The sequence below is a fragment of the Cavia porcellus genome, unplaced genomic scaffold (genome assembly GCF_034190915.1).
Source record: "Cavia porcellus strain 051 isolate PalLab524CR breed Dunkin Hartley unplaced genomic scaffold, mCavPor4.1 scaffold_14, whole genome shotgun sequence".
NCBI classification, from domain to species: domain Eukaryota; kingdom Metazoa; phylum Chordata; class Mammalia; order Rodentia; family Caviidae; genus Cavia; species Cavia porcellus.
This window is the reverse complement of record NW_026947497.1, coordinates 67719243-67863055: the sequence shown is the minus strand read 5'-3', so window position 1 is coordinate 67863055 and position 143813 is coordinate 67719243. Positions and strand designations below refer to the sequence as shown.

The following is a 143813-nucleotide window of genomic DNA, read 5'->3' as shown; positions in this document are numbered from 1 at the left end:
TGCTCCCCTCATTTTGTAATGTCAAAAACAGGACACATGTTAAAACCTAGTGAGGACTTCCTGGGCATCAGGATGGGAACTGTCTCCCACCCCGCTGCCCAAAGGCCCTCAGAAAGCTGCCTTTCCTGCCAGAGGCAGTGCAGCAGGAATCCAGAGCTCTGTAGCAGGAGTGAGAACTCATATGCCAGGGAAGCCCTGTGCTAAACAAGAAGCAGCACTCTCTACTCTTCTCCTCTCCCTTCCTTGGGGAACAATATTCCTAGATGCCCCTTTCCCAGCTAAGCCAGCCTCACAGTCCACACACGCCCAGAGCACACTGCTGTTTGGATCTGAGTTTGAGGTGGGACACACTCAGGCCCACACCGTACCTGCGCAGCTTGGAGACACTACCTCCCCACCATGATGCAACTGCTCGATCAGGATGCAGGTGGAGCCCTGGCAGTGCACAACCGAGCTCCTGGCACAGGGCGCGGGCCCTCTGGCTGACTGCTGGACCAAACAGGGTCTGCTCGGCAGTAGTGCTGCCTTGTTTGCTGGCTGCTCTTTCCCAGAGTTCTGTGGCTTTCGCTGCCCACCTCCAATAAGGTTTTTCAAAGTGGGATCTAGGAACAGAGGCCACGGAGTCACATCTATAGCGCTTGTGAAAGTGCAGGTCCCCCTGCTTCGACCCACCAGGATTGAACCGAGGGCTTCACACTAAGCTGCACCCCCAACTCTTTATTTGTTTTTCATTTTGATACAGGGTCCTACTAGGTCTCTAAATTCCCCTGGATGAGCTCAAACTTGCAGTCCCCCAGCCTCAGTGTCCCAGAGTGCTGGAATTTCAACCACCATGCCTGGCGGGATTCTACGTTCAGCAACCCCTCCCGGAGAACCTTAGGGAACCCCTCCTAGGCGGATACATGAAGTCTTCCCACAATTTTTTCCCTCATGGCAATGACACTGATCCTGTTACTCTTGAGAAGCTCATGTGTTTCTTTGGTTTTTGGGCTTCCAGGACTAACAAGCTCCTGCCGATGCAAGTAGATGGAGAACCCTGGATGCAGCCGCCCTGTACGGTGAGTTTTGCCAGTCTTGGGGTGGTGGTGAGGAGCTTTATTTTTGAGCTCTCTGTGACACTGACTCGATATGACATCACTGACTCCCAGAGAGCCAAGGGCCTTGGAAGACCTAGTGTAGCCCCTTTCAGCTATATCCCCCCACCTACCTATTCCTGCTAGACTCTCCTCGGATGCCCACTGTGGGCCAGGCAGCTTGAGGCTGCAGATACAAAACAGAATGAGCCACAGGTCCATCTTTAGAGGCACTCATGATCTAGTCAGCAAATTCTAGAACTTCGCCCATGTCACCTTGGCAGCCTCAGTTTGAAACAGTCCAGTGGCAGGGAACTTACTCTGTGCGAAAGGAGACCACGCTGCTGGTAGGCAAGTCCAGCTGTTAGGAAAAGCTTCCCTGCATGGAAGCCAAATCTCCACGCTTCCCCTAGAACTCCCACTGAATTGCTCTGACCACTGGGGAGAATTCCGCCCTGTCCAAGTCTGTGCTCCCTACAGAGCCGCCCACCATGGCCGCAGAGGCCTGCCTGAACACTCCACTGAAAGGATCAGGTTTATGGCACAGTCATCCAGCACCCAGCACAGCACCTGGCTTGTGATAGTTGCCCAGTGATGTGTTGCATGATGAACAAAGGAGTGAACCAAAGAAAGAACAAATCCTCTTCCTCCACTCAGCGCGCCAAGCTAGCTCTCATTTGCAGGGCTGCACAAGCCGTGTTTCCTCCCTTCTCAGTTTGTTCTCTGTTGAAACCCCAGCTAGAAACTATAGGAAGAGAAATCTGACTTTCAGGGCTTATATTTGTGTGTTAGTATTTCATAAGATACGCATAAATATCTTATACATTGTGAACTGTGTGATCACAAATAAGCAAATCTCAAAAGAGACCAAAGTTGTGTTTCTGAGTTGGCCCTCTCTAGAGGAGTATTCAAACAATTCTATAACCAGTTCTTTGGGGCCCTTAAGACTATCAAGTTGTCTTCTACTAGAGAAAGAGCCTTCCTAAACCTGCTGAGATGAAACAGCACCCTCTATAAAGATGAAAAATTGAAATTTTGCTGGGTGTGGTGGTGCATGCCTGTAATCCCAGCACTTGGAAGGCAGAGGCTGAAGGATCACTGTAAGATCAAGGTCAACCTGGGCTACATCGTGAGTTTAAGGCTAGCCTGAATGACATAGCAAGACCCTGTCTAAAGAGAGAAAGGGATAGGGAGAGAAAATTTTCTACCATAAATATAAATTTATTTGCACGATATTACTAAATCTTAGGAAGACTAAGAAAAAGATGAAGTGCGTTATAGCAAAAACTAATAATAAGCATTTACTGGAGTCAGGAAGGATGGAGAGCATTTCTGCTCCTTATCCTTGTGATAGAACTAAATTTAAGAAAAAATTTCAGTTTCTCCTGCCTCCTAAAGAAGATGCTGAAAGAAGCCAAATCCTGTTCCACCTGGCCCAAGGCTATATAAACACTAGGTTATCATTCCTCTGCATCCAAGCTCTGGTTTTGGAAGTAGCCAAATGCCTTTCTGTTTTGCTACCACAGCCTCCCTCCATGCTGCTTGTCAGAGAATACAGCTCGCTGTGAAAACAGCTGGGATCCAATGATGGTAGAGTACGCAGCCAGGAGATCCGTACTAACGGTATATTCATCTGCTCAGGCTGCGTAACAGAATGCCATGGACTAATGGCTCAGCTGCAAAAGCCTAAGATCAAGGCACAAGCAGGGTTGGTTTCTGATGAGGCTGTTGGCCTGCCGTCTGTATATGCACACTACAGTCCTCTCTTTCTGTTCTCGTGAGGGCACAGATTCTAATGGGTTGGGGCCCCGTCCTTGTGACTTCATTTAACTCCCTTTACCTACCTAATCCCTGTGTCCAAATGTAGCTGCAGCATGGGTTAGTACTTCAAACTATGAATTAGAGGGGGACACAATTTAGCCCATAGTAGAAAATGACAAAGTTATTATTAAACTTGCAAGGGTTAAAACAAATGAACGCCTTACTGAAATATTTTCTGGAAGGGTGTTCTGAATCACTTCCAAAATTAAAAGCATTGACTGGGATATCACAGTATGAAAGAACTTTGGTAGAAATGGAAACTAGTTTTAGGGCAGGGATATAAGTCAGTGGCATGGTATCTGCCTGGCAAGCACAAGGTCCTAAGTTCGATTCCTAATACAAAAATAAAAAATAAAGAAACTAGTTTAAATTAGAATTCAGAAGCCTGTTAAATATGGTCATACAAGTGAATGCAAATAGCAAAACTCACTCTTTGAAAGGGAAAATAAATAAACTAAAGATTAATAACATGGATCCCAAGCCCAAGGTTATGTTAACAAAGGCTGAAAGCCTATGGGAAACATTGTTGAAGAAATAGTAAAAAATGCACTAAATTTTTATTGTCTCTTTTCACTTTGGTAATGAAAAACATAATTCAGAAGACAATGTTAGTAGCTAAAATACTTGTGAAACTAGTACGGGGTATATATCTTTTAAATCTGGAAGAGCTTAAGATATATAAACTCTGTCAACATACTGAAAGGCAGAAAACAAATAACAAGCCAACATTTAAATTTTGTAAAAATGAAAAAGGTTAAGTCTAAATGTATCGGGCTGGAGATTTAGCTCAGCGGCATAAGCGCCTGCCTTACAAGCAGGCAGTCGTGAGTTCGATCCCTGGTACCGATAAAAAGGAAAAAGACAAAAAAAAAGACTAAATGTAGCAATACTGACAAGAAAAAATGGATTAATATCCTGTATTAAAAGACCAATATTAGCTTAAAAGCTAAAGTCCAAATATATATATTCCTTATGAAAGACACACCTAAACTTAGATAAAATAATAACCTATAAGCAATTGAAATATCCTATTTTCCAAAGACTTATAAAGTATTTGCTGAAATAGATCATAAACTAATTTACCAAAGAAACAAAATCTCTCTATAATCCTGAAGCAGAAATTACAAAAGTCATTTTCTTTTACCAAAAAGCTAACTAGAAATTACTAATAGAAGGTTAAATGAATAAGCAAACAAAACCTGGACAGTTGGAGACTAAAATTCTCCTAAAGCACAATAGATTAAAGGAATTTCCTTAGTGACAACTAAAACATCATAAAAATAAAAAGATTACAAGTTCAAAACTAATCAAATCAAGCCTCAACTGTAATAATAAATGTAAAGCCTCATATAAAAAGAAAAATACTACAAATAATCCCAAAACTAGAATAATAATCAACATAAGAGAAACAGAAGGGAGAAAATAATGATAAAAATAGTAATTATATAATTTTTAAAACCAGGAAAACTTAGTTCTTTGAACATGTCAAATTTTTAAAAATCTAATCTTAGAAAAAGAAAGATTAGAGATATTAAATTGCAAAAAGAACATACAAGAAATGTAATATAAAAATCTAAATTTGAACATCTTAAGACAGTGAAGAAAAATCGTGATAAGCAATGCTTTCAAAAATACATGCAAAATTACCTCAAAACAAATAATCTTAGTGATAGGCCTTTTATACTCTTATGAAATAAAATATTTAATTAAAGTACCCTAGTAGAGACAAAGACAGAAAGCTGCCTAATTGATTTTATTAAAGATATAATAATCTAACAAATATTACACTGAAAAATAGAAAGCTCCAGACCAATCTCAAATGTAAATATTATATAAAATTCTTATAAACATGTAGGGAGGTAGAACTGAATTAGAATTGAAAACTGTTATACAAAGCCGGGTGTGGTGGCACACCCCTGGAATCCTAGCCCTCAGGAGGCTGAGGCAGAAAGATCTTTGGGAGTTTGAGACTGGCCTGAGCTACAAAGTGAACTGAAGGCCATCCTGAACTACACGGCGAGACCTGTCACGAAAAGACCAAAAAGAATAAAAAATAAAGAAAAGTATGTTACAAGGCTCATTTACCCCTCAAAGTCTATCAAAGGAATGAAAGCAAATCTTCTAATATTAGACATGATAACATAAGTAGATGATTCAAAAGTTTTCAATGATATTAACATTTCTGGTGTTTAACCATTAAAAGCTACTAGAAAACTAACACTAGAAAAAAACTCCATCCAGGCTGCAGTGAAGCACAGTGGCAGAGCCTTGCCCACCTTCTGCCAAGCCCTGGGTTCAATCCCAGCATAGCAAAAAAAGAAAATAAACAACAACAACAAAAATGAAATACCTTCAGAATAATGAAAAGACAAGACAGGTATATTAACATTGCTTGGAAGCCAAAACAGTGTATGTAAATCAGAAAAATGTAACTATTTGAAAGAATCAAAATGGTTATTTGTATGTGATATGATTACATATGTGGAAAACTAATTGAAACAACTGGTAAATTATTTCAGTGAAGCCCTATAAAAAATAGACAAAAATTAATAGCTTTCCTATGTACCAGCAACAACCGATCTAAAGAATATAATGGAAAAAACTTAACTATCATAATAGCAGCCACAAAAGACAAAAAATGTTAAGCTGAATTGTGGAAAATAGATAAAAAAAAATACCCAGAAGACTTGAATGCCTTTACGTGACAAAGCAGTGTAATTCCTAGAGAATTTTGTAACGAACTTTGAGACTTCTCATAAGACATTAAAATCATTATAAATCCACAGTAACTTGAATGATATGCTATTGTTATGATATTGGCTAGGTAAATCAATAGTATGGTAGAAAACCCTAATAAACCCTAGTATACATAAAAACTAACAAAAGAAAAACATGAACCTAATTATACAGAATATTGCCTGTTTGGAAAAATATCATTCTATGCCAACCTTTCACCTCAAACTATATTCTAAAATAATAAAAAAAAAAAGACTCAAATTAAAGAAAACATTAGTAGCGCTGAAGGAAAATAAATTATTATAATTACAACACGGGTAAGGCCTCTCTAAGGAAAAATGACGTATTTAATATTAACCAATTTTAAATTTTACAAGCCAAGAATCAATATAAATATTTAAAAGGCTAAACAGAAAATATGCATAAAATCTATATCAAAGAGTAGTTTTCTTCCTGTAAGGTATTTTAAAAAAACCAGTTGTAACAGTCCAGCAGGAAAAAAAAAAATACCAACAATACAATTGTGAATGATTTACAAAAGAAATGTCCTGGGTTTTAAAGCTGTGAAATAATATTTAATTGCAATCTTAACAAAAGACTGAAACAATGAAGAGTCATGTTATGCTCCCCTGACCAATTAACATAGTTTAACAAAATACTCACTGCTATCAAGGAAGTGACACCCGATGCTCAGTGAGGCACACATGTAAACTGGTATACATCTGGGAAACATCTGGAGCCCTGTGTGTCAAGAGTGACCATGCAGGCCAGGCATGGTGGCCCACACCTGTAATCTCAGCACTCAGGAGGCTGAGGCAAGAGGGCCACCACAAGTTTGAGGCCAGCCTGCGCTGCACAGTGAGTTCAAGGCCAGCCTGAACTACATAGCCAGACCCTGTCTCGAAAGAAAAAAAGCAAGCAAGAAAGAAAGAAAGAAAGAAAAACATATGCATATCCTGTCCATTAGCTTTTACCCTAAAAATTGTTCAGAATTTAGTCTAATGTATAAGAATGTCAATTTCTATTTCATGTATCACAGCAAAAAAGAAAATAAGAGACAGAAAGAAAGAAAGAAAGAAAGAAAGAAAGAAAGAAAGAAAGAAAGAAAGAAAGAAAGAGGAAAACAGAAGAGAAAAGAGGCTAAGCATGGTGGCCCACAACCTGTAATTCCAACACTCAGAAGGCTGAAGCAGGACGACCACTGGGAGTTTAAAGCTAGCCTGGGCTACATAGTGGAACCCTGTCTCAAAACACAAAAAAAGGAAAGAAAGAAATTACCTAAAAGCCCAGCATTTGGTAAAGAAATTTAAACAAGCTATTTGTGGCTTCTCAAATTTTCAGCCATTGAAAATCATTTTTCAGAAATATTTAAAGACTAATGGTATACCTCAATGGGTACAGCACTTGCCTAGCATGTGTAAAATCTTTAGTTCAATCCGAAGCACTACGATAGACAGATAGACAGACACACAGGCAGATGATAAATTAGGTACATTTTCTTAATGCATCAATCTTATTCAACATTAGGCTTATAAAATCATGTTAAATAAGGTAAACAAGATTAAGGGGCTGGGGATTTAGCTCAGCGGCATAAGCGCCTGCCTTGCAAGTGTATGGTCATGAGTTCGATACCTGGTACCGATAAAAAAAGAAAAAGACAAAAAAAAAAAAAAAAGATAAACAGATTAAGAAGCTGATGTTAGCCCGGCATGGGACCCTGCCCTCAGGAAGCTGAGGCAGGATGATTAGCACTGGTTCCAGGCCAGCCTGGAAACTACATAGGAAGACCTTGTCTCCAAAAAAAAGGACTGATTTCAGTTTTGTAGAAACGTATAGACAGACCAGAAACAATATGCCAGGAAGTTAACAGCTATTAGCTTTGTGTAGTTTTTAAATCGTCCCCATATTTCCTAAATTCTTAAAACAAGCACAGGTTTAGGCATGGAAATGTCTGTAGTGGATGTGTATTTATTAAAAGACTTGTCTCCTGCTTGCAACATGGTCAGATGACCTCCCTGCTTCACCATCACACTTCAGTGGGATAATTTAAGCCTCTGAACTGAGATTCTTCTCCCAAACTGGAATGACAGGGATCTCTAAGTTAGGGAGCTGAGTGGTCCCAGACTTATATATGCAAGAACAACTTGAGGGTTGGGGGTTTTCTGGTGGCACTGGGATGGAACCTGGAGCTTTATGCTGACCTACATCCCCATCCCTCTTCCTTCTGACCAGATCTCAGTAAATGACTAAAGTGCCCACCTTGCTCGGCCACAGCCCAGAGGATCAGATCCAGCCGGTCTAGACACCTGGGAATTTGCATTTCTAACAGGCCGCCAAGTCACCAGGGTGACTTGGTCCAGAAGCCACCCTCAAGAACCCCTGACTTGGCAATAAATGTCCCACCTCTTCCCTGCCCCTCGCAAAGTCTAACTCTCCCGCTGTGTTTGAAGACCTCTGATAGCAGGAAACACTTTTCAAAAGGCAGGGCACACTGAGACCTTGGAGAACCCAGAAGTAGTCAAGACCTAAAAGACAGTGCTCCTCCCCTAGGCCTGCTTCCGGCAGGAACTTTCAGGGGTGGGGCTTGGTGTTTTGGTTTTTTGGTTTTGAGACAGGATCTCACTATGTAGTTCAGACTGATGTTGAACTATTTTGCCCAGGGTGCCCTTGAACTCATGGCAATCCTCCTGCCTCAACCTCCTAAAGGTTGGGATTATAGGAATGCTCACAATCAGGAACTTTACTGAAAACATCAGAGTCTATTTCAGATCTTTAAGGTTTGTGTCTTTCTACCTATGTCTAGCTGGAATTAGGGCAGACTTCAGATGCTTCTCACATGATTTGAGAAGGGGTCACACTCACAGTGGTTGGCCATTTTACTAAGGGTGATTTGGAATCACCTCCCCACCCCAATATGGCAGTGTTTAAGAAGAGGATCCTTTAGGTTACTCCTTCTTCTGAAGTAATAAAGTGTTGATTTGCAGAAAATAGATTCCTAGACAAAGTCAATGTTCAACATTAGTGAAGTATAAATTTTTACTCCTTTTCTAAAGGAAAGTTATAAAATGGGGCAAGCTATTACTCTTTAACTATCACAAGAGTCTCCTGGGTTGCTTCTCAGCAAAGGAGCAGAAAATTCACACCACGGGGCCTCTGTGCTCCATGTTTGTCTGGTGGTGTGAATGTTTCGAACAGCTCCTAAGAAACTCAAGTCTAGAGACTGTACTCTTCTAACGTGTTCAATTACTAGAGAAGTTTGGATTTTAACTGCAGAAATGTGGGGTGCTCTTTCCTATCAGGGATGGCAAGGTGACTTCAACTACATCAAACTCCCTCCTAAAATAGAATTTTCCTATTTTACACTTTATCCCTTCAAAAACTGGGGCTCAGGGGCCGGCATCTCTGTGATTCAAAATGAAGCTATGATCTCTCTCATACCTTCTTTTAGTTATCTGCAGTCACAGAACCCACAAATATGACCAAAATATGATGCTATCCCAAGGTTCCAAAGACCTGCCCTATCAAGACCCTTGTGGAAAGTGCTCAAAACCCAACCAGGAGGCATTGGAGTTTCACTTCCTCCGCTTTGCCTTGGGCATGCTAACAAGCATGTGGGTAACTCAGCCAGATGGAGAGAAAGGAGAGCCCCCGCCCCATCAGCGGGAAATGCAGGCAGACAAGCAGCTGCCACCCTGTGCCTAAACGGAGAACACTCCACTGCCGGGGGGGCGCTCCTGCCCTTGGCTGTGTCCTACCCCGGCACCCTCTAAGCTGGTCCGTGCCAGCTTCAGGAGTACAGAGGTGAAAAAGCCAAGGTCCTCTCTTCCAGGGGCCCCTAAGCGCACCCCAGGGAATGTGCCACACATCCCTGCCACCTGCAATGCTAAACTTCGTCCCACAGGGATTCCCAGACTACACCTCACTTCCACTGCACCTGGAACAAAATAGCAACCACAGTGAGAGCCACGACCCAGAATGGTGCTGGGTGGGTTCTTGGTTTGCTCCTCTGGTGACAACCATGAAGCCACTCACTCCGCTGTGAGATCCACACACTGACAGAAGCCAGTGGAAGGGTCAGCTGCTGTCACCAGGCTATCGAATTATCCACAATGTCTTGCTCCTCCCCCTTCTGTTATTTCTCACACTGTTATAAACATGAAGCTGGCTTACAGGGTACCCCCTTCACCAGACGCTCCCATGCCTGCTCGTGAAGACAACAGCTGTTGAATGATTTCCCTCAGTGTTTTTCTTCTCGCCGTGTTATTTTCCAGCCATCTTTCATGGTCCCCTATTATCTCACAGGAACCCAGCCTTGCCACCTCCTCCCATCTCTCTTTTTCTTTCTTTTTCTTTCTTTCTTTGTTTTGTCTTCTTGAGACAGGGTCTCACTATATAGTTCAGGCTGGCCTCAAACTCCCGGTGATCCTCCTGCCTCAGCCTCCTGAGTGCTGGGATGACAGGTGTGTACCCCCATGCCCGGAACCACCTCCCCTTTGAAGCGCTACACCAGCCACCTGCCACACTGTACATAGACCACATTGTTTCTGATTGTTTGCCCCCATATAATCGTGCATGTGTCCCTCTTACCACTAGTACCTCCTCTTTTTCCTTTCTCAACACACCTTCCCTCCCTCCTCTTCTTTCCTTCCTTCCTTTTGTGTCCTAAAATTCTTCCCTAACTGATCCCATTAGCTCTTCTCATTCTTTACCTAACTTCTTTTTGATATCATTTGGTTTATCCTACATCATTTAAACTTAATGTGCTCTCTCTCTCTCCTCTCTCTCTCTCTCTCTCTCTCTCTCTCTCTCTCTCTCTCTCTTTCTTCACAACTTTTTCTGGTTCCTGTGACCACACTGTGAGTTCCCATAATGTGGTAAAAACCACCAGATTGGCTTCCCAGATTCGTGGGCTCTGTTTCTTCTCCCCCAACGTAAGACAACAAGTGTCTAACCGTTCCTTTCCATTGTATGGTTTACCATAGGTTCTCGCTGGCCCTTGAGCCTCCGTCTTTGTGGGGAAATTTAAAATAGGACAAATGTTGTTATCCTCATCTTAGATCAGCACGCACTGGCCCTGAACGTTACACGGTTCATCCAAAGTTGCACAGCAAAGAAGTCCAATGCTTGGACCCCACATAGGTCTTGGGCAACTCAGTTCAGGCCTTTGTGTCTTAAATGCCACCTGTTCATATTATCTGCCCCGAGGGACATATGGGTCGTATCTGATCAGTGTTGTTGATGGGCGGATAACACAGGTTACTGAGGTGGCAGTTACAAGACCACATTCAAACAGGGAGTAAACATTTTTCCCATGCATTGGGAAGAAAACTGAGAATCAGTTTCTTTTTTTTGTTTGTTTTGGTCTTTTTGAGACAGGGTCTCGCTATGCAGTTCAGGCTGGCCTTGGCCTCACTTTGTAGCCTAGGCTGGTCTGGAACTTGCAGTGATCCTCCTGCCTCAGCTTTCCAAGTGCTGGAATTATAGGCGTGCACCATGATGTCTAGCTGAGAATCAGTGTCTTTCTCTTCAGACCAACTCAAAGTTTAGAGAACAGAACATTTTTAAACCCTATATTTTTTAAAATGGTTTTTCAAAGAAAGCAGGGTTTTCCTTGGACGCTTAGAAAAGAGGAACTACCTAAGAGTCTCGCTTGGGAACCGTACATGTGATGTTGCTCATGCAGAGGTCACATTGAAAGCTCCAGGTCAGGTGGTTGACATCTGTCCACTGCCTGGGCAGGACAGAGGCTGGGACACTGAAGAACTGGGCTCTGGCTGCTCTGTTCTGCCCCCTGGGAGTGGACTCAGGCTAACCTAAGTACCCGTGGGGCCTCGGGCTCCCATTCTTCATCTGTCCTACAGAGGGGATGAATGAGAAGGTGCCCGAGGTCTCCTCCGGCTGTGACATTCTGACGGTCTATGAATAGCAAAGACACAAGACAGGTGCGAGCCGCTCGCCACGTGGGAAGCTCACACCTGTCTCTCCCCAGGCTTTCCGCCCCTCACTTCCAGCAGTGCCAAGCTCCAGCCCCAGTCAGGGTCAGGTTGCCAATTCTGAAGCCGTTCAAGGACATTTGTCCTTCTGCATGGAGCTCCTTCCAGCCGAAGCTGGCCTCCTTTCTTCCCTGTGCCATGCTTTGTCGTCCCCGCCTGCAGGGTTTGCCTTGCCACTAATTCGTTTCTGCATCTTTGCTTTTAGATTAAAATTACTCACAAGAACCAAGCCCCCATGATGATGGGACCTCCCCAGAAAAGCAGCTTCTTCTCACTGAGGAGGAAAAGCCGTTCAAAAGACTAGACTGTGTGTCCGACGCCAGCGAAACCAAGAGAGAAGACAAGAAATTGTAACCACATTCACACACACACACACACACACACACACACACACACACACACACAGAGCAAAGCCACCTTTGAGGAAGAAAACTTCACCTTGCCATGCGATCTGTTTCAATAATGGAAACACCCCTAACTAGAACCAGTCTCAAGGGACGTTCCAATCCCCACAGCCTCACAGGCCTTGAGCAGGACCTGCAGAGACGGAAGGAGACCTCGCCCCTTCTCTGCACCAGCCCTGCACTTTTCCTAGCCTATGCCTGCAAGTGGCAGCCCATGGGGTTCCTGCCCACGGAGAGCTCACTATGGGCTGAGGTAAAAGCCAAGAGCTCGGTTCCAGAGAATCTACACAAAGGACCTTCTGTGCAGAGCTCGCGGCCTCCAGCCCTCTGAGCGGGGCTCAGCAAGAACCCACCATGATTCCTCAGTTGTCCCTTGGGCGACAACTTCTCCCTGAACTTGCTGAGGCGACAGAAAGGCTGCCTGGGGCTGTGTGTCCACTCTCGGTTCCCTGTGCCGCCTGTGAGCGCTTGTGCATTTCCTGAACCCTCTCCTGGTGGCTGCATGGGTTTTTTTTTAGTGTTGGCTCCTAGAGCCCTGGAGCTGCCGGTACAGCACATCTCAGATGTGGTATTTATTTTCTTACTCCTGTGAACGCCTGGGTGGGAGAGCAGACAAACTAGGATTTATTTTTCAAATCGGGTCATAATAGTGTACAAAAAGGGAAGAAGAGAGAACACCCCAGCGTCTTTTGGCCCCACCCCACCCCACCCTCAGGTCAGAACATGTTTCCTGTCCCAAGCCCTGTGTGGCAGTCTAGTCCCCAAGGCAGAGAAGATGGGAGGAAGGGACCTTGTTGGAGAAACCAGGAAATAACCCATCAGGGGGTTCCTGTGGACTTGGCACCTCCCGTCCTCACAGTAGGACCCGAAGGACCTTTGAATGGTCTTACATGTGTGTATATGTAGCATGTATATTTATATTCATACATAAATATTTATTTACCGATGGACTTTTCCTGATTGGAAAGAAGCATAGGTAATATGGGAACAGAAAGTGGCCATTTCATTGTCAAGAACACATTTTTCTGGGCCCATCGCAAGGTGGAAGGGTACAGAAAGGAGCTGCTTGTCATGAAGAAAACACCTCTTTGTGCGTCCTCAAAACAACCATGAAAGCGCCGCAGGAGGACTGAGCACCTTGTGTGGGATACTTCCAGCCAGGACAGAGGGTAACAGAGGGCAGTGGGCTTCACTCGGATGGTGCCAGCATCCCCCTACCTTTCCCAAGGGCAACTCTGTGCAGAGCGTCATTGGCATAAAACAACATTTTCCTTGGCCTCTGAGCTCCCTTGGGCTTCCATCGCTCTCTTAGATTTTTCAAGTCCTGGGCCCCCTTGACACCATTCCATTGAGCTGTCTCGAGTCTTCTCGTACTGGGCCAGGAGCTCTGGACAAGGAAGACGATGTTAAGATGGTGTGTGCAAACCAGGTCTACCTTTGAAGGAAACAGTCATCTGGAACTGAGATCTGGGACCATTCCACCCAACGCAACAGTGCTGAATGCTGAGAAAAGCAAAAGCGGGCCACCCAAAGCACACTCTTCCTGATGAGATCCTAGGCGATGGGACCACCAAGCTCCAGAATGATGACAGGTACTATCTCAGAAGCTACTTGGTTCCAAAACTGACACAGGTTCAGATTTGGGGCCCTGATTCTAAGACATTTACAGGAGCATTTGTGTAGGTTTCCGTCCTGATCTTCCAAGACTGAGGCTGTTGAGACACAATACTATCAACAGGTAAAATTATTCCGAGACACTCACAAGCCTCAGGCAGGGGCCTTGCCAAGATGGGCTTCTATCCACTCCCCCAAGGAGCAGAACTTGAATGCTGCTGGAGAGACATACCTGGGGCCTCTTAATGGAGCAGAACAGAATCAATTTCAGTGGCATTGACTGCCGATTCGGTCACCTTAGTAAGTCCCATGTTGTTGTTTAATCTTCTTTGCAAATCATCTTATAAACACCATGGCTGCAGTTTCTTACTGTGAAATCCCTCATCGAGAGTGATCCCCACAGCACTAACTGAGGGTAGCAAAGAAGGTGTTAGTATCTCAAGGCTTGATGAGGCTCAGTGGCTTCTCAAAGCCGCACAGGTAGGTAGTCAGGGGAGAGCCCATTCTTGTATTTTGTGTCTTATTCTGATTCTGAACTGTGCTGTAGACACATTCTCACCTGCCTTTGTGCTCCCACCCGTCTAGCAATAAAAACAGTACAACAGGAAATCTTCAGTCCATTGCGTTGTCCCTGGTCTGATGGGCTAGAGGCTGCATCTCCATGGGGCTTCCCCAGTGAGCTGAGAGTGCAGATAGACTTCCTATGACAATGATATGCAGGTCAGAGACCAGCTTCTCTCCAGAGCGTTCTCTTCACAGATGGAAAAGATGCCTTCAAATTGCCAAATAAACTAGGAAATACTTGGCAGAACCTGGAAAAGCCTCCAGACTGGCATTACATAACATGCATATACATTATACATATGCACATTATATAAGGTGACATAGTACTTAATGTGCTGTATATATTATGTAAATTACATATTTGTGAGTAATCACGATAAATATAGAGACCCACTAATCACTTTTTTACACATACTCAGTGACAGATTAGGAAGTTACTTTGCCAGAGAGTCTTAAAACTTACTCTCTCCTGCTGCTTTGGCTCCAACTACTGCCAAAAATAATTGCACCAACTTTTCCCATCTCGAGCCCTCTCTTCTCTTGGCCAAAATCTCAATTACCTCCCATCCCGGCCAGGCTGTGTCTTCCGTGCACCACTGCACAATCAGGATCCGTAAAAATAGAACTCTGGAGATGGAAGGACCCAGACTCTCAGGTTCCCTGTGTCACAAGCCTATCCCTCAACAGTCCAGTGGAGACAGGAGCATGCAAGTGACCACTCTCTTCAATAACATTTCAGATAGTACTCTTCTAGGACAAGACATCTCCAGCTTGCCGACATTTTTGGGTTATTTGTTTGCCTTTTGCTTGTTTTTGAGAGGTCTCACTATGTTGCCCAGGTTGCCCTTGAATGGTTGGGCTCCAGTGATCCTCCTGTTTCAGCCTCTCTAGTAACTGGGACTACAGGGCAGGTGCCACCATTCTCTGTGGTCGTTTTTAATGTTCTCTGCACATCTTCAAGCAAAAATCAAGGATCTGGACTCTGTTCCCTGAATGGGGAAGAGACTGAAGAGAGGTTTAAGGAGGAGACAAAGTAAAGGAAACACATGACTGGCACCAGACTAAGGCTCTATCTGTGTAGCCCCGGGGAGCAGAACAACCTCTAAAGAATACAGTTATAGGAAGGTGGAAATTACTACTCTTGGACCTGGCCTGATGTGGAAAGGGCTGCTGGTGTGTGTGCTGGGGTGATGAACATCCACCTGCTCTTGCAGGAAAAGCTTGAACCAGGTCGGGTAGAAAGGGAACAGTAGCTGATTTCCCCTGTCCAAAGGGCTGTTGACATGATTTTTGAAATTGTGTTAATCACATTAATCAATCATATTAATCAATGTTAAATCATAGCCCTTATTTCATGAAAGAATAATAAATGACTCCCAGAAAAATTTCTAAATCAGTATGCACCGACCAATTAGACCAGACCTATATATGTAGTACTAACCTGTCTCAGGCAGGCTGTGATGGTCATGATCTGTCCTCCCCAGATTTTAAGAGTTGAAGGAATGGTTACTCCTAGAATTAGAACCAAAAGAGAGTTTCCATCTCTGTCGGGGTCTGTATTAGCAGTGTGAAAATCTAGTCAAAAATATAAGCCTACATCACACATGAAATAGCAAGGAAAAAAATCTATCCCGCACCTCAAATATCAATCAATTTTTAAATAAAGCCGGAGAGCAGAATCATATAGACTTTCATATGGAGCCATTGCTTTTAGCTCAACTGATGTTCTACCATATTGGAATGCATATTTCAACATTCTGTTACAGAAAGAAAACAGGAAAGGGAGATAAGAAAGGTAATTCCCATTCACTGCTTACTAGGTGCCAGTTACTATGTCAAGAGCTTTTTATGTACTATTCCTTTTAATCTTCAGAACAGCCTATGAGATATGCATTGTACTTCTTTCACAGATAAAAGAATTAGTGCATAGGAAGTTGAAGAATCTTGTCCAACAGCTAGCAAGTATTAGACCAAGACTTGGCACATGTCTGCTTTGCATCAAACTCTATGCTTTTTCCACCGTATTTTAATGTTCTTAACATTCTTACCTGTTTCTAACCTTGTTAGTGTCTTAGTGTGAAGTTGCATGACATTAACCAATTGATATCCTATCCTGTCAACCTCTACCTAGCCATCCAGTTATACTCTACTGAAGAACTTCCAGTGCTTGTTCCTCCTAAAGCTTAGCAACCTCCATGGATAGCTAGATCACCTTGCTATTCAGTTGGCAGCCATCCCTTCATCCTCCATGTCTCCAAGTTCTACTGGGATGAGACCTATTTCCCAGCGCATACTTAATCCATGTTTTGTTCAGTTAAGTGAGTGGGAGAACAGCAGTCTTCTAAAGCTTAAATGTCATGGTCAGTAGTGACCAGGCAGCAGGGGAAGAAGAGCTGGGGTTGTTGAAGGGGGCCTCTAGCAAGGAGGCTCTGCATGTGATCCTCATTAGCGATAGGCGTGGGTTGGGCCATCTGTGTTCCACAGGAGAACAGAATGGCAGGCTGCCTACCAGATGCCAAGAGATGCTATCTAATGGGAAGAGCCAGAGTGCTCCAAAGGCAAAAAAGCATTTTTCCTCATGGGCATCTTCACGAGAAACCAGAGACAAAGAAAACCAAGGGGTTCTGGAAATTATCTACCTAACCTGCTGGGCATCCTACTCCTGCTACACTTCATTTTCTGTATGAGACATCAAACAGAGTCAGGCAGCCTCATCTGCTAACTAAACCTTCTTAGGTAAAACTACAATGGACCTTTGTTATCCTGAAATCTACATATGCAACAGCAGGTGCATTGTATCAGGCATCAGTTTGCCTTTAAGCCTGGGGGGTGGGGGCAGGAATACTTCAGATAGAAGACACCATCTAATTGAACGCTAATCGTAGATTGTAGAGGAATCATCAGAAAATCTAATTGTTATAAATGGGTCAAGCTAGGAGGATGGGTTTTGGAAACAAAGGGGCTAACACTTAGCCCAGTGTCAAGAATGTAATAGGTAATAAGTAAATATTTGTAAAATGAGCAAATGAATGGTTGAAGTGAGAATCTGTCCTTCTACTCTGGAATGGGTGGAGAGCAGGGGGATGAAAGCTTTTTAACTAACAACTCAGGAACTTGAAACCACAGGATGTAGAGGGAGCTCATGGGGGCCTTTACCCAGACATCTGTTGAGTGATGGATACAGCTAAATATGGATCATCAAAGGGCTTTCTAGGTCACATGGAGGGCAGCTTCATGATTCAGAAAATATGAAATTCAGTTTGAACTGAAAGGCAGAAATGTTTGCAATCACTTCTTAGCGATCAGGCCAGCGTTGACAAAGAGAAAAAGCGGCAGCATGAAAGTAAAATAACAATACAATAAGAGATCCGCATAATAAGATACAGATTCATGAGATGAAAGAGAGAGAGAGAGAATTGGATTTTTTTAGAAGGTTGGTTCGGGCAAGAGGGGTGAACACGAACACTGCAGTCCACAATTGGAAGAAAAGAGTCAAAAATCAGAGGGAACAAGAGAGATTACGTTGAGTTCATGGTAAAACCAAAATGTGCAGATTTTGATGAAACTGCTATTACATAACAATTATCATTATTACGACAGGGATTTTCAACCCCCAGATCGACCCCCTGACTTATGAGCTTCTCAAACGGGACAAGCGAGGTGCCCATCTCCTCCCCTCCACATACCTGAACTGTGGCGCTGGTGTGTCTGGGTACAGGGCACACTAATCCGGGCAGCAGAAAACCCACAGGCACCTTCTCCTCCTCCCCTCCACGTAGGTCCTCCCTCCCAGGCACCGACTGGGCTGTCCCTAGACTACTCAAAGCAGAGACAGCTCAGACTAGGGCCAGTGGAGAGCACAGTTAGATCAAAGTACTCACATAGTGTTAAAGATCATGGTAAAAGATACACAGAGACTGTAGTAAAGATCAAGGGCGAGAAAAATGAGGTCAGGTAGTGAACCATCAGAGCTGAGTAAGGTCTGTAAAGGAGGCCATTCAAGGTGTTGTTTTAAAAATCTGTAGGATGGCTGGATATGGCTTTGCACACTTGTGATCTTAGCACTCTGGGAAGCTGGGGCAGGAGCATTATAAATTCAAATCCAGCCTTTGCAGTTGAGTAGCTTAACAAGACCCTGTCTCAAAATTTAAAATTCTTAAAAATAACAAAACAGAGTTAGGGACATAGATCAGTTTTAAGGCCTTGAATTCAATTCCTAGTAGTGCACAAATGCGCACACATGCACAAATGTGTATGTGCACAGAGAAGATAATCTAGAAGAAGAATCCAGAAGGACTACAATTTCCGTTGAAGGACTCCCAAAAGTACTTTCAAAGCAATTTAGGAAATTTATTCTTCTACCTTGTCTTATTCTTTTTATGAAAGAAAACTAGTACCAACTGGTAAGCAGAAAAATGGCAGGACCCTTCAAGACAAGAAAAGCTTCTCTGGTGACTGTTCCTTCTCTCCCTAATATCCATGAAGTAAAGCAATTGAGCACTAAATCTTTTTTAACTTTTTTTTTTTTTTTATCGGTACCAGGGATCGAACTCACGACCACCTGCTTGCAAGGCAGGTGCTTATGCCGCTGAGCTAAATCCCCAGCCCGAGCACTAAATCTTTTAACTCAGAACCAAACACACACGGAGGTGTTAGTAATAGAAGCTCTCACTGACCTGCTCTTTGGGGTTTAGTACATCACACCCTATAGCCGCCAAGTATCGAGGTAGTGATAATAATCCCCAAATGATTAAACAGCTCTCACCTCCAGTCTGCTCACTCTCTGCTGCCTAAAGGAATATACTCCCTGGAATTAAAACATCTACCAACAGTGCCTTTTTATGAAAATACTCAAATACACCAAGCAGAGAAGAGCCATGAGTATAATGAGCAACCGTGTATCCATCACTTAGACTTAACCATTGTTAATATTTTGCTTTATCTGTTTCATACCTTTTTTTATTTATTTATTTTTTTGGCCTGAAATTGTTAAAGGTAAATTCTAGGTATTGTGACATATCACATCAAATACTCAAGCATGCATCACCTTGGAGGAGTCTTCCTTAAGTATTAATGATTCCTTAAGTATTAATGTATCTTGCACATTGCTAGAGCAAGATTCAAGGATTTGTTTATGAGAGCTTGGTTATTTCTCAACTGATTGAATCTAATTACTAATTGCCTAATTAGGAATTAATCAAAACATCACTCTATCACCTTGAGGAGAAAATTTTGTTTGTTTGTTTGTTGGTACCAGAGATAAAACTCATGAACTTACGCTTGCCAGGCAGATGCTTGAGCCACTGAGCGAAATCCCTGGTCCTGTCAGGAGAAAATTTTGAGTGAAATCTAAGGAAAGTCATAGCCATATTGAAAATATTCCTAGCTGTGGATTAGGATTGTAGCTCCAAGACAGAGCACTCACATAGCACATATGAGGTCTTAGGTTTGATTCTCCAGAAGTATAAAATAGTAATAATAAATATTCCAAACTGATCTGGAAAGAGATAAATAAACATTAAATTTCTTAGAAGACAGTAAACAGGGAAACCTTATAAGCATTAATGATACAGGAAGAATATAAAACAGGTGGAGAAATTAGACATTCACTTTAGAAAAAAAAGCCACGTTCCCTAGTTCTGAAATAAAAACTGCTTAAAGTACTGAGTTACAGAGAGGCGTGGACACAATATTATTTTGAACAAGTAAAACAGGCCCTCTGTATGCTCGTTTATTTGTATAAAAAGTAGGTAACAGTGTTCCGCCAAGTGAATAAGATGAAGCTAGACAGGGGAGGAACAGGAGGCTGAGGGGCAGGCAGAGCCTCCTCGCTGCTGGGGCCCAGCTAGAGTGGAAGTGTGTTAACCCCTGAGAGAGAACGTCTGGGAAGCCCCTTGAACAGCACTGGCTCCTTTTATGCAGAGGGAGACTCTTCAATAGGTGAGGTGGAAGGAAAGCAGGGATCATCCTGTTTGCTCTACGCCTGGCCACTGGCCCCAAGGTGACCTGAGCTGCGGTCCTAGGGTCAGACATCTCAACCGCTCAAGAGGCAACAGTCTACCCAAGGAGGGTCTTAGCTGTATTCCAAACATTCCTGCTTGAGCCAGGGAAGGAGGCTGGTTAGCAAAGGTCCAAAGCTGGTTTGCGTGGTGCTGTGCCACACTAAAAGGCAGGCTGAGTAACCTCAGGTTCTGGAATATTCGGCCTGCCTCAGTCAGTGAAGGAAATGAATTTCCCACATTTTAGATAGTAACAACAGCCAGAAACTGACACTCAACCAAGGCCAGATGCCCAGCTTGTGGATGGTGGACATAATCGGGCACCTATCTGACGTCCTCTACACCAAGAGGAAATCTGTCTTATCCGCACCCCACACGCCACCTTTGACTCATTAAACACCCCCATTCCACCACCCATCTTGGGGTTCATAAGATCAAGTACCACCCTTCCCTTCCCTTCCCCTGATATTGATGCCGTGAGGAATGTGTACTGGCACAAAGATAAAAACCACTTTCATCATCCTGAGCGATAGGAGCACGTTTGCTTCCCAGAGCACCCCCTCTTTGCAGGAACACATCTCTTGCAAGCTCCCTCCTCCAGCCTAACCCCTGCCCTGAAGCCCATGATCTGCCGATGCACATGAAAACACATGAGCTCACTGTGGCTTATGCAAGAGCTCTTGGCAGGGCTCCCCAGAGACGGATGGCAGGCTGGGTCTCCACGCACTTGGCTTTGCCGAATCTAGGCAGTGTGAGTCTTCTTGTCTCCATCTCCTCAGAACAGAAAGGCCTGCCTGTGCCGCAGCTCACCAGCCATTTTGTGGCAGGGAACATTTCCCAATTATTAAAACCAGCACCGTTTCCTGAGGGAAGAAACACAAATTCAAAAGACAAAGTTCATCTGAATGTGTTGAGTCCCCTTCTCAGTGGCACTGAGCGTAGGGCCATCTTGCTTTGGGTCACCACAGACAACAGTTAACGAGAAGTAAAGTGGGATCTGAAAACTGAAGTCTCCTTGGCCTCTTGGAGGACTCAGACTAGCTCCATGGTTCATTCTAAGATGTCTGTGAGCAGGGCAAAGGAAGAAACAAAAGAGGGGGGAGTTCCTGTTTTCTCACAGAGAGGAAAATGGCCTCAAAGACAAGTCTTCTGTAGGAAATTGACCCTGGCTTCTATTGATTTGGGAGATGTCCTGTTGTTTTCGACTCCATTTTCTAGAAGAGGAGAAACTTCTAGAAACTGTATTCAGGAAACTCAGAAAAGTGAGGGACAAGATAAAGTGAGGAAAGGGTATAAGCCCATCTCTGAATTCAGGGGATACTTCACATGCCTCCCAAGAAGAGAGGGGATGGTTTTATGTCAGGATTGATTCTTCTGCCACCAGAGAAGAAAAAGACACAGGAAGACGGAAGGGGCCTTCCTCTCATTGCCTGGGGCCTGGCGTCCCTCAGATTTCATCAGGGAAGACGCAGGATCTCAGCCTGCACCCTTTCTCTTTTCTGGGCCGTCAGCTGTGTCCCGAAGGCCTCGTACCATCACAGCAGTGTGCCAGGAAGTGCGCACTCCTCCTGCTGCCCAGGGTGTTGGGCTTCCCCAGTCACGGGGCTCAGGCTACTTCCTGCTCCGACACCACTTACCAGTAAGAACATGGACAAGTCCAGCTCACTTTTCCCGCATGCAGAATGCGCTGGCTAGAATGAGTCACACATTTACTTATTGATTCATCAATAAATATTTAGTTTTTAAACAGTGTTTTATTTGCCAGGTTCTCTAATCTCTTCATATGTTTCGGTGTGGTTCTCCATCTTTCCCCGTCACATTCTGCTTTTTTACAACCTCTGCTCACTCCGAAATCCTGTTTCTTCCATGTTTCTGTTTTCTTTCTTCATTCTCATGAGGTTGCTCATTATTCCTGAATATCTTACTCATGATTCTTTTCTTAGCTTGTTTGCTCAAAAAGCCAGGAGATCAGAAGGGACCCTCAGGGTACCAGAAAGGCTCAGAGGACACACTCCAGGAACCCAGTTCTAGATGCACCCGGCTCTTACAACTGTCCCATAGACTACTGTTCTCGATGTCTACCCTAACCCCCTCTGTCCAGTGCAGCTCTCCTTGTTTCTTACATCTTGAGTCACATCCCAGACATAGAAGAAGACCCTTGTGGGATTAGGGCAGTTAGGAAGTTTAACCTGTAATAACACAGTTGAACAGCTCAGGCCATAAGATTTCAGTTGCAATGGAAAAACAACAGAATCAGCAGGTTTGGCTTCTGTAAAATCAACAAAACAAACAAAAGCCCATAAGCAGAACTCTGTGGGAATTGTAGTTTCCAACAAACCCTCTTGATTCAGATAAAAAGTCCACTTAGCAGAGAGTTTTGGAGTTACAGTCCCCCGCGGTTGTACAGTTCTCCAGATGATACCAGTTCAACCTTTCACACTCACTTGGTAACCAGCACAGAATGATGCCCATGCCTTGTTGGTTATAGTTAAATAGCAAATGGTGATCATTCGGCCTGGGTTCCTCCATCAGTAGATACAGAATTTCCCTCCAATGCCATTTCCCAAGTCCCTCAGGTGGGAGTCAGAGGTACCCCTGGAGCTGTACACCTAGGACCCGATGCTCCAGGTGTCCCCCACTTTGACCTGGGCCAATCTGCCAAGGAGGTCGACAGTCCTGAGACAGACAATGTGGTCCGGCATATCAGTCACCCACAAGAAGGCAGATTTCAAGCCCTGCAGCATTTCATTTCTTTGTCTCCAGATGGCAAGGAGCAGATGACCCAGCTAAAGAGAAGAAGCCCACAGCGAGCTGCTGACCCAGCGACAGCACAGCTGTCCTCTTCCATAGAATGGGAAGAAGTAACCTTTAGTGCGTCTCTGTGCCACTGACCTCAAGGTTTGGCGGGTATCTGCAAGAAAGGTCACGGTCAGCAAGTGACTGTAATTCTAAGAAGCTACCTGTGGAAAGGGTTCTAATAGATACCTTCTTCTGTCCTGCAGAAAGTGAAGAAGACCTTTCTGTCCTGGAAAAGTCTGGTAACTGCTCCCTGGTAGCTTCTGGGGAAAAGAGCCGATCCAATCCCACAAGGTGACAAAGGGTTTCCAAAATCCTGCTTGGAAACACAAGAGCGACACAGGAAGTGCACAACAGTCCTGCCTCAGCCTTGTGGTCTTGGTCATGTCCTTTACCCTTCTGAGACCTCTCTTTCAGCCATCTGTCAAATGAGGGGTTCTGAAAACCAGCCTGCTTTAGCAAGCTTGCCTTCACCCGGAGTAAATAAACACTGCAACCATAAGAGAGAGAGAAGGCAGGGCTCCTGTCCTCGTGGGTCTCCTACCTGGCCTAGGGCTTCCCCTAGCCCTGCTAACCCAGGAAGGCTCCTCTTAGCCTCTCAGCTAAGAATCTACTTCCTTTCTTTCTTAAGAATTGATCATACGGGGCTGGGGATTTAGCTCAGCGGCATAAGCGCCTGCCTTGCAAGCAGGCACTCCTGAGTTCGATCCCTGGTACCGATAAAAAAGAAAAAGACAAAAAAAAAAAAAAAGAATTGATCATACTAGAAATCAGCTGATGGGGGTTGTCAACATGGAACACTACAACCCTTGGGTGAGACCTCCACCTCTGCACACACACACACAGGTACACACACGCCCTTAAGCCGAAATATAAACACTGTCCTTTCCGTGTATCAAATCTTTGATCCTGTCTCATTGCCAGTCTGTTAGGAGAAGATTCAATCCCAGAATGGAAAAGCACTGCACCCACTTTAGGGAGCTCAGCTAGACCTCCATAACTGGGAGTAACCCTGGGCACAGGGTAAATAAAGCTAAAGGCCCTAACACCTCAGCCACTGCCTGTAAGTACGGACTTTACCAGCCAAGACTGTGGCTGTAACTCATGAAAGCAGTGCTGGGCTCCAGGGCCTGCCTTCCCTGCTCCCCCACCGCCCCATTTGTAGCTGTGCTCCCCAGCTGTGGCTGCCTGCTCCAGCCTGCCCGTCTGCCTGCATACAGTGCTGTGGACTTGTTCTGTACATGTGTGTCCTGCCTCTGTGGTTTACTGCAAATAAAAATGACATCAGATGGCTGGCCCCGATCTCCTGGTGGTTTCTTTACATGTCACTGCTGGAGAAGTCCGGATTGTCCGATCAGCCATGGAGCATGGAGAAGGCATACGGTCCCCTCACTCTTCTGTACCCTCTTCATGGTCAGCCATGCCAAGAACATACCTTGGATACGCCAGTCCCAGGAGAGATTGAAGTTCTCTGTTATCACTTTGCTGATGGTGAAAGACAGGGACAGGAAACTAAAAACCCTGTGAAAATAAGCCCTGATGAAGCACTTCATACGACAGTCATGTTGATATGTGGGAAGTGGGGACCATTTGATAGATCAGGAAACAAAAGGCTCAGAAATGGTGAATAACTTGCTCAGCGAGAAGCACAATCAGTAATCCAGTTCTGCCTCTCTCTCATACCTCTACATTTACACTCTTTTCTGGAAACTGGTAAGTGTCAAAGTGTGGCCCATAGACTGCTTAGATCAGAAAGCAATACCTGGGCTCCAGATTCCTGGGTCCGTCCCAGGACCCCTGACTTGTGATCTCTCAGAGCAGGACTCTGAAATCAAGTGCTTATAAACGGGGACTGCAGAGGAGCCCTTGTGCCCATGACATGTGGCGACCCACTGTGCCATATGCTGTGGCTACTGAGGTCATAGGACAGAAGGCGCCCTGAGGCAGAGACACAAGGCCGGAGTCCTCACTCGCCAGAAGTGAGACCTGGGAACAAATCCCCCCACTAGTCTACAGGCTGAGGCTGTCCTGAGCCAAGGCCCCAGGTCACACCTGGGGAGCTGCTAGACAAGCAGGTGTGGGCTCCACAAAGCAGCCTCCGGGGCTGGGCCTGCAGGGGCTCGGCAGCCAGGGAGCATGAGCTTGGCAGCTTCACAGCTGGATTTGCAGGCTCCTGCTGTTCCGTCTGCCCCCTCCTCCCAGCCCCCTGTGGCCTCCTTGGCCACCCCTGGAGACGCAGAGCCAGGGCTCTGTTCCTCCAGGTTCTTCTTGTTTCAACTGAACTACCAACCTCCAAACACCCTGGAACTCTTGCCCTGAATGGTCTGACAGCCTTCTCTCGTCCCTGCTGCCATTCTTAGGACTGGGCAGGGATTCTGACCTCAGGGAAACTGATCAAATGTTGCTCATTCCTACCCATTCCCTTTGCCTTCCTTGGTGGATCTGCCAGGTTCTATTTTGTGCCCCGGAGTAGAGGTGGAGGTTTCTGAAATGATGGTTGGGATGTTTGAGGTGCAGCCCTGTGAGACAGATACATAATTGCTACCCGAGGGCAGAACAAAACACTAGAAATAGCTCAGCTGCCCACTCAGCTGCAGTGATTGGGCCAGTTTCTCACTCTCACAGCTGCAACACTAACTATGCAGGAAAATATTTTCCTCCAGAAAATGGGTTTTCTGGAGTTCAAAAAAAGAAAAAAGCAAGAAAACACTTCCTATACAGCTTTTGCTGTAACCAAATCAGCAAAGCACTTAAATTAGGAAGTAGTGCATGGGAAACAATTCTTACACTAAGAGTTTTCTTGAATCTTGGTAGCTAACAAAAGAATTACAGAAACAAGGAAAATGTCCAGTCTACTCCAGAACCAAGTCTGTAAACAAACCAGTTGTGTTTGCATTTTAAATTAGACCTAAGAGGAAATAATGCCTATTCATTTGCTATAGTATTTACAAGATTCTCTAGCACATAGGGCCATGTTATTGCTCCTTCTCCCAACTGAATAGGTTACTGTGCGCCCTTCAAAGGAACTAAAATGCCTTTGTTTTTTAATGTTCCTCCTTCTTCCCATTAAGCCAGACTATCAATTATTACGGAAATATTTCAGAATCTCAGACCCTAATGCCCCTCACAGAAGGAGCAGAAAGTTAATAAAGGCTCCAGAAATGGTGGTGAGGAAAGCAGATCAGAAAGATCAGAGAAATCTGTAGATCGCTGTGGTCTCAGAGTTGGAAGGATCCAGAGAACACTTGAAGCTCCCTCTCAGCAGAAGCAGGGACTCCCCTAAGAGCTCCCATCTCTGCCTCAAAACTTTGGCTGACAGGCAACTCACTAATTTCCAAGGCAGTCCCTTTGGGAGCAGCTCTCTGAGCCTCAGATAGGCTCAGACTGTCCCAAAACCTGCCTCCCAGCACCTCTCACCACTGGGCCTTGGGTTGGCTACTAGCAACACCGAAGAAATCTTCCTTGTCTTCTGCAAGACAGCTTTCAGATATTTGAAAAGAGCCACTTTGTCCTAGCTAAATGCTTATTTTTCCCCCTCGAATTAAACCTCCTCCAAATCCTCCATTTATTCTTGTATGGTTACACTCTCAAACCCTAGGCTCTCTTTGCGACTGTCTCTGGAATAGCAGTCTGCAAAGTCTTGAAATGAGATTCCCAGAACTGAACCCAGCAAGAGCCTCACAGACAAATGGACAAGAACAGAACTGCACCCTTGCCCTGGATACTGCATTAGCTTTCTTTAGCACCGTGTCGTCTTGCTGATTCACCTTGATCAAACAGCTGACAAAGTCTCTTAGCCTTTGATGAATAATAGCTACTGTTGGTGTCTTAGTCTGTTTTCCATGGCTATAACAAAATTCCTGAGGTTGGGTACTTATAAAGAGAAAAGATGTATCTGCCTGGGGGTTTAAAAGCATTTCACAAACTTCTGCTACACTCTAGTGAGAGTCTCATGATAGATGGAATCACAATGCAGAAGTTTGGGTAAAAGAGATTGCCTGGTGAGACAGACTGTCAGAGAGAGATTCAGGAGCCAGGCTCACTCATAACAGCTCATTTTTGCAAATACTAAATAATTCCATGAGAGCGACCTTAGTCTCTTCCAAGGCTAGTACCCTCAGTAATCTAACCATTTCCCACCAAATCCCTCCTCCAAGCCTCCAACACAGACCAGCTTAGGGGACACACTTCATCCACACTACAGCAGTCGGTATTAGTGTTTTCACCGAGAACAAAGTCCTTTCAGAGACATGCTCTCCTTTGGTCCTCCTAACAGCCTATCAGACGGATTAAAAACCAATAATCTAAACTACACAGTCAGGCATCAGCCCTGAGGCTGTGGGTCCGAGCACTCCTCCAAACACACCCGTGTTGCCTTTCCACTGAACTACTCTCCAACCCTGATGGGTCTCCCTGGCTTTGTATTAGTGTCCATTAAAATTTTTTTCTGTTCCATTTTGTTCTGTTAATTTCTGTCCATCCCTCAATCTGCCTACATTTTTTTACTACAGTTTCTGCTACCTGTTATATGAAAGGAAATCAGGCAGCAGAAAAGGAAGTGGTACCAAACCAAAGGGGCAAACTCCCTTGAAAGGCTCCTGGGGAATGGGCAACCTGCAGTGGGTCTGTCTACCTTAGTTGGCTCTGCTGCCCCAAGCCACCCCCTTACCCTCTTCCTGTGACCGCCCTGAGCACGACTTCCTAAGGAGGAGGCATCCAAGGGGAACTGGTCAATTCCCGGACCCTTCCAAGTACTATGAGTCTAACAGCCTTATTGTCAACCCAGGGATCTCTTGTCTCTTTTAGACACTGAAAATCAGAATTCACTAAATACTGTATATGACTTTCTTTTGCTAAAATAAAGGAAAGTAAAAATGATCAGGCGGCCACGGTCACAAGCAATGTTTATTACATCTGATTGCCAGACCTGGATTTTTTTTTTTTTTTTCTTTTTGAGAGAGAGAGAGATTGTAACAGTGACCTGCTGTAGGACCCAAAGACTGACGTATCTTCAAGAATAAGGAGCCTTTGGGGCTAGGGATTTAGCTCAGCGGCATAAGTGCCTGCCTTGCAAGCAGGGAGTCATGGGTTCGATCCCTGGTACCGATAAAAAGGAAAAAGATAAAAAGACAAAAAAAAAAAAAAAAAAAAAAAGAATAAGGAGCCTTCAAGTTATCTAAGAAATGCTGGGGGGGAGGGGTGGATTGCTGGGCGTGGTAGTGCATACCTGTAAACCCAGCACTCGGTAACATGAGGAAGGAGGATCCTTGGGAGTTTGAGACCAACTGGGCTACAAAGTGAGCTCAAGGCCAGTCTGAAATGCATAGTAAGATCCTGTCTCAAAAAGACAAAACAAAACAAAAACCACTGAGGCTGGGGATATAGCTCAGAGGCATAGTGCCTGCCTAGCAAGTGTGAGGTCATGAGTTCGATTCCAGGTCCCAAAAAAGAAGAAAAGAAACTCAGTGTCACCTTTATCAGAGGACTCAGGGTCCCACAGTGAACAACCCTTCCAACATCAATCACATAAATGATGTGCAGAGGGACAGAAACTCCTGCACCTTAAGTGCCACTTATGTGGCTTTCTGGGGTTAAGGGGAAGTCACAGCACAAATATTCCCTGGTCATTGTATAAAGTGTTCCACACTTTTTTTTGGAGAATAATTAATGAGATTCTTAACCTTTTTGCACGCTAGATCTTCCAAAGCTAGTGAGCACTGTATACTTGGAGCACTAGCTTGTGGTCGGCAGCCACCATACTGGATGGAGATGAGCTAAGGTGATGCCACAGCCTCTGGGGTTCTGCTTTGTAGTATGACAGACCACACTGTAAGTGCCTGTTCGATGGTCTGCATCAGACTGGGAGCCCTGGGTGGCCAGAGAGCTTGGGGTTCATCAGCATGTTCCCACACTCTAGCCCAGCAAGGAACAAGGCCACAAGTACCACACCAGTACAGGGGAGGACTTGGCATGGAACTCAGGCTGCAGTGACGATAAATTCCACCCTCATTTCCCTGCCCTTGCTGTTCCCTAAGCTTTAAGTAACATTATGGTCTTTGGTCCCAACCAGATGAGGTGCCCAGTGGTGGGGGGAACTCTGCCAAGGGGAGAAGGGTGTTTGGTTACTTTACAGCCTTAACTTACTCATGCTAAAGGACAGTGCATCCGGAGGAAGACAGAGAGGCCTTTGCCTGGGTGAATGCACACTGTACTTTCTCCCAACTTTGTCCCCCAGGATTCTGGCAAGTAAAGCTCTTCTGCTCCAGATCTGATAGAATCCATCGTGCCATTCTGAGACCTGCAGAAGTAGGAGCTCTCAGAATCATGCTGGACATAGTAGAGCTTAGAGATGCAGTCCTCTTACAGGGTGGAGACCCCAGTCCATGCTGGGCTTTGATTCTTAGAGAAAGAAACAGCTCTTTTGACCCAAGACCCACACATGAGCCTTAGAAGCGGGACAGTGGAGAGACACAAACTTGCCACTGTCTTGATTGGAAGATATCAGGTAAATTTCACCCCCATCCCAGCTTACTTCCCTCTAGAGTTTTTCCCTCTCCCTGCTTTAGCTGCTTCGGCTCCTCTCTCTGCTGGGTCCTCCTTCCTCCCCGACCCACCGCCTCTCCGATCCTCGTCAGCAGCAGTAAGCTTTTCCTGCCTCATTTCTACCAACACCATAACCAATGTATATGTATAAAGTGCACCCTAAGGTCACAGCCACACACATTCACCACCACTGTCACTCACTGTCGACGTGTACCCACTCCCCACACCATGCACACGTACCTCACACACAAATGCTCCCCATGCAGAGACCTATGTACCCCACAACCATACTGCACACTCTACACTTGCCCCCATACACACACCCCTAACACGCAAGCAGAATAATTACCCAACTCAGGACACTGCTCCTGAGTTCCCTAAACTTCTCTCTGTCACCTTGATTAGTGCCATTAGTATCAAATACCTGTGACCTCCCTACTTAGCCATGAGCCCCTTCAGGACAGATCCTATTTCTTTTTTCATTCTTGACATCTGCCTGCTGCTTTCTACACATTCGAGGCTTGATGAATATTTCTGACTGTATAAACAAGGCAATTCACAGGTCCGTATGTGTCTATAGGAACAAACGAAGTGACCAGTCCTGGTGTGGCCTGCACCTGGGCACCATCTTTGACAGCAGGTCCTGCCTGGTCCTGCTCCACCACTTGGGTCTCAGTCCAAGGAAAATATTTGTTCTCTGAGCAAATAAAATGTTAATATGTTCTAATCTGTTGCAAAGATACACAGAGCTGCCTTCAGCCTGATACTTAGATCTCTGAGGCCACTTCAAAAGAACTGAAAAAATAGAATGCTTTCAGGAGGATGGGGGGGGGGAGGTTGGGAAAAACTAAGCTCTTTCTTTCCAAGACTGAAGGGCAAATGAACACTGAACAAAGTTTCCCTTAAACGTTTTGTAAGTAATTCTCCTGCTGGCCCATCAGAAACCCAGGACCACAGGCTTTTCTTCCTGATCATCCTACATACCCAGAAGTGCCAAATCTCTGCCCTGGCATGGTAGCACATGCCTGGAATCCCACCCCTCAAGAGGCCAGGGCAGGAGAGTTGCAAGTTTGGGGCCACCGTGGGCAACTTAAAGAGATCCTGTCTCAAAATAAAATTAAAAATAGAGATGTAGCTCAGGGCACAAAGACTTTGAGGTCAGTCCCTAGCACTACATGCAAATACACACAAAAGTGTCACACCTGTGATCTGAAAACACACAGACACACCTTCACATCAGAAGCCTTCAGTCCATGTCCAAGTCTCCACCAACAAGGAACAAGTTCAGTTCTCAGAAATGTGCGTGTGGAGCCAGGTCCCATCCCTGGCCCCGCAAAACCAGCCATCTGTCCACTCGTCTATCACAACCACGAAGCCCTGAGTGCCTTTAGCAAACATGCACAGTGGTTGAAGTCAGAGAAAAAAATAAATAAGTTCCTAGCCACAAAGGACAGTAGGATGAGATCTTTGTATTTTTGTTTGTTTCTAACTAAAGAATTCTTAGAAGTTCAGAGCCTTCCATAATAAGCTGTCATCGGATACACTTGTTTCCAAATCCAGCCTGGCTTTTGATTGCAGGGTTCCAGCTTCTCCACGAGGAACTTAAGAGTCTCAGTGGCCCCTTAGCCCAGCGCTGACTCTTCAAAGACTGAAGCAAAACAATAACACAAACACAGCACTGAGCTATCCCTCATGGTAAGCCAATGTGTGCAAATTCAGCCATGTATTAAATGCCTAAAGAAAACTGGTCTAAGATCCCTGCAGTGGATTTTAAAATATAACCTGAGATGTCCTGAGGCCAGGCACACCTGTCTAGAATTCAGGTCTAAGAGCTGGTGTGAAGCTCATGGGCAGAGACTTACTTAGCATGCTTGTGGTCCTGGGTTGCATCCCCAGTACCACCAAAAACACAAGAAACAACAAAAACCTCAGTCACCCCTTAGTTGCTATGAAGTGACCCTAACTTTGTGTTTCAATTCTCTCAACAAACCATAGGGGAAAATATTAGTGTCATCCTCTGTTTTGCAAGTGGGGCATCTGAGTCTCAGAGAAGCCAAGAATCTCACCTGCCATGGCCTAGCTGGGGTGAGAATTCTGTATTTTCCTCTGTTAACACGGGGAACTACTTCACCCAGGAAATCAGCCAGCCTGGAACCTCAGGAATAACATTAACATTCCTGCTAGTTTGTTATTCAAAGTAACTGCTATTCTCTACCTCATTAGAGTTCCCTATTTTTTTTCCCTCCTGATTCAGTAGTTTTAAAACCACGGGATCTTAACCCAGCCAATTCAAAAGGCTTTTTTGAAAACCTCTGTTTCCTCTTAGGTTCCTCCATTACAAAGTGGATTTGTAAGACCTCTCTAATGTGTTTACAGCATTCCTGTGCCCAGTGTTATCTTCACTTACCAAAAGCCAGACTGACAGTTGCAATGACAAAGGGACAATTTTACCCTCTGAAACAGGCAGTAAGGTCGGCCCAGCCCTCTTGCAGTCATCCCTAGACTAACACCCGCGCATGTGCACACACACCAGGCTCCTCAGAGTAGTGAACTGGGAACAGCCTGAACTGAACACCAGGGAAACAAGAAAATGGTATGATAGCCAATACAAGACATATTAGGCAAATCTTTAAAATGGAGTTATGAAGTGTTTAATGCCCTGGAGGCATGCCTATGAAATACAGCAAGGCAAAAATGCAAAGTTATATATTAAAAAAAAAAATTCCATTATGTAAAACAGCAAAGAAAAAAGACAAGGAGGAAATATGTTTAAATGTTAACAGTATTCATTTCTAAGATGATGGATGCTTGCTGGTTTATTTTTAGTCTTTTTTTCATATTTTCCTAATTGTACACAGTGGGTATATAATGATTTTATAATTTTAAAAAATTTTAAAGATTTTTTTTCAAAGGCCAGACTCCCTGGTTGTGTGAATTAAGAAGACTGATTAGGATAATAGCAAACAAAACTAAATAGATTTTGGAAAACTGCAAAAAAAAAATCAAAATGAAATTATTAAGTATCTGAAACCTGTCCGATTGGGACAGGGCCACAAATTCCAATGTTTTTCAAAGTATCATTTTAGGCAGGCCTGCCAGTTGAAAGAACAGTTTTTACTTCCTTCCGATCCTACTCCCTTAGAGTGATGTTCCATCTTTTAAAATAACAAATGTAACAGCCGGCGAGATTCTGCTACTTGTGTGCAGTGGACTTGGATTTAGGCAGCGTCCTCACAGTGGCTGGACAGATCTGTTGCAGTAAAGGACTTCTGGGGAAGCAATCCTAAAATTTCTTAGAGGTGGGGAGGGTCAGGAGTAAATATCGGCCTCCCTGCGCCCACTCCAGCCCGGCTCTGATGGGGGCGCAGCGTCAGTTACTCACTGGAGGCTTTAAAGCTCTGCTCTCCCACCGCCCCTATCTGATCAGCCAGAGCAGCAGCAGGAGAAGCGCTGGGTGGATTCCACTCCCGAGACACCCAGAATGCTGGGAGCCCAGGCAGCCCTCCCTGTTCCTCCTGTGCGCCCTGCCATGTTCTGTGCACTCTGAGATGTCCTGGGCCAGGGTGAGGAGGGATCTGAGGGACATTTTTTTCTGTTCTCTCCCCCCATCTCTTCATTCAGGTTCTCTGCTCTGTCATTCTGGTGGGCTTCAGGTGTGGCTTTCCCAAGTTCCCCTTTACACTTGTGACTCCTGCTTTTAGAACTCATTGAGGCTCCCTTTGGCTCAAAGAATCAGTCCCAACTTGCTCAGATCTCTTGAGACATGGTCCTACCCAATTCCTTGCAGACCACCTCCCTCCACCCCTGCACTCCCCTGTCCAGCACCCAGCCCAGCCTTCCCCACCCTTTAAGGGCCCTCTGGGGCCCTGGGTTGGAAAGAAGTTTCTTCCTTAAAACAGAATAACGAAGCCTTGGCCAAAATGCTCAAAGTCACAATTTTCTGAGTGTTAAATTTTCCCCCATCAATTTTTGGTTAAACCTTTGGCACCAGCAGCTCTGCCTATCTCCTGTGAGAACCCACAGATGGCAAAGGGAAGGAACAGGCCTGGCTAAACAATTATGGAAAAGGCTCCAGGACAGCCCGTTACATGCCTGCTCCTGGGCAGCTCCTGTATTTCACGGACAGGGGCTCACAGGTGCTGTTTTATACATACCTATAACAGAAATTCCCATTTTTCTACCAGAAACGTTGCTCTTGGTTCAGATACTAGAGTTATGTTCCACGCACTCTTGTGACAGTCTTTTTTAAGAGTTAAATTTCTCTACTAAGAAAGTTACCCATAGCTATGAGCCAAGACACCTCAGCAATTTTGCAAATAATTGCGTCAGACACAACTTTCTTCCCCCAAGATGTGGCACATTAAGGCATATCAGTGCCCTGATCCTATGGTTCTGCCTACAATCATCATCGCATTACTCTCTTCTGTGCCAAAGAATACTCCAGCATTTATATGACCCCATTTTACTTGAAGATTTTCTGCCCTCGGTCTTCAGGGCCCACAGAAATCTTCTAGTTTTTGTGAAAATCCGTTTAAAAGAGACAGCCAGGACTGCTGGTACAGGTTTGTGATCCCAGCATTTTGGAGAGCTAAGGCAGGAGGGTCCAAAGTTTGAGCCAAGCCAAAGCAATTTAGCAAGACCCTATTTCAAAATAAATAAGGTTTATTAAGGGTTGTGCGTATAGCTCAGTATGAAGGCCCTGGGTTCAGTTCCCAGCAAACACGCACACACACACACACACACACACGCACGCACACACATGCACACACACACACACACACACACACACACACACACACAGACTTAGATCTCATGAAAAAAATAGCTAAGAAGAGAATACTAAATGAAATCTGCAGTAAAGGAAATACAACTTTAAGAAGGAATATATGAAGCCAGGCATGGTGGCTCATATTTGTGATGCCAGCATTTGGAAGGCTGAAACAGGAGGATTGCTGCAAATTTGAGGCCATCCTGGGCTACAAAGTGAGTTCAAGGCCAACCTGAACTGCATAGTGAAACCCTGTTTAAATAAAAAAAGGCATGCCTTACTCTACCTCAGAGAACACTATTATTGATTTCCATGAACATGTCCATGGTGGCCATGAAAGGATAGCATCTAATGGCTGGATACATATGGAGAAGAGGGGAAGGACAAGATATATTTACTTGACATCAGAAAACCTGCTAGATGGGGCTGGAGATTTAACTCAGCAGCATGAGTGCCTGCCTTGCAAGTGTGTGGTCATGAGTTCGATCCCCGGTACCGATTAAAAAAAGAAAAGAAAAGAAAATCTGCTAGATGCTTTGCAAATATTCAAATCATTATTCTCAAAGACTTTCCATTATTATCCCTAGTTTTAAAACAGTAAAACAGAAGCTTTGAAAAAATAAATTATTTGCTCTGATTCATTCACTTTTCAAGATGGAAACCCATTTCCACCACTCACACCTACTAAGCACTGGACATCTCTATCAACACTATCTCACTGAATAGTCTGACACAGTGGCAGTGAACCTCCTCGTGTTTGCCAAGCAGGCACTTATGCTGCTGAGCTGAACCCCTGGCCCCAGCAGGAAGTTTCTTATCACTGAAAGCTCGAAAAAGCTTGCCATTAGCTTTCTAACAGCTCTATGAGGCAGGACTGAATATCTCCATTTTTATTTTATTTATTTATTTATTTTTGGTCTTTTTGACACAGGGTCTTCCTCATGCAGTTCACTCTGGCCTTGAGCTCGCTGTGTAACCCAGACTGGTCTCGAACTTGCAATGATCCTCCTGCCTGAGTAATGGGGCTCTGGCTCCAGGCTCATGTTCTGTTCATCATCTCAGCTGTGGCAAGAAAGCACAGGTATGAATTAGCAGCTTGAAGAGACGGTGGGAAATCTGGGAAGCAGGGAGGTAGCCTAACCCACTGAAGACCTCTGAATAAAGAACTTCTCGCAGACGTGAGTCTATGGCTGATTACCATATTACCATATGGGTTACAGAGTTACTGTTCACATTTACAAGGTGCACACATAATTGTAAATGAATGCTACCCACATTCCAGCCAGCAATGCGTGGGTTGCACAGGTAAGACATGGATCTTGTAATGAAAAATTACATCTTGTCGTTGAAAGCAGTTTAACACAAAAGGAGGAAGAGGAAGACCATATTTAGGGTTCATGCTCTATTGTGATACAGACAGGCCCTGAAGAACAGGGGGTCCAAGCTCAACGTTCAGAAGAACATGCGTAGCTGGGCATGGTGGCTCAAGCCTGTAACCTCAGCCCTCAGGAGGCTGAGGCAGGAGGATTGCTGTGGATTCAAGACCAGCCTGGGCTATAAAGTGAGCTCAAGACCAGCCTGAACTGTATAAGGAGACTTTGTCTCAAAAAGACAAAAAAGAACATGCATAACTAGGAAGGGGCAGATGAAACCCAGACAAATACACACAGCAACGATGTGATAGTGTAGAGAGGGAAGGATTTCAGAGGTGTGTCAAGTCAAAGGATTTATGAAATCCTCCCAACCAGGATGCTGCCTAATGCAGAAAATTTCCCTGAGGTCTGGTGGAAAGAAGTGCCTCGGGTTGGTGGTCTGTCTTGTCTGCTTGAGGCCTAGGTATCCTGGGGTTCCTTCTAGAGGAGCCAGGAACACTGAGGAGGACCAGCCACGCCAGGGGTAAGAGAGTCCCTCCTCCTGGATCCTGAAGACACCACCTACTCAGTCCTTCCGGGCCAGAGACAATATGGACAGTGTTTCTTCTAACTTCTTCCACAGTGCATTGTTGGTGGCCGAGGGGGCCCTTCTCTTAGGGAGGACAGGGGACACAGGCTAAATGAGTGAGGCAGAAGAACAGCTGCTCTGGAACAAGGCTGGGGGTCCAGATATGGAAAAAGGAGGTTGGACATTTTGGTACAGTATAAATGCCTCTGGGTTGCTTAGGGCTCTAAGGTCCCACCAAATTCCATGCCATCCCAAATCTAGCCAAAAGGAAACCCAATGCCCCAGAGCCCGTGTCCTGCTGCTAAGAAAAAGAAGCCTTTCCCTGGGCATACATGGGAAGCCAGGTCGCCAGCTCCTCCTCCCTCTCTTCCTATGCGGGCTCAGCTGAAGCCGGGCGAGACCCAGCTGCTTTGCCCTCAGGCACAGTGTTTGCTGTGTGGTAGGAACCAACCTTCATTCACGCTGTTATTCCACCTTTGATGACCCCTTGCTAAGTACCAGGTGCTGTGTTCAGGGTTGGGGGATTCAGACAAGAATCTAAATCGTCCTAAAAGAAGGACATGTCCTTAAAAGATGAACAGCGTAGCATCTTGGAGCAAACCCAAGGATATGGTTTTTGAAGACAGTCTCTGTATCATTTGCTTGATTGGAGATATATCCCAAATATGAGATATATCCCAAGATTTCTAAATGGGAATGGTGCTGCCTCTCATGACCAGCTAGGAGCTCTGAGGTACTATTCCCAAAACATCCATTCTGGCCCCCTCTCAGTCCTGTCTTCCCCTGGCCTTAACATCTTTCGTGGTATGGGGCTGGGGATTTAGCTCAGCAACATAAGCGCCTGCCTTGCAAGCAGGCAGTCCTGAGTTCAACCCCTGGTACCGATTAAAAAAAAAATCCTTGGTGGTAGACCCACATGAACAGGTACTTGGCAGTCCTCAGATGCACAGAGTGTACCCAGCCTGTGTGTATTTGTGTATGCTATTCCCTCTGATTGCAGAGCGCTTCCTGCTTTGCTGTGCCCATCCACATTTTAGCAATCAGTCATTCGAGGGTTGGCTCAAGTGTCAGTTCTCTCAGGGCCTTCCTTGGTGCTCAGGAGAAACGCTCACTGCTCCTTTATTTGCACTCCCAGGACCCAGTTACAGGTCTCTATTATGACACCTACTAACACCTAACAATAGCTATTTGTTCCTGGGCCCTCCTCCCACCTGCCTTCTCGGACTCCAAGCTAAGGCCAGCAGCCACTCAGCAGATGCTCAGGGAAGTGGAAAGGAAACATACTGTTCTGTAAACTCCCATGTCGCATTAGGAGGGCCCATAAAGCCGACAGCCCAGCCTCCGCTGACCAAAGGAAGGCCCCTTCCCTTGGCAGGCCACACGCTTTGACCCACTTGCTGCTGGGACTCGATTGTGTTATGGTGCTGGGTAAGAGAGATTAGAGGGCAGAACTGTAGTGCAGTGAAACCCAGTATAGCAAGAACTGCAATGAATACACTTAAAATAACTGTCTAAGCAATGCCGAATACCGAGCATGATACATGAGGAATCTTGGCAATAGTGTGTGATTTGGGGAAATGAGTACAGCCAGCAAGGGACTGCTGGGCCTTTGATTCTTCTTCTTCTTCTTCTTTTTTTTTTTTTTTTTTTTTTTCATTTTTATCGGTACCAGGGATCGAACTCACAACCGCCTGCTTGCAAGGCAGGTGCTTATGCTGCTGAGCTAAATCCCCAGCCCCTGTCTTTTTCCTTTTTATCGGTACCAGGGATTGAACTCACGACTGCCTGCTTTACAAGGCAGACGCTTATGCCGCTGAGCTAAATCCCCAGCCCCTGATTCTTCTTTCTATACCTTTCTATGATGCTGACATTTTTGTCAGAAGTCCCTGTCTCTTTTCAAAAACATTAAAGGACTACATCTTTTACCATATATATATATATATATAAAACCATGCTGGGGATTAGACCCATGGCCTTATACATGCTAGGCAAGTACTACACCACTGAGCTACATCTCCAGCTCTTTTAAAAAGTTTGGTTTGAGCCAGGCATGGTGGCACATGTCTGTAATCCCAGCAGTTGGGAGGCTGAGACAGGGGGATCATTGCAAGTTCGAGAACAGCCTGGGCGACAAGGTGAGCTCCAGGCCAGCCTGAACTGCATAACAAGACTCTGTCTCAAAAAACTTTAAAAAAATTTTTTTTTAGTGTGAGATTAGTTTCATTAAGTTGGCCAGGCTGTCTTCAGATTTATAATATTCCTACCTCAGGGTCCAAATAGCTAGGATTACAGAGATATACCACTATGACCATTTTATTTATTTATTTTGGTTATTTTTGCTGTACTAGGAATTGAACCCAGGGCCTTCACACTGAGTTACATCCTCAGTATTTTTTTGTTTTGAGACAGGGTATCACTAAATCCACTAAATTCAGGAGGCTGAGGCAGGAGGACCAGTCCAGTTTCAAGGACAGCCTGGGCTACAAAGTAAGTTCAAGGCCAACCTGAACTGCATAGCAAAATCTTGCCTGAAAAAAGACAAGGAAAACAAAAACCCATTAAGTTGCCCAGACTAGGTTTAAGCTGGTGATCCTCCTGCCTCAGCTTCCCAGACTATTGGGATTACAGGCATGAGCCACCCTGACCACCTCTGCTACTACATCCTAAATGACTGACTAAAATCACCAAAAGGCATGTGCTACAGTCTCACTAAAATTTTGGGGCTGGGGATTTAGCTCAGCGGCATAAGCGCCTGCCTGGCAAGCAGGCAGTCGTGAGTTTGATCCCTGGTACCGATAATAAGGAAAAAGACCAAAAAAAAAAATAATTTTCATAACAGCAGCATTAGTAATAGCTAAAACTGGAACATGTCCATCCATCAAGAGGAAAAGGATAAGCTTGCTATAAAATATGTGCACAGTGGAATACTATGCAACAAAGAGAATAAACAAAACACAGCTACACATGGATGACTCCCTCAAACATGTTAAGAAAAGATACATAAAGTACAAAAAAGCAAGAAAAACTGTTAGAAAGTAAGATGCAGGCAGAAGGAAGCTTTAGGGCCTGGCAGAGGGGGTGGTGGAGGCTTTTGGCAGGGTGAGAAGAGCTAGGGCTGTTCTGCTTCTTAAACTGAAGGAACAGATACGCTTACTTTATGAAGACTCATAGAGTTCTACACGGAATCATCCGTGTACTTTCTGGTGTGTGTGCGAGGTGTGTACAGAAAGTAAACAACACACAGACTGGGCTACAGCGTAGATGTCTGCAGGCTTCCATACACCAGGTTGCTCGGCCCTCGGGATCGGATGCTGCCCTGCCAGCCTCCTGGACTTGTGGCAATGGGACAGTGTGGAAACGGAACTGGAGTCCGGTTCCTGATGGCTTTGGGAGCACCCGGGTGTCCCTCCCCAAGGTGGAGGCCTGCGGCAGGGAGGAACAGAGGACCCCAGCACCTCAATGGGCTGTCCTGGGAGGGGCTGTTGCTCTCGTAGTTTACATTTCTAGCCATTGTTCAGTTTCCCCGTAGGAGAGAGTTCATCCGGAGAACAGAGAAGAGGCAGGTTTTCAGATGTTTCTGTTTAAACCAAGGTGGTCGTCCATCCCAGAGCCAAGGGGCAGGCAGACTGGCTGTTAGCGAGAAGCATGACGGGAAAAAAGGGTGTGCGCTTGTTTTTAAACACTGGTTTTTGGTTGTGGGTGGCAGTCAGTGGGGAGACCATCTTGGATGAAGGGGACAGGTTGGATGTCCCCTGAGAAGCCAAAGGACAAAGAGGCCAGTTCCTCTGGGAGCCTAACTACACCACGTTAGCCATTGTCAAACTTCGCTTTGTTCAACTCAAAATAAACACAGCGTCCTCCAAGGACCGAGCAGAACTTCAGGGAGGTGGGCGTTTGCACACCAAGCCAAGAGCTCCAAGCACCGCCTGCCTCACCACCCGCTCTCCAGCTGCTGTGCCAAAGCAGGCCCAGGAGAGATGCCACATTCCACTTCCACCAAGCCGTGCCTCCTCTGCCAGCGGGGCTGCTGGGAGGGGCCGCGTAAGACCTTTTGCTGCTCACACTGAGACGGCCCGGGAATAAAATCAGGCAAGGGTGAAAGCATGGTCATATGAAACTCACCACTGAGAGCATAAAAGGAAACAGAAAGAGGACGCAGAAGGGTCAAAATAGATTTTGCCAAGTCTACAAATTCAGGTTCCTCAACTTCCTCCTTGGAGCAAGCACTTTCTCTCTTGGAACCCAAGGGCCCTTCCTCTCCTCTCATTTCTAACCTATTGATTTGCTGGTTTCCAAGCTGGCTGATGAGAGGCAGAGAGTTCCTGGGCACACAAGAGCTAGGAAAGCTGTCTTCCTAATGCACAGGGAGATACTGTGTGACAGTCAACAAGCAGGAAAATGCTAGCAGTCAGACACAGGTCCCTGCCACACGGAGTGGACAGTGCTCTGGGGGCAGGAGGTATGGCTGGACGCAGGTGTGTGATCAGCTGCAGAAACAGACTGAACAGAACAGAATGAAGGGCCGCAGAAGCTTGGGAGAGAATCCTGGGTCATCAAGATGCTGTGACCATCTTGCCTCAGAGTTAGACTCAGTTCTGAAGTCACTGAGAAGCTAAGGAAAACTTACAGAGATTGTCATTAAAAAAACAAAACAAAGAAAAAAATCACAATTCCTCACTCCTGCAGGTTGATTTTGAGAGTCAGTGCTTCCTAAGAACTGTGAGTTCAGAAGAGGAGGCAGGAGACAGAAAGACTCAGAGCTCAGGAATGAACTAGGATGAAAATAAGACCTCCTGGGCTCCCTGGATTGGAGTGTATTTTTAAACATCTCCCTTTGAAACTCAGTTTTCATAGCAAATCGGATATCGTCATTACCTTTAACTGAGTTTGGAGGCAGTAAATAAAATGCTGTATGTTAAGTGTCCAGCACAGAACCCAGCACTGTACTGGGAATGCTCAATAACCAGTGTTTCTAAAGTGGCTTTCATGAAGACAAAGCCTTGATGGCCCAAGACAGTCATCCAGGAGTGGGGCTGGAGTTGCTGAGCAGATTCCCCAGGGGGCACTCGCAGGCGGGCAGTGGCCTGAGGCCCCTAGGCAAGGCTAAGCAAGGTGGTAGAATGAGAGACTGGCATAGAAACACAGTTAGGAGGAGGGACTCAAGATTTGCATTCTGGGGCTGGGGATTTAGCTAAGTAGCATAAGTGCCACCTTGCAAGCACGTGGTTGTGAGTTCGATCCCTGGTATTGATTTAAAAAAAAAGATTTGCATTCCATTTTACCAGCTATGTGACCTGGGCGAAGTTATGTTATTCTACATCATAGGGTTGGTAGGAGATCCAAGTGGAATGATCTAAGCAAAGCTCTGGTGCTCTTTGGGGTATGGTTGTTGTCCTTAAGCAACCAATTTCAGGGGGATGGAGCAGCACAGCAGAATGGTGCAATGCAGCCTCTGGAAGAAACTTGCTTGGCACAGCTGTCCCACCTGGCTGGGTGAGCTACATGGCCTGAGCAATTTATTGAACCTATGTCTACGCTGCCCCACTTTGAAAACAGGAGGTAGTGAGAACAGTTCCTTCCTTAGAAGGTTTTTTTGTTTTGTTTTGTTTTTTGTTTTTTTGAGAAAGGGTCTTGCTATGCAATTCAGGCTGGCCTTGAGTGCACTTCGTAACCCAGGATGGTTTCAAATTTGTAACAATCCTCCTGCCCCAGCCTTCTGAGTGCTGGGATTACAGGAGTGCACCACCATGCCTGACTCCTCAGAAGGCTTTTGTTGGAGCTAACTGTGCTACTGCACATGAAGTGTTTAGCAAAGTGCTTGGCTCATACTAAATTCTCAGTAACTGTCCGTGTTACTACTTCCTGGTTTATAAAGGTTCCTTGGAGGCAAAGGGGACCTCTATTTATTTAAGGAAACTTTGAATCTATAACATTTTCTGCTTTCAGTTTTTAGGATGTTCATTCCTGCATTTTAAAACAGAAGATAGTGATCTTTATCTGTTCCTTGAAGACCAAAAAACATTTCCATACCTTTTAGAAACTCCAGCCCCTTGCAGGCCCTTCTCCCCCACACTGTAGAAGAATGGGGAAGATTCTTGGGGACCATGTGCCTAAACACTGGTTTCCGGTCAGGACAAACTGACCCCAGCACTTCTAATAGAGGCACCGGAGGCCAATTCCCAGCACAAGGATCCAGACCATGTGGCCCCATCAGCTTGGTGAGGAGTTCAAGGCCTCAAACCATGATTTGCTTTGATACTTCAGGGGAAACTAAAAGCAGTCCTCTAAAGACAAGAGGAAGCTCCCAGGTTTGGGACAAATTTTTTAATTGTTAAAATCTATTCTTTTACCTTGTTCCCCAGTAAACTGAGTGTAAAGAACAAGGGTCTAGTCTTCCCACTGTGACTCAGTGAGGTTTGCTATTACCAGAGGACAAAGGCTAGACTGAGGGGAGAAGAGCATCCTAAAGAGGCTGGTCTCTCTTTTTGTTTACTTTTCCAATTCTTATTCTCCCTTGAAGGAGAACGAATGATAATTAAACACATGCTCCACAAAACCTCCAATGTCAGTATTGTTCTTGGAAGGAAAGACTCCAGGTACTAAACAAAGAACTCCTAACTACTGACCCTTAACTCTTACAAAGGCAGAGATAACAAGAGAAGGAGGATGGCTGGGGAGGGGAGCAGGGGAGGTAAATCACAAGGAGAAACAGAGGAAGAGGAGTGGAAGGAAACATCCCTAAACATTTAACAGTAAGGAAGCAGTCCTGGGCACAAGAGTGGGCCTGCAGATAAAGCATCACAAGCTGTACCGTCCCTGCGCTCCCTTCCCCCAGCCAGACCTGGATTTACCCTACAAATTCAAATGCTCAGAATCACAGACTTTGAGAGCAGATACAATTTTTATTTATTTATTTTTATTTTTTATTTTTTTGGACAAGGCCTCTCTATGCAGTTCAGGCTGGCCTTGAGCTCACTTTGTAACCCAGGTTGGTCTCAAACTCCAAATGATCCTCCTGCCTCAGCCTCCCGAGTGCTGGGATTACAGGTGTGCACCACCCACACCCAGCTAAAGGTATAATCTTTAGAGTGCCTCTGTCTTGGCCAGTAGGCTAGTCCTTTTATACTATCTTCAATTTTTCTGTGCAAATGCCTCCTGAAGACTGGTTACCTGCTTGCTTTCATGTAGCACTCCAAACATTCCAGCTCTTCGCAACATTTGCTGAGCTACAGTTGCCTCCCTATGACTTAAACCGATTTTGTTGGGGCTGGGGATTTAGCTCAGTGGCATAAGCACCTGCCTGGCAAGTACAAGATCATGAGTTCGATCCCTGGTACCAAAAAAAAAAAAAAAAAAAAACTGATTTTGTTTCCTGCCACCCTGGATTTAAATGATGTTTTCTCTGGTGTCTTACAGAGTAGCAGAGTTGTGTGTGGGCTCTGGCATGGGACCACTTTTGTTCTTCCCACTTTCAGCAGCCAGCATACCAGCTCTCTGACTGTTAGCAAATGACTTAATCTTTCTGAACCTCAGTTTCTCGCCTGTCATGGAGATGTCGATGACCCTGACGACTTCAGTACCATTGCTGTAAGGATAAAAATCAGATAACCAGTGGAGAATTGTCTATGGTACAAATAGGTCATATTTGAGTATTCAGCAAACCACAGCTACTGAAATTATGTAATAGGCTGTGCATTTCTCCAAGGAAAAACCTGGGTTTTATTTATCATGTTTGCATAGCATGGAGTCTGGCTGAATATTTAGTACAAATAAAAATAGATATTTACTGGAGGACTATACAATTAACTAACAATAGCTCTATTCCAGCCTAAATCTCTATATAGGCTTTTGAGTCTATGACAACCTTCCTATAAAAACCTACTGCTCATCTGTTCCTCTACCTCACTCACCATGTAGCCACTGTCTAGAAATTCCGTCCTGAAATTCTCAGCTTTTCTTTGGGGAACCTCAGCTCAAGGCGAAGGTCACAAGACCCTATTTGAGAAGTCGCTGTGATGTGTCCTTCAGTTTTCTTGTAGTCAAACTTGTAAAGTCATCATACTTTTGATTTGCTGTGGGTTACAGGGTAAGGACCTGTGGGTTACAGCCTGCCAGAGGGCTGGGGGCTGAGAGATTTACACAAAGAGTTAGCAAAGCAGAGAGAAAACTGACGAGGGGAAATAAGGGAAGGATGGCTGCGTGGGGAGCAGACACAGATGGGGATGAAGGGGACTGTGGGAGCCAAGGCTGGGGAGATAGGGCCTTCAGGGATGTCAGCCACAAACTGAAAGCAAAAAGTGGACCAAGACAGAAATGGCACTGCCAGGGAATAAAGGTGCTAGGCAAAACTGGAGTAGCAAGCACTGCGCTGTTCCAGGGGCACTTTTCTCACATATCTACTGGTGCCCATCCTAGTCAGGAGCTCAGCCTGGTGAGCGGTGAGCGCTGCCCAGGTCTCAACGCAGTGCTCCAGTTCCTTTAAAGCTCAAATAGTTCAAACGCTGAGATGAACACATCAGGTTCCACATTGGTACACAAGTAAAAACGCAGATGGACAAATTTTGACTTTACATTTTTTTTCTTCTAAAAATCCATTCGCATGAGCCAGGGAGCGTGGGAGTGACTCTAGGGTTGGCTACCTTAGGGCCCTCCTTTGCTAGGAGCTCTCTCCTGACACTGCCCAACTTTCCTCCCACCACTGACACACAGGGTGAATGTCAGGGTGTACCCTGGAAAAACAGCAGCAGCAGGTCGAGCACTGGGCGCAGGCTTTCGCAGAAGGGAGTAGAAGGGGCGAGCACCGCGGGCAGGCCTTTGCAGAAGGGAGTAGAGGGCGGCGGCGGAGGGGGGTGGGGTGGGGTGGGGTGCAGGATTGCTTGCTTGTTTGTTTCCTGGAACACCTTGTTAAGAATCTCAACAATTGCAGCTAGAGCTCTATCGTTTGGCAAGCAGAACTCTCCTAGTCGCTCACAGCCGAGCGGGATCTAATTCACTTAACACACCATCTTACATTCAGCACTTCAGCGAAAAACAAGCAGTCTGGGAGGAAGACAGGCGGTCTAACTCTGCACGCCCGACCATTCCGGGGACGCCTTGTGAGTCCCAGTCCTTTGACTGGCTGGTGCCTGTCCGCTGGGGACTTCCTTGCACCCGGACCTTCTCGCACCACGGTTCCAGAAAAACTCGGGCGGAGGGTAACGCTGCAGTTAAATAAGGGATCTGGTTGGGCCTTAGGCCTCGCCAGTATAAAAAAGAGTAACTAAAATCTGCAAGCCCTCAGATTTTAAAAGGAGATAATTGCTTATTCTTGTCACTGGAAACCTGGTGAAAAGAAATGAAGGCCTCTCTTAAAGGTAACTAAGATTAGAGGGCTCGGTTTCCGTTTTCCGTGGGCCGAACGCCCAGGCTGGTTAGCGAGTTTCTCTGTACGGAATGACGAATTCCTGTCGCCTGAATTCTAAAATGATAACTTTGCTTGGTGCTGCAGCTGCGAATGTCTGGAGCGCCAAGAGACCCAACCGTGGTCGTGGCTTTGCAGAGGAAGAAGCTGGGGGGAGGGGGGTGGGGGATGAAAAGGGCGAAGAGCCATGCCTTGGCGAAAAGTCGGGAGAACTGGGAAAAGGGAAGTAACGGCGGCTCCTCCCGGCCTCGGCCCCTTTAAGTGCTCCACTGACTCAGCTCTAAGCTTTCCCCTCAGGTCGCGTTTTTTATGAATGAAAAACGTCCTTACATTCATTATATAAACAAGCCTGTGCTGATTGGCCAATGGTCCCCGGTGCATAAATTATGTAAAACTAGACCCTCAAGGGGGTGGAGAGAGACCCACAATCGACCAATGGAGGTCGGAGTTGGTGGGGCGGCTCGGTTGGATTTGCTCGAAGACAGGGTAAACAAGAGGTGATGGACGGCCGCGGGAACGGCCTCCGGCCAATGGGAATCAGGCTAGGTTGGGGCCTTGAGCCAATGGCGGCAGGCGGAGCAGCGGGCCGCGGGGGGCCGGGCCAGCGCTCCAGCCTGGTTGGCAGCTGCGGCGCAGAGTCCAGCCGCTGGTGCGCGGAGCAGTTCGCTGTCTCCGGAGCGGTTCGGCCCAGCCATTCGCCTAGGCGCCCAGGCCCGGTGCGCGCGTGCGTGAGCGCGCCTGCGCCGCCGGGGCCGCTGCCAGGGGGGAGGGCGGCCACTTCAGGTGAGGGGGCGTAGTGGGGGGCGAGTGCGGTATCATTGAAGGTATCCTGCAACGGGTCCCAAAGGCCCAGCTGGCGAGAGTTCACGGGCTGACCTGGAACCCTCAGAGTCGGTGTGCATATCTGGGGCGAACCTAGGGGACAGACTGCCCCCTTCCCCCACGGCCCGGTCCGGTTCGGCTCGTGGGAGGTGTCGGGCGGGGGCGGCTAACGGTTCCGGAGCGCGAGGAGCGCGGGTTTCCGCACCTCGCGGGGGAGGCGCGCGGGAGCACGGGGTGCGGGGCTCCGGGTGGGGACTGCGAGGCGCTGAGTCGCAGGGCTCCGGTCTCCTGAGAGCTGAGAGCCCCGAGGGGACTTGGAGGCTCGCGAGAAGAGACGCTTTGCAGTTGGGAGGAGGGGTCGGGAAGCAGTTAGAGGGGGAGTGGGGAGTGTTCGAGAGGCGCTGCCCCCCAGAACACCCAGAGGGGTTGGTTGACACAGGCATGTGCAGCCTGCGGCGTTGGGGGTCGACCAGCAACTTAGGTGGGTCTTGCAAGTTTCAGGCTGTGGAAAGTGGACACCAATCCCTCCACTCCCACCCCCGGTGGGATGAGGCGGTCGGGGTGCGCCACAACCCGGGAGAAAAATCAGGGAGCCCTGCACAGGGCCTGGGGGTATTGGGGAGAACGCGGTTGCGGAACGGGAACGCAGCAATGCCCAAGCCTCGCGCAGGATCGAGAATCTGGCTGCATTTTCAGAGGGGAGGGGGAACTCCTGGTAGAGAAGGGGGTGCATAGGAGAGATGCTCGGGGTGGGGGGGTGTGAATTGGAAGCGGCTGGTTGCTCCTGGCGCAGCACCTCGTTTTTATGAATGTGGGTGACTTTATGAATGAAGCGGGTTTCTTTCGCTGGCTGTGTTCCTTGCGGCTTTTTTTTTTTTTTTTTTTTCCTCCTTTCCCTTTTCGTGAATGAAGCATTGAGCTTTCTTCCTAAAACGCTGGGGTGAGGGGACTGCGTTGGAGGCTGGGCCTTCGTTGGGAGTGGGGGCGGGGGCGCAGCCGAAGGAGTTTTCATGAATGGGGAAGGCTGGGAATTGGGTAGAAGTGTGTCTTGTTTTGTGAATGGGGCCCAGCGCGAGGGATCCAGTTACAGCCTCTACCTGATGTGGCGTCCGCGGCTCGCTCTCCCATTCATAAAACCGGGCCCGCTGCGCGCCACGGGGGAGGGGCCTCGGTCGCACCGCCGCGCAGTGTTAAAGTTTTCCTGGGGGCACCCGCGAGGAGGGGGGGCACAAAGGAAGTAGTTTAAACTTCTGGATGCACCCGAGCCTGCCCTCCAGGTTTAAAAAAAAACAAAACAAAAAAAAAAAAACTTTGAGCGCAGTGTTTTTAGCCCTTGAACTGTGAGAGCTTCGTTTATAGATCTCCGATGTTTCTTTTGGATTTGCTTACGGCAATGTCTTGAAAAAATTTAAGATATTTTTGCTCTTCTGGGTGAAGTGTTTCATCATGAGGCTGAAAATATCTCTCTGGTCTCCTACTCGTTGCCCACCCTCCGATGTTTTTTACAGAATTTCTGAGGCTACGATTTAATCAGAGATTTTCGTGGACGACAGAGAACTCTTTCATGCCCTCAGCTCCCTGCTAAGGTTTCTCAGATTTTGTAATCGGGTTGGAGACCATTTGAGAAAGAGACTTTATTCTGAACCTTTTTTTATTTGGAAGGCAGGCAAGCTGGTAGGAGTGTTTTTCTAGGAAGTTATGAGCTGTGCTATTTCGCTCCCCTCCTTTGATTTTGAAAATATCTGACTACATGGGCCAAGTGCTGAAGAGGAGGCTGACCATGAAGGACTTTGTTGTATCCTGCTAAATTATGAAAATTTGATATACCCCACACAGTGTGAAAAACAAATTGGATGGAATTGCCCACTGGAAAAAGGTTTCCTATTTAAAAATTGTGTGCAAGTTAAACAAAAGAAATTACCTCTTAAGTATTTTACATTACTTAGAGCTAGGGTAAGTGCAATCAGTGGTTTTTCTTTTTTTGGTTGACATACCTCCGTTTTTATATGAGGGTTTAAACATGTTTAGGGATGATATGGTACCTTACTGAAATTGCTACTTTATTATTACTACTACTACTACTGTTAATATTATTATTATTACTTTTTTGGTGTCGCGGATTGAACTCACGACCTTGCATTTGCCAAGCAGGCAATTACACTGCTGAGCGTAACCCCTGCCCCTATTTTATTCTTCCAAATTAAAAAAAATTCTGTCCTCTCCCTTGACCTCAGCTTCTCTTTCTGGCCACTACATTTAGCAGTCCTGATAGGAGTTGTTGGGTGTTTCTGTGTGTGTGCACACGTGCACGTGCGTGTGCATGTGTCTGGGAAATTTGACTTCACTGTAGGAAACAAACTGAATTTTCTTTCCATGCATCGTTTATTTTTACTGGCTTTTAAAAAGGCCTTTAAAATACAGTGGAATTTAGTTTCCCTTTATCCATTATTTTTCATAGATCTTTTATTCTGCTAGAGACTTGAGATATCACAGATAACTAGGTTGCCATGGAGATATTTGTGACATAGGCATACACCTGTTTGGACAGAAGGTTAGTTTTAAATAAAGAATTTCTATGAACAAAATATACTTCTGATAATATATTCCTGGAACTCTACATAATTTTTTTTATCACTGATTTACAAAATACTTTTAGATTCTGTATTGTCAGATTCTTAATTACCAATACCTTAGTTTCTCAACTTACTGTCAAAAATTAAATTACCTCTTTTTTAAAAAATGTACTGCACATGCCCTGGAGGATCTTCTGTAGAGATTCTGAAAAATCACCTTTTGCGATGAAAATAAGATGATTTTGGGGGGTTTTTGTTGTTGTTGATAAGGGACGGTCAGTATCAAAAATCGGTAATCTTAATGATCCTTTTCCCCCAGAAATTACTCAATGCTGAAACCTTTCAAAGCGATATTAGACACATTGGAAGCACCATGGATGGGTTTTACGACCAGCAAGTCCCTTTTATGGTCCCAGGGGTAAGTTCACTCAGCTTTTGCTCTATTTCGTCCTCTCCTTTCCAAGTCATCTTACTGTCTCAGCCTCTTCACTACACTTCAATCTTCTGTCTGTGATGGCCTCTTTTAGAAATCGCGATCAGAGGAATGTCGAGGGCGGCCTGTGATTGACAGGAAGAGGAAGTTTTTGGACACTGATCTGGCTCACGATTCTGAAGGTAGTGAAGCTTCTCTCTGCTATCTTGAGCCTTCCTCAGATCCCTTGGTGACAGTGGTGTGTAGACCCTTCCCCCCTCTTCTCCCTAATAGAAATATCCTCATTCTGAGCTCTTCTGTTTTCAATTTCAGAATTGTTTCAGGATCTCAGTCAACTTCAAGAGGCTTGGTTAGCTGAAGGCAAGTGTCTTGGCTGTCCTGTTTTCCATATAAAACATTTTACTGTTCCTTTTAATAAAACTTAAAGGTCTAAAACAACAATCTCTTTTCCAGCACAAGTTCCCGATGATGAACAGTTTGTCCCAGATTTTCAGTCTGATAACTGTAAGTACCTTTCTCGCTGTGACGGCGGTCGCTCCGAAATTGTTGGGTCTTGGTTCAACCCACGTCTAGAATCCACTTCAGTTGTAGCCAGCAGATTTCTACGGTGATGTGCATGTAGTTTCTCTGAATAATTCAGGGGTAACCCTGAACATTTTTGTTTCATTCATTATTGAAATTACTTTTAAAGCAGTTCTAGTCTGTTTCAGGCAAGATTTAACTGACTATAGTTTCATCTTAAATTTCTCTTTAAGTATATTGCAATGCTTTAAGCTCAAAATTATAAATTAACATGAGCTGGGCCGAAAGTCTATTAATGGTGTTTTCTATGGCCTCTTTTATTCATAATTCAAGTCTTTGATGTGAGTGATGAATCTGCCATTTTTCTCTCTCAAAGGTGCAGAAGATAGTTAATGGAAAATTCCAGTTAATTGTGGTTTTACCTAACATGTTGTCAGTTTTGTTCCTTCTAAGCTTAACAAAGGGCTGGTCACAGAGTAACCTGATTTGTTGTTATTCTTCATGCTGTTGCTGGGACTTTGCTCCTCAGAGAAGAGTAAAACCTTTTCTTCAGCTAGTCATTAGGTGCTCATTACTTGAGATAATAAAATGAAAGGAGCAGCTGCAAAGATGGCTCTTGGCGCTGGCGGGCACAGTTAGCTTTACCGGATCTTTTGAGGCTGTCCTCAACAGGTTTGGGAGCTTTTATGGTCCAGGCAGAGCAGAGCTATCAAGGACAAAGCCGGCTGATGAAATTTGAGCAGCACAGGGCTGCTCTAGAGAACATTAGTCACTGGCGAATGAGCAGGTTTAAGAGAGGCCTGGAGAAAATGCTGCCTCTCTTGAGGGTTGCATCATAGAGAAATTCATGTTTCTTAGTCATAGTTTATAATAGCAAGCACCTGAGGCAGGCAGGGATTCGATGTCTCATTTTTCACTAACAAACTCTTCCCAGCTTTGTTTCATCCCTGGTGGGGTGCACCCATGTGGGTGAAAATGTCACTGGGAGAGAGGATATTTGGGTCTAAGTAATAGCTGGGTACTCCAGATCTATTAAATGAAAGAAGACAGGAACCAGCTAAACATTCTTTAATGATAGACCTCATGTCCAAGGCACAATGCCATGAAACTTTAAAAAGAATTGACTAACCCACGGATGCCTGCTTACCTTAGCTTTGTCACAGCTTGCTGTGGTGTTTTGTGCAGAAAGCAAACGCTTGTTAATTGTTGCTCTTTGATTGCTTTCAAGTGATTGGGAAGTTTGCCACAGAAAAACTAAATAAAGATAACCTAAAGAGCGTGTGTGTGTGTGTGTGTGTGTGTGTGTGTGTGTTTGCAAGATGAAAGATGGAATTTATCATCTAACTTTGTTCTGTTGACAATTTGGCCCATTCCTTTCAGTTCTTGCTCAGAGCAGCATAAACTGCAGTCTGTTTGGGAGGTAGCTTTCTTGGCAGAAGCTCTTTGAAATGTTTTTATGACACGTTTGTTTGTTTCTCTGTAACTCAAAAGAGTTAAGAAGGGAGGTGACATGGATGTGTTCAGATTGACTGCATGTGTTGAAGCAAGGGTCTGTTCTTTAAAGAAAGATGTCAGCAAACAGGATTTGTATTTAAAAGACATATTTTTATCTGGGGGAATAGACCAAGCAAAGAAATCAATAAATGTATTTTGGCTCCTTAGAAATTATTCCTGCTTAGCAAATAGAATGTGCTAAATTCTTCAGTTAAAACGCCATACCTTAAATAGAGGTGCTTTGGGAGATGTCCTTGCCTACAAAGTGTGTGGTTTTTTGTTTTTGTTTTTTTTAAAGTTCATTTGCTTTTTGCTTTAATTGCTTAAGGTTGAGCTTTTCTAGATTTTATGGATAAGACATATGGGCTAGGAATTAGTAACTTTTTCCCCCTCTGACTGTGTAACTCTTGAGGTGGAGCTTGGAGAAGGATAGCTCCATACGGGTAGGCTGACTTGTCTGAAAGCTTAGGCAGGGGTAACAGCGGATGGTAAGGGTGCAGACTGCAGCCATTTCATTCAGCCTGGGGTGTTCCCTGCAGTTCTGACCCACAGGGAAGCCAGGAAGGAGCTGGTGGAGTCCACACCTGCATCCTCTTACTTCTTATGGCACTTTTCATAGTCTTGTGTGGAAGACCAGCTTCCACTCCAGTCATCTTCTGGAAGATTCCATGATTAGTCCAGGGGAAGGAAAGAAATGGATTCAAGTTCAGCGAAGCATTATGCGTTGGTCTGGATCACACAATCAATGAATTCTACATCTGACTTACATTTGGCAGGGAGAGCAGCCTTTTTTTCTTCAGTATCAGAAAGCATTTGTAACAGATGCAGGTGTTCTTGTTACCAGTGACTACTGGTGATGGTATATCTCGTTAACAATGATTGGAGTAATTTTCCATCATGGATGCATGAGACGTGGTACATGAAATCTGAAAAAAGAGAAATACTAAGCCATGTGGATAATCGGTTTTATTCTAGAATACCAGTTTTGAAGATTATATATCCTTTTTTTTTGTAAATACTACACATTCAACTCCTAAAAAGACGATATTTTTATAAGCTTTCCAGATTTATAATCTCTGTCCATAAACATCCATCCATATGCATGGTTGGAATAAATGAAACCATTATGAGTCTTTCAGAAAAGCCCAGCTTACCTCTAGCTGTATAGGTTTTAAGGCTGCCTCGTAAATACAGGTATTTGTGAGATATTCCTTATCCTGAAAATTCAAGGGAACAGAAAGTTCACCCTGTGTACCATAGGCCAGGGCTCTGCACTGTTTCCTGGTCCTAAGAAGTAAACCTGACATCCCAGATGGAGCTGGAAATGCCTTGTAGAGTGTCTTGGCTCATTACCCCACCCTCAGTGTTATGGAAAAGATAATACAAGGCCCAGAGAGCTGGAAGGGCTGACCAGTGCTTTAGGGGAAGATGGGAAACAGGCGAAATGAAATGAGAGGAAAAAATACCGTTAAAGTAAGAAGTTCTCACAAAGCTTTGGGTTCAGAGGCCACTGGCACAGCCAGGTGGGCTCCTAGCCCTCCGTTGTTATTTCAGACATCCGGTGATGACTCTCAGGAAAGCCTTGGTAGACAGGCTGGCCACCCAGTGTAACACTCAGTTTTCTTTTTTCTTTTCTTTTTTTAACACCTCAGTTTTCTTTCTCTTGAGATCCTGAGGAAATTACTATCTATTTATTTTTGTCTTTTGGAGACAGGGTCTTGCTATGCAGTTTCAGGCTGGCTTTGAGCTCACTTTTGTAGCCTAGGCTGGTCTCAAACTTGCAATGATCCTCCTGCCTCAGCCTCCTGAGTGCTGGGATTACAGGAGTGTACCACCACACCCAGCTGAAAATTACTATTTATTTCTGAGTTTTTCCATTTAGGATTTGGAAGAGAGTAAGAAATTGTGAAAGAGAAATACATTAAAACTAAGAGGTTTCCTTGAAGACTTTTTAGTATGTATGTATACAGATATGCAGGTGGAAATATGTATCCTGTGTATTTACAAGTGTGTGTATGTATATAAATTATCACATAGAGTTACTAAATTAGGTGGCCTGAGTCAGTGCATAGATGTTGTACAGTACTTGTTTACTGCACATTTTCATAAAGTCAACAAATCAGAGTCATGGAGATGAGAACGCAAGAGTGCTTTGCTGAAGGGGTAGGTAAGACATTACCATCATTTTCAGTTGACCGCCTGAGTATTTAAGGGTGTCTCACTAAATTTTAGCATATATGAAGAGCACTTTCTGAAACCACAGGTTTCAGTTCTAATTTTCAAAAAATCGTACTCATTTCCTTGGTGGTATCCCGAATAATTTCCTATCAGCATACTGAATAACTAAAATATTTTATACTAAGGAAGAGGGCGTGATAAAATCTTTCCTTAAAATTCTAGCCTCCATACCAAATGCAGTTTAGAGCATTGTTATAAAATCCAAGGGACCCCCTTTATCCCCTTGAAAAGGGTTCTTTTTTTAGGTCTGCATTTCAAAAAGAATGGAGCAGAGACTGGAGGAAGTAGGAGTAATTTCCTAAGGACCAGCTAATTAACTGATAAAATCTTTTCGCAAATACATTGCAATAGATGGCTGGGGAAATAGGATTAATTTATGACAGCACTTGAGCCTAAAGCATGTTGATCTTAATCCTGTGTCACTGTGAGATTATTCCACTGAATTGTATTTTCTTTTCCTAGGCGAGGCAGATACAGTAGTAGGGCGGTTAGTAAAGTCCCTTTCTTCCTGCCCCCGTTGTAGTGTAGCTGAGCTTCTTGTATGTTAGTTCTGTGGTCGAGGGCCATAGCTGTTGGAAAGGATACTCCTAAAGTCTTTGGGCAAGGTGATGAGCACCAAGCCCTTTGAAAAGAACAGGCCAGATGGAGGCAAGGCTGTTTATTAGTTTGTCCTTTTTAGGAGCCCGTAGCTCTGAAGATAGGGAAAAAGAAGAAGAAGAATGCTGAAGAGCGTGTGTGGAGAACAGAGGAGACAGGATTGGACTCGAGGTTTTGAGTGTGACCTGATGTCTTGGACGTAGATCCCTGTCTTGCCAGAGAGAGGATGCTAAGATTTGAAATTCTTTCCATCTTGACGTCCTCTGACATACTCACATCTGAGACTTTGAGGGGCTAAGACCTAGAGCACCCATTAATGTGAAAAAACCATGCATTTAGCAAAATATTTCCTCTAACTGTAATTCACGTAGGCTCATTTAAAACAGTGAATTTGTAAAAAAAAATTCTTCTTTTTGCTTTTTGTCCTCTTAATAAAACCCAGTAGCCTTTTCAGTCCTATCTATTTGGTGAGAAAGACTTCAGATGGAGAAATAATTTGTGTCTGCCAGACGGGTCACCTGTGTGGGTGCCAGAAGTTAAGAAATTGCTGGCATCAGTCAGGAAATCACCATTTATTTATTCCCTGCTATTTAGCATTCTAACCCTAATCCATTTTACTGGATTAAAACATAAGTACGGTGATAAACTGAAAATGTATACCAGTCTTTGCCATTTCTACCATCTAGTAGTATCATTGTTACAATTTCAGTCCCCTCAAAATGTTCCTGGGGGCAGGGTGGGTTGTTAGTGTGATTGCTTTGCTGAGAGACTGCCTCCCCCTCATTTCTTGAGTTTTAATGGCGATAAAGTATGTGCAATCTGGGGCTGACAGCACCCTTTCAGGCATACGGCTGCCCTTGAGGCAGCTTGGGCTCCATCTGTGCCCTGGCACACAGCTCTTCTTCACTTGGAGTCCAAGGAGCTAAAAGTCTTGTCATGTCGCAGCTCCAGCTCTTGGACGAGCCCCAGGCATGCTGATGCCATTACCGGATTAGGTTGCTTTTTTAAAAATTCATTTTGTGAACTCATCAAGCTCATTTAACAGAGGCTTTGGTCGTCAGTTTCTGTCATTGTCCTACCCCTCTCGGTTCAGCAAAAAAAAGTGGCAAGATGCTGGACCCCCTAGATGGCAATGGACTACCAGCTTACTAGCTTGAGTGTTTCAGGGAGAAGAGGCCTACCTAAAAGACCCCTGTCCAGTGCCAATAAAGGGGAGACTTCCCTGCTTAGACGGAGGAAACATGTCTGGAAAATAGCAGCAAAGGTACCAGCTTTAAGATTCAGCAGCTATTAAAAGGTGGGAATAGCATAGTGGGAAAGATCTCAGAGCAGAGGGGGCAGGCAGTGAGAAGAGACATTTGACAATAGCCAAATACATTCCAAAAAGAAGGAAAGAGGCCATGAGCTTCAAGTTGTCGCCTGGATTCAATTTTCATAACGAAATATGTTTGTCCTTGAAATAAAGTCTGGTTGTCACATCAGCCTAAATCATCAGTTCTTCCTCAGGGTGGTGGTGGAAGATCTGGCAAAAATCTCGAAGAAACCAAACCAGTTTTTTATCCTGTCCTTTTGTAAAGTCCTGGAGTCGATTTTGCCCTCCAACCCCAAGTCTGCGTAGTGTTTCTTTCCATGTCTCCTGCAGCCCCAAAAAAGGAACTGTGAAACCGTCCTCCTAGATAGCTCAGGGCCAAAGCTGGAGACTTATTAATGTTGCCAGAGCCCCTTCCCCATGAGGAGGAAGCCAGGCAGCTCCTGGTATAGCTACTGGCAATGAATGGGACTCAAAACTTCCAGAGTTGTCCCTAATGCAAACCTGCTCGCCTGGGGGCAAGAGAAATAGCGGCGAGGTCTGTTTCTCTCTGCTGGAAGCTGCACTTGGATTCTTAACAAGGCTGCACAGGATAGTTTTTCTTTTGCCTTTCCCCAGTTGCCAGACGGCACTTCCCGACCTCACTCTAGCAGATTTGCACACCCTTGCAGATTTCAGCAGCAGTCTTGGCCATTTGGATCCTAGGGAGGGTGCAGGACAGGCAGGCCCCCCCTGCAGTGTCTGAATTTCTTACATAAACACAGCGCACTGGGCGAGCAAGTGTCCCTGCAGCGACAGCTGGGCTCTGGTCACTGCTTGTCTGCCCCAGCTCGCCAAGCTCGCTGAGCTGCAGACTCCCCCTCTTGCCTGAATGGAGCATTCCAAATTGGTTGTGAATGGAGGGCGGGGCTCACTTGCAGACATTTTCAATGAATAACCAGACCCCATTGTGCAGCCTGTGGAAAAACAACCAACTCAAACAACACTGGGACTGTTAGAAATATGCTCGTGATTGGCAGCTTGGAGAGCCTCCAAAATTAGTTTCCTTTGGCTTCCCTGCTGCTCACTGTTCTCCAAGCCTGGGCTTAATGGGGTTTAAGTTTTCTTTAAAGTGCTGTCTTTTAACCCTCAAGCTGCCAGGCTGAAGGCCTGAGTCTATGGGGCAGGGCTGCTGTAGACCAGCGAGACCAAGAATCCGCACCCCTTTGCTTTGTCTCCCGTTTAAACTGTAGCAGTCTAAAGAGAACCCTAATAGAGGGGAGGGTGGGGTAGCTTCCCCTGGAGAGAAGTGTTGAGACTTGATCTGAGGATATTACCCTTTTATCTCCTTCCCTGGGGTTGTGGCTTTAGCTCCCCATTGAAGATTCCTACCTGCTCCTCGCTTCATGCCACAGCAGATATTTCTGGCTTAGACTTTACCACGAAGGTGACAGGGCTGTAATTTCTCTACTCCTTGGCCTTCTCTCACCTGTTTAATTTCACATGTTGGTTAAGTCAATGTCACTTTTCAGTGACGCTTATGCTGCTCCTCAGCTGTGGGAGAACCTCCTCCCTGTGGGTACAGCCTTTCCAGGGAGCTCTGATCAAATGCTTTGCCTCCCAAGATGAACGTCTCAGGACATACCTGAGACATACGACAAAGAACCTCAGCCTCTGAGCAAACCCAAAACAAAAGCGACCTCCTCACACTGGAACCAGACCAACTTCTAGGGGTACACAGGCTTCACCAGCGTCCATCCACCCTTTTCAGTGTACCCTGGCATCTCTGACGGACTACCTCCTCCAAAGGACCCTTTAGTGAAATGCACAGTCCAGATTGTGCAATAAACATAAACATAACCTTCAGTTAAAAAGCAAAACAAAACTTAAAGTTTCACCAGAATCGTGACATGCTTTTCTTGCACCCTGTTCTCCATCTATACGACCACATAAGGCCATTTGCACTTGTGTTTTGCTGTGTTTTTTGTTGAGGTATTTCCCTTGCTGTCAGTGGGTCTTGCAAGCTTGCCTTCTCTTCCCTATTTAAAAAATAAAAAAATTCCGGCACAAGCAGCTTGTCCATTGTTAGGGCATGGAAACCTGTCAGGAGGTGACCCCAGATATCAGCTGAGCAGGAGGGTACAGATGTGGGGGGCTTCTGGACTTCAGCTTACATAAACACTTTTCAGCTGAGTGCCTGGAAATGCTTTGTAATGGCCTGAAAGAGCTCTTTCTAAGGGCCTTTTATACTTCCCCACAGAAAAAGTAGAATAGAACTGGAGATGGGGTTGAGGGGGGCCTCTTATAGTGAGGACCAGATCTTGGTGCCACCCCATTTTCTAATCTGAATTTTAATAGCGAATAATTGATAGAGGTGACTGCTGCAGGGTAGCTGGAGTCAGGCTTTCTGTGACTCCTGGGTTCCCTTTTCTTTCCTTCCCTGTCAGCCACGGAATTTAATTTCTTGAGGAACGTGGGGAAAGCAGCGTAAGGTCTGGGCATATTCTGTGTATGAAGAATATTAACACTCGGTCCCTGCTTCCCAGTTTGCAGTCCTGTTCAAAGAAAGAAAGAATTTTTCTTAGGGTACAGATGTCTCCAAAAGCAAAGCTGTGCAGTGTGTTTCTTTCTCTCTGCCCCAGCCCCCTGCTCTGCACTGTCAGTGCCTGCGGAGTGTATTCTGCACACCACCACCTTGTGCATCTCTTCCTCTTCCTCCCCATCTTCCGGCAGGCCAGCACCAGCCTCCTGAATGGTAGGGAGGTAATTCTTCAAAGGGGGTCAAGCTTCCAGTTGAGCGAACCCTCAGGCTTGACCTTGGGACAGGGTGTTAGTGTCATTTCTCGTTTACAGTTTGCTCTTCTGGGTTGCGTATCTTTTTTTTCTCCTGTCAGATTTTAAGGATGAATTTTAAATTCAAAGTTAAAAGATTTCTGCTGGGCATAAATGCTATTTCAAGTACTTTTAGATGAGAATTGTATAAATTGGGAGTAGGTTATAGAAGGGGTGATAAGGCTTCAGGTTTAATTCTGTGGGATCCCCTCCCCGCTTTCCAGAAAAATGGCCAGTATCCCCTTGTCTTGGCGTTGTGTGCACCACCCCTGGTGGTCACATTCACTGTGGTTAGGTGAGGCCACCGAGGACAACGCTATGCATCGGGAGGAAAAGGGCTCCCCTTAGCCCTGTTTCATAGTCTTGAGAGAGGAAAAAGGAATAGTTGTCTTATTGTATTGATACCTATCGAATATTAAAATTCTTTGCACAGCAAAATGGTTCGAATAATGCTCAGAATCCTCCCTGGGTGTCATCTGGCTGGTTCATTTTACCCTGTTCCCTCTTCGGTGTGAAAATAACCAAGGTCCCAGGTCCAATCTGTGGCTGAGGCCTAGAAGCCCCTGCCCAAGGCAGGTGAAGGAAGTGATGCGTTAGAAGCCAGCGAAACTGTTTCACTTTTGTCTTGGCTTTCCTTGGAGTCAGTGCCACACACGCAGACAAACAAGCCTCCCGTGGCTCTGAAGTGCTGTGGTTTCTCCTTGGCCCACAAGTCCTGAGATGGGGCATTCTTACTATTCATTCAGAAAGCTCCTTCTGCACAAAATATGGAAGAACCGAGTATCTATTGAAAGGTGAGCCCTGGGTCAGTCCAAGTTGGCCCCGTTCTTTCCTAAGCTTCTTTTCCTCTCTTAGTTGCTAGGTCAAGGCCTCTGGGTTCCCATTTTTAGACTCTGAGGCAACAATCCTAAATTGTTGGGATAAATGTGTCCTTTGAAGGAAAAGAAAAGAGACTCCTATGAATCTAAGCAGTTTCAAGAAGAATGCCCAAATGTGGAAAGAGTGGAAACTTGAAGTAAAATTTTTAAAAGATTGCCTCTGACTCCACCGGCATTCCGTTTTCTTCCTTATTTGATTACATACACACTTTCTGTTTTGAAATGACTGTTTAAAATACACGGTTTTGTATGAAGAATGAGAGGCAGCCATTCGATGATAGACAGTCATTCTTAACCACAGTTCCTTGATCAGGACTTTTTTTTTTTTTTAGTACCGAGGGTCAAGCTCATGACCTCAAACTTGGCAGGCAAGCATAGGGCCCTCCCAGCCTTTGAAGGTGAAAGCTGTTTCCAGCCTCACGCAACAGAAGAGGTAGACAGCCTCGAGGACCACTTTTTCTCTTCCTGTCCTTGCCCAGGCCTTTCAGACCTGTCCGTCATCCTGGAGCCTGGGCCACTTTTATTATCTTTGGAAGGGGAGTAAAGAATTAGGGGGAGCCTTGAACTTTGCCCTCCACGTTTTCACTGGCCAGCCCGAGTGGTGCTGTGCCATCTGTGGGGTTACAGCTTTACATCAGACAGTGACCCTGCAAACTGATGTCCATGAGCAAAATTGAGCTTTTCATATTCTGAGCTGAGGATTTGGTTGTGTGATACCACTATTGCTAGAAGAGGTTCTAAGAGACAGAGGAAGGGGAACAAATTTCTTGCTGGATGTTACCACCATTGAGCAGAACCTTGTGGGGGGGAAAAACACTTCCAAACCACCTTCCTTTCCCCCGTGTTACATAGTCACTAGAAGAAATGAACGTTACAATTCAGATAGTGTGATTTGCTTTTTTTTTTTGGAGGCAGGGTAGTGCAGGCTGGCCTTGAATTCACTTATGTAATCCAGGCTGACCTCAAACTCACAGTGATCTTGCCTCAGTCTCTCCCCAGTTCTGGGATGACAGGCGTGCACCATCATGCTCAGCAGGTAATGTGTTCAGTCAGCTCAGTTGCCCTTCTCAGAATGCCCTTGGGAACTGAAAGCACCTATGCTTTCTGTTTGACCTCAGCCAGAAAGACTTTGCTCTAGGGTCTCATAAGAGCTATAGCTTGAGGCCATTAAGCTAGAATTGTCCATGTGCTTTTGAACCTTCAGAGCCAGGTATCGGATGGTCCACCTTCCAGGGAGCAATAAGAGTATGAAATAACCTCATGCTGGCACTGCACAAAGCAAACTTCAAAATACCCCACTCCAGAACCAGGGTGCGCTCTGCAGACCTTGTCATCCGGGCACAGTTTGACTAGAGCCAGCGTTTCCTCAAGAGAAGTGATGTCCTCCAAGCCAAGTGCCATGTGTATGTTACGACTTAGACACATGCTGTGGTCAACTGGAGTCCACAGCGGAGATTTCGGGTTATCTGAGGTAAACAGGAAGAGGGAGAGAGGCTTACTGAGTACAGCCTCATGGTCTTAACCTTTTCTCAGTATCTGTTCTGCTGTCTAATTTTAAACCTAGGTAAAGGAAAATCTTTTGAGAACCTTAATTCCTTTGTCCTAGGAAAAATTCCACTGCTTGTCAGGTAGCCTCTTGGAAATGCTTCAGTACTGCCGTCTACGACTGATTTACACGTTTCAGAATCTAAACTCCTTTTTCTACCTTTTAATTTCTCTTGTACTCAGGGCCCGGTTTTCCATTGTCAGTGTTGCAGGGTAACCTAATGCTCCTGACAACTGCGTGTTCCCACCACCCCACTTGAGAATCAGAGGGGGTTCTGATTGTTCCCCAGCAGAATTCCAGGATGAATCTCAGCTACCTCCCCAAAGGTCCTGGCCATCGCCCGTAAACCCCCGGTAGAACGCTTGCATTCAGGGTCAACCCTTCGCTCCCTTTTGTCCCCACTGTAACAAAACTCAGGTCTAATGGCATTTCTTATTTCACTGTACCATCCTAGCTGTTTGCATGAGGGTCATGAAGACCTCAGACACTAGCATCTATTTGGGTTGGTCCTGTTCCCATACTGGTGTAACCCTAAGTATTGATCTGTCTTTTTGCATAGCTCATGTTTTGCTTATAAATTCCAAACCTTTTTTCTTGAGCCAGTTATTACTCAAGTTGCTAAATCCTGACAGTAGAGAGCTTTTATTGTCCACACACCAATTCCTGAAGCCTCTTCTGCTGACTGTAGGGTTTTTCCCCCTCTCACCCCTCTGCATAGGAGAAATTTGATTCCTGGAGCCAAATGTTCCAGGAACCAGCTTTATCAGTTTCTAATTTGGCTCTTCTGATGTTTAGTAGCCTGAACATGATATTGGTGATACAGGGAGGCTTTCTAGTCTGTAATCGTTCATTGATGATTTCTGTTGCCTTTATGTTAATCCTTTACACTGGGGTCCTGACATTTACCACAGACAAGCCAGTCCTTTGATCCCTGCTCAACAGCAAGACAAGTAGGAAAAAAATAACCTGGAGTTATCGACACCGTAACTCCCTCCCACCCTGATTAAGCATCAGTTTCAAATCCTGGCTATTATAGCTGTGCTAATCTTGAAGAGACGTTTCCCTGTACACACTGATACCAAACTCTAGCCCAGACCAGAAACCTGGCTTTCTTCATGCAGAACTTTGCACCGGTCAAACACAGCTGTTCTTGCAGTTTGAGATAACAAAATGAGCCTGCCCTGAAATGTCAGCCCAAGTGTGTGATGTACCCACCTACCTATTGGCCATGCAAATAATTCTGCCAACCAGCAGGATGGTGATGGGCTGCATCATGCTGTTTTGGAAGTTAGGGATGAAACCTACCGAATTGTCCAGCTGTTCTGATAATATTTCTACACCTATTGTGCATATGTACTCGGAAGGAGTCAATTCTCCATTTTCTCCCAAGAAAGTTCATTGTTTAGGATTTGTTCTTATTTGTCATTGATATGTGTATGGAGTTAATGCTAGGTGTTCCTTTGGTTAATCATTGTATTTTATTTAACTTTATTTATTTTTTGGTACTGGCAATTGAACTCACAACCTCATGCTTGCCAGGCAGGCACTTACGCCACTGAGCTAAATCCCTGGCCCTGGTTAATCATTTTATACTTGTGTGATTGCTGTCTTTTTGCTCCGCAGTGAAATTGCTGGTAGCAGGGAATAATCAACAGTGGCAGTCTGGGTTTTTCCCTCTCGAGGGTATTTCCCTTGTTCTTTCTAAGTGGGCCAAGGCCAACAAAATACTTGAGAACCACAGGCTAAGATGTTAGAGTCTAAGCAACATTTTTCCTTGTGTAAATTTCAATTCCTGGGGCTGTATTATCCTTCCCATTTGGTACCAAGCCAAGGGTGGCTCTCTTCATGGGTTTGAAGTTCTTAACACTTCTCCTTTTGACATTTTGGTCAAGTATAAGATAAAGGATTTTTTTTTCCTCAAAAAAATTTTCTTTCCCATTTCTTAGAGGAAATGAGATATAATATCTTTTTTATTGATATATTTTAAAAATAGATTGCTATGCTTGCTTCATTGTGCTCTGATTCCTTTTTCTTTCTAAACCATTTTGAAAGAACGTGGAAGACTTTATGATCTCTCATCCTCATGTGCTTTAACACCCATCTCCAAAGACTGACAGTTTTTTCCCTAGCCTAAAAAAGGAAACTTACTCAGAATAGGATTCTCCACTTACCCCTGAACAAGTGTATAGGTGGGGTTCATACTGGGTTTGATGTAGATTGAATTAAGAATTACACATTTGATTTCTCTTTATGCCTCATTTATCTTTATTCTGTAATACTCTCCTTACTTCCTTCCCCATAACATTGAGTTGGTGTTTTTTGTGTTTTGTTTTCTTTTCGAGACAAAACTGTGCAGTTCAGGTTGATCTTGAGCTCACTTTATAACCCAGGCTGATCATGAACACACAATGATCCTCCTGCCTCAGCCTCCTGAGTATTGGAATTACAGGCATGTGCCTCCACCCCTGGCTGATTGACTTGTTTTTGAGGAGTGTTGGCCAGTTACTGGCTTTAAGGGATATTTTTAAAATGTATGTAAAAATGCAAACAGCCTAGAGAAACACAGATTTTCATCCTGGAAATCTGTGTCATTGGTGCTCTCATTTCTCACACCCATATTACTGTGTTTTCCCTTAGAAGGACAAAGCAACTCAGAGGTAATTGTGCTGTGTTTTTTGTTTGTTTTGTTTTTGTCTTTTTGAGACAGGGTCTCATTCAGTTAGCTCAGGCTGGCATTGAGACCACTTTGTAGCCCAGACTGGTCTCGAACTCATGATACTCCTGCCTCAGCCTCCTGAATGCTGGAATTACAGGCGTTCACCACCAAGCCCTGCTGATAAGTGTCAGGAAAACTTTGTCTCTCAGAGGAGAGGAGGACTTTGCGGGGAATCATTAAATAAATGCTTTAGCTTGGTCTGATAGTTGATTTTGCTATTTATAGAAGACTTCCCGAGTATGACTCTGGAGAATGAACGCTTGTAGAGGTAGCTGGATTCCGTATTAAAACAGTACATTCTCCTGTCCCCCCTCCGGTGCTGCTTTTAGCACTCTGCTCCCTAAAATTGATAACGTTTCTTATTTTTGGAAGCAGTTGCCAGGCAGGATCAATGTTAACTGTTCCGGCAAGTTTGAGCGTGCGTCTGGTTGGGTTTGGAAATCTTAGTCATCTCCTTTTCCAGAGAAGCTTTTTCAAATGCCAAGAACCTTTCCAGTTACCTCGTCTCCTTGGGAACCTCCTGGTTCCTGGAAGTGGGGACTCGCCTCCCTGATACCTATCACTACCATTCTCTAGTGCTGCTGTGGTGAATAGCAAGAATACAGTTTAGAATCCGTTTCATGCCTGGAATGAGTTTCTAATGCACTCAGGCCTGAAATACAGACATATTCCTGATCCCTTCTGGTAATACGGTGGAATTTAAAAGTTAGGTTCTCTTTTTTTCCTTCGTATTAGCTATGTGAGCTTTGTCTCAAAATTTATCCAAAAAAAAAGCCAGGATCAGAAAGGGTAAGAGTAGGTTTCAAAATAGACTTCAGGCTTGGTTGGGCTTTTTAAACCACAGACCCCAGAAAATCCTCCCTTTGGTGATGTAAATCTGGTCTTCATTGGCGGCAGATGAGATAAGATAAGGTGAATTATGGGAGAAGAGACCACACCTGCCCTTCCCTGGCTGGCCCTTCTTCAGTCTTGTTCAGCTAGTTGGTTTTTTAAATTTATGTTGACAAACCCTTCAGCTTCATATTCCGTCCTCTGCCTTCTTTCCTCCTCTCCTCGCTTTGCCACTACCAAGCAGGTGGTGTGATCGGACGTGTAAGACTTACACACGCCGCGTCCCACCGCCAGTTCTTGAACTGAACAGCACACAGTTCTTTCTCCAGAGTGACATGAGGTGGGATGGTGGTGGTGACCCAAAGCCCCTGGCCAAGAAAGTATGAAGCGTAGGATTAGGCTTTCACTGTAGGATTGTGGCTGTGGAGTCCTCAGGAGAATCTGGCCATTATTGTTCTGGAACATTCCACATCATGATTGTTCAGACGTGCTATGGGAGCCAGCCACCCGAGACCTAGCCTGGTAGGCATGCCGTTCAGAAGCAGGTGTTGATCTTTTGGTCAACTTCAGTCATGAGCAAGAGGGTGGCCAAATAAGGCCCCTCACCCAGGATCAAGTCTGCACAGCTGACTTGGGAAAGACGAGTCCCTCCCACGGGAGGGTAACAAAACTGAAAGGGAAGGGACACCCCAGGACACATCCTGATGGGTGACAACGCCCGTGTGTGTGAGTGGCAGGGGTGTAAGGAGGGAGATTATCCTTTTCTTCCCTCAGACCACAGCTGATGGGCAATTTCTTTAAACTCCACAGTTACATGAATATTTTATGTATTCATAGCAAATTCTATGGCAAATTGAAACTTTGATTTTTAAACACCAAAGGAAAGTGTCAAATCAAAGTGTTTGTCTTATGTATTCATTCAATCAATTATTAGTTTTTTGTTTTTTGGTACCAGGGATGAACTTATGACAGTGTGCCTGCAAGGCAGGTGTTTATGCCACTGAGCTAAATCCCCGGCCATTTATTAGTTTTTTTGTTTGTTTATAAGGTAGTACTGGGAGTTAAACCTGGGGCCTTCGCACTGAGCTACATCACCAGCCCTTTATTTTATTTTATTTACTTTGAGACATGGTCTCACTAACTTGCCTAGTGAAAATCAAATTTCCAAGTCCTGCCCCAGCCTTCCAAATGCTGGGATTATAGCTGTGTGCTACTCCACCCAGTTTGGGTTTTGTTGTGGGGGGTGTGTGTCATTTTTGAAAAAAATATTCCTTTGGCGAAGAGCTGTCATTCATTGTAGCATTTATATAAAGTGTTTCCCCATATTTTGGTCCATGTGCTACAATGGTCAGCTTCACAGCTCTCCCCGGTGTGGGAGGTATCCCTTGAACGTTGACCATAGGCCTGGTTTTGAGACATGAAACGGATTTTGTGAGCAGAGAGACTTTCTATTTCTACTGAGTTGAATAGGCCAATGTGTCTATTCTTTTCTGTTATAAAACAATTGGGTTATTTCTTTGGAAGATGATTTCTATACCATCACAGAAGATTTTCTAAAATCTGAGAAATCAGTATTAATTTGATGGTGCTATTTGACCTGGGCAGGGCTGTTTTTCCTTTAGAAATTTCACTGAATTATCAAGTAGGAATGAAGGGTACAGCTTCTGGAGGAATTCCCACAAAGGGCACATGCATTTAGATGAGGACGGAAGATGCCTGTAGGTGCCACCTTCACAGGTACTACCTCACTGGCAGCGACCTCCGACCCAGCCCTATAGGCCGGAGGTTAGTTTTGCCTGGTTTTTATTTTAACCTATAAATGTTTCATACAGTGTATACGTTTGTGTCTGCCTCTTTTTGCCCAGCATGTTTGTGAGATTCATCCCTATCGTTAAATGTAATTTTGTGATCCTTCTGTGTATTGCCAAGGTACTCTTTGGGGTTACATTAACCCTTGGGTAAACTTGGGGAGAACTGATGTCTTTGCGATGCCGTGATATCATAGCATGATACATCCTCTACTTTCATTTTTCTTAGTCTTTTGTAGTTTTCAGTGTAGGCATCTTACATGTCTTTTAGTAGATGAATTTTTAAGTAATTGATTGGTTAAGTATTGTTAATTATTTTGTCAATTTTACATTGTTTTAATCACCATATATAGAAATAGTTCTAGAGGCCGGGGATTTAGCTCAGTGACATAAGCGCCTGCCTTGCAAGCCCACAGTTGTGAGTTCGATCCCCGGTACCAAAAAAAAAAGAGAAATAGTTCTTTCTATACATTGACCTTGTATTCAGTGATTTTGCCAAATTAGCCCATGGGTTCTTGCATTTTGTAAATACTGTACTTTTATATTTTCCAAGACCCAACCAGACTACCTGTGAGTAACTGTTCCTTGTATTTATTATTCTAACCTTATTGGACTGCTTAAGATTAGGCCAGTGTCAAATTTTTAAAGATCTTCTAAGAAGTTCCCCAATTCAGTACGAAGAGCAACTACAAAGTAAAGTTGGGGATCCTTAAATGTAAAATGGTATTGGGGGACTGTGAAGCAGCACTTGTACCTTGCAGTGCGTGTATGCAGATTCAGAGTTACTTAAATCTTACCAGCTGAATGTCTTCGGCTTCGCTACTCCTGACAGGCAGAGACTTTCATATATGTTGGTGCACAGATCCTTAACAGAACTCTTTAACAGTTAAGTTAAAGACAGCTCAGGGCTGGAGATTTAGCTCAGCGGCATAAGCGCCTGCGTTGCAAGCAGGCAGTCGTGAGTTCGATCCCTGGTACCGATAAAAAGGAAAAAGACCAAAAAAAAAAAAAAAGAAAGAAAGGAAAAAAAAAAAAAGTTACAGACAGCTCACTCAAAGGCTAAGGAAGGGTTATCCAGAAGACATTTTAGGGAAAGGCAGGATTTCTGGGCTAGGGCTGGTATCCAGCCACCACCATGGAACCTGACTTGGGAGTCACTGCCTGCAGAAGATACCAAATCATCCAGAGTGCTTGCAGCTGTCTGCATGAGTGGCAGGCTTTGATCAGCTGGTGTAGGGAAGCGAGAGTAAGGACTGTTGGGTGGCACAGTAGACCTGGAGGCCAGGGTAAGGGGAGAAAGCAGAGTGAGAAGGTTTAGCTGCTGATAGAGGTGAAGGAGGACCCTGGACGTCTTGGTGTCCTAAAGATCCAGGAAAGTGTACATTCTTGAGTGGATTTAAGTGTCTGAGGACCAGTATGGAGACTGCCGAGGACATGTGAGAAAACAGCCCCGTGAGTCGGGATAAAAGGAATTCCTGCAGCTCTGGCTTATTTTCCGTCTTCTCTTTCCCTGTTTCTTTAATCCCTTTTGATTCAGTCTTTTTCTGTGATTCTTTCTGGGAAGTACTGGAAGAATGACACAACTGCTGGGGTAGAAATCTCTGCCGCCCACACTGCGAGATGGTGGAAAGCACTTTGGGCCTTGTGTTTCTTGTCTATAAGTGAAGACGGTGGAAGTCACTTCCCCATGGGGGTGGGGAGATTATTGAATAAAGTATGTGTTGGCTTTTTGTCACTGACAGAATAAATGGCGGGGGGACCCTAAGAGAAGAAAGATTCATTTTGGCCCCTGATTTCATCCCGTTGCGTTTAGACCTGTGTTGAGGTGGAAGCATCCCTGTGGAAGGGCATGGCCTCCAGGAAACAGAGGGATGCGAGCCAGAGAGGGTGGGAAGGGTTAGGGATGAGGTACGCACACCCAGAGTGTCCCCAGCACCTCTTTCCCGCACTGGGCTGTACCCTCTAATAGCCCATCTGTGGATGGATGAGGTTATAGGACCTATGATCCAGTCACACCATTAGGCTCGTCTCTAAGGCTCAATCCCCAGTGAGTTTTGGGGGAGGGGGGACTTCATGTTTAAACCAAAACAGTATGGAAGGGCAGCTTGGCCCTTAGTGAATCAACTCAGTGAATCAACGCCTCGTAGGAGTACTGGTTCTTGTCCACTTTGCCTTCCTTTCAGAGCACTCTCAACTGGTTTTGTTTTGTTGGAGGTTTTTGCCTTTTTTTTTTTATTGGTACCAGGGATTGAACCCACGACTGCCTGCTTGCAAGGCAGGCACTTATGCCGCTGAGCTAAATCCCCAGCCCCGGTTTTTGCCTTTTGAGACAGGGTCTCACTATGCAGTTCACACTGGCCTTGAGCTCATTTTGTAGCCCAGGCTGGTCTCGAACTTGCAACAATCCTCCTGCTTCAGCCTCCGGAGTGCTGGAAATACAGGCATGTGCCACCATACCCAGCTATTAACTGGCTTTAGTGTGGTATTTTTGTTGTTTGAGTTGAAAACGGGTTTTTGTCTTCTAATTGGAGTGGGTGAGTGGGACCTCTGTTCTATCAAGAATGGCTAAAGTGACTGTGGGGAGTCCTTGTCTCCTCCCCTAGCAGCTCCTCCCCTAGGCAACTCTTCAACTTCTTGGACCTCAGGGTTCTCAGCTGTAAGTGTAAGGGTTTGAATTAATGCTGAGGCCTCAGTGTATCTTTTAGCTGCTTTATGAGAAGAGACGAAAAAATCAAATCTGTCCCTAAAGAATTACACATGCAGTGAAGACAGGACCTCGTCTGTCGCCTACCATTGCATCCCCAGCCCCTTCAGATCACTTGGTCATAGAAGACCCTCCGAGGAGATGGGGATTGAGCTCGCAGGCAGATGGGAGGCCTTGGGTTTGTTCCTCAGAAATGAAAAAGTTTAAAACACACACTGCCCTCATCACCTTCTCTGACGTGTGTGTGTGTGTGTGTGTGTGTGTGTGTGTGTGTGTGTGTGTTTTGAGAAAGGAAGAGAAAATATGACAAAGAAGGTGGCCTATAATCATTGGGAATTATTATCAGGGGCCCGTCTTCTGTAACTCTGAACTTAAATGCAAAGATTCTAATTAGAGATGTTTATCAGCCCAGTAGTCAACATTTTTGAGCATTTCTTTTCAAGCTTCCTCAAGAGTTCCTGATCCCTTTTCAGTTCCAATTTCCTGCCATCCCTTAACATTCCTAGGCCTCTGTCTTCGTTCTGTAAGTTGGCTGTGCAAAGGTTCTCTATTTTTGAAAGCACAGGGTATAATTATGCAACATCATAGCACCATCTGCAAGGTGCTGTGCCATTTTCTTTATTTCTAAGGCAGCGTCACATACCTCATTTTACAAATGAGGAAACAGACTGGAAGCCAGGAGCTTTCCGTGAGCCTCTGAGTTCCTGCTTTAAATACACGCCGCTGCCTGGCTGACACTAAGCTTAGATGGGGTCCCTCCCATGTCCTGCAGTACAGCAGACTTTCGGGGTGCTCAGCCTCTTCCTTCTAGTGCCCCTGTAATGGTTCTCAGGGTAGATCAGTGAAACTTTTCAGTTCTTGTTCCTACCATGTCCCATTTGTTCTCTTTAAATTGGTTGATGGTTGGGGAAAGTACTGTTTAAGACTACCATTGTGCCTAGCCTTACAAGGTGGGCGTGGTTTCTACCTTCAAGGTTAAGAACCATTTGGAGCCAGGCATGGTGGTACATGTCTGTAATCTCACTACTTGGGAGGCTGAGGTAGGCTGATTGCTGAGTTAGAGGCCAGCCTGGACTAGGAGACCCTGTCTCAAAAAAACACAAAGAAGAACTAGCTGGAAAGCCGGGCGTGGTGGTGTACTCCTGCAATCCCAGCACTTGGGAGGCTCAGGCAGGCAGATCATTGCAAGTTTGAGACCAGCCTGGGCTACAAAGTGAGCCCAAAGCCAGCCTCAACTGGGTAATGAGACTGTCTCAAAAAGCCAAAAAAAAGTTGCAAATATAATCCACTCATTCACACATGCAGTGCTTCTTGAGCACACCATTACTATGTCAAGCATCAGGTCTCATATCTAAGAAGATACTACGTAACTGAAAGCCCAGCCCGGGTTGTGTGATGCATGCTGAGTTTTGTCCTGATTTGAATAAACAAAGGTACCAGAATTTCCTGGCACTTTAGATTCCATTTTGTAATAGTGATGCGCTGTTTCTGACATCAAAATCATTATGAAATTTTTCTTTCTGGGCAGCGTGGCTAGTACTTGAGTTTTAGGCAGAACTGGCAACTCGTATAGTAATAATGGGAAAATATGAACATATTTCTAAAACCTGAAATGATAAAATTGAGTAGTACCACCATCATCTTCTTCCTAGACTTAGAGAAGTGATTATAATGATTACTTTTAGATAAAGTAAGCAGTCAGCTCTTCAAGGACGCAACACTCTTGTTTACAGGGACACATCATTCCGTTCCTTTTCTATTTTGTCAGAACTTTTGGAGCAGAAATCTAGTGAGCATAAAGGCAATGACTGACCAAGGGCCATGCGGAGAATGTTCCCCGCATTGGAGGAATGGCTTTCTCCCAGCACTGTGGCTTGCCCCTCTCGTTCTGAACAACGTTCAAGCAATTGTAGCTGCTTTCTATACCTGAATATCTGAAAACATTTGATAACAATTGAACGTTGGCTGCCATGATGTCACCATCGGGGGAAGAAACCATGAGACACTCTAATATTAGACGTCTAAATATAATCTACTAGCTCTCAGCGTGCTTCATGTATTCTGGAAAAGTAATTGGCATTATGTAAGAAAGGAATTAGGAAAACCGGTCCTTTCTGCTCAGCCCTGGCAGGAGCCAGCTTGGTAACCCTGTCATCAGGGCAGTTTGTCCATCACATGTGTTTGTGATAACCCCAGAGCCTGGGATTTAGGAGACACAGAAGAAAAAAACCAGTTCCCTGTTGAGATTGTCCGGCCTTGTCAGATGGAAAAGGGATGATCATGCACCTATTTCTACTTCAGGTGACCACTAAAAATTAACCAGACTCCTTGAAAGTGTTTTGGGAGTAAACAGTGAGTCAGACCAGATCTTAGTGGGTCACCAGGGCACTATCCGTGGTTAGCCATTTAGTGAGACCTTTGATACAGTGGAAAGCGGCCGCCCAGAAGGGTCACTTGCTTTCCTGTCCTCCAAAGTACCGCACAGATAGTAACTGTTAAGCCTCACAAGCAGAAGGAAGACATTTCTCACTGAGCAGCATCCTTAGGAGGAGTCAGCTGCTCTGGGAAAAGGACCTTTTCTGAAAAAGGCACACCTAGTCTTTTGTTCCTTGGGGGGTTTTTGTCCACCAAATGTAAGTCACCTTGACTTGAAAAATTCTTTGTCATCTCAGAATCATATATGCAATATGTAGCTGGTTTCCAAACAAAGCAACCTCTCTATGCACTTCCATCAACATTGCCTTAGTCCATTTTCTGGTGCTATAACAGAGTGCCACAGACTGGAAAATTTATAAACGTATTTGGCTGATGGTTCTGGGGACCAAGGAGCATCTTCTGGTCATGTGTTCATGCTGCTTTATATAACAACAGGGCAGAAAAGCAGAAGAAAAAGGGTATCTGTGAAAGATGCCCTAGGGATGGATTATTTTATAACCACCCACTCTAGGATACTTCTAAGTCATTCCCAGTAGATCATTAACCCTTCATGACACAAGCACCTCTGAAGGGGGTCTTTCTGCCTGCCTGTGCGATGGAATAAAACTGCCACATGAGTTTAAGCGGACCAGCTCCTTTCAAATTGTGGCTGGTGCCATGCACAAAAGGGCTGGTTGAGAAACCCAGCTTTGCTCACTACCACGGGCTGAGAGCAGACAACGTGGGTGCCAATGGTCTTTTGCAGCCAGTGGGATTGAGCTGTTTGTTTTTAAAACTGTTTTGTAATGTCCTTGAGGTTGAATATTTCTTTCTTATTTGGAGTTCAAATGTAGTTAGTTGGAAGTGTTTCTTTTAATTACATATTTAATTGATAAATAACAGCTGAACAAGAAGTGATTTGCCACACCGGTTTCAACCCTTTGATAAGATTTTAGATAATATCTGCCAACCCATTTTTGACTGTTTTGTCCTTTTTGGCAGTGCTTGGCATTCTACCACCTACATTTTCTTGAAGTCCCATCTATATTCTATATAAATTTTATTGTTGTTACTATTATTATTTTAGTTTAGAGCTTCTGGGAAGCAACCCATGACCAAAGAAAAAGGGGTGAGGGATTTGGCCAATTAACAGTGTCAAGTGATGCTGTCTGATTTTAAGAGGTTTTCATTGGCTTTCCTTGGAAGGTTGCTAGTGTGTTTTGCTTTCCCTGAGCTATGATTTGTGTTCCTAGAACAATCAGCTAGTTAAGGAAGGCTCATGTATGCATCCCGGTAATCAGCCGTCCTCTGTGTCCCCCCTTGTCCATCTCCTCCTTGCAGTGGTGCTTCATGCCCCCCCTCCCACCAAGATCAAAAGGGAGCTGCACAGCCCCTCCTCCGAGCTGTCGTCCTGCAGCCATGAGCAGCCCCTCGGTGCTAACTATGGAGAAAAGTGCCTCTACAACTACTGGTGAGTGGGCCGGGCCGGAAGGGGACCCCTAGACCCCAGCCGAGCATTTTAGGTGTTAACCAACAGACTCTGGAGCGTGGACCATCCCTGCTGTCCCCTCAATGTCACTCTCCCAGTAGCCCACTCCTTTTGGGGCCACTGTACTGGACAGAAAAGGCAAACAAACCTATTCCAGCAGGGCATCTGCAAGGAACTAAGTTCGTGGAGTACCGAGCCTTCCTCAGGGGAAGGGTATGGAATCTTGGGATATTTAATCTGTGGCTTTGAGGCAGGTAACACACACTTCTTCCTGCCTATCATATGTTAATGTGAACTTTAAGCACCAAGGATGTAATCTTCCAATCGGAGTGTACAAAAAACCCCATGCTTTGTGCCCTTTACTTAAGAATATCCAGGCCCCGGGAATGAAGCTTTAATTTTAAAATCATTCTTTGCTGTGGAAGGTAAACACAGATCCCCTGAGGCGGAGGAGCAGAGTGGTTAATGCTAGCTAGGTTACATCAGAAGTTTACCTTCCAGGAAGATTCTGGCTAATTCCTGGAACCCTGGAATACTTCAGGAGAGGGGACCAGAGAGTGGGTGCCTCCGGCATCCTTCACCCCTCCACCCCTCCACAGGCAGCCACAGAATTCTTTTAGAAGGAGGGAAAAAGGAAACCGGAAGCAGAAGCTAAAATTATCTTTGAGAAAAATCACTAGAAGTGTTAAACAAGTCCCTGTGACGCAGTGTGTTTGTCACTTTGCAGAGGTACAAATATTCCCTGGGGGCTGCAGTTTAACTATGTTAATGCTGCCATTTCCTGGCAACAGTGGGCCACAAACTAGTGTTCTGCTGGACCTGGTAACCCTGCTAATGGCCACGCAGTTTAATCGTTCCTTCTCTTTTTTCTGTTTACAGTGCCTATGATAGGAAGCCTCCTTCTGGGTTCAAGCCATTAACCCCTCCCACCACACCTTTGTCCCCCACCCATCAGAATTCCTTGTTTCCCCCACCTCAGGCAACTCTGCCCTCAGCGCATGCCCATGCCCCTGCCCCGGCCCCTGGAACTGGCCCAGTCCAAGCTGTGGGTCCTACGCCCACCCCTCATCCGCTTCCAGAACCTGGACCACAGCCACAAACCTTTGCAGTCCCTCGACCACCACATCAGTCCCTGCAGATGCCAAAGATGATGCCTGAAAACCAGTATCCATCGGAACAGAGGTGGGTGCTCCCCTCCCCTCGTGCTTTCGTAATTAATTTTGTCCCTCGAGACTCTTTGCCTCTGGGAGAGAGCAGAACCAGCACCTGTTTGCCAGGTATCTGTAAAGCTCTCGACCCATGGAGGCATCTTGTGAAGTAAGAGTAGTGCAGACGTGACCTGTGTGTGTACCATGCTGCTCCTCACCAACTCCAGAGGATTTATAGATGTTACAGTGTCACTATGAACCAGGTAGGGGAGAGATAATTTGCCCTCCCCCTCCCCCCAGAGATAGAGAAAGGAGGGTTTGTTTGGGCTGTGCAATCTGTTGAGCCCTCAAAGAGGGGAGGTTTCCTGGTTCCTCCACTGGGTGATGCCTGCAAGAGTTGAACTTTGGTTTGCGCTGCCCGTAATTATTTTATTACCGTTTTACTTACATATTGGGTAAGATTGCTGAGATACAGGAGACATTACTTTTCATCCGATTTAACACATTTCAGCAGTACTTTAGTTAAGGATCTCGGTAAGGTGATTGACTTTTGAGATAGAAATCTGCAGGTCCTCTTACATTCCTGACAAGGAACCTGAAGCATCAGAGGTAGTTTCTCCAGAGATCTTCATTTACTGAAGGGGAAAAAAAGGTAGAAACACAATCTGCCTGTGCTCTGCAAATGTGACCTCTTAACTTCCGGCCTCCTAAATGTATCGCCTGTGTGCTGTTGTAGGATTTTGGGTATTTGGGGTCCTCCTTTATGTGGGATGCTCTAGGGCTTGACTTTTATTTCAACACCTTGCAGTGATGAAGTAGTAGCTGTTGGTGATACAGTTGAGGGCTGCAGGATGGTGACTCCTGTGTTTCACTTCTGTGTTGCTCTGCCTTGGGTCGGAATGGAGAAGGGAGAAGGTATTGGGAGTGCATCTTCCCAGGGCCTGGGCCAAACCAGATGCCATCAGTATTTACTTCACTCCGTCCATTCAGCCAAGTGCCAGGAATACCCTCAGCCCTGTATGGGCCGGATAGGCCTGGCTGGGGTGTGGGTCTCTGTTGCCACTGGGACTCACCTGAAGACAGCTTCCACCAAGCTTTTCACAGTTGTTACCTTCTATTTTAACAGCTTCGTTCTTTTTCAAGAGAATAAAGTAGTTCGGGTTTTTATGTAAAAAGTACACGATTTTTTTTTTTTAAGTTGGCAACTAATTCAAATTAAAAAATCAACATTTTTCAGGTTAAACAAAACCTCTCTGTGGGTGAAATAACCCCGCAGGCCTGTCAGTTCATGACCTCTGGTCTAAATCCGTTTTCATTTCAGTAGTTTTTTGGTGTTGTGTTTTAAGCCACATTCAACAGGGGTTATTAATTGGAGTGGGTGGGGAGGACGGACAAGATGATGTATATATTCAGTGTTTGAAATAATTTGCAAATTTTGTGTTTGTTTTACCTTGGGTAGAGGAAAATGACTGCTTCATGTTACATCTGTTTGCCTAATATGTCCCTCTGCATCCTTGGATTTCTCATCCGAGAGCTTGCATAGTAGGTTATGCGCATGGTTAACTGAGCTGGGGGAAAACTGCCTCAATTCCCTGGAAGTTTCTGTCCTCCAGCAGTGCTGGCTGGAGGAGGTAACCTCAGCCGCAGATAAGGAATAGTCTTGTCTCCAGGCTACCCAAGGAGAAGGTTCGGATTCCTGAGATTTATGACAGACTGCCCAAAGGGAAGTGGGCAGGGATCAGAATGCAGATCTGTTTTTCTGGATGATTCCACCTGTCCACTGTAGAATTACCTCCTCCAACAGTTTGCTTGAGGCAAATACGGTTCTAAAACCAAAGACACTGCGGTGATCCAGAGAGCCTGGAGAGAACTGGAGTGAGAGGTGAGGTGTTCTCTCAGCTCCTGAATCAAAACAGTAAAAACTGCACTGAGGCACTCAAATCTCTGTAGTAGAACACTGCAGTCTCAAAGCTGGGGTACATAGAAAACCCCGAAAATGGGTAGATAGGGATCAAAATGCAGATTCCTTCTCTACTCCAGAGTTAAATTGCAGGGACTGGGAGGAACATGTTGTTGTCACCCTTTGCAAAATAACCATCAAGCTCTCTCATCTACTCCTCTCCTTAATTCAGCCTACTTTTTTTTTTTTCCAATTGTTTTGTCTTTTTGAGACGGAGTCTCATTATGCAGTTCAGGCTGGCCTTGAGCTTACTTGGTAGCCCAGGCTGGTCTGGAACCAACAATCCTCCTGCCTCAACCTCTCAAGTATGCTGGGATTACAAATATGCACCACCAAAACCCGACTCTCAGCCTACATTTTTTTTTTTTTTTTTTTTTTTTGTCTTTTTCGTTTTTTTTATCGGTACCAGGGATCTAACTCACAACTGCCTGCTTGCAAGGCAGGCGCTTATGCCGCTGAGCTAAATCCCCCGCCCCCTACATTTTTTTCAACCTAAAAATTACTCTAGTGTACTCAGTTAGAAGAATTGCTCTTATCTAATGGTGTCTATCCATGAGATAATTGTGTAATGTAAAATACATCAAAACCATGGCAGTGATCTTGCTTGTAGATCTTGGATATCACACGGAAAATAAGACATTAACATTTCCTGGTTTGGTTTTACAAAAATAATAACCATCAGGTATAATAACAAGCTTAACAGCCACACATTTAATAGCTTCTGTTCCTGCCCCAAAGTGGAACAGGTTACTTTTGGTAATAACTGTAGGCTTTGCTCCTAACTTTCTACTAAAATGGGAAAAAATATTACTTCAAAATTCACTCCCTAATAGATATTGCAGTATTTTTCAGGATAAAATAAACATAATCCTTCTTGAACCTTCTAACAGCACTGTGACCAAGACAATAAAAAATACCACATTACAGATAAGAAATCAGGCATTGGAGCTACAGCTGTAGGACCTCCAAAGATCAAACACAGGTCCTGCATTCAAACACTAGAACACTAACTTACACTGACCAGGCTTGCGTTGGTTCGGATTCTTTGACCTGATGACCTGCTGGCCTCTCCTGATATGTACTAAACGTTGAGTTAATGACCCCAATTCAACCTTGAACTTCATCCATTGCTTAAACTACCAGACCTTTATCTATCTCATGCTACCCAATCCTACTGAGTTCTCACATCGCTGAATCTAAAACCTATGTGGTTACCATTTTTGTTTTACTCACAGTACACCTTCTCTATTCAGTTGAGTAGAATAAGTTTTTTGAGGATAAAAGTTAGGATTTTAGAGCCCTTCCTTTGACTACAGTTAACCCCATCTTCATTAATCCCTAGGTACCAGGGATCAAACTCATGAACTCAAGCTTGCCAGGCAGGTGCTTGTGCCACTGAGCTAAATCCCCAGTCCCCTATGTATTTTTATTGATAGCGATTGTAGTTTGATGGTAGAGTCGTGCTTTAAAATGCATATAATCTAGTCCAAAGCGTATTCTTAATGGTTTAGATAATCTTCCTATGGAACCCTCACAACGCAGTTTATTTTTAGATGATAAATACTGTGCTTGAAAAAGCCGTGCTTTATAAACCAGTGATTTTGTCCCTGCAAAGAGGGGTGAGCGTGTAAAGCTGGCACGCTCAGATGTGTTCCCTTTATCTAGAAAGACCAACCAGCTGCTCGGAGGAGCGAAAAGGGCTTTTGCTTCAGGCTGCCCACCCTCACCAGGTTTGTCATCTGGCCGTCTACATGGTCACATGTGCCAAGCGACAGAGGGATGGAGCAGATATTTCTCGGTGATACCCATCGTGCTGGTCTCGTGGATGTTAGTCTTTCATTGTTCCGTATCTCATAACATCTTGAACTGGGGAAAACCCCACAGTTCAGCTGAAGAGGCCCCACTGAGGAATGTGTCATCTGAGAATTTTGGAACTGACTGCTGTGTCCCACACTTTGACATCAAGAAGTGCAAACCCAGGAAGAGACAGAAAGTCTTGCCATGGTGGTGGTGGGGGCGGGGAGTCTTCTGGTTCTGGATAGGGCCTTAGTGTATGAAGCAGGCCACCAAGCCAATATCAGTCATCAGAATGCAGTGCCCAGTTATCAAGAGGTCAGTTATGTTCACTACCTCCTTAAAAAGAAGTCGCCTTTGCTACTGGCCAAAGTCCTCTCCTTTGGTGGTTGTGGACAAAGGACTGAAAGCTTACAGAGTGAGCTAATTTGGCTGGAATTTTGATTTAACTGAGACTACTCATCTTAAAGATGCTAAGTTAAGTCATGTAATAGACTTAGGTTTTCCCCTTGTTTCTGCTTCCTGTCTGAAAGCTCATCCTTAATATTTTGCCTATCAGATGTTGTAGTTTTTAGAAAGGAAAGGGCACCAGGCATGGTGGCTCACGGCTGAAGTCCCAGTACTTGGGAGGCTGAGACAGCAGGATCATTGCAAATTCAAGACCAGCCTGGGCTAACAGGTGAGCCCAAGGCCAGCCTGAACTACAGAGCCAAACCCTGTCTTAAATAAATAAATAGGAAAGGGTTCAATGAGTCACCTGTGTAATGTGGCCTAGGATCAAGTTTGTATGTTCAAAAATCCGTGCTTAATGAAACCTTCCTTGACAGGGAGTGATACACTTCTCATGGTTGGAATGGAAGCTGGTTTTGTTTTGGGGAGATATCTTGTTATTGTTCTAAATCTTTAGAGGACTGTTTTTCAGCATCGTACCATGTTTATTTACTGCAGGCTTTTTATTAAATTTTATCAGGCCAAATGATTTTTGGTTTTAGTTCTAGTTTCTAAAAGTTCTTGAAGATGAAGAAAACAGTATTAATGTATCAACCATTGAGATGAACAAATGACTTTTTTCCTTTAATAATGGTGTGTGTTTCCCTGATCTATACAAAACCAACCTTGCATTCTTGTGATACACCCAACTGGTTTGTTAGGCATTACCCTTTGTGCTTTGCTCATGTTGATTTTCTAGTACATCTGTACATATGTAGGATTTCTGTGTCAGTATTTATGATTAAGAGTAAGTTATCATTCATTTCTGTCCTTTCTAGATTTAGCATAGAGGTTATTACGCTCATCAAGTAATCGGAGAAGGTCCTCTTCTTCCCAATGTTGGAATATTTCATGTGAAGTTGGAATACTTTGTCATTTTTTTTTTTTAAAAGAATTTACCAATAGGGCCTGGGGATGTAGCTCAGCGGCATAAGTGCCTGCCTTGCAGCACACGGTCGTGAGATCAATCCCTGGTACCGATTAAAAAAAAAAAAGGCTTTAAGAATTTACCAATAAACTGAGTGTGGTGGCACATGCCTGTAATCCCAGCATTCAGGAGGCTGAGGCAGGAGGATTGTTGGAAGTTCAAGACCAACCTGGGCCACAAAGTGTGCTCAAAGCCAGCTTGACTGCATACCAAGACCTTGTCTCAAAGAGACAAATAAATAAATAAACAAACAAACAAACTTGCCAGTAAAACTATTTGGGCTGACATACTCCTTGTAGGAAGAGTATTAGTTTAGTAGGCCAGTGTCTCTGCCTTGTACAGTTTTACCCTGGATTTCTACTTAGTTGACTACATTTAAAAATAAATTAACTTTTCAGGAATTTTTTGTGTGCTTTAAAATTAATGAGAAAGTTGTTTGCAATCTCCATAAATTCTCTGTAACAGTAGTTTTCTCTTTCATTTTCGATGCTTATGTAGGTCTTTTTTAGACTTGGCTGACACTGTTGTCTTTTCTGCAAATCAATTTGGCTTTGCTTATTCTACTGGGGTTTTTTCTAGTTCATTGATTGCTGCTCCCACTAAACATTTTATTCTTTCTATTTTCTTGGAGTTTATTCTGTTTTTTAAGTTCTTTGATTGGGTGATTAGCTTATTACATTTTAACCCATTTTTTTTATAGCCTGGGCATTACAGCTAGATAAAATTTCTTACGGCCGAAATGCCCATACATCAAGGAATTTCTCTTCACTTGTGGTATATACCTAGAAATAGCTCCTGAGTTTTCTCTCCCACCCTCCAAAGTGTTTGGGTTTGAATATCCATATTTGATCCCCTTACCCAAGCCTGATTTGTGGTATTTTTAAAATTCAGTAACATGTCTTTTGTGTCATTTCTTTTGATCCTGGAGAGTTCTTTATAAATAAATTTCTTAATTTCTAAACATGGGAGATTTTTCTAGTTGGCCTGAACTACTATGATTTTTATTTGAATATCATTAACAGTATTTAAAAACGGATATAGAAATAATTGTAGAAAAAGTATAGGTCTTTGGCTCTGGAATTGGACAGATTGACAGGCCTAGCGTCAAATCCCAGTTCTGCTACTTGTAGGGATGTCAGGCAGGTACAGAACTTTGGCGGACTTTGATTTCTCCATCTGAAAGGGAAGACTATTGGTCACATAAAATCACTGTGTAACATAAAAATCACATTGGGATAGGGAAGGTATTTAGGAAATGTTAGCTCTTAGGACAGGTTTACTTTTTAGGCAGCACTTATTTTCCATAAGCTGTGCTTAAAGAATGTTGATAAAATGATATAGATGTCACAAATTCAGAAATTTTGTTCACCTCATTATTCAGTGTTTTTCAGAGTTCTCTGTATTCTTAGTCTTTTCATCCTCAGAGCGATTAATGTTGTCCCTAGGACGCATCCTGTGTCCAGCACCTTCCTCCCCCAGATGTGATCTTGAAAAGTTAGACAGCTTTTGTGGCCTACCATGACATGTTTTGCTCCCTGTTTGATCACAGCGAAGGCAGTCCAGTCTGAGTCTCAGCAGTGTCCACCGGCCTTGAGGAGAGGGAGGCCTGGGAGTTGCTTTTTCTGAGTTTCTTGGTCTGCTTTGGAAAAGCACAGTGCCCAGCTCTCATGACTGTATGACAGGAAAAATAACTGTCAGTGTGAAGTTAGGTGGTACATCCCTACCCGTATTTTTTTTCTTTTTTATCGGTACCAGGGATTGAACTCATGACTATATAACAAGGCAGGCGCTTATGCTGCTGAGCCAAATCCCCAGCCCCACTACCTGTAATTTAAACAAAACAAAAGAATGAATATTGTAGACAACTAGTGAGCTCTCAATTTAATTAAAGTCTTCTGATTGTAGCTAAGGGCTTGTGGAGGAGACAAGGGGCAGCTGAGTATCATATGATTGAATACCTACTTCATGGTACTCCGGGCTCTGTTCCATGCATTATTCCCCACTCCTGCCCCATGCTGGAGATGAGCCTAGGGCCTTTTTCCTCAGCTGTATCCCTAGCTCTTACTTATTTATTATTATTATTATTTCTTTTCTTTTTTTAAGATAATATCTCTGTCAGTTACTCAAGCTCGACTTGAACTCATGCCTGTCAGGATGCTGGAATTACAGGCATTTGTCGCTACCCCCAGCATTTGTTTGTAACTTGTAGCGATCCTCCTGTCTCAGCCTCTCAAAGTGTTGGGATTACAGGTGTTCACCACCACAGCTGGCCTCCCTGTGTTACCTTCTGTAATGTTTGTGACAGGCCACTGAGACAGGTTCTTATTTTACTGGTGAAGAAACGGAGGCTCAGGCTAGTTACATAACTCACCGAACCAAGGTCACACAGCTAGCACGTGGCGGGGACTGGATTGCAGACCAGGCTGTATTTGACCTCAAAGCCAGAGCCTCTCAGTTATGCCGCTCCTCTGTCTCCCATCATCATCTCATAGCTGAAAGTGCCAGGGATTGGTCCTTAGCAGATTTTGCCAAGTGTCTCTGAACGCTGGCCATCACTAATCCACCTGGCAGCCTTAGCACGCCGGAGCCTTCCTCGAATCTGCGCTTTGCTCCTTTTTTTTTTTTCCCCTCTTTCCATCAAGCATTGTGTTTACTCAGGACGTTGGCAGCAGAAACCAAAAAGGAAATGCAGAGAGAGCCTCTAACGGGCTGCATAACGTAAACCAAATGTTGATGGTGTGGGTGAGCTCTTAGGAGGAAAGGTGCTATCTAAATCTGACAAATAAATCAATAACTCGCTTTAAATAAATGAGCATTGAAAAGGCCTTCCTTGGGAGTCCATCTCTCCCTTTGCTCCCCACACGTAAGCTCAGGACGCTCGAGCTCTGTCAGGGTCACAGGAGGGTGGGGTGGAGAAGAGACTGGAGGAGCCGAGCTGCCACTCCCCGAGGAATGACTGTGGCCCTCCTCAGTCACTGTTGGAAGTAGATGACACATTCTCCGATACCTCAGAGGGACCGCAGAGAGGTGAAGGGGTTCAGGTGAAGGTCACCACATCACGTTCACTGGACGCAGTTTGAGGACAAGAGCTGAATTACTTGACTAAGCTGCAGATAAGAGCAATTACGGCAGCAGCGCTGAATCCTCTTTCCAAGCATGTTAGTTTTATGAGCAGCCACAGAGTCGGCCAGCTTTGGCTGTCCTTAGCATGTGCCCGGGGAAGGCTGGCTGGCTGGCCGGTCCCCTCCTGCCTGAGAGTGGCATCCCAGGCTGACTCGAGCCTTTCATTCTGGGAGGTGAGAAGATGAGCACCAAGCAGAAGTGAGCAGGGGGCCTTTGAGCCGCAGAGGCTCTGATGACCTGGTGAGGAGCTGGGTGGGACAGGCCTCACCAGAGCTGTCAGAGGATTTGTGGAGGTCACCTTGAGATAAGGGGAGAGAAAATGCAAGGCAGGGACCTTTGTCACTGTTCTTACAAGTAAATCTGAATCCCAAGAAGGGCCTCGTGTCTCTTTTCTGAAAGAATATCCCCTTCAGGTCTGCAGTGCGCTGCTTCTGCTGCCTGTATTCTAAATGTCAAGCCTAAACCTGAGGTGCAGATTTATACTTCTGCAGAGACCCTTGAAGGGTTTCCTTAAATAATGGCAATCTTGAGATTTAGTTCCTGATGGTGCATTCTGCTGAAGCTCACCCAGCACCTCCACAAAAGCCCCTCAGCCTTAGTAGAAGCTTGGGTCACCGATACATGTTGAGGGTGTGGGCTGGGCGGATTCAGGTGTTAGTATATGTGATGTTGCTCTGGGTTCATGCTCTTAAGATCCTGTCTCAATGCAGCTTGCAGTGGGGTTAGTACATCTCACAGGAACATATTGGGGGTGCTGCACCCCGATCTGAGCAACATTTTATCTGTACCCAGATCTCTGCAGTTGAAGATTTTGAAACTTGATGTTCTAAAAATCTGTGGACCACCTGTTGCTGCAGATTGATTCAAATCTAAGTCAAATCATTTGATTAAAGCTATTAATAGGATTCAGACTAAAAGCGAGTAAATCTATGGTTACAAGATTAGGAAGATTATAGTGTCGATTTTTTTTAAAAACTCATTGAGGGGCTGGAGGTACAGCTCCCTCCTAGAGCCTGTGCTTCGCATGGGTTCAGTCTGCACCACCAAAAATAATAGTAAAAAATAACTCAGCCAGGCCTGGTGGACACACCTGTAATTAATCCCAGCATTCTGGGAGGCTGAAGTAGGAGGATCACAAATTGAGGCCAGGGGCTGGAGGTTTAGCTCAGTGGCATAAGCGCTCTGCCTTGCAAGCAGGCAGTTGTGAGTTCGATCCCCAGTACCGATAAAAAGGAAAAAGACAAAAAAAAAAAGTTGAGGCCAGCCTGAGCAATTTAACAAGACTCTGTGGCAGGAATAAATATAAGAATAAATAGCTCTGGTGGTGAGGCTCAGTGCAAAGACCCTGGGGTTCAATCCTCAATACTGTGAAACAACCCTGGGGTTAGCTGTTCGAAATTTTTCTTGTTCTTTGATCCCTGGTTCCTGCTTTCCACCCCGAAGAAAATCACAAATGCTTTCTCTTTTACGCGTGGGTTAGGAGTGTCTTGTGCATCTGTGAGATTGAGAGTCACCGACCTCTCCACCCTACTTTTCAGAAGTTTTTTTCCAGTCTGTCAAAGATCATGTGTGTGACAAAGGCATCTTTATAGACGCGATTGTGTCTCACCATTCCAGGAGCATTGGAAGGATAACATCCCCCTGTCACAGAGAAAATAAAAGCTAGGGGTGGCATCTCCTGAGGGTCTCAGGCTTTCTTCTACACTGCCCACTGTCAGGGAGGAACAGTTAGCACCTCTGAATTTCTCTGCCAACTAAAGGGTTTTAGAGATAATCATCGATTAGACAGTGTATTTCCATAGCCAGATGTGGTGCCTGTAATACCAGCACTTGAGAAGATGAGGCAGGATGATTGCCACGAGTTTGAGGCTAGCCTAGGCAAAATAGTGAGTTCAGGGCCAACCTGAATTATGCAGTGAGACCCTGTCTCAAAAAATAAAATAAAATAAATCATATATATATTTATATATATAAAAGGTTCTGGAAATACATATATGTTTATATTTGCATGTTACTTTATTTAATGGTTCCTGGTAGTCTTGAAGTGGTGATATCAGAGTTTTACAGTTAGACATTGAAGTTGATGATCATTTAAGACTAGCTTGGCTGTGTGGCAGGCACAGTATTATTAGCTGCCTGGTCATCCTCCAATTTAAGAGGGAAAAGTAATTCTCTTTTTACTTGTACATTTTTTTTTAAGAGAATAAAGCTATTCAGAACAGAACAATGAAAGGCAGTATAGGACTTCAAAACAAAATAATAGGAAATCAACAATGGCTACCATAATGTCTTGTTATCTTCAAAATAGCTGTCCATACCTACTTGGTACTTTTTTTTTTTTGCCTTTTTCTTTTTTATCGGTAACGAGGATCTAACTCACAACCACACACTTGCAAGGCAGGCGCTTATGCTGCTGAGCTAAATCGGCAGCCCTGGTACTTTCTGATTACTGTTGAAGTTGAACTATTTGTTTATGGCTATTAACATTTCTTCTTTAATGATTTTCCTATTCATTCTCTTTACTCAGTTTTTTCCTACTGAGATTTTTTTGAGACTGTCAGGTAACAATACTAATATTGTTAGAAACTTTTTCCCCAAAAGTGCTTTCAGTTTTGTTTTGTCTTTGTGCAAATTTTTTTTCTTGGTTTGATGTTTCTGTTTTGGTTTTGATTCTGGTTGGCTTCTTTTGTCCTGTGAAAATTCAGACAGTAAGGCATGTCTGTGTTTTTCTTGATGGTTTCTGCTGTTGATATGCTGCTTAGCGAGTTTTCCTCTAAAATTATTTATGTTCTCAAATATATTTACTTTTGTATTACACGGTTTCAATTTTACATCAGTCTTTCATCCACGGGAAACTTGTTTTGAAATGTGGTATAAAACAGTCTTTTTTTTTTTGCCACTAATTTGAAATGCCAACTTAAATTGAAATTTTGGAACAACCTAACCGTTTTTGACTTTCCATTGAGTTCCTTTGATCTGCCAATTGATTTTTCATTACTTGCATTACTGTTTTAGATATAGTTTTATAATGTGTGTCATACCTAGTAATTCATTATTTTCAAAAAGTATTTGATCTTTTAAATCTTAGACTCATTTTGTCAAATTGATTGGAAAGGTTGCTTTTATAGAATAATTCTCAGTTTAAATCAGTAGTTTGAAAGCTGTAAATATTTTCTTACATCATTTTCTTAAGGCCTACACATTTACTGATCACTCCTAGGACTTTGAAGTTTTTGATTGCTACTGAGTGAGATTTTATTTCTTTATTTATTCTGAGTGAGATTTTTAGAAAATGTATTTTCCGACTGATTAATTTGCACTCTAAATTTTCATTCTGTCTACAGGTGAGAAAATGAATGAACTAATTAAAAAATAAGTATATGTTAGTGCCAGTTGCAATTGTTAGGTCTTATGTATTCAGGTACACAATGTGGTCCCAAATCTACATAGACTGTGTGTCAAATAACAAGAGAAGTTATTATACTGTGCATCATAGAGGTTTTTTTGTTTGTTTTGAGGGGTTTTTTGTTTTTATTTTTGCCTCTTCTTGACTAAAGAGATTTACAACGTGTGCAATATAATTTCTGGTCCAGGATAAAATGTCAAGAAATAAGCATTAGTGAGTACTTTGAAAATAAGTTTGTAAACCTGAATTTCCAGTCCCGGGTGCTCAGTCGTTCCTTAAACACTTTCTTCCTCCTTTCAGATTTCAGAGGCAACTGTCTGAACCCTGCCACCCCTTCCCTCCGCAGCAGTCGGGCGTCCCCGGCGATAATCGCCCCGGTTACCACCGGCAGATGTCGGAACCCATAGTCCCTGCAGCGCCCCCTCCCCCTCAGGGATTCAAACAAGAATACCACGACCCGCTCTACGAACACGGGGTCCCTGGCATGCCGGGTCCCCCAGCGCATGGGTTCCAGTCACCAATGGGAATCAAGCAGGAGCCCCGAGATTACTGCGTCGACTCAGGTTAGCAGAAAGTCGTGCTGTTCCCTTCTTTGCTATCGTGTTTAGCATCACTGTCCTATCTGCAAGGCTTTGAGGCATGATTTTGTAAAGATGACGCCGCTCAAGGGCTGGGAGTGCTGGCCAGTGGTGGAGGTCGAGGCCTGGGTTTGAGCCCTAACACTGCACCAACAATGAGAGTTACCCTAAATGAACTCGGCAGTTGTACAGCAGACCTGTTCACGCATAACTGAACACAAAGTAGAACAGACAGCGATCTGAAACGGTGTCCTTTGTTCAGACCTATTAGCCTTACGTTCACCGGACACAGGGAACACTTTCCTGTCCAGTCCTATCCTGATTTCGTGGTTTTGCTTTTGAATATGGCAAACCCATTCATCTCCCAGGGTGTCTACAGGAGAGTCCATGTGCAGGACGGGATTCTTGTTCTTGAAGTGAATGACGGCCAGAGAAGACCCTTGGCATTTCATAGGTTTTCGGGTAGCAGGGTACACTGTGAAAGAACTCTTCCTGTGGGTCACTGCATAGAATTCACTGCTGTAATACAATGATCGCAACTGGGAAGGTCCTGGTGTCCCTCCGCAGCTACTGGCAGGCACCAGGAGTGGAGTCACTTGTTGAGGACACCCAGTTTTTGGCCTAGGAACTTGATGTCAATAAATTGAAGCTGCTTAATCTCCCTCCCCGTGTAATTCATTCATTACCTAGGAATCTATGTCTTTTTTTGAAACAGAATCTTAACCATGCAGTTCAGGCTGGCCTTGAGCTCACTTTGTAGCCCAGGCTGATCTTGAACTCCCAACAGGTCCTCCTGCCTCAGCCTCCCAACTGCTGGGATTACATGCGTGTACCACCACACTTGGCATTGCCTGTGTATCTTTTTTTTTTTTTTCTTGTACCAGGAATTAAACTCAGGACCTGGTCCTTCCCAGGCAGGTGCTTATGCCACAGAGCTATATCCCCAGCCCTTGCCTACATATCTTGTAGGCCATGCATGTTAAATGTGACAATTAGGGGAAAGGAGAATTAGAATTTTGCAGCTTGCACATTTGGAAACTGTTTCCTCCTCTTCGTTTCTCCTTTTCTTTATAGAAACAACTAAACTTTCTTCACTCTTTTCTTGGAATTAGTGCTAAAGGAAGTTGAGAGCAGTTGATACATTCTTAAGCTTTCTCTTGGTACTTTTTCGTAAGACCGTAGGGCAGGTTGGGGAATATGAACTGGGCTGGCCTTTTGTAGGTGGCGTGGGATGTAGAGATAGATAACACATGGATTGCTCCATCTGAGACAGAAATGGTATGTGAAAAGCTGGGGAGGTAGACCGAGCCAAAACCTCTATTGCTTTATGACAGAAAAATGAGTCAGGTAGTGGTCACTTGTAAAAATGCCCACTAGCATTCCTCTTGAAGGCTTTGAGGCATTTTTCTTGGAAGTAGCTTAGCAACATTCTTCCGTTGGAGGTTGACATTTTAGCCTGTTCCCTGTGCAGCTCCTTCCCCAAGATACTCCACAATTATTACCATATATGTAATTTTCCCACCTCCCCATACCTCTTGTTGTTGTTGTTGTTTGAGACAAAATCTCATTAAATTCTCCAGGCTAGGCTTAAACTTGGAATCCTCATGCCTCAGCCTTCCGGAGTGCTGAGGTTACAAGCATGTGTTTGTAAGTCATTCACAGGGGTGCCGTCCCCTCCCCAGGTCGCTCTCTCATGAACATGTTGTTGACTGAAGGTCTGAAGAAGAAATCACCTGAATATAGTTCGGTTTCAGGGTAACAAACCTGACGTGGTAAAAATGTGCTTGCCATACTGCATTCCCAGCCCCTGCCAGTTCTTGTCCTGGCTTTGAAACTTGAGATTGGCTAATCTCTTTGATGTAAGACTCCCTCACCCGTGGTAGCAGAATTGGGTGTGACCTGCTGGGTGTGCAAGCACGCATGTGCACTGAGGCAGGAGGATCGCTGCAAGTTTGAGGCCAGCCTGGTCTACAAAGTGAATTCAAGAACAGCTGAACTGCATAACAAGACCCTGTCTCAGAAAGAGAGAATTAAATGTGAACATCTGCAGTACAATGAAGCAAAACAGAAAAATCTAAAGCAATCCTCCCTCCCTGCCTTAGGGCCCAGGAGACCAAGCTGGACCTTTTGAAAGCGAATTGCTTTTTATACCTTTAGCTCTCTTGCCAGGTGTGGCATTAGTCAGTCTCTGCCATTAATGACTTTTGAGGGAGAAGCTTCATTGTTTTTCTTTCCCACTCAAAGCCGGAAATCTTGGTCTTGGAGCAACAGAAGGTACAGGGTGTTACTGCTGCCGTGCTGATCCTTGGGCTGCTTCTGCTGAAACTTGACAAGGTGTGTGTATCTGTGCTTCTGTTTCAGAAGTGCCTAACTGCCAGTCATCCTACATGAGAGGGGGATATTTCTCCAGCAGCCATGAAGGTAAGGAGCTTGCTTTTTAAAAAAGTAAGCACGTAAACCAACTGTATTGGTGCATCCCTGTAATCCCAGCACGCAGGAAGGAGGCTGACGCAGGAGCTGCATAGTACAGCTTGGCTTCAAACAAACAAGGGAAAACATTCAAGTATAAAATTGCTGTTTCCAGGCTGAAATTCAAGATCATAGATGAAACTCTCCTTAGCTAATTGATCCAAATCAACAATTCTCTTGGTCACAGAGTTTGAGATCTGCTTCTGAAGACTGTGAGGGTACGGTTGTGTTTAACAGTGATGACCCTAACTTGTGACAAAGAACCATGGGAATAAAAGGGTCTGCACATTTCTAGATATATCACCCTAAAATGGAATTTAGGCATTGTGTCAGTGGACTGTTAGATGCAAGGACATCTTAGGAAGATGTATTTCCAGCTTCTCCTTGGTTTGGGTGGATAGTTCTAGTCCTGGTCACTGCTCTTTGATGAATGATTGCCACTGTTCCCAGGGAAGGGAAATCTGACGCATGTGCCTCTGGCCTTGAGAGCACACTGTGGAAGGTCACCAGAAAAAATGTTCCTAACTGGGTGAATTTAAAGGTGCTTTAAAAGAGAAATAGGAGAACAAATACAAAGCAGTTTACCCACAAACCTGACTTACCATCTGTCCTGACATTTATTGGCACATAAATATGGTTGTATGTCAAAGCTGTGCTGTCTGTGCAGATTCTCAGGGCCAGTCCCTATGGGATCAACTAATTCTGCAAGGCTCTGGGATAATCTCCTTGCAGTGGGCAGGTTGAGTCTGTGACTTTGCCTTCGTTAGCACAGATCTAATTGGGGCCAATCTCAGAGTGAATAAGATGTATAGATATTCTGCAGGGTAAAGGCTCCAGGAAGTGGTCAGAATGGAGCTAGAATCTTGGTTCCCTGGAGGAGGTTGCTTTTAGAGCAGTGTTTTTTTTAAAAAAAACAAAACCTTTGTAGCAAGCAATAAATGTTTGTTACATGGAATTCAGAAAATACAGGAGGCTGAAGTAGGAGGGTCATCATGAGTTCTAGGCCAGCTTAGACTAAAAAGCAAGAGCCTTGTAAAAATCAAACCAACACAAAAAATACAGGAAAAGAGACAATTAAATCTTAGTGTCCAGAGATAAGCATTAACTTGCCATGGAGTCTTCTGTTCCTTTTATGCATACAGCTCCTACATAGGCCATACTATTTTATAGTTCTTTACTTAGCAATAGTCATAAAGCCATTAACTCTCAGTCAATGCTTAATATGTTTCAAACCCTGTTCTACACTCTTTAAGTCATTTAATACTCAAGGCAGTCCTATAAAATATTTAATCCCAGCACTCCGGAGGCTGAGGCAGGAAGGTCAGCCTAAACTACATGTCAAAAGACTGTTTAGAAGAAAAAAAAAAGATTTACTCCGCGTCGTGTGGCTAGGAAGGTAGCACCTGAGCTCCAAGCCAAGTGTCACATTCTTGTCTCCCACCTCACTGTACAGCCAGTGTCACTGCTGTAGCACCCAGCATTCCCGAGATTCTTCCTTAGAGCTGCATGGAGAACTGGAGGGCATGAGTGTGCGTTTGCATTTTGCTGCTCACCTCTTGCTGAAAAGGTGGCTCTTTCTAGATTATTCTAGAATAATCTGAAGTGGATGTTCCTATAACTAAATCTTTTTATGTAAACCCTCCCCATTTGCCACCCCCCCCCCCATTATTAGTTCTTCTGGTTTAAAGGGAAATGACAATTTGCCAGGCACCTGCAGCCAGTTTTAGTGATGCACCCCCCACCCCTGCGCCATCACCGTTTTGTCGTTTGCTTTTAGTGCATCCTCACAGATTTTGAAGATTTAATCTTCTTTAGCACAGTCATTTTATGGGGTTGCAGAGGAGGAAGAGGGTGCTTCTGTTGGAGGGGAGGATAATTAAGCTGTCGGATGGAGCTGCTCGGAGCATTGACTGAACAGCTCTTGCATAAATGGGTGACAGTGGCAAATCAGTCACTCGTGTGGAGAGGCCCCCAGTTGGTTGGGGGGCTGAGATAAAGGTCTGAGGGGTATGAAAAGCTTCGAGAGGTAGACTCAGAACCAAAATTTATATTTCAGGGCCAGAGCTATGGCTTTGAAGGGCTCCCCTTCCAATAACTGATACAGGAAAGGTTTGAGGTTTTGTGCTTTATTTTCTTAGAATAGATTCTCCAAGAGCATATCTTGTTTTCTGTCAAATATTTTTTAAAAATATCCAGCGCAATGTGATTCCCCAAACCTGGGGCATCAGCTTCCCCTGGGACTTGATGGGACTCCTTGAGACCTCATCCCAAGTCCTGAAGAGGTTGCTGATGTCCCCTGAGTTTGATCTGCATAGTAGCGGTTCTTAGCTTCAGCCGCAATTTGGGGCGGGGTGTCTTGATCCATTCTTCACCCAGAGCAATTAAATCAGAAAATCTAGGGTTGGATCCATCCTATTCTAAGCTTGAGAACCACCGACCTCTAGCACTGTAGGTGATGCTTCAAAGAACTGTACCCAGGAAACATTGGCTGACTTCTAGGAGTCATTAATTTATGACTTCCCAGGGTGGCTGCTTCCCTACTGGCTCAGTTAGATGGGAGACCAAGAGTTTCTCTGGGTGCCCTGTGATCTCCTGAGTGAGCCTGCAGCCTCGAGAGGGAAGGGCAGGTGGGCAGTGTGAGGGGCCGCTGACTGGGTTCTCAAATGTTTCTACAGAAACAGTTCATGTCTGCATCGGGCAACTAGGAGGAAGTTCGGCAAAACAGAGAGGAAAACATTTTGCATAATTACAACATTTAGGAAAGCGCATCCCTTCAAGAAAGCATTTTTAGTAAAGGCATCAGGTTGTTTACAGACTTATCTGGTGTGTGTACATGCCCCTCCTTTCACCACACACACACACACACACGCTTGAAGTTATTTCCGAAAAAGACCAGCAGTTTAATGGTTTAAAGTTACCCTGACATGGTTTTTTTACCCTTTACATTTGGTACTGACCTCAGATGCCCACAGTTAGCGAAACAAGTGTTTCTGATTGGCATCGGTGATTGCACAGATAGCGGGCCTGTCTTGTGCTCACCTAGAATCCTCGCATAATGTCTTAAATCTTTAACTTCCACTTAGATTCTTCCTTCCTGCCACCTTTATCTGCATGATTAAAAGGCTGTGGCCACAACTGAAATAACTGCACGTTCAGCTGATTTAAGTTTCACTTAAACCAGTAGCATCTCCCAGATGTTTTAGGGGATCACGTGTGACAATCGCTGGAAATCACAAAACGTACTAAAACGGTACTCCTGACAGACATTGAGCTGATGAGTTTTGCAAACTAAACTCAGAATTTAATCTAGATTTGTGGGGGTTCTAAGTGTGTGATTGTTTGTATAGCATCCACCATTTCACATAATATTATGAGTCTGTGTGCATTATAAATTTACCTTAGAGGAGGAAAAGTTCTCAAGGCAACATGGAAAGCTTGGCAAGTCCATACCTTTGGAAGTAGTTCACTTACAATGACCACTTAAACCTCCCTGGAATGCATCTGAGGGTCCAGAAATACATAGCTTCCTGTTAGCCCAGATTCAAAACCTGGTGCATAAAGGGTTATGTCTTCCTAACGAAGTGTAAATTTATCAGGAGTCACCAAATGCTTTGTTTTCTTTAAATCTTTTTTTTTTTTTTTTTTTTTTTTTAATGAGAGACTGCAGTCTCTTGTGTGTTCAAATATTTTTTGAGCCATCATATGGACAAGGTGCTGTACCCCGAAATACTCAGGCTATGATTCTTATCCTCAGACTTGAGCCTCCGTGACATAAGATGTAAACTGAAGCTCTCACACTATCTGGTTAATTTCTTAAGTACTTATCACAATGTGCAATGGCTGTGTTTTTTTTTTAACATTTATTACGCACTGAAGTTCCAGCAGCTATTCTTGGCACTCTGTAGTACAGATAGTGATGGATGAAAACAGACTGTAGATTATTAACTCATTAAATTCTCATAACAGCCCTGTAAGGCAGGAATTACTCTCTTTCCCGGCCTTCCCTGATGAGGAAACTGGAGCACAGAGGGATTAATTTATTCAAGATCTCGCAGTTAATTGGTTCCACCCGTCTAGCCCCGGGCCCGCACTCTTTAATGTCCACACTGTTCTGTGGCTCCATCCTTTCTTTCAGTCCATGTTTTCTTTCTCCCTCCCGCCCCCAGTTGAGGCGGAAGCACTGAGGACACACACCAAGTCTGCTCTCCTCACTGCCCTTCCCCATTCTAGCATAATGCCTGGCCTTAACATTCAGTGCATTCGGTAATACATAAATGCCAATAAAATAAACTTCATTTGATGTCGTGAAGCAACAGAAATCGTGCCTGAGGCTAAAGAAACAAAAATGAATGAAACAAAACCTCAAAGCCATCTCTGTTTCCCCCAAGTCTGGCCAGTTTTTTTTTTCCCCCAGGCCTGGGCCTCTCTTTAAATGGTACTGGTTCTACCAAGGAGCTCCTTGATGTGGGTTGGTTGTGAAGTAGAAAATAGTGGACTTGGGCCTTGACTGCTTTGTCCATTAATTATTTATTTATGTTTTGGGGTGGTTTTTTTGTTTGTTTGTTTGTTGATTTGTTTTTGAGACAGGGTCTCTATGCAGTTCAGGCTGGCCTCGAGCTCACTCTGTAGACAAGGCTGGTTTCGAACTCACAAAGATCCTCCTGCTTCAGCCTCCCAAGTGCTGGGATTCTAGGTGTGCATTTTCTCCATTGATTATTCTAGTCACAGCAAATCACTCTTGAGCTCTCATAAAGGTTCTTTCTTGGGGAGCCCTTTCTTCTCCCTTGTCGTACCACATACCCAGTACACACTTCCCTCTGCTACCCAGCACTCTTTAATGGCTGATTCCAGAGAGGCATCGTTTTTTTTTTTTGTCTTTTTCCTTTTTATCGGTACCAGGGATCGAACTCACGACTGCCTGCTTGCAAGGCAGGCGCTTATGCCGCTTAGCTAAATCCTCAGCCCCAAGGCATCATTTTTTGACAGGAGTCCCTGCCAAGTTTGCAGTGGTAGGGAAATAACACTGCAGTCCTAAGCCCTTCAAAACAGGGAGAAGGATCCCCCAAAGGAGGTCTGCCAGCTGCCTTTTGTTTTGTGGTTTTATTGTTGTTTGAGACAGAGTCTCACTGTGTAGCTCAGGCTGTCCTTGAGCTCACTGTGCAGCCCAGCCTGGCCTAAAACTCAATGCAAGCCTCCTGCCTCAGCCTCCCAAGCACTGCGAGTACAAGCGTGTGCCATCACGTCTGGTTGCCAACTGGCTTTGGTTTGAACCCCTAATGGTGTCAAGGTGTCATGGTTGGCACTGAGTGTATAGGAAGGGTCTGTAGGCAAAGGTCAGCCTGTTTTTCTCCTTGACCTGTTTAATCCTGTATCTTACTCCCTTTAATTTCCTTGATATGCCTGGGTGAACCAGTCACTTCTCCTTTTGAGACCTCAGTTTAGGGGTTTATGCAGGGCGTGTGCTTTATTGCTAGAAAGTCTCCTGCCTTCCTTCTGCTGTGCCTGGTGATTTTGTTTCTAGCTTGCTCTGAAGCATACCATTCCCTGCAACCCTTCTAGGTCCAGTCTGTCTTCCGTAGGTGATGTTCTCTACCTCCAGGCTTCCCTGACTAGACAGAGTAGCAGGGAGCTTGGACCAGTTTGTAGGGAAGGGTGAAATTAATATTTGCTAAAAGGAAAATGTCAAGACTACATCCAGGTCAAATAAACCCATCCAGCCAGGCAAACCAAAATAGATGAGGCATCTTTTCAGATCTGAGGGCTTAGTCACAGCAACACTGACCCACGCAGACCAAGAGACCTGCGGGTGACTCAGCGCTTCCTGTAGCCTTCGTTCTGATAGCAGGATGGATGCTGCTCCAGCCGAGGCTCAGCTGATCGCATCAGTGTGCCTGAGCCCAGTCCCTTCAGAGCTGCCAAAGACTCAGCCTGGCATAGACACAGCAGTAGGGCTCGGGACCTGAAACGGCAGAATCCCAGTTTAGTCCTTCAATCCATGGTTATAGTACAACACAGAGAATCTGTTAAGCAATGTAGTCTTTCTCTTTAAACTCCTGCAGGTTTTCCCTATGAAAAAGATCCCCGGTTATACTTCGACGACACTTGTGTTGTGCCTGAGCGGCTGGAAGGTAAAGAGCCCAGCTGTGGTGTGGTACTAAGAAACGGGTTGGTCTACCGGGGTGGGTAGCACACTTCTTTAATCCCAGCACTTAGGAAGGCTGAAGCAGGAGGGTCGTTGCAAGTTTGAGACCAGCCTGGGCTGCAAAGTGAGCCCAAGGCCAGCCTGAACTGCATAGAGTGACCCTGTCTAAAAAAGAGTGAGGGAAACAGGGTTGGAGATGTCATATCCCTCAGACTGCCTCACCCAGTTAATGACTAAAGCAGCAGAAATGGTTCCTCTTTTGTCCAGATTGCCCTAGAAACCCTGGGCCAAAGTGTGGCACTTGTATTTTTCTCCCTAACAGGTAAAATCAAACAGGAGCCTACTATGTATCGGGAAGGACCCCCTTACCAGAGGCGAGGCTCACTCCAGCTGTGGCAGTTCCTGGTCACCCTGCTTGACGACCCAGCCAATGCCCACTTCATTGCCTGGACGGGCCGAGGCATGGAGTTTAAGCTAATAGAACCAGAGGAGGTAAGTGCTGCATACTGGGCAAGGGCGATTTTTGATTTGTGGTTGTTGATGGTCACATTTGTTGTTTAGATCTCTATATTAAATTTGCTCTTCTCATCCTCTTGCTGGACTGGCAAGAGGGTTTGGTTGGCTCCTTCCTGTTCATAGGACAGTTTACCTGGGCAGTAGACTCCACCAGTGTAGGGTACATGAAGTATTTGTAGGAGTCCCCCAAAACTTGGGGGGGGTAAAACCATGAAGACATAAATCCAAATAGGATGTGTTCTTCCTCTTGGAAACTTTTTAAGTGTTTGAATCACACAAACTTGTTTGGTTTCATCAGGGTCCAAATCTGAAGCTATGTAAACTTAAAAGAATATGAGATTTCAGTAATGGAATTAACACCCTGCATATTTCAAGTGGCTGTAACTTGGAGAAAGAAAATGATCAGAGATGAATCAATTTTTGAACTTTTAATTTTTGGGTTTTTTGTTTTTTATATAATACTGCCCCTTACCCAGGGTCCTTAGCACTGAGTTGTATCCCTAGCCCATTTTTGATTTTGAGACAGGGCCTCACTAATTTGGCTGTGCTAAACTTAAAGTTGGCAGTCTTCTTGACTCAGCCTCCCCAGAGTGCTGGAATTCTAGGGGTGGACCACCACACCCAGCTGGAACTCTGATTTTTTTTTTTTTAATGGAAGTGTGTTACATAACGTCATTCTATTATTTTGTTAATAGATAAATAAACATTGCTCCTGTCTTTTTGCTCCGAGCTGTTGACAGAAAGGCTGAAAACCTGTGCCATTTCTTCATTGGAGAAAGCACATCATGGAATCCCTGAATCTCCCTGAATAATATCATAAAACAAAGTAAATTACCTCAGGCTGTCCACAGAACCCTCGTCCAAAGGGGCAGATTTTAATTTTGATCTGATTTGGGGATATATAAAGAAATTATAAACGGAAAAGAAATGACTGCCTCTCTGAAGTGCTCTCCGTTGCTCTCGGTGGTGTGAACCTAGGCGCGTGAGTTAAATCAGCGGAGCAAAAGGGGTTGGGTAAAAAGGAAATGGAAATAAGACTCTTAGAAAGCATTTGAGCAAGAGCTGCAGTTTCAGGTCGTCATCAACTCCAGGGCTGCCCTGAGCACACCAGTGAGATGGCTCAGCACAGTGGGAGGTAACAGCCTGGCACTCCTTTTGAAAGAAGGAAGCAACCTAAAAGCTGAAATGGGAAAAGGAGAAGAGAGTATGAAATTGAAAGCTAATCCTGATCCTTTGGTGAATAAGGCAGGCTTCCTTGAAGGCAGTTGTAAAAGATGTGCGTGTTCATTGGATTCATTCATCTCCAGGGCCGTGTGTCAACATCCAGCCCTGTAAACAGCTTGTAATGAGGTTCAGTCTCCCTGCAAAGCCAGAGAGCTCGAGACTGCTGGTTTTCCCTGAGAGTTGTTCTCCTGGCCGAATTCCGTGGAAACAGACCACATTCCCAGCTTATGGCCCTCCTGGAGACCCCCTGCCCTTCATTAGGCAGGTCCTTCCCTTGGCCGCTTTCCTGATAACGTGGCCTAGCTTCTGTGAAGCTCCAGGGACATGCGTCACCTTGGAGGCTTTTGGAAAGTGGGCAGCCCTTATTGATTTATCTTGTTTCACAAACAGGAGCTTTTATTACTTTATTGCCACTGCCTGAGGCCTGAGCACAGGCTGGCCAGCTGCAGGTAAACCTGGTTATGACCCTTTGTAAAGCTGTTATTGAATCGTCTCCGTCTGCTCTCCTACCAGTGGTAAAGAAAATGATGAACAGATGGCAAAGGGCCCCTGCTTTCTTAATAAAGAAACTAATATTAATCCAGAATGCTCATAAATGCCAACCCCCTGAGTCACATGCCTGAGTGGCCTGCGGTGGCCTTGAGCCTCTCTCCATTGATGGGGCAGCTGCGTTTCTTCAGGAATTGTTCTTTTCTCCCTTCACCTTGAAGCCCCCGACCATGCTCTAAGCTGTAGGGGCTGTGTTCTCACCCAGACCCCACTGAGTTCCCAGTGTGCACTTTGGCCCCAGGACACAGAGCATTTGCTAACTTTTTCCCTCCTCTGCTCCTTGTGTAACCACGGGGGCTCTGTTCTTTCTAATGGGGGGAAGATGCCGAGCCCTGGGGAGAAGCTGTAAGAAGTCGTCATGGGGGAGCTTGGAGGGTGAAGTGGAGGAGGAAGCCGTTGCGGACGTAATTGTAGGCAGCTGTGTGGCTGAGTAGTGCACTCTGGGTAATTATCCATAATATCCATTACACTGTGCATGGAAATTGTGGTTTTAGAACTGCGTTTTGGCAGGCCCCCTAATCAAATGTCTTTTGATAGTCATCCAGCTTAGCACCCTCTCAATTACGACTGACTCGGCTTTAATCTGGAGCCATTTTAACTGTGAATCTGCATTAATGAATATTTTGGGGGGTAGGGTTGTTTGTTGAACATGTGGCAGATAAGTGATACCATGGGAGGTTTTAAAGGTGGCTGCTAGAAAGAACCGCTCCCTGTGCCGAGTCTGCTCTCCTGAAAGGGGAGGAGGAGCTAGGTGGATTTTTTTTTTTTACTCTTTCAGCCTCAGGCTGTGTGGTCCCTAAGTAACTAATGGGAAGTGCAATAGAAAGACCTGAGCTGGTAGCTGTCCCCTGCTGGCTTCCCATGCCACAGAACAGGGTCAGCCCACATCTCCAGCTGCTCTGGAGCTTTGCCATATCGTGCATTGCTATAGAAGGAGCCAGCATGCTGAGGGCCACTGAATCACAGGGCTCTGTCCCAGGAGGATGAGTCAGTAACTATGGCTACGAGAGCTGCTCCAAAATCTGTGCATTATACAAAAACCTCCCCTCCAGTGAGCTATTGCATATGTAAGCGACGCCAGAGGGAGGTCAGCAGAGAAGCTGAAGAATATTCAGAATGGTCTCCCACCACCAGAACAGAGAAAAGTGATGAGGCGAGGCCTCGTGGAAATTTTCCCCGAGTCACCTGCTGCAGACAGCAGTTAAAGACGTGTTTCAGACAGTCTGCTGAACATGGCAGAAGGACTTGTTTTTGTTTTGTTTTGTTTTGTTTTTTTGGTACCAGGCATCGAACTCACGACCTTGAGCTTGCCAAGCAAGTGTTTGTGCTGCTGAGCTAAATTCCCGGCTCAGACAGACTTACTTAGACTGATTTCACAGATTTCCCTTCTTACTACTGGAGTTTGTTTGTTGGGTTTTTGTCTTTTTGAGACAGGGTCTTGCTTTGCAGTTCTCAGGCTGGCCTTGAGCTCACTTTGTAGCCTAGGCTGGTTTCAAACTTGCAACAATCCTCCTGCCTCAGCCTCCTCCTGAGTGCTGGGATTACAGGTGTGTGCCACCACCTCTGACTTTACCACTCTTTCCCTTGGTTGAAAATGTTTGTCCTCTTGAACCAAGAGGTCATTTTTGGTTCATGTTGCCTCACTGGCTGATTTTAAGATGGGATTGAATGGGCGCAATGTGGAAGGCACAGGGCACCTCCTTTGAGTGCTGCGAGAGTGTAAATTACTGGAATGAATGGAAGCAGCTCTCACAGGATGGCGGAGTAGAGTCATGGCTACTGACATTTTTTTCATAAGTAGACACATTTCTTTTTACCAGATCATTTCTGGTATTTATCAAAGGTTATTTTAGAATTCCGAATTCTAAAGCCCAGGAGCTTTGTGTGCAGTGTTGTTTTTGCTCTACTTCCTATTCCATATTCAACATTTGGCTTTTAAAATCTCAAAATATCTAGGGGGTATTTGTTATTGTTGTTAAATTTCCAGAGCTGACCGAAAGTGTGCAACTGTGCAACTGCTTTCCATGCATTTAAAGATCTTTGAGAAAACTCATACTCAGCATTGTTCTCCTCCTGGCTTGACACACATCCGCATGAGGAGGATTTTGGGAGTGGAGATACTGAGAACAGAACTGGCATGGCCGCCCTGGCAACTGGGTAGACTCCAGTGGGAAGTTTTCCTTTTCTAAGGCTTCTTTGCCCTAAGCTCCAATTACATCTCCTCACTGCACCTCAGGTGGACTAGGCTGGGCATAATGCACTTCACAACTGTGCGGGAGGCCCTGTTAATTTTTCATTAAGTGGATAATGGCGCTGTATGCCTTAATGTCCATTCTGCAGGTCTGCTGGGAGCAGTGGATTGGATGGCAGCAGGCCGAAATGATCTGATTCCCCCTTAGTCCGTGAGCTGCAATAAGTAAACATCTCACAGTCCCTCTCCAATCTTATTAGAATTGAACTTTTGCTCTGCTGGCCCATTAGCAACTCACTAGTGTGTTTCTAATGTTTCAGGAATGACCATTCTAATTATTTCTTATTGACTGCTACAGAAACCATAGCACTTAATAGCAACATGTTAATGGTCTGAGTATTGGTCAATAATTCATACGTCGAGAAACAGTAGAGAGCCTGCATCCTCTGGGATGTTCGCCAAACCCTCTGCAGTCTTAAAGTGCTAGGATTATTCTGCCTCTGCATCTCACCTCCTAGTAACTAAGTCATCACCTTTGTTCAGTGTTTCTCCTGAAAGGATTTAAATGCCTTCCTTCCCATATCCAGAGAAATGGATCACTGGCCAGGGCGGGCAGGTTACAGAGCTGGCGTTCCTGGGGCTGGGAGAAAACTATAGGCCCGGAGAATGTGCTTCCATTGCTCTTTGCTTTCCTTGTCCTTCAGGTTGCTCGGCGTTGGGGCATCCAGAAGAACCGACCAGCCATGAACTACGACAAGCTGAGCCGTTCCCTACGCTATTACTATGAAAAGGGCATCATGCAGAAGGTGAGCCATTAGGAGGGACACTGAGACACACACGCTCGCACATCCGTGTTGCTTTCAAAGATGTCTAGGGGCTGTGTTACAGCACCAGGTATAACAGCTAAGAGAAAATGTTAGCTTCGTAAATGATTGTGTGGTAGGAAAGGGTTTGAATCCAACGAGATGTTAGGAGCACCTATAAAGCCCTTGGGTATATGCAAGCCACAAGGTGCTTACAAAAGACACAGTAGGAAAATTGATCTCCCCTGCTGTACTTAAACTTGTCCTGCTTCCAAAAATATCCAGAAACAGGCCAACAATTTTATCTATCTCTAAAGGAAAGCATGAGGGAATCAACTTTAAAATTCTACTCCCTTGAGAGCTTGAAGTCTTTGGCTGTTAAAACACCTCAACTTCCAGATAATGTTGGCTTGATACCCTCAAAAGTGTTAGAAGAAGGAGAAAAAAATCTTACTTCTTTTTTTAAACCTATAGAAAATGGAACTCAAGTAAAAACCCAAGGTTGTAATGGCAGCCGAGTCACCCAGTAGCAGATTGCTCTTTGCAAAACAGAGAGTGAAGTGTACTTTGAAGAAGCCACACCATTTCCAAATCCTTACTGGGGCAGAAGATGAAGAACCATAATCTTAAAATCTCATGGCTAAGTAGAAGATGGGAGCAGTGAATCTTCTTTTGGTCTTTCATAGCCCCCCAATTTTATACTGAGCAGTTCCCAGATTGTAGCATTTTCACATGTAGGCAGCCTCCATGGTATAGTGTGAATGAATATCCCTTATCCAAAACGCTTGAGACCAAAAGATATTCCAGTTTTTGGAGTTTTTTAGATTCTGGACTGTGCAGGCAGAGACTTTACTGGTTCAAACATCCTTAATCTGTTGTGACCATCACCACCATCAATTTTAGAATACTTTATCACCTCTCCAAAAAGAGAATCTATTCCCATTAGTGTCACTCCCCATTTCCCCCAGTCCCCAATCCGCTTTTATGTTAGTATCATTGTGTCAAAACTTAACATTTAGGAAGGTGTCAATTTAGGAACTGTCATTTCCCAGTTCCAGAACCCAACCAACATGACCAAATGGGGGAATGGAACCAAGACACAGGAATTTGGAACAAATGCACATGAGTTTGTCCTGTGCTGGCTTCCAAGTGTCTGAAGGACATAGAAGAGAAATTTATTCCTGAGGATGAGATACAGGCAAGGAATACATATATAGGAAGACCTACAGTAAGGGTGGGTTGAGATCCCTGTGCTTTGGGAAAGTCACTTAAGCCTGAAGGTCCTCTATTTGCAGTAAAATACGAGCTGATAAGCTGTGCTATAATCTGACAGGGTAATAATAGATTTTTTATAGTGTTCTCATTCCAATGTAAGGGATTATCATTTTATTTACTGTATGATCTGCGAGTAATGAGAACTAACTAAAAAGACAAATGATAACTATCAATAGGGAAAGAATGACCCAAAGCCTCAATTTTTGAAGGGGAAAATTTGAGGTGTGTATGGTTAAGCCTCGAGATTTATTAAACCAGGATTGGAAGTCATGTTGCTTTTGGCTTCCGGGTTAGTGTTTTCGTGACTATTTCTTTCTGCCGTATCCGTCCACACAAACGGATTTGAGATTAGAATGTAAGGTAAAACTAGGCTTGGAAAAGGAAGTAGGGATGATTGATTGTATCCTTCTGCTCCCTTTAGCTTGCTTTGGTGAATCCATGAGTTGTTTCCTACACCTGGTCCTGATTCCTGGTGTTGGAGCTACACTGTGTTCTGGTGACCAGACCTAGAAGTGTCACTGTGAACCTGTTAGGACATTCATATCACCACTACAGTGACAGACTTCTTAAAACCAAGATTTGGAAGCAAAGCTATACATACTGAATTTAAAAACAGATTTTGGGGTCACAGCAAAATGATGGAAAGACAGATTTAAACTCAATAATTCAACTACTTCAGTCTGAAATGTTTTATCTATCAGAATCGCCCCCGCCTTTCCCTGGCCTTGTGCATTTATCTGACAGAGACTGCTAATTTTCAGGGTTGTGTACCCTTCTGCTCTGTTGCCAAACATTGGCAGAGTCCATCGACCTAGATAGCTGCTCTGCTACATAATAAGGCCCTTAAATAGTCAAGACCCTTGGTTCTAATAATACGCCATGCATTGAATCCCCATAAAGGCAGTTATTGATTCCTTCAGTGTGGCAGAACCAAGCAATATGTAATTTAAAACCGCAGGTAGATCCAAAAGCATTTTTCCTTGGCTTTGGAACAGACTTAAAATTTCCACACAAGCTCCTTCATCAAATTCCTCACCCTTCAAAGTAACAAATCCACCCCCCAAGAAAACTGTCAACTTGGGCTTCTGCATAATACCACTCAGGCCTCAGATCTGGGGACCCCAGGTCCCCCAGCCTCAGCAGAGCCATGCTTCCTACGCTTTCTACCCTGTCAGTGTAAGACAGAAAGTGAAGATTTTCTTCTGGAAGAGCCTCTCTGATAGGAATTTGAAATTCAAACACTTATCTCTTCCAACTGCTGAGCTGTGGTATCAACAAAGTGGTTGGCAGGTAATAGGTCCCAAGATTCCTCAAATGTGACTCATTTGGATAATCAGCTCCTCATGAACTCCTGTGGTTTTGGGCTTCCCTGAGAGATTGGTGACTTAAAAATACCTCTTTTTCTTCCCTTGCCAACCTTGTTCTACCTGGGCCTTATAAAAGGGTGTTCTCTCTGACAGGTGGCCGGGGAGCGATACGTTTACAAATTTGTCTGCGATCCGGATGCCCTTTTCTCCATGGCCTTCCCGGATAATCAGCGCCCCTTCCTGAAGGCGGAGTCCGAATGCCCCCTCAGCGAGGAGGACACCCTGCCCCTGACCCACTTTGACGACAGCCCTGCTTATCTCCTGGATGTGGATCGCTGCAGCAGCCTCCCCTATGCCGAAGGCTTTGCTTACTAAGTTTCCGAATGGCTGAGTGGCCAAACCCTAGAGCTAGCAGTTCCCATTCAGCAAACGAGGGCAGTGGTTTTGTTTGTGTTCTTGGCTGTTCCTAAAGCTTGCCCTTTGAGTATTATCTGAGAACCCGAGCCAGCTCTGGACTGACACCCTTACACACACAGATACCTTGGCTGGGTGTGGGAACAGGGAGGGGCAAAAAGTCACCCAGAGGTGGTGATTCTGATAAGTTTTCTGGAAGAGATGGGAATGGAGCCTTCTTGCCACCTTGGACAATGTATGCAAAGCAATACCTTGTTCAGGTTCATTACCCGCGAGACGGGACCAAGCGTGTGACAATCTGCATTGATCAGAAACAGCTAAGTGTCTGTTATAACACAGAAGGGCTCCAGTTTGCACAGTTTATTGAAAAAGGTCACAAGCCCATAGCAGAGGAGATAGGCTTCATTGAGGAGACCCTGAACAGGTCCATTCTGAGATTTGCAGAGCTCTTGCATCTCCCTCTGGATGCTCCCTCTTGGTCCAGGAAAGGGGAACTCAGGACAGCTGTTACCCACTCCGTGGTTCTCCAGTCATAAACCATCCCTTCTCTTGGGAATCTTCCTGCCATGTGGTCACCAAAATAGAGCAAGCCCCCTCTCCCTGCCTAGTCACATGGCTGAAGGTGGTTGGCTTTCATTTTAGAAGGGCAATTAACACTTTTGACAGTATTTTGTTTTTGCTTTGATTCGGGGCGGGGGTGGGGATTGTTCTGTCTTGGTGGTTGTTTTGGGGGGAAAAAAAGTTTATAAACTGATTTTTGTAGTTTTGGTATTTAAAGCAAAAAAACAAAAACAAACCTTTTGGTAACTGCACTGTGTCCCTTAGGCAGGGCCGTGCCAACTTCCTATGATGCCGCAGCTTGAGAGAGGCTTTGCTGGGGCTCTCCCTTGGGCGTGTGAAAGCCCGCTTTGCTGCCCGCCTTGTGCCCCCTGCACCAGACAACCTGACAGAACATTCATGCCCAAGTTGTATATTTTTGAAGTGTGCAGGGCAGCCTGGACACAAGCTTGGATGGTTCTGTGTGTACAGCGCACCATGCTCACTAACACGTGCCCTGGGAGGAGATGTACATACTACATGTCATGTCCATTCGGATCCTGGTCACCTGATAGGAATCCCAGGGCTGCTTCCTTGGGCACGACTGATGGCAACTGCCATTTCCTCAGTTTATTTACGTTTTTCTTTCCATCTTGGACTTTAAACCCTGCATAACAATTCAGTGGGGTTGGAGATTTAACTTGTGACATTGTCAGGTAAGACAGTGCTAGAGTTCTTGTTTCCTGCCACATTTTTTTTTCCTTCAAGTTTCTTCTGATTGCTGTATCATATGGGTGAAGTTGAAAACAGCCAAGCTAAAGTGACATGCGAGTTGAGCTCAAATTAGAGGAGAAGTCACTAGAAAGTGCTAGTACCTTGCTGACCACTCGTGTTGGCACCGCCTCTGTGTGCCGTGCAGCTTGCTCAGCACATAGAGAATGACTGTGCTGTCCTCGTGTGAGACGCTGCTCCGTGATGGTGCCCCATGGTTCCCTGGAACAACCAGCAGCACGTTGGTGAAGTTCACAAGGACACAGAGTGTGTCTTACAGCTCTGAAAACCTGAGATTTTCCTCTATGGGCAGTTCGGTAGCCCACGAAAGTGTCACACCTGTTGCCTGGGTCTTAATTAGCGTTGTATTCTAATCAAAGGACTCTTCCTAAATCATATTTATAGCTTTCTAATCTACACATAGTCTGTATACATAGATGCATATTTTACCCCCAGCTGGCTAGGAGATTTATTTGTTGTACATGCTGTATAGATTTATTTTCCTTTCTTTACTTAGACTGGTTTGGGGTTTTTGGTTTGGTTTGGTTTGGTTGTTTTGTTTTCCGATGAATTTATGCTGGCTTAGCAATTATGAAAATAATCTTCTGTAGTCTGAGCTGCCCCCTACCCTGCTGCAACTACGAGGCCTGTGCTCGCCGACATAGGACGAAGGCATCACCGTTGCATTCCCACTGGACTCATGCACCTCCCAGGTGGTTTTTGTTGTTTTCTTTTGGAGTCGTTTGGGGGTTGATTCATTTGCTTCTTTTCCAGAGTGTGGAAACTACAGTGCAGAAAGGCTTTAACCTGCCGGTTGATTTTAAATAACTTCCCCCTGCGCAGGGCTGTGTGCATCCTGCCAAGCTGCGTTATATTCTGTACTGTGTACAATAAAGAAGTTTGCTTTTCGTTTACCAAGCACCTGAAACCAGCCTCGTTCTTGCCTTCAGTGATGTTCAAGCAACGAAAAGCTACCTGGCTTCCCCGCCACCCCCTACCCTCCCACCTTTACCCCTCTTACCCTTGGCTTCCGCCTCAGCTGGTTAAGTCTTAGCAATGTGTGGTGCAGTTGAAAGTAGTTGAGGAAACTTCACCTGGAAAGAAAAATACACAACTTCTTTGTTTTGTTTTTTTGGTACCAGGGTTTGAACTCATGACCTTGCGCTTGCCAGGCTGGCACAACTACTTCTAAACTCTTGCCAAAATAAAAGACCATTTTCTAATTTTCTCCTGGCAGGTGTTGCTTTTGACAAGTAAAAAATTTTACTAGTGGTTCATTAAAAACAGGCAAAAAACTAGCTCATGGTTTTCCTAGCCATGCAAGTAGTAGGTACCCGTCCTCAGAAGCCGCTTCTTACTTAGGACTGTGTTACTATTTAGGACTGTGTTACTTGGGAAAGCTGTATAAGGAAATTGAGTTGGCAGGGTTGTGTCCAGTTCTGCAGTGTTCAGTGTTCTTTCACCCTTTTTCTGTAGCCTTCATTTGTGCTTTTCAAGACTCCAGTTACGGTAGAAAAATAGAGGAGAGCTTTTTTTCAAGCCCAGAACAGAGGCTTTCTGTCAGTCTACCTACTATCTTTCTTTCACTGTTTTACAAGCCTTTAAGCGTAGAAACATCCAAGACTGAATCAGTGCACAGCCTCTTGAGTCCAGGCTTGTGGGAATGAATTGTCTGTCACACAAGCCCCATTAGGGTCGATAGATGAAGAAAGATGCTTGGGGAGAAGGGGCGGAGGGTGCAGGACAAAGGAGCTTGCCTCTCAGCTTCCCCACGATAAAGCTTTGACAGTCAGCTCCCCATTATTCATGGGCTCATTATCCAGCCCAGGCCCGGACTCAGATTGTGAACCTAATGCAGGAGGTCACCAAACACTGCTGCCCTTCTGTTGGGCACTAGGATAAGGAGGCCAGGAGATGTGAAGTTTATTCTTCACCAAGGTCTCCTTTCGAGAGCCAAGTCAGCGGAACAATGCTTACTCAGTTGCTAGATGACAAGAGGTAATGTGAGGGCAAAAGAATGTGGTTTTGAAAGCGAGGCTATGTGCAGAATCTAAATTCTACTGCAGCTGGGACAAATGTGAACTAACTTGGAAGCCAAACCCATGCACCCAGACAGTTGGAAACCTTGGAGAGACGGTCTGATGCCCAGCGGTGCAGGTGGCAGCAGCACAGTGTGTACCCCTAAGCAAGCAAGCTGGGAAAAGCCCAGAAAAAATCAGTTTTTTTTTTTTTTTTTTTTTTTTTTTTTTGTCTTTTTCCTTTTTATCGGTACCAGGGATCGAACTCATGACTGGCTGCTTGCAAGGCAGGCGCTTATGCCGCTGAGCTAAATCCCCAGCCCCAAAAAATCAGTTTTAATCCAAATACATAATGTAAGCATTGGTTCTATTCAGCATATGTACTATACTAAAATAGGTGGTGGGGTTAGGGCAGTTCACAGACAACTGTGTTCCTTTGAGCTTGGAAATCCTCTCTTGATAGCTCACTCAAAAAGGGTCCTTGAATGAACAGCCTTTCTGTGGCTCCAATCTGCAGTCTGGCTCTATATCCAGTCCAGGATTTGTTGACCTTGGCATTGAATCTCCGATAGCTAACCTTTGGATAGCACTTTACAGTTTACAGAGCACTTTTTTAAAATCTCCATTATCTTTTTGGCAGGCCTTCTTAAATGGTAACAGTTCGTTGAAATTGAATCTGAAAACATGCCCGTCTAGTCTCCAAAATTACCTCTTTGGAATGTTTTTAGGGGCTACTGTGGAAATAAGACCAGGTTCTCAGAGCTGGAGGTCTGGTTTCTGGCCCCAGTGCTATGATTGATGGTTTTTAAATTCACATTCTCAGAGGGTCTGTAATCTGGTGGGCACACAGACACCCTGCAACTTCCAGAGCCCAAGAACATTCAGCAGCTCAGAGTAAGGAACAACTCTACCTTGAAGCAGCTTCAAAGCTGATCTCCACCAGCTCATAATTACACACCGCAGCACCATCTTCCTGTCCTTTCATGGACCAGAGGCTGGGGCAGCTGGAACATTATATCTGCCAACTTTTGTCCCTGTGGATTGAAGTTTGTCTCCGCAGATGTTAACCCTTCAGAGTACTTCATACTAGGAAAAGAGGGTGAGCGTTGGTATCAGTTAACTGGGGTGGTTGTGGAGCTACCATCAGTGATGTCCACTACCTCTACCTTTAAAACAAATAGCAGGGCTCTCCTGGATGATGGTGCTTCCTGTCCTGAGTAAGCGAGTCTCTCCATCATTCACTTACTATATTTCAGTTATGTAAGAAACCGTGATAAACACTTGGAGGGGAAAGTGAGAGTCACAGTAAAGCCCACCCTTCCCTTAAGCAACTCACAGGTTTGTGGGGAAAAATATTTTCTACATGAAACCAGAATATAAGGAATAGCACTGATTTGTTAGTCTCAAATACTGCCAGGCATCACTCTGGGATTAGTAGAGTGAAATGGAGAAACCTCTGCTCTTAATCTTCCATCTGGAGAAGGAAGGAAAACAAATGAAATAAATAAATGATAGTATCTGTTAGAGGATGCAGAGTACCATGGAAAAAATAAAGGAAAGGGCGTGGTGAGTGATGAGAGTGGAGGATTGCAATTTTAAATATGTCAAGGAAAACTACAGTTGGGCGAAGACTTGCTAAAAGTGGCTGCCAGATAAAGTGGTTATCTGGAAGAAAAGTAAAGCTTTGAACATGCTTGGAGTGTTCATGAAATAGCAAGAAACATGGAACTAAATTGAAAATGGGGCAGCGTCAGAGAAAGGAAAGCAATGGAGGTTATATCACTTTGGCTGTGTAAGATTGCTAGGGCTCTGGCATTGATTCTGCTGTTTGGCTATTAAGGGTTTTTTGAACTTAGAAGTAATACCATCTGATGTTCACTTGAAGGAACCACTTTGCAGTTGCCAAGAAGAAAATCAGACCAAGTTGTAAACTGCTGCAGTAATTCAGTGGGGTGAGATGGGGGCTTGGGGTATGGGCATAAGGGGTCAGATCATGATACATTTTTAATATGTTTTGGACATATAAAGTGAGGGGGAAAGGGAATCAATTATGGTGCCAAGGGTTTGGGCCTGAGCACAAGGTCATAGTTACCCTTAACTAAGACTAAGAAGGCTGAGGGAGAACAGGTATTCCATCTGGGCATGATAACACTTCTTTTTTAAATTTTATTTTAAAGAGAATGAAACCAAACAATAAAACCAATAAAACAAAACAGTGAAAGTGATATAGGACTTCAAAACAGGATAATAGGAAATCAACAATAGCTACCATAACTCCTCCTGTCATCTTCAAAATTGTTGCCCATACCAGCAGATGTAATAAAATCAAACAAAACAGAACACTGAATAAAACAAAACAATAAAATGGAACAAAACAAAATGGCGAAAACAATATTAGATTTCAAAACCAAGACAGGGGCTGGGCATTTAGCTCAGCAGCATAAGCGCCTGCTTTTCAAGGGCATGGTAATGAGTTCCATCCCCGGTACTGATAAAAAAAAAAAAAAAAAAACTAAGAGGGAAATCCCTCATAGTTGCTATACTGCATATTGTTATCCTGTAAACAGATGTGCAGACTACTGGCTCTAGGCATGCAAAGTCAACCAAACAATATAAGCATTAAATTGTTTTGTACCTCAGTTGCTATCAACTCAGCCTATGTTCCTCCAAATCAGCTGGCTGCTTATAGGGGTGCAGTTCTCGTCTCAGCTCACGTGTGAGCTGGCTCACGGGAAGGATGGATTGGCTTCTTGCTTCTCCTCTTGGGCCCTGCGTGGCCACTGCTGGCTCATGGAGAGGGCAAATTGGCTTCTTTCTTTACGTGGCCCCATGTGACCACTGTTGGCTCACAGGAAGGGCAATTTGGCTTCTTGTTTTTTTTTACCTGGCCCTGCATAGCTGCTGCTGGCTCACAAGAAGGTCAAACTGGCTGCTTATTTCTCCCCCTGGTCCCAAAATGGCTGCCACTGGCTCATGGGAAGGGCAAATTGGCTTCTTGTTTCTGTTCCTGAGCCCTGCAGGCTACCATTGGCTCATGGGAGGGGTGAATTGGCTTCTTCTGGGCATGATAAAATTTGAGATGGCCATTAGCAGTCGAACGGGAGTGCCAGTTGAGATATATAAGTCTAGGGCTGGGGATTTAGCTCAGCGGCATAAGCGCCTGCCTTGCAAGTGTGTGGGTCATGAGTTCGATCCCCGGTACCGATTAAAAAAAAAAAAAATGAAAAAGAGATATATGAGTCTGGAGCACAGGGAAGTCAGGAGCTCTGGAGACAGAAATTAAGAGATGTCAGTGTGCACTGAAGTGTTTGAAACTGAGAGTCGATGAGATCCAGGGGGAAGCATAGAAAAAAGAAAAGCTCCAAGGACTAAGCCCTGGGTCACTCCAAGATGCAAAGGTTGGAGACAATGAGGAACCAGGAAACCAAAAAAGACTGACCAGGGAAGTAGGGAAAACTAGGAGGATATTTCAGGAGGAAAGAGAGATCCAGCATGACAGGTACTTCTGATGATGTATCAGGTAGGGTGGTGAGCCAGATTGGATTAGCAACAGAAATCATGGATGAATTGTACAAGCTATTACATGGAGTGGCAGATTTAATAGAATTGATCAATACTGCTGGAATCCATAGTTGAGGGCAGGAACCAGAAAAGTCTTTGTGGATTTCAAAATCCTATGTCTGATTTTATCTCGGTTTCTCTCATTGTGCCTTTCACCATTGGACTCTCAGAATGGGAAAGAGGCCCAGGGTTCCCTGTTGGGTCCCCTGCCCGGAATCCCTGGGGTGGAAACAGCCATTAGAGATCAAAGAGGAAGAAGCCCGCCCCTACCTTCCCATCCCCTCAGGGCTTTATCTATTCTTGCTTTGTGCTCTTAAAGTTCTATTTTTGAAATGTTAGATGTTTTTAAAATATCTTTTTTCATATTGCACAATTAGCATATGTATCTTTGTAGGAAAATGGAAAAAAACAGCTCAAATTGAAAACTCAACCTAGAGATCAAAGTTAACACTTTACCTCTTTCCAGATGAATTTTCTCAATGCTGTTTTTAAAATGCAAAATGTGGTCATACTGCTTTGTGCAGAATTCTGTGACTGGGTTTTTTTAAAACAACATATTTTTGAAATCTTTTTCCATCAAGAAATACTCCTCTGCACACCATTTTTAATAACTGCATGCTATTCCACAATACATATGTAACAATTATGTTTAAACCACTAACATACAAGACAAATATATGTCCCAAACCAAGCCAAACAATCTACAATGCCCCCAAATTAATCAAACAATAATTGGGTCTTTTGTAATATTCTTTTTTTTTTTTTAACTTTTTATCGGTACCGGAGATCGAACTCATGACCGCCTGCTTGCAAGGCAGGTGCTTATGCTGCAGAACTAAATCTCCAGCCCCTTTTATAATATTCTTAATTAATGACCAAATCCCATTAATTTTACCTTCTAAATGTCTCTCAAATTGATCTCTGTCAACAGGACCATAATTCATCTCACATGATCTCATGCCTGGACAGTGGGAATCAGCACCAAATAGGTCTCTGCTCATCCATTCTTACCCCACTCAAAGGGACCTTTTTGGTTTTGTTTTGATGTTGTTTTATCACTGTTATTTGTTGTTATGAGATAGTTTCCCCGTATTGCCCAGGCTGGCCCTGAACTTGTGATCCTCCTGCCTCAGGCTCTCAAGTAGCTGTGATTAGTTATTCACCACTGCACCTCGCTTCAGATTGTTGTAAGGCCCACATCATCTCTCTGCTTGAGACTTTTCAATGACACCATTGGAATGGTTAAGATAAAACAGCCCAGCAATGACAAACATTGGCACTGATTCAGCACTGGTCGGCTGTGAAGCAGTTACTATCATTTTGGAGAACCTGCAGGTTCTTGCAACAAAAAACATTCCTCCATTCTGTGACCCAGTTCTAATCCTGTTTACTCAAGAGACCTATAAATATGTATCACAAAAGGCCTTTGCAAGAACATTTGTAGAAACTTTATCACAGCAGCTGCTAAAAACAAATAAATAGACAGAGCAACAAAATGCCCACCAACAGGAGATCAGATAAACAAGTCAGGGTGTTCACAGTATGGCATCTACTCAGCCATCTAAAGAATGAACTACAGTGGGGTGGGGATTTGGCTCAGTGGCTTAAGCAAGTACGAAGTCATGAGTTCGATCCCTGGTACCAAAAAAAAAAAAAAAACAAACTACAGGTAGACACAGCACCATGGAGGAATCTCAAAAACATTATATTAACTTAAAAAATGATGTAAAAGAATATATATGATACCATAGATGTGTAATTTTAAAGGAGATGGGCAAGTCAGACAGGGGTAACAGGGCATGGGCAGGCCAATGTTAGTTGCAAAGGGTAGGGCACATGTGCTGGGAAGAAGGAAATCAAATCGTCTGTATCTTGGATTGGGGAGTTGTTCTTTTCCTGTTTGCTAACACTCATTGAGCTGAACACCCAGAGTCTGTGCATTTTATTTGGTGCCCCTCGCCTTCCAGGGCCTCACCCAGACCAACTGTCTAATGCTGCAGCCTGCCCATCTCCTGTCACTGAGCCTGCAGTGTCACATGGCCTCTGAGTCCAGTCTTGACCTCTAACCAGCTCCTCCCAGGGTACCCATTATTGTCACACTCAGGTCATCCGAGGGGGGAGGCCAATGATCTTGCAAGTAGAACAGTTTCATTTTCCCAGCATCTTAGATTTTCCTTTGTCATTATTTATTCTTTCAACATATGTATATGTGTATGTGTATGTATATAAAAAAATAGTTAAGGTAGTTATACACTGCTTTCTCTGAGTTCACTGAAGAGAAGGATTTGTGCTGGTACTGTTCGGATAATTCAGTGCGGATGTCTTGTGCTCTGGGTGAATGATTTGCAGATGACAATGTACAATGTAGGTACCATTGTTGCTCTCTGGGAAAAAAAACTGACACATTCTTTGAGCACTCACTGTCTTCCTTAATAGATCTTCCCACAAGTTTTAACTATTTATTTGCAGAATTAGTTGATTGTCTTCACTAGTAAAATGGTCTTCCATAAAAGCATGTCTATTTTGTCTATTCCATGTCTATTTTGCTTCTTTTTTTTTTTTATCTCTGATTTAGAGTAGGTGATTAAGAAATACCTGCTGAATGAGTGAGCACAGGAAAGGAGTATTCTTGTTCATTTACAGCTTTCAGGATGGATTCCTAGAAGGTGGGTGGTTTGGTCAAAAGGTAGACATATTTTAAACCTACTTACAGGAACTACGAAAGGCACCCCAAGAAGGTTGTATTAATTTGTGCACGTGCTAGCGGGACACTGTGAGAGTCTCTACCCTAGGCATTATACCTCCATTGCCATGCATTATTTATTTAAATACTATTTTTACGCACCTACCACATGCCATCTACTGAGCCACATGGTATGGATTCAATGATGAGTTAAAGCACTAAGTTTCACAGTTTTATCTTCTGAAAGAGCTTTTTAAAGCTAGAAACTTTGTTTAAGAGCAAAAGATTCAAAACAAGATAATATGAGGACAACAATGGTTAATACATCGCATATTGTTATCTTTAAATTACTCAGAGTACAAGATAGCAGCATTTCATTGTCCAAACAGTATTAGCACAAACCTTTCTTTTCAATAAACTAAGAGAAATTAGTAGTAGAACTATTTAACTACCATATATACACACATGGGTTTTTTTGCTTTTCTTTTTCTTTTTCTCTCCATTCCCCTATCACAATTTCTCCTTCCTTCTGAAGTTGCTTCCCATTTTACAATATCTATTGTACGTTTTGGATCTTATTTACTCTTTCAGCTTCTTACACTAGGGAGACAATATAACGTTTACACATGTGCATCTGGTTTATTTTACTTATGAGTGAGGTCTCACCTTGCATTCATTTCCTTATAAAAGTTTCCAATTTATCCTTCTTTATGGCTAAGTAGTACTGCAATATATAAAAAGATTACATCTTTTTTACCCATTCCTTGGTTGATGGACATTTGAGCTGTTTCCAAGGTTTAGCTCTTACAAATTGTGCTGTAAAGCTAGAAACCTTTAACCACTATTTTAGGTTGACGTTAATATTTTGTCATGTTACCTAGGTGTGGTGATGCATGCCTGTAATCACAGTACTTGGGAGGCTGAAGCAGGAGGACCATTGCAAGTTCGAGGGCAGCCTGGGCTACAAAGTGAACTCAAAACCAGCCTGAGGGCTGGGGATTTAGCTTAGTGGCATAAGTACCTGCCTGGCCAGCATGAGGTCGTGAGTTTGATTATAGTAACAAAAAAATAAAATAAAGCCAGCCTGAATTGAATAACAAGACTCTGTCTCAAAGAAGAAAAAAAAATTGTTATGTTATACAAATATGATTTGCAATTTATTGTCAATTCTGACTTTCAAAGCACTATTCCAACTTAGCAACATATTTGCAATTGAGTTATCATAACCACTCACTTATTATCATTATTACCAAAATATATAATCTCTGATTAACACATTGTGTGTACCACTCTTTTCCCCCTAGAATCCACATTTTCATATACAATCCCCAAAGAATTTTATACTGATAGATTTTTATGTTTAAAAATTTTTTGTTTGTAGGGGCTGGGGATTTAGCTCAGCGGCATAAGCGCCTGCTTTGCAAGCAGGCAGTCATGAGTTCGATCCCTGGTACTGATGAAAAGGAAAAATGCACACACACACACAAAAAAAAAATTTTTTTTGCTTGTTTGTTTGTTTTTTTGGCAGTACTGGGGATCAAACTCAAAACCTTGTACTTGCCAGGCAGGAGCGTGTGCCAATTAGCTAAATTCCCGTCCCTGCTTAAAGGTTTTTAATCCTACTTTTAAATCTGACCCTATTATAGTTGTATACAACTAACTACTTTAAATAACTTCCTTTAACAATAGGCTTTCCATGCTGAAGATGATTCTGTATTGACTGTTTATCATAATTATGTCATAATTAATTTAAAAAGTAACCAAATCTGACACATAAGTATGAAGCCTGGAATATAAAAATTTTCAGAGTGGATCTTTCACTGATGTAGAGGGAAAGATTTATTTTTTCCATTTCTTCAACTGTAAGAATGACACAGGGTTTCAATCAGTTCTGCTGCTACTTTTCAATTTTGAGTTAATTGCTTAGAAACATCCGGTGGCCAGGGTTGCTAACTGTCCACTAGGACCATTTGCCTTTCCACCAGGAAACAGATTATGTCTGGCCATATTTTCCAGTGCCCCTTGCAATGTGGCTGTGTTCATTGTCAGGTTATTGCCTCCCAGTTCAAACACGCCCTTCTCTGTTTGCTCTATGAAATTGATCTGGACCCTTTAAACCCTTTTTCTTTTGGTGGCTGCCTCAGACACTTTGTCAGGAGACGGGACTGCATGGAGGAGGGGAGGGGCACAAAAAGAAAAGAGTGTTTCCCTACCTATGTGCTGAAATGCTCACAGTGTCCCAGTGCCAGGACTCAGCGCCCACCAGCCAGCTTCCTTGGCTCCCCTCCTTTGGGTGCTTCTGTCTCTGCAGTGTCAAAGCTTCTCCAGTGCCTGCTCCTGTGGGGCTAGGTGGCCACCAGCACCACATGGCCCAAACCTTTCTTACTCCACACCATCCCAGGTAGTTTTCTAGCAGAGCTACTTAAAGGTAGATTTCTAGCATCCCAGCACCCAAGAGGATAGGTTTCTAGCACGTTCCACAGCAAAGCACTTCTTGCTCTGATAAGCCAAAACCATGCTCTCTTCTACAAAAAAAGATTAACTCTATTTGCTCTGTCCAAATTTTGCATATTACAAAAAGGGCTGACCCTTACCAGGTTCCTGGGAAACAACCTTTAAGCCCTTGAAATATCCTACTTAATGAAGTTTCTTTATTTACCTAGGATCTTGAGCCACACTGGATAATCTGTACTAACAACGTGACTTGATGGGGGCTGCCAAGACATCCCCCATACCTGGGGTGCACTTTGGAATAAACAAAGACGAGGCAAATTTCAAAGTATATGGAGGACTGACGGGGCTTGTCTCTAGTGAACAAGCACACCCATCTCCGCAGTTGGCCACTTTTATTAGCAAGTGAGGACCCAGTGGAAGGGGTGGTACACTTTTCCTGGAACAGCCATGGTAGTAGGCACAGGATAATAAAATGAGGTCAAGTTTTAGCATTTGAAAGGGAACAAGGTAGGGTCCTTCCCCATACCTGGATGCCTGCATTTTGTATACCATCTCCCACGGATATTATCTTGCCCCAGGAGGCTGCAAAGTTGAGCTTCCCAAGACACAGCCAGAGAGCATGCAGCTATTTATAAGTTGTCCTGTGCCTGAGGCATGTCACACCAGCCTGGGCCCACAGGACCATGGTCACGTATCCTGCTCCCCAGCATAGTAAAATATTATTCCATATCCACTGGCCTCCAACAGTTCCCCCTTTTTGTTATATAATTGTAAAAGTTGAATTAGGGTGACTTGAGGTTGGATATCTTCTAGGCATTGTTTGGTTTGGCTTCCTTGTGGCAGACTAGGAGAAGCCCAGAACGCATGCCTGGTAGTATAATCAATCCATTATAAAATCCAGCATGGACCTTGAGATAATTCTACAAAGTCAATCAAAGGTATCAGCAAATTTATCTCAGTCTTAATTTGCTCATCAGAATTTTGAGTCTGCCGAGATATAGGTAATATCTGCTTCTGTAATGCCTCTAAATCAATTCTTGCGTTACTATGTATGGCGGCCTGTTTGTGGCTTTTATATGTTCTACAGGATAGGTAGATTGGTTATACACAAGAGGAGTTCTACTATGCTGAGTAATATTAGGATGACACTGGAGACTACAAGCTCTCTATTTGACCTTCCATCCACATAACAGTAGTTTCTAAAACACTAATTTGCAACTGTAATTTTGTGTCAATGGAACGTTGTGTATTTTAGGCTTTGTCTGTAGTTTTGGTTCAATTATCTATAGAATAAGCAGTCTGTGTAAAATGAACAAGAGCTAGAAAGGATGTAGTAATACTAGAAATCAGTAACACCAAAGAAACAGTTCTAGCAATAATAGATCCTAATATTTGTTTTGTTCTCTGTACAAGATAGTTAACTGATATTTGTAATAAATGGATTACAGGAGCGTCAGCCAATGGCTTTGTAAGATTCACAGGCACCCAAATTGTAGACATGCACCCTAGCACCAGTAAGGACTTGTTTGCTAGGGCTCCCATGGATACATAATGGCTGAATGTATATTCCCTGCAATTAAAAGAAGTGAGATTCTACTTAATAGTTCTATACAAGAAAACATAAGGATTATACCTACATATGGTAAACTGCAATTTTGTTTTTCTAAATTTTGATAGATGAGGTATCATCAGTATATTTGTATAAATGTACAAAGGACCGGTTTTTAAAATGTTCTCTGCGAAGGTCCAGGTTCATCATTAATGATGGCTTGTGGCAGTGGGGGGCTGAAGCCAGATTCATGCCATGTATAAATTGTCTGTTGTCTGTAGTATACATAAAGGAAGGGTTTGTTTCACTGAATAATGCCACAGGGGCTCATGCCTGGCTGACTGGTTGTTATCACTCCCTTCTAGCTTCCCCCTACAAGGGCCCCTATCAATGAGCTCAAATTGATTTAAATAGACTTTTTTGTCCTTTTCCCCCTTTATAAGAGGCCTGGGGGTGGTGATCATAAATGTCACTTTAGTAAATACATTTCCTAAAGGAAGGACATTGGGTGTAGAGGAGTTAATACATTTCCCTGAAATGTTAATTGATCCCATTCCCAGAAATGCCAATTGCTCATCGTGATGGGCTGTCGAAAACTCCAGGTATATAGGCAAACAGTAATTAGACTTTAAGGACTGATGTTCAGTGCATAAGTTTGGATACAGAAAGTATGATGCTATCATATTATCTTTCTAATGTGAGAAGCAAAAAGAGTAAATAAGATCCAAAAGGTACAATAGATATTGTAAAATGGGAAGAAACTTCAAAAGGAAAGAGAAACTAGGATGGAGGAATGGAGAAAAGAATAAGGGAAAAGCCAAGATGCACACACACTCACACACATACATGATAGTTAGGCATAGTTATACTCCTAATTTCCCTTAGTTCATTGAAAAGAAAAGTTTGTGCTAATATTTTTTGGACAATTAAACACCAATATTTTGTACTCTGAATAACGAATTTAAAGATAACAATATGCAATGTATTAGCCATTGTTACCCTCACATGATCTTGTTTTGAAATTTTATTTATTTTCCTCTTTAAAAGAAAAAGTGTTATATATAACTTAGAGTAATATTGGAATCCATGAAATGAGAGCCAGAAATCTAATTGATCTAATTGATCATGATAAATCTCAAGGGGAAAATTAGCACAGGTAAGGGCTTGTAATTATAGGCAGGTTAGGTACATATGTCCAGTATTCCTTTTTTGGAGATGGTATACACATAAAGAACAAGCAATGATGGCCATCATGGCAATGAAAATATTTTGGGGGGTGTACAGGAAGGCCTGTGTCATCACCAGACTTTCAGCCTCCTGAGTTGTCTTTTACACTTGTCCCTGGTCATGGGCTTTGCTCTCTTATCTCTTAATTTTGTACAAAGAACACCTTCTAGTGGAACATTATTGTTTTACTCACAGAAAATTTAGCCTTTTGATGATGTCTAGTGTAAACATATCACAATCATACGTTTACCAAGGTTAGAGTGTGCCTCTCACAAGGCTATGGAAACTATGGGGGCTCATTAACGAACACAGCTGAAATAAGATGTTTCCAGGCAGCTGGTCCTTTATTCACCAAAGGAGTCCTACCCAGCAGTTTTCCCAAGCCCATGGGGTCTCTACCTCACTGCCTTAACAAATATTAGATGACTTATGAGAACTAGATTATAACAATTAGCACATTATTTTTGACAAATGAAAGACAGACAATATGCACTGTATTTCTAAAACCAGATCCAGCATCATTTTTATCATTTGATAACCTGGCAATCTTAACTCTAATGACATTTATCTGTATGCCAATTTAAGGCATAGACACAAATATTTTAAAAATCCAAAAGGAAAAAAACAAGACAAAATTGTTGAGCTCAAACAAAACAGGTGTAGGTATGGTAACTGGTTACAGATTGGACAGACAGATGGACAAACATACATAAAACAGGTTTTTTTTTTGATAAAACCAGAGTACACTGAGATGTATTTAGCCAAGATGAATTATAATAACTTTTATATAAGAGCACTCAAAAACTTTCTGTAGATCAATTAACAGAGTTCTCTTATAATAAGGATCAGAAGAAATAAAAATCTTTTACTCATAATCAGCATTTTTTTGTATTTTATTTTGTCTTAAGAATTTTGGCACCAGGCATGGCAATGTACACCTGTAACCCCAGCACTCAGGAGGCGAGGCAGAAGGACCGCCATGAGTTTGAGACCAACCTGAACTACAAAGTGAGAGCCTGTGTCAAAAAAAGGTAACTCTGTGCAATCATCTTTCATTTAGCCTCTGGCACAGCCACCTTTACACCTTCTGTCACTATTCTAGTATTTGTGGGACACTCTCCCGGCCAGAAGACTTAACATTGTTTGGGCTAACATTGAACTTTTATAAGATTTGGTGTTCACACCTTGCAAACTTTTGGATAATTTGTTTTGTATATGTGATCCTGACCCCTCAAGGGCCTGTTTGCAATTTTTATTTGTATTCTCAAAAGCCAATTGAAATGCAATAATGTTGGCCTCTTGTGAATGAAGACTCTGTCTGTGGCCAGGCTCCTGCATAGCTGGGACTACAGGCACCTGCCACCACACCTGGCATGGTCAAGGGAGACGCTGCTTCTCTGCTGCATGGTCTCACTGCTGGCCTGCTCGTACTGCTGCCATTAGATAACAGTAGTGACAGCCAGGCGCGTAGGAAGGGAGGGACCAGGCTGCTGGGTGCAAATGGGAACCCAGGAAGTGCCAAAGCCCGTGGGAGGCAGCTCTAGGAACTCCCTTTTGGTACTGGGACAAAAGGGTGGCCATCGAGTGTCCCAAACAGCCCTACCTGTGGGACACAGCCAGGGTACAACTTCCCCCACCCCCTGCAACTGACATGATAGTTTTACAAAGCAGACAATTTGGGTTCCTCGCACTTCCCCCAGCAGCTGAAACTCATAGCCTTGGCATCACTTGCACCATATATCAGTCTCTGAAAATTCTAGAGGTGCAGGCCAAGAAAGAATCTCTCCACCTTTTTCTTGATCTTTTTCTTTTCCCTCTTCAAGGGGAGTAGTTGTAGCAATTGGGAAACAGTTCCAATACAGATTCTACCAAATTTCCTGTTGGAAGGTGTCTGGGGTAATCTGTTTTCCTTTAGCATGGCCCCTTCTTAAATTTTTTGCCCACTCTATTCCAATTCTCTGCATCCAAGGTTCCTGCCTGTGGGATTCTATTTGGTAACTTGTTGTAGCATTTTTCAGATAGAGGGTATGTTTTCCTGGTCCCTGGCCTGTTTCAACAGCATCCATAACAACTGCATATATATCTTTGTTCCTCCATTCCAATTTCTGTCCCATTATCCTGGTTAGAATAGTTTTTCCATGATGCTACTTACTTTCTCTTTTGTTTGGCTGACTCTGAAGTTGTCTCAAAAGAATTCCCACTTTGCTCCTTTTCACTCTGGTGGAAATTCCCGTTCAGGTCTCAAGTCCCTGTTCAGGTGCCAGTTAACAAGAGGTAGGGGACTGATACCTGTAGGGAGAATGGCAGGAAATAAAGATAGATTAAGAGCAAATTTCAAGATATATGGGGAACCAGTGAGAGAATTGACTCCCCGTTTGTAATATAACCCCCCCGAGCTATAGAACAGAGCTGTAAGGAATGTTTCATTCCCTAATTCCTCCTTGAGATATCAGAGCAGGACAGGAAGGAATGCATCTGCTAGTCATTAACCACAAGATGTTCTGTCCTCTGTAAAGGTAAAGATAAGTAAAGGAATGTGCTGTTCAAACGAGACCGAGTTGTACCTGGCACTCTGAGATCAGACCAGGACCCTCAGTCTCCATGGTTACTCAGCCCCAGACCCCTCGAATCAGCATCTGCCAAGTCCTGCGCCGTTCAAAATTAACCAATGCGATCTGCTTCTGTAAACCTGCTTACTTCCCGCTTGTGCCCTTAAAAACCCTACACAAATTCCCCTCGGGGCCCTCCGCACTCTTGCCTGGAGGACCCCATGCGCATGGAAATAAACTTTTTTTTTTCCCTCACCAAGAGTTGAGTCCTTGGGGTCTCTTTCCCTGCGGCGTCGGCCCTAACATCTCGGAGGCCCTAGCGAGATAGCACGTCTCACGGAAGGTGACCTCAACGGCTCTGCGGTGGGTGAGTACGACCGGTCGCTTCTTATTTTTACTCTGAGGATCAATCTACCGGTATTTTACGCCCCGAGCCAAACGGCTCCGGTCTAGGGGCAGTTTTTGTTACCTGTTTTTGTTATCTGTTCTCTGTTCTCTGGTGACCGGGGGACGCCCCACATGGTTTTCCGTGGCTCACCGTCTGCGATAGGGCTTCCCTATCGATCTGGGGAATTTCATTCCCAATCTGTGGTCCGTCCGGGCCAATTCGGAGACACCCTCTGAGGTGACTCATCTGGGCCAATCTGGAGACACCCTGTAAGGTGGCTCGTTTGGAGTGAAACTGATGCGTGAGAGTGAGGTGGCCGGCCTGTTTGTCCTGTGTGTCGTGGCTGTTGTGATCCGTTATTTGTTGTGTCGCGCGTACGCTAACCACTCTTTGTCTTCAGAACACCATGGGACAAATGACATCGGCCGCATTGTCCCTCACCCTCGACCATTGGTCGGAGGTTCAAGAGAGGGCTCACAATCTCTCCTTACAGGTTAAAAAAGCAAATGGCAGACTTTCTGCTCGTCTGAGTGGCCCACTTTTTCAGTGGGATGGCCGCTGGAGGGGACTTTCCACCTTCCCCTCATCTTAGCAGTTAAGAACATCATCTTCTGCCCCGGATGAGAGGGCCACCCCAACCGGATCGCCTACATCTTGGTATGACAGGACCTCAGGGAGGAGCCCCCACCGTGGGTAAAACCCTCCCTTCCTCCGCCCTCTCCTTGGTTGCCTGTTTAAACTTGTTACTAACTTAGGGGCTTGTTGCCCATTTCTGTTGCAGGATCCATATGGCTTATTAGATTCAAGGTTCATGATAAGAAAAATTATTTCCTTTAGCTGACCAAACTGTGCAAGAAGCTCCCTTTGTTTGTGTCTTTAATGTTGTGGCACCTTGTTTAATATGTAAGACTTCAACTGATTGCTTGCAACCTCGGCATGCCTTTTAAAAGGAGTATTTTTTTTCTCTGGTGAAAATGTAAACATGTGCATATATATATATATATATATATATATATATATATATATCTATGGTTGTTAAGAGTCATGTCAACTTTGCCAAGTAAAAACCAGGCGGTACTATATTTGTGCCAATTAAAAGGTTACAGTTTTGTTTTTAAAATACAACATTTTTATGTGGTAAAAAGACATAAAATAAGTATGTTTTAGACTACTATAAGGTGACTTCAAGGGTTTTGTTGAGAGTTTTGATGTTGTCTGAGAAGTGAGAAAAAAGGTAATTGACTGGTAATAGTAAAAAGAGGGACAAAGAGAGTGGTCGTCAAGTAAAGGTGTCTGGCTATGCCAGAATGTGGAAAAAGATTAAAGCTTAGTTTGAGAGGTATTATTGTAAGTTGTAGAAGGCTCAAGAGGATGTAAATTTTATTTGTCTTGGTTTATAGTACTACAAATAACAGGTTTGACAAAAAGTAAATGTGTTCAGAATTTGACAGTATTAGATCAGTTTTGGTAGAAGTATACATAAGATTGTACTTTGCTACAAAATGTTTCCATTAAAATGAGATTATAGGTGATACTAGAAATAAGATACAAGTTCTTACATGTACTGTGAACATCTGGGAGATTATACAGCACAATTTTGTTACCTGTGAAAAAGCCCTTTTTGTTAAGAATATAATTTTAGTAAAAATAATGGCCTGTCACATGACACCCTTGGACAAAAAGCAGTGTGCCATCCAGATGAAGCCGGCTCTCTGATCCGGAATGCCAAAACCATGTTCTCCTTTTGTGCCACCCTGACTGGACATCCAGAGGTAAGGAGGTTTCCCAATATCGCCAGTTGTTCTCTTTGTAACTCAGTCGGCCCCACATGTTAGACAAAAATTACAAAGGTTTGAGAGGTTTAAGGAAATGCCCCTCAGCCAGTTAGTAGAGATAACACAAAAAGGTCTTTGAGAACTAAAAAAATTCACAAAAAGATAGCCAAGGTGTTAAAATTGCTCTATGAGAAAAAAAAAACTTTTAAAAAACAGACGAGACTTTCTGGAGACAGTTGGATACTGTAGGCTAAATTTTACTGAAAAGCTTGCCTCTATATGACTCCCATAAGGGAGAAACTCAAAATTTGCTGAACTGTACTGATAAATGTAAACAGGCCTTCCAACAGCTCAAGCGGGCCTTGACAGAGGCCCCAGCCCTGGGACTCCCTGACGTTACCAAGCCTTTCATCTTGTTCATAGATAAACTCAGGGACATTGCCAAAAGAGTCCTAACTCAGGACATTGGCCCTTGAAAGAGGCCTATAGCCTACATCTCCAAAAGACTTGATCCAGTAACAGGAGTACGGCCCCCTGCTTAAGAATACTAGCTACTGTGACAATGCTACTTAAGGAGACAAAGAAACTCGCTTTAGACAAGTGATTTCTGTGGTAACCTCTCACAGTTTAGAGATTCTTATCAAAACCCCTCCTAAAAAAAGGCTCTCAAATGCCAGAATTCTACTGTCAAGCCCTGCTTCTAGACCCAGAGTCAATGATATTCAAGACTTCTTCAGCTTTAGACCCAGCCACCCTTATGCCTGATGATGATCCAGAGGAACAAAGGACATCTCTCCATGAGTGTGCTGACATCCTCGAACTGCAGCAGAACCTACAGGCTGATCTTACTGACCAGCTTTTGGGAAATGCCGACAACTGTTCGATAAAAACAGCTTCATCCAAAACGACAAACGAGTGGCCGGGGCAACAATGACCACCAAAAAAGAGGTACTCTGGGTTAAGCGGGTAGAGCCTGGCACTTCTGCCCAAAAGGCGGAGCTTGTTGCTTTGACTGAGAGGCTAAAACTAGCCACGGAAAAGAGGGTAAACATTTTTTACTGAAGATATCCCTTTGCTACTGTACATATACGTGAAAGCCATCTAAAAATGCTCCACAGATTCTAGATTTGCTGGCAGCTGTCTGGCTGCCTCAATGGGTTGCTATTCCTTACAAGGCTCACCCAACCGGAGATAAAAAATGGCAACCACATCAGAGGGGTCAACCAAGGAAGTAACTGCTCTGATACTAGTCCTCTGACCTTGTCAGAACCAGTCTACACAAAGAAAGACCTACAGTTGGCATCTCAACTTGGAATAAAGTCTCCCACCCCAAGGGGCTAATACCAGTTACCTGATATACAAGTACGGTTACTGGAGACACTAGGACAGGAGCTGTTATACCGGGCTCACCAGACTACTCCTTTAGAAAAAAACTAAACTTGTGGATTTGTCCAGAACTCAGTATTTTATTCCAAAACTCTACAAACTGACCACCTCTTCGAGCTCTTGATGCCCACAGTGCTTGTTAGTCAACTCAGCCAAGAGCTCTGCACTGGAGACCACCCGACATCAAGAAATTGTTCCAGGAGAACATTGACAAGTAGACTTTATGGACATGGTAAAACTTAATTTACAGGGACACCGCTATCTCTTGGTATTAATAAACACTTTTACTGGCTGGGTAGAGGCTTTTCCTACTAAGTCTGAGTCAGCCTTAGTGGTAATTAAAAGGCTATTACATGAGATCATACCTTGATTTGGCCTCCCACTATCAATGGGGTCCGATAATGGCCTGGCTTTCATAGCCCGAGTCACCCAAAAGTTAGCCCAGGCATTAAAGATTAATTAAAACTCCACTGTGCCTATCAGCCAGGAGGCTCAGGACAAGTAAAACGTATGAACCAAAGTCTCAAGGACATTTTAGCTAAGCTGTCTTCAAAAACTGGCGATAATTGGATGAGCCTTCTTCCCTTTGCACTGTTAAGAGCTAGATATACCCCATATGTTTCTAAAATTTCCCCCTTTAAAGCCATGTTTGGGAGGCCCCCGCCATTGGTTCCAAGATTGTCAAAAAACAAATTAGCTAAAACTACTAATCAAGATCTTAAGTCCCTACAGACACTCCAACCTGTGTTGGCCTGGATCCACCAGCTGTTTAGACAAAAACACTTGGACCCACCTTTAGAGACCAAGGCCTCAAAGACTCCAGTCTTGGTTCGATGTCATCACCATGACTCCCTCAAACCCCACTGGGAAAGACCTTTCACCATGGTGCTCAGTACCCCCACTGCCATCAAGGTAACAGGAAAAACTGCGCGGATTCACTACACTCATAAAAAGCCACTGAAAACAGCAGACAACGAGGGACATACTCAGTAGACTACACAACAGACTGGTAACCCTTAAAGTTAAAAATTGACTAAAACATAGTTAGATTATGCTGGTTATGAACTGTTTTAGCTTGCTTGTTTTGATTTTAATAACATTGATGCCGACCTTACACGGCGGCTTTGGTCCCCCTGTAAGCAAAAAAAACCAATTGTTAAAGATCTTTGTATGGGAGCCCCCTTGTGTTAATTGCATCAGATTGTATTAGATTGTACATTCTTCACAAAAATAGCTTCGTTTATATCATCGTAATACCTGTAACTGTAAATGTGTGTCTTCCTTTTCCCCTGGGTAAAAGATTGATATGTTAATCAATGCTCTCTTCTGTAAAGAATTGTAAAATCTTACTTAATTGATATGCTAACCATTGTTGCCCTCTACAAATAGAACGGTTGTGGTGCTAAAGTAAGGTAATTAAGGTTGTTAATTGCTGTTAGACTTTTCTATTCAGGAGGCCTTGTGGTGCGAGTTTCGAAACTATGTGCAGCTCCACCCCCACAGGAACCAGTGTTCTTAAACAGTTAAGACAAACAGTCTTAACCTAAGGCAGATCTCTCAGTCATGAGACAGACGCCCATTCCTAAGAAATGCCACCCCTTCTAGGGAGACACTCCCTTGCCCCACTAAAAAACCCAATCCCTTAAGGACAGCTCACCATCAGCTCTGCTCTAATCGCTATGATTAGCTTCTGTAACAATGCTTGCTTGCTTTGCGGTTTTAGGCCTTAAAAGGCACAGCCCTGCTTGAGTAAGGGGTTCTCCGTTTCCACCTGTTTGGAGGACCCCGTGTACACGGAATAATAAAAACCCCTTTGTTTTTACATGAGAGCGAGGCCCTTGGAGTTTTCCTTGCGACACCGGTCTAACACCAGGAGGAACTTATCTCTAGTGAACAAGCACACCCATCTCCGCAGTTGGCCACTTTTATTAGCAAGTGAGGACCCAGTGGAAGGGGTGGTACACTTTTCCTGGAACAGTCATGGTAGTAAGCACAGGGTAATAAAATGAGGTCAAGTTTAGCATTTGAAAGGGAACAAGATAGGGTCCTTCCTCATACCAGATGCCTGCATTTTGTATACCATCTCCCACAGATATTATCTTGCCCCAGGAGGCTGCAAAGTTGAGCTTTCCAAAACAGCCAGAGAGCATGCAGCTATTTGTAAATTGTCCTGTGCCTGAGGCAAGTCACACCAGCCTGGGACCACAGGACCATGGTCACGTAACCTGGTCCCCTGCATTCTAAAATATTGTTTCCTATCCCCTGATCTTCAACAGTGACTTATGATGTGGACCTTAGGTTATATGTATGAATTGGCCTCTAGAGGCGCTGGAGACTGTCATTAAAGTTAGGCTTCTGGACCATGAGCCATGCCTATGTGATCAACACCAGTACAAACCTTGGACATCCAGGCTCAGATTACTTGGCAGTATTTTACCAGTGTTTTCACACATCATTGCCAGGAAAATTAAGTGCTGTTCATCTGACTCCACTGGAAGAGGACAACAAAGTTTATGACTGGTGTCTTATGTGCTTTCCTTCTCAGTGGAACTCAATACTCAGCACCTACAGCTCAAAGAAGGACAAGTTTATTTTGAGGTTTCAGTCTTGGTGTGGTGGGATGGCATGGCAGAGGGGCTTGACAGAAGAGAGCTTTTCACAGCATTGTGGGAAGGAAGCAGGAAGTCAGAAAGGATTCGGAAGGAAGACTAAACCCTTCCAGGCCACACCCTCCTTGGCTGGCCTCTTCTGACCAAACCCAGCCTCCTCCTTCTTCACACCAACTTGGCTATAAATCATCCTAATCTAATCATCCTCCCTCCAAAAGCTCTGACTATGAGACCATGAGCTTCTTGTGAGACATCAAGATAGAAACCGTGATAGCCAGTGTCTTCCAGACACAGCCCTATGTGCCTTTTCCTGTGGTCGATTTTCATCTGTATCTTTTTTCTTTTTTTTTAAGTAATAAACCATAATCCAGAATGTAACAGCTTTTTTGGGCTCTTTGAGAGTCCATAAATCATAGAACCAAAGTCACTGAAGCTAATGATGATCTGGATGCCCTCAAACAGAGCTCTCCAAAGAAGGTTGACTCAGAGTGCTCAAGGAAAAGCCCCCACTCTGTCCCAGCCCTAAGGGTGGTATCTGTTCGTCAGATCTGCTCTCTCTTCACTTCTAAACTGTCAATCCCCTGTTACTCCATACTCCAATTAAACTCCCCATACTCCATACTCCAATTAAACTTTTCCTGCTCAAATTACTCTGTGGTTTTTCTCTCCTGTTTGGATACAAAGATCATGTTATTCATCTCTCTCTAACTGTAGATAAGCAGAAATACTACGTGTTCCATCTGGACTAGGGCTACTAAGAAACAAGGCGTTCCTCCTCCAGATGTCACTCCAGTTGAGTGAGGATGACGCCAAGACCCTAGGGGTCAATGGAGTCACACGATGGAGAAAGCCTGAGTCTCTCACTTACCTTAGGCTGTAGATAACTGAGAAATAAACTTCAATTATGTTTGAACTACATTTGGGTCTGTTTATAACAGTGATTTAGCCTATCCTAATTAATGCACTTTGTTTACTGCAGTAAGGATAGTTAGGAATAAAAGAAGTACATGCATGCATATGTATGTGTGTGTGTGTTTAACAGAAATATTATCACTCCATTCTTGGAAGTCCTTCCAAGTAACATAGCAGAATTCACATGGATTCTTCTTCCAATTCTGTGAAAATAAAAGGTTGGAAATAATTTAATTTGGGAAAGGGTTTGTTAGCAGTCACTGGAACCCAATCACTTTCTCAATTCTGAGAATTCCAAAGGGGCTTTACCACGACTTATCCACCGAGTGATTTTAATCAGTAGTTCTCAGCGTATGGATGCCAGGTCAGCCCCATCAGGGTCATCTGGCAACACGTTAGAAAGGTATGCTCTCACAGGGTCTGCCCCAGACACACAGAATCAGACACCCTGGGGGTGGCATCCAGACCGGCATCCAGACATCTGTGTTTTACCAACAAGACCTCCTTTGATCGTGATGCTTGTTCAAGCTTGAGAACCACCGCTGTGTATCATACCTGCAATTCTTTCTCCTGGGCCCCCATTTCATTTTACAGTTGCCAAATCATTCAAATACTGACACGCTAATTTGCAGGTCCTTTTGCCATTTGTATTGGTGATCGGTTGGTGTACAGAAGTATTACCACAAACTCAGGGTTTAAACTCATGCAGCTATTCCTCTCAGTTCCTGTGGGTTAGGAGTTTGGCCTTAGCTGGGTCTTCTACTTCTCAGTCTCCCAAAGCTGCACTCAAGGTGTCAGCAGGAATGGCTGTCACATCTGAGTCACGGCTGGAAGGGGATCGTCCTCTAAGCTCACATGGTTATTGGCAGCATAGTTTTTTGCTGACTGCCAGCTGGAGGCTACACTCAGCTCCTTGCTGCATGGATCTTTCCAGCGTGGTCCCTGGCTTCTTCAAATCCAGCAAAGGAGTCTCTTCTAACAAAGCAGGACGGGCTGGGGGTTTAGCTCAGCGGCATAAGCGCCTGCCTTGCAAATGCGTGGTCCTGAGTTCCCAATAAAAAACAAAGCAGGAATTATAATCTTATCTAACTTGTCCACGTGTGCTAATTGCAAGCGTCCTGTCATCCTTACCATATTCTGTTGGTTCTCATCCTCATTCCAGGGAGGTTCGCTGGGTTCTGCAGCTTTATTCCCAACCACTCAGGGAGCTGAGGCAGGAAGATCACATGCTCAAGCCCAGCCTGGGCAATTTAGCAAGACTTTGTCTCAACATAAAAATTTTAAAACGCTGAGGGGGCGCTCAGCATGAGCCCTTTGGCTCAATTCCAGTACTACTAAGGTTGGGCAGGAGGGAGGGGGCTGCACAAAGGCAAGGACACCAAGAAGTGGAGACCGCGGGGCCACCTTGGAACTGTCACATCACTCAGTCTTTTTTGTTTAAATGCCTACATGCTTTAATGCTATCAAAACTTCAGCGATTCCATTTAGGTCATTTAGTAATAAACATTTTGGAAAATGTGTACCAGAACATTTTTGGCAGGGCTGGCCCTCATTACCCAACCAGTCATCTAAATCAGACTCTGATTTAATTTCTGTCAAAAAGAGTCTGGTAGCAATGCTCAGTTCAAATAAATGCATTACTATAAGGAATTTAGTTATAAGGAATTTAAAATATATGTTGTTGTGCCCCTCATAAGAAATACTATTAAAGGGCTGGGGACTTAGGTCAGTGGCATAAGTGCCTGCCTGGCAAGTGCGAGGTTGTGAGTTCAATCCCTGGTACAAAAAAAAAAAAAAAAAAAAAAAAAAAGAAATACTATCAAAGCTGGGGTTGGAAAGAAGGGAAAAAAGGAATTGAGATGTACTATGTACATGTTCCAGTTCCCTACAATGAATGTCATCATTATATACAGCAAACATATACTAATAAAAATCAAAAGGAAAAGAAAATAAAAAGAAATATACTAGGGGCTGGGGATTTAGCTCAGCAGTTTAAGTGCCTGCCTGGGAAGAGCAAGGTCATGAGTTTGATCCCCAGTACCAAAAAAAGAAAGAAAATAGCCAAGAGAGGTGAATCTCAGCTACTTGGGAGGCTGAAACAAGAGGATCTTTTGAACTTTTGAGTTAAAGATCAGCTAGATCAAGATAGTTGCCTGGGGAACCACATCTCAAAAAAGAAAAAGAAGAGGAGGACAAGGAGAAGGAGAAGGAGAAGAAGAAGAAGAAGAAGAAGAAGAAGAAGAAGAAGAAGAAGAAGAAGAAGAAGAAGAAGAAGAAGAACAAGAACAAGAACAAGAAGAACAAGAAGAACAAGAAGAAACCGATGGTATGGTGGCACACGCCTGTAATCCCAGTACTCAGGAGGCTGATGCAGGAGGGCCGCTGCAAGTTTGAGACCAACCAGGGCTACAGTGTGAGCTCATGTCCAGCCTGAACTGCATAGGGAGACCTTGTCTTGGAAAGACAAAACAAACAAACAAAAAAGAATAAGTGACAGGAAAGGAAAATAAAAAGAGGAAAGTTTACTAAAGCACATAGATCAAGATTAAACCAATGCCGATCTACATAAGGAATCATACCACGTTACCAACACAAGATAATAATGGTAGTCCTTGCTATTTTATAATTACTCAAATTATGAAATTGGCTAAAAGTATTAATTATTATTAATGTGATGAGTGATATTGAGGGTGGGGTGCTCTCTTGAAAATGTGTGCACAGAGGTTTTGAACTCTGGTGGATAGCTTTTGGGAATAATGCAATTAAGCAACGCATTAAAAAGGCCAAAATAGCTCCATTAATTTCATTAGACATTATGATTAAATTTCCCATGTATTTAATGAAAAAGAAAGGTATATACTGCTAAAACTAATTGGTTTAGCAGCTAGCATATAATTTTATTTTTTGTTACTAGCAGGTGGAAAATCTTATTACGAACTGAGATGAGTATTGACCATAATTATAATGCACATTTCATAATATGATTTGATAAAATAGATTTTAACTGAATGATGCACAACGAATTCGAAAGCAAGTGAGAGAATATATTTGCTGTGCCTGTATGGAGGACTCTTCATTTTGTATGCAAACTTGTTTTGGTGAAAGTTACAAATCCATGAGAAGTAGAAAGAAAGTAATAGACCTCTGTAAATGCTCACTTCAGCTATCATCCCATCTCTAAGCTTTTAAAATCAACTTTAGCTCCTAAACCCAAAGGTATTCTCCAGGCTTGCTGCTCAGGGCCCATGGCTCGGCTTGATACTTTCTCAGGGTTGGACTGAGATGTCTGGCAGGGACACTCCTGGCGCTGTGTTCTTCCCACCGTGTCACGTCCAGAGGCACATTTCAGCACAATTCAGCATCCCCTGATGCTGGATTTGGTCACAGTGTGAAGATGGTGCTATCGGTTCTTTTGATTATAAAAGTACTTTTTCATACAGAATCAAGCTGATGTGTCCATCAGCAGATGAATGGTCCTGGGCTGTAGCTCAGCAGCACAGCACCTGCCTGGTAAGCATGACGTCCTGAGTTCGATTCCTGGTATCAAATAAGCAAAGCAGATAAATGAGTAAAGCACGTGGGATGTCTGTGCAAAATGGAGCCCTACACAGCCACAGACAAGAGTAAAATACATCATTTTCAGCAACGTTGGTGGACCTGGAGGTCATAATATCTAGTGATTTAAATAATGCAGGCACAGAAGGACAACACCACATAATTTCACTCACATTTGAATTTAAAAAGAGCTGAATTCATGGCATTAGAGAGCAAAATCATAGCCGGAGAGAAGGACTGAGGTCTAGTGTTCTACTACACAGAAGGGTGCTTCTATTTTATTTTGTGAGACAGGCTTTCATTTCGTAGGTCAGGTTGACTTTGAACTTACTTTGTTACCCAAGTTGTTCTCAAATTCAAGGTAATCACTTTGCCTCAGCCTCTTGGGTGTTGGGATGCCAGGTATGTGCCACCTGCCTGGTTTTTTCCAGCTATTTATTTTTTAATTTTTTTTGTCTGTTTTGGACAGGGTCTCGCTATGCAGCTCAGGCTGTCCTTGAGCTCACTTGGTAGCCCAGGCTTGTTTCAAACTTGCAACAATCTTCCTGCCTCAGTCTCCTGAGAGCTGGGATTACAGACATGTGCCACCACGCCTGGCTTTTCCAGCTGTTTTAAATTGAATGTCACAGTGTTGTTGATTATAAATAAGCTTCTAGCAGGCACCGTGTTGCATGCCTGCAATTCCAGCACTTGGGAGACTGAGATAGGAAGATCACAAACAGTTTAAGACTGGAACTGAGACTGCAGACTATGGATCAAAGTGAAGGATGTCACCAGTATGTCACTGCAATGATTGGGTCAAAAAATCTTATCGGTTGACCCACGTTGTATCCACCTCCCAACTTCCTTTGAGAAGTGGGCACCTTGATTACCCCTTTGGGACCCCTCCTGTCTCTCAGGAGCTATTTCTATTCTCCATTTCTTTTCCCCGGTGACTTTTCCATCTATCTCTGTCTCTCTCTCTTTGTCCTGAGACAGGGTCTCCATGCTCCAGGTTAGGCTGGCCTTGAACTCATTTTATAGCCCAGGCTAGCTTCACACTTCACACTTCACCCTCTTGCTCAGCCCCCAGAGTGCTGGTATTACAGATGTTTACCACCATGCCCAGCTGATTTTCCTTTTTTCTTTTTTTTGTACCAGGGATTGAATTCATGACCTTGTGCTTGCCAGGCAGGCGCTTACGCCACTGAGCTAAATCCCCAGCCCTGATTTTCCTTCTTGATAGGGTTATTTCCAAAAGATGAAAAATATTAACAAAAGATGAGAAATATAAAATAAAAAGCGGCCTTTATTCTGAGAACACGGAGAGAGATGACCGGCAACCCCCACCGCTGGCGTCCGGCGATCTCTCCAGCGGACACGCGGCGTGGGGGCCTGTAAATAGCCTCGGTTTGGGGTGGAACCTAAGGTGGGCATTAGGGAAACACAGGTAGCCCATTGGTCCTAGGTTTGGCGCCATATGTAAATTCCCAGGGGCGGGAAGATGGCGTCACAGGTAACTTCCTAGGGGCAGGGCAAGATGGGGCTTCCTGCTTCTGGCTGTGGCTTTCCTGGCTACAGTGTCCTGTCTGGGCCAAACCTTTCATATCCCGTCTTATGGTTATTATTATGAAAAGGGGCGAAGATTTCTCTCTTTAACTACTTCCTGCTGGCAAAGGGCGCTGTACTGGAGCCTAGGGGAGTCGACGGGATGAAGGTTGATGCCCAGGTAGACGCTGGTGCCAGGTGTTTTGGCCAGGACAGCTTCACTGGTGAATGCACGTATGTCAGACTGGAAAAACAAAGAGACAAGATGTTATGAGGAGACATGGCACTGTCATATTTAAGGACCCAGGTGAGGTAGAAGGAAAGGTGCCTTTGATTTAGACATATCATTCTATCAGGACCATGTTGAGGTAGAAACATTTCCACAGTAAGGCAGAATTCTGAAAATTAAACGTGGGGTTAGGAGGAGTGGAGTTATGAGAGATGCTTACTCCCCCATCTGAAAGCGTAAAAGTTAAGACGGTAGGTTGGTGAGGCTTGTCTCTGGAATGCATGATGTTGGAGTCTGTAGGCAATACTGTTAGAGTCCTGCTGTAAAAATGATCATTAATAAAATGTAAGAAATTAGGAACCAAAGTGGATAACAAAACATGACTTAGCCTGTTAACTGTGGCTGCGCGGCCTTTGTGAGACGGAGATGGGTAGGTGACAGAAGATGAGATGACCACTCAGAATGATCAGATTTAGGGCTGGAAGGACACCTCTTAGCCTGAGCGATGTGAAACCAGGATGGCAGTCCAGCAACTTTGATTTGGGCATGGGTCGCTGTATCCTGGTTGTAGTCCTTGGAATGATTTGCTGTAACAGAACTTTAGCAAGTATGAGAAAGGCTTTTATGTATCCTGAGAAAGTATAAACCAAGTGAGAAGACAAAAACGTATCTGTGAGTCTTGACCAGGGTTACCTGAGAAATTGGTGAATAAAATAGGAAGGGGGTGGTCTATATCACTGAGGAAGGGTCCACCAGCGACAACAGGTGGAAGCTGTTGAGGCCTCAGTGTGTCCAAGTCAGCCTGTATAAAAGGCATTTTAAGATTTAGGACTGGGACCTGCACAAAATAGGCCCTGTTTGTAAATGGCATAGGTTGACCATCAATACCCCATCATAGAGATTGAGGACTTAATATAGCAGCCTGAATACTCAGGAAGAACTCTGTATATATGGCCTCTATGTCCACAAATATAGAGAATGTCTTACCTGAGAGTTTTGTGCGACTTGGAATCTGAGACGGACACCTTAAAGGGGGCTGTTGTTGCCCTGAACTTCCTCAGTCTTCAGCAGCAATTTTCTGTCGGTGACTAATCTGGCAGTGTCGACATTTCCTATGAGGGCTAGAACTTAGGATGGCTTACCCACTCTCTGGTGGCTAGGACAGTCCAGTAGCCCTGGAGTAAGGTCTCAAAGAATGCCAGGATGGGGCATTTTCTTGTCCAGTATCTTCTGCTGCATTTGAGCATGGTCCATGGAGGGGCCAGGCAGCTCCACCTTGTGTAGGTTTACCTGTCTCAGAACTCCAAGTGTCACAAGTGTTAAAAATATAAAAAACCATATTAAGATCTCTCTAAGGTTTGAAGGTCAAGTTTTGCCTTTTTGTTTGGGATTTGGACTATAGTAGAATTAAGTAAGTATGCAGGAATTTAATATTGGCATTTTAGATTAGAGAGCAGGCTTTATCTGGATGGCATATCGCTTTTTTTTTTAGGGTGACACGTAGAATTAACAAAGCTTTAGTCTACCAAACAAGGCTTTAATGGAAACATTTTGCAGTAAAGGTTTAGCAATCTTATGAATAAATCAATCAAAACTGATCTAATACTGTCAAATTCTGAACACATTTACTTTTAAAGTTGTTATTTGCAGTAGTATGAACCAAGACAAATAAAATAAAACTTTAAAGAAAACCCTTGTCTTGAAATAGAGCTAGTGGTTCCCAGCAAAAAGGAATTTATAACCTTAGTTGTTAAACAGGAGATTGGTGAAGGCTTTGATTGATAAACAAGGCTGGTAAAATTATCAGGTGGCCAATAACCTTGATTAAATGGTTTGAGAATTGTAATAAAAAAGCATCTTTTGAGTGGAGCCAAATTGTAAAAAAAAGCATGCCTGAGCAGAGCCGCTGAGCTGCTGTTTCGCGGTGCTCCGGCAGAGCACGCCCAGTGGGTGGGGCAAGCGCTGGGATGTAGCGCGCAGGTGCGGGCTCGGACTGCCCCCGGAAACGTGTAAGGTGGCAGCGGCGACGACGACGGCGCATGGGGGAGGGAGGGGCTGGGACGGCGCATGGGGGAGGGGCTGGGAGGCGGCCCAACGTAGTGCGCAAAGCAGGAACTGCTTGCAGGGCACGAGGATTAGAAAGCCAATTTAGGAACACAGCTGGGTTTTGATTAGCTTCCTGGACCTGTTTTAAAAGTTTGTTATAGTTAGTATGCTTGTCCTGCTCTGGCACAGCTATAGGCCTAGAGTCATTACCAGCGGTGTTTACCTCATGTTTGTGACCAGCTTTTTCTCGAACTGTTTGCCACAGCTGATTCCGTTCTTGTGAGATGAGAGAGGTATCTAGAATCACATAAACATCCTTAAAATGTAAATCATAACAATTAGTAATGAATTCAAATTGCCTGATATCGTTCTGTGGGTCAACAGAGAGGCTACCTAATTTATGGACAGTCTGGGATAGATCAGAAAGGGAAAAAGGCACATGGATGTTAACAAGTCCCTTGGAGCCAGCTTGCTCCCGAAGCGGTAGCAGAGCCTGAGGAGATTCCGGAGCAGAGGGCCCTTGAGCAGCCATCCTTCCGGTAGGCGCATGTGAGCAATCATCTGTAGAGCGGCTACAGAGCTGCTGCCGGTCACCCTGGGAAACATAGGCAGATGGCATCTCACTGTGTGCCTTGCAGCTAGAGGACTGCTGTCGGCAGCACAATGAAGTGTCATGTGCACTGCAACAGGGCGGCTGTTGTAGTTCACAAGAGGAGCCACAAAGAGATGCCTGTTGACAGTGAAGGCCCTGGAAACATGGCGGCGCCCTGTCACGTGACCCAAAACATGGTGGTGCCTGGGAACATGGTGGCGCCCTGTCACGTGGCCCGAAACATGGCGGCGCCCTGTAGCCATGTGGCCCTCCGGAACATGGCGGCGCCATGCCACGTGGCAGAGGGTTGCAACATGGCGACTGTTCCCCGCGCAAGCTGGAACAATCACGCGACCTGCTGGAAGGACATAGCGAGCGAGACCTAGTATGGTGGGCAGGCGGTGAGAATGCTGTAGGGGATAGAGAATTCTCAGGAGAAGTTGGAGACTGTGAGGAAGCACTAACAGAGGGATCAGAGCCACTGGGAGAGTTATGGGTCCCAGGAGAAGGCGGGGGAGAGGATGGAACATCGGGAGATAACTGCGACACAGAGGGATTAGAGCTGCTGGGAGAATTATGGGTCCAAACCCAAAGAACGTGAGAGATTTTGTGGGCGCAGGTTTGCCCAGAAAGAACCCTGCCCTGGGCGGTCCTAAGGACGTGAAAATGCACAGACCCACGCAGACGGGGAGAACATTCCACTGGGGCTGCCCAGTGCGAAAAGTTCCCCGGGGAGTGCTCACCTGAAATCAGTCTGGCCGATGCGGAGTGCAGGCGGCTGGCGACAGGAACGTCTCGGGAGAGGAAAAAGCTCGGGATTAATCCAGGATGTTATCTGGTTATCGGCGAGGAAACTCTGGGTATGTGGCCCAAGAGTTAGTTGCCTGCCGATCGAGTCACGGTACCAAATGATAGGGTTATTTCCAAAAGATGAAAAATATTAACAAAAGATGAGAAATATAAAATAAAAAGCGGCCTTTATTCTGAGAACACGGAGAGAGATGACCGGCAACCCCCACCGCTGGCGTCCGGCGATCTCTCCAGCGGACACGCGGCGTGGGGGCCTGTAAATAGCCTCGGTTTGGGGTGGAACCTAAGGTGGGCATTAGGGAAACACAGGTAGCCCATTGGTCCTAGGTTTGGCGCCATATGTAAATTCCCAGGGGCGGGAAGATGGCGTCACAGGTAACTTCCTAGGGGCAGGGCAAGATGGGGCTTCCTGCTTCTGGCTGTGGCTTTCCTGGCTACAGTGTCCTGTCTGGGCCAAACCTTTCACTTCTCTTATCCTCTGTTGTTCCTTAGAATTCATTCTTCAAAGTCAGAGAACACAAACTCAGCCTACCTGACATCTAGCATTTCCCCTGTATCAGTGACAACTCCTTGGAATGAGTGTTGAGAAGAGAACACCCAAAGGAACTCCTTTCTCTCCTATGTCAAGTTCCCCAGAAGCACAGCGGACTGGGAGTTTTGCTCAAGTGCTTTCCCGGGAGGAGCTTTGCAGAGGTGGTGAAGGCATTCAAGTAAGGCGATGTGCTTTCTATACCTCCTAAAGGTCAGTCAGTAGCAGAATTAGGGTTGCGAGGGTCTCCCCTTTTTCTTTCAGGTTTCCTGATTGGCCATAAACAATTTTGTAAGAAGAGGGCAACTCTGATCTGTATCAGCCTTTACTGACAACATTCAAATTCAAAACGATTTCCCATATGGAGCTAACCAAACAAAAGACCTTAGAAAAACAAGTTCCTCTAGTTTCCGACTCTTAGAATAGATAATCGGGTCAATGGAACAGATTAGAGGGACAAACTCACTTCAAAATGTAACAAATGGAGCACAATATGGCTTTGTAGTTAAGCGCTTGCCTTGTATGTGCAAGATCCTGAGTTCAGCTAAAGGAGAAAAAAAAAAATTCTTTTTCCGATCGCAGCGTATCATCAAGCATTATTTCAAACCAAAGGTTTTGGGGTGTTTTTTTTTTGTTGTTGTTTTTACACTATGACACCTTCAACTCCAACAGAAAAGGACTACATAGGGATACTTGGATAATAGGGATCTTAAATTTTAATCTTCCTGGACCAAATTGGCTTAGTTAGGCTGCACCCCATTCCTGAACCTAATGCTCTGACCAGGCAGACAGCAAGGTTGATTTACATATCCAAGCCCAGAGCTGGAATTTGGGTCAGTTCCAAAGAACGCCTTGGGCTGGAAGAAGGCTCCCTCAAGGGAAAAAAAGGGCTATTAGTAAAAAAATAAAAAAGATGCGGAGCAGGAGGCAAAACCAGCAGATGCCTGCTATAACTGATTATTCAATTAAGATGTTTAGACTTCTTTTATGTCATTTAAAAAGACCAAGTTTGGCTAGGCCAAGGGACGGTGTGGAGGGAAAGAAGGTGGATATATATATATATATATACATACCCACTATACATATATAGTTTTTTTTTTTACTTAAATTTTTTTTTTACTTATTCTTTACACTGAAACAAATCAAGTTATTTAAATCCAGATTATTGGGGCTGGGGATTTAGCTCAGTGGCATAAGTACCTGCCTTGCAAGCAGGCAGTCGTGAGTTTGATCCCTGGTACTGATAAAAATGAAAAAGACCAAAAAAAAAACATCCAGATTATTTAAGTTTTGTGCGTAAAAAAGTCAACCACAAAAATACTGGAAGAAAGCATGACTGAAACATTTTTAAAAGGAGAGTAGAGAGAGTATCTTTTAAGACAGACACAACACACAGAAACCATAAGAGATAATATTGGTAAAATTCAACCATATAAAATCTTAAATTTTTGTTCGCAGAAAATATTGTCCCAAGGGCTGGGGATTTAGCTCAGGGGCATAGGGGCCTGCCTGGTCAGCACGAGGTCCTGAGTTCCATCCCTGGTACCAAAAAATTTTTTAAAAAATAAAGAAAAAATATATATATGGGATGTGTGTGTGTGTGTGTGTGTGTGTGTGTGTGTGTGTGTGTTGGCCAGGCAGGCCCTTATACCTCTGAGCTAAATCCTTGGCCATATATATATAACATATATATATATATATGTATATATATATATATATGTTTTGTTTTTGGTCTTTTTGAGATAAGATCTTTAAGTGCAGTTCAGGTTGGCCTTAAGCTCACTTTGTAACCCAGGTTGGCCCCAAACTTGTAACGATCCTCCTGCCTCAGCCTCTTGAGTGCTGGACCAAAATATTATAGACAGCTAAATCAGGTAGAGATATTATAGGTCAGAGAGGGCTGGGCCTGCAGGGGAGTCAGTGTGAGTGAGGAGGATGACCATATATTACAGATGTGACTAGAGGTGCATCTGAAAAAACTGAAAGCCATAATGGATATAATTAATATATATGTAATATCTATCTATCTATATATCTATAAATACATATATATCTCTAAGGGATAAACTGGAGATTATTGGTACCACTCTTTTGAGATTTCTGGCATAAAAAAGCCATTATCTCATTAGGAGTAGGGTATGCTCTCCCACCCACTAAGACTAACACAAAAGACAAGACTAGGGACTGGGATTTAGCTCAGCAGCATAAGTACCTGCCTTGCAAGCATGTAGTCATGAGTTCGACCCCCGGACAAGACTAACACTATAGATCATTGACCAAGTACATATCATCTGCTTACACTTGCTACACGACCTGCTTCCCCATTGGACTGATATTACCTAAATGGCTATACTTGTGGTCTTACTGATTAATCATCGTTTTGACCTACATTGCAACCTCCTCATGATTTTGCTCTATAAAACTTCTTTTGGGGGGAAAAAGTCCTGTGATAGGTGGGCTCACGGACATCCCATTTTGGACCCCTCCTGTCTCTCAGGAGCTATTTATTTCTCCATTTCTTTTACCCAGTAAATTTTCCTACTCTTAACCTCTGTTGTTCATTAGAATTCATTCTTTGACTTCAGGGAACACAAACTCAGAGGACTGGACATCTAGCAGGTTAGGAAATATATTTATTTCCCCTCTATTGTTTGGGGGCCTATATCAAGATGAGATAAAGAAGACCTGCAGTGAAGTAGTAGTGAAGAAAATCCATGCAAGCAACGTTAAGACAGTCACACAGCCAGGGATATAGCTTAGTGGCACAAGCACCTACCTGCCAAGTGTCAGGTCCTGCGTTTGATTTCCACTCTCCCCCACCCCCCCCCAAAAAAAAGAAAAGAAATAAAAATATAGAGACCTTTTCATCTTCAGAGAATAAAACAAATGTTAAAATATTTCTTGGGTTTAGGAAAAAATGAAAAACTGTGGTTGGGCTGGGGATTTAACTCAGCAGCATAAGTGCCTGCCTTACAAGTTCAAGGTCATGAGTTTGATTCCTGTACCAAAAATATAAAAAATAAAAATAAAAAGCTTTGGCCTATCTAGAGACAATAATAACAGAAGCAACAAGTTAGAACCTGTGGAATAAAGCTTACTGTTCAGAAGAAATTCTGTATGTTTATTTATATTGATAAAGAAGAAAAATTAGCCATCAGACTCTAAAATTTTAAAAGGAAGAGCAAAAAACACCAAAGGAAAACCTAAACAGATCTGTTAGAAAACAAGAAATAGTAGAAATAAAAATTAATCAAGATATGGGCTGGTGACATAGCTCAGTGAATGGCACTTACTGAGCTCACGATAGGCCAATGGCTCAATTCCCACTATAGCAAAATACAATTAAAGAAAGAAATGCACCCCACCCCCAGGAAGTCCACACTCTAATCCCCAGGGCCAACAGGACTTTGCAAGTGTATTAAGATCCAGGGCTTTGTGGCCGAGGATTTAGCTCAGTGTTGTAAGTGCCTGCCTGGCAAATGTGAGGTCATGAGTTTGATCCCCAGTACCCCCATCTCCAAAAAAAATGGCCCTTAAAATGGGAAGAGTATCCAGGATTATCCAGGTGGACTCAATTGAATCCCAAGAGTTGGTACATTGAAGGAACATTTCCCAGGAGAGGTCAGAAAGATGTGACAAGTCAGAGATTTGCTATAAGAATTCCACATCCTGCTGTGGGCTTAAAGATGAAAACAGAAGACCAGAAGCCAGCTCAAAAATCGCAAGGAAGGGGTTCTGTCTTAGAGCTCTAAAAGGAGCAGTGCCTGCCAGCCACAGTACCAGGAGGCCCCTGCTGACCACTGAGACAGTGCGTGTGCATCCCCTAAGCCACCAGGTGTGTGGTGATGTGTTACAGAAAAGCAGAAAATCAACACAAGGAGGAAGTTCAGCTTCCAAGTAATCAGTGACACGAATGAAAAATAAACCTCCATTTGGAGAAGTAAAAAAAAAAATATATAAGACTAATATACTAACTCCATGCAAATAACTTTAAAAGCCTGAATGAGATGGGTCTCTAGAAAAATATAATTTCCCCAAACCAACACAGGCAAAAAATAAAAATAGACCAATTTCTATGAAAGAAGTAGAGAGATTTATCATACAGTTAGGGATTACCCTTTGTAATCCTTGCAAAAATTTTCATAATGAGAAATTTTTATTAAATTACTTATGTTATAAATTATCAGTTTTAATAAAAATTGAAACTGACAAGTAATAAAGACTATACAGACAAAAATTATAAATAATATGATTTATAAACACTGTATGAATATACAATTAATAAATAAAATATTAACAGATCCCAGTAGCATTATAAAAATAATAATAATAAATAATGACTATTATTGCAAGGAAAACAATTTATTTAATATATGATACATAATTTATAGTATTATTTTATAGTAGTCACCCAAAGAGACAAACACAAAAAGTGCAGGAAATCTGTACACACACTAAAGACCCAAAGAATCTAGCCCAGAGCCTGGGTCCCATAGCAATGTCCTGCATGAATTCAGCTGAAGATCTAGAGCCCATGACAATGCCCCCCACAAGTCCAACTGGAGGCCTACGCCCACCACAATGACTCATGTAAGATCTGTCTCACGGGAAGCCCAATCTGGAAACCAGTATCATGCGCAGGCCCCCCACCAGATTGGGAACAGCGAGAACCAAGCCTCTTCCAGCATGCAGGCTGCAAACAAGAAGTACCAATTACCACCCATCCCCCAACCCTGCAAGCGACTGGTTTATCCAGAGAAACACAGGCCGTGATGATAGCTATCGAAGTAAAATGCAATTGGATGCCTGTGGTGCTTTGGTGTTTCACTAACATTGCAGGTTTAGGGCAAATGATCTGACCATAGGTTCAGAGGATATTGCTATGCAGTGTGGCATCTAGGAGGATCTCCTTCTGAGGGTCATAGCCATTATTGATTCCCTATGGTCTTTTTTAAGGTCTTATATTATTTGCATTGTTTTGCTGGGTTGGTTTTTATTCCCATTTGTTTTGTTATGTTAAATCTGATGGCCCACTTCCAGGAGAACATGGCAGACAGATAGTAGCAGCTATGGAGGCTCTCTGAGAGACCCAGCTTAGAATCCAGAATTGGTGTGGAGTGAGGAATCCTAACCAAGAGGAGATATACCCTGCTGACCCAAGAATGAACTGGGCTGAGAGAAACCAACTGGGAATGCAATCCTGGTGCTATAACAGGAACAGATAAAGCCTCAGTGTGGAAGCTGGAGCCCGTGCCATTGGAAGCCAAGATTTCGGTTTCCTGCCACCGCTGCAGTGTCTGAATTGGTTGGCAGGGAGAGAGACACGCAAAAGCTCTGAGAACGGGAATACGTGAACGGAATTGAAAGCAGGACAGGCGGGGAGCTGTGCATCGACCTGCGGTGAGTGAGGGAAACTGGGACTCTTCCTGATCTTGGAGGCTCCAACAAAGGACATTCTGGGACTGGGCAGACTTGCCTAAACAGGGCGCTGTAGTGACTTCAGTCACATATCCCCCTTTAAAGCAGGATTGCTGAGCAGTGCCTAGCCTATGTGACGCTGCTGGCTGAGACCCAGTAGGCTAGCACAACCCAGGTCCCAGCGCCTGGAAGTTCACCCTAGGGGTGAAGGCTTCGGTAGGTTGACCTGGAGGGGCGGGCCCTGTATAGGCTGCCTGGTCTGTAACTCCCTGGTGCCCTGCAGTTGGTGGGAACACCTAGCCGGCCCAATTCAATCAGACTGTGCTGACAGGGAAGGAAGCTGGGCCTCCTATATACACTTGTATATAAGGAACAAAGAATATGGGAAGAGGGAGCAACAAGAAAGGCTCCTCGGCCCTCAATCCTGAGAAACAGGCAATAGCAGACACCACACCAATAGACATGAAGCACTATCTCCAGAGCCTCATAGACGAGTTCAAGAATGAAGTTATTAATTACCTGAAGCAAGACATAAGCAGAATAGTTACAGAAATGCTAAGCACCACCCAAGAAAAAACAGATGGTGGAATGGAAGAACAGAAAAAAAGGGGAGAATTGTTTGATGGAGAAAATAGAGAAAATATAGAATACATGAAGGAGCTTCAAACAGATTACCAAGAAACTAAAAATTCTATTGAAAACTGGCACAACAGCTTGAAAGAAACTAAGGATAGATTATCTGAACTGGAGGGCAGATTTGTAATATGGGAGCATGAAATGAAAAACTTCTTAAAAATAATAAAGAAACAAACAACAATAATACAAAGACTAGAAGATGATAAGAGGATCTATAACTTAAGAATTAAGAACATAAAAGAAGAGGTAGGGACACAAACAAATGAACTACAAAAGCTACTAGCAGAAATAATTCAGGAGAATTTTCCTAATTTAGCAAAAGGTAAAGATACTCAGATGTATGAAGCATACAGACCCCAGCCACCTACAACCCAAACAGAGCTACACCCAGCCATATAATAATCAAAATTCCAGAAATCCAATATAAGAACAGAATATTAAAAGCCGTCAGAGACAAGAAACAGATCACTTACAGGGGAACACCCATCAGAATTACAGCAGACTTCTCGGCACAAACCATCAAATCACGAAGAGCATGGGGGGAAATAATTCAAGCTTTGAAGCATAATAACCTCCAGCCAAGATTGATATATCCTGCACAACTATCCCTGGAAATTGATGGAAAAACAAGGTGCTTTTAGGATAAAGAGGAACTAGGGGAATATGCAACCACCAATTCAACTCTACAAAGAATACTGCAGGATATTCTAAAAAAGAAAAATATGAAGAATCCAGAAATAGTGGCAGAGAGGCCACAATGAATGGAGCAGAAAACAAAATGAAGAAGACAAACTGACAACTAATGACAGAAAAAGAGCTCAAGAGAAATGAGGCAGAGAAGATTGGATGATAGGAACAGCTGTTTTGGAGAAAACAATGTCATAATAGGTAGTGCTGA

At 44.2% G+C, this 143813-nt stretch overlaps 2 protein-coding genes and 2 long non-coding RNA genes across 9 annotated transcripts in view; 2 read left to right on the top strand and 2 right to left on the bottom strand.

Moving 5' to 3' along the window:
* Dgkg (diacylglycerol kinase gamma) overlaps positions 1-14250 on the top strand; it is a 193515-nt gene extending 179265 nt beyond the window's left edge. For all 4 annotated transcript variants that reach the window (XM_023560313.2, XM_003477071.5, XM_063261207.1 and 1 more), the window contains 2 exons: positions 998-1058; positions 11829-14250. In XM_023560313.2, the coding sequence (XP_023416081.1) occupies positions 998-1058; positions 11829-11927 (160 nt within the window). In that variant the 3' untranslated portion in view covers positions 11928-14250. The remainder of the gene's footprint in view (positions 1-997; positions 1059-11828) is intronic.
* Positions 14251-14985: 735 nt separating this feature from the next.
* On the bottom strand, positions 14986-17998 carry LOC134478763 (uncharacterized). The gene is made up of 2 exons (XR_010051634.1): positions 17892-17998; positions 14986-15717 (listed from the first exon to the last, which is right to left on the bottom strand). It is a non-coding gene; the product is annotated as an uncharacterized LOC134478763 (long non-coding RNA).
* Positions 17999-46260: 28262 nt separating this feature from the next.
* On the top strand, positions 46261-105380 carry Etv5 (ETS variant transcription factor 5). Of its 3 annotated transcripts, none has more exons than XM_063261204.1 (13): positions 46261-46435; positions 49367-49465; positions 49575-49662; positions 49793-49840; positions 49934-49984; positions 72691-72820; positions 73718-74020; positions 85987-86249; positions 88626-88685; positions 94793-94861; positions 95198-95367; positions 100060-100161; positions 102894-105380. In XM_063261204.1, the coding sequence occupies exons 2-13, from the start codon at positions 49421-49423 to the stop codon at positions 103113-103115; spliced, it is 1551 nt and encodes a 516-aa protein (XP_063117274.1). In that variant the 5' UTR covers positions 46261-46435; positions 49367-49420; the 3' UTR covers positions 103116-105380. The 3 variants fall into 3 exon arrangements, with proteins under 3 accessions (XP_063117274.1, XP_063117276.1, XP_063117275.1); XM_063261206.1 differs by lacking the exon at positions 46261-46435 and adding an exon at positions 46525-46546; XM_063261205.1 differs by lacking the exon at positions 46261-46435 and adding an exon at positions 46857-46955.
* A 27016-nt stretch (positions 105381-132396) lies between these two features.
* Positions 132397-136920, bottom strand: LOC134478759 (uncharacterized). The gene is made up of 2 exons (XR_010051628.1): positions 136266-136920; positions 132397-132899 (listed from the first exon to the last, which is right to left on the bottom strand). It is a non-coding gene; the product is annotated as an uncharacterized LOC134478759 (long non-coding RNA).
* Between the last annotated feature and the right edge of the window lie 6893 nt (positions 136921-143813).

What these genes read in the sequence shown, in the direction of transcription:
- Etv5 (XM_063261204.1), top strand. Translation starts at nt 49,421, where the DNA reads ATGGATGGGTTTTACGACCAGCAAGTCCCTTTTATGGTCCCAGGG. An exon ending in AGATTTTCAGTCTGATAACT is followed by an intron (nt 49,985 to 72,690) that starts GTAAGTACCTTT and finishes TCCTCCTTGCAG; the next exon opens with TGGTGCTTCATGCCCCCCCT. An exon ending in AAAAGGGCATCATGCAGAAG is followed by an intron (nt 100,162 to 102,893) that starts GTGAGCCATTAG and finishes TCTCTCTGACAG; the next exon opens with GTGGCCGGGGAGCGATACGT.